The sequence below is a fragment of the Mixophyes fleayi genome, chromosome 1 (genome assembly GCF_038048845.1).
Source record: "Mixophyes fleayi isolate aMixFle1 chromosome 1, aMixFle1.hap1, whole genome shotgun sequence".
Classification (NCBI taxonomy): Eukaryota; Metazoa; Chordata; class Amphibia; order Anura; family Limnodynastidae; genus Mixophyes; species Mixophyes fleayi.
In genome coordinates, this window is record NC_134402.1 from 461,314,964 (window position 1) to 461,459,142 (window position 144,179).

Genomic DNA, 144,179 nt, shown 5'->3' on the forward strand with positions numbered 1-144,179 from the left:
AAAATTTAAAAGTAGACTTTCATGAAGAGGGTGGTCTAAGAAACAAGTAGGCAGGATTTTCAGGCATAAGTTTTACACTTTCCTCCATGCACATTTATGTCCTTAACTCACAAAAGATTTCACACTTTGACAGGCAGTTCCCAAATGTGGAATGTGGGATTGTCCAGTGTTTCCAGGAATTCTCTGGATGGGTTTTCCAGATATAAATGTACTGTAAATGGATTCCTCATGGCCTTTCAGGAGCTGGATGTCTTGTACCTTCTAGATAGTAAAAACCTCGCTCATCTTTTCTTTGGAAGTCATTTAGGACATTTCCTTAATAGAAATTTTGGCTCCTTTCATTTACTTGATGGACAAATTACATGGTGTTATGATGTCATGGGGAACAGGAAACTGATGGCTGTCAATCTTCTTATTAAACATGTAAATGCTTCAGACCCCTAATATTCATGGAACGGAGGATTTCCTGAGAAGATATATTATTATTATTAATTTTTATTTATAGGGCGCCACAAAGTATCCGTAGCGCCGTACAGGGACAAACAATGGCACAGTACAAGGTGAAACAGCACAGTACAAGTAACAGTAAGCACTATAACTCTGGGGGCTCAGGCACAGCATGAAAGAGAGGGAGGGAGGGGAAAAGTGAGTACAGGCAGGTAACTATGGCCCAAGAGGGTGGGCACGGATGACAAAATATATATATTTACTATTATACATATTGTTATACAATGGGGCATGGTTGATTAAAGAGTTGTTGTACCTGTGTGGTTCTTCCAGAGATGTGACGGATGGAGACTCTTTGGCAGTGTACAGATTAAGAAGGTTCCAGAATAGTCCAATACAAAGACATCATGTATGACCAAGAGGACAATTCTAATGTTATTAAAAACATTCAAAAGAACAATTTAATGAGCATCTTAACAGTTAAAATCACTACAGCAGCTGTGGGTTATGTATTACACACTTATCTCACAGTGGTGTACGGTGACTTTACCTGTTACTACAGCTGTAAAGTACTAAATGTAGGAGGGTACTTGTGACAGGATGGGCTGCCTCTGCCACCCTCTCTATTATTGCTGGGACCCGGCTGGGCTTATTTTGCCACCGTCCCCTGTCTTTATCCCAAATTGTCCCCTCTAACCGCAGTAGGATCCCCTTACGATGCTGCCACTACTAGCTTGTAAATGAAGGAGGGTTCATCTAACAATTACAGTGTAACAGCTGAGAGCCTCATTTTGTTGGCTGTGCAAACATTTATGGGAATACAGCCAATCAATTCATTTGGAAACAGTGACATCACTGAAGTACTTTATAAATTGATTGGCTGCATTTTAAAGAATGCCCCCAAAATGTCTGCATGCACTATGTAAATTATTTATATCTGTGCTCCTAATATAAAGAAAGCCAGTGCTGCTGCCGGTCATCAAACAAGCAATAACATCCAGTAAATACAAGGTCTACGCAGTTGTTTATAGTTATAAACTGTATGTGTTAATAATAAATGAGTGATTAATGGTTAATAGATGAAGACTGGTGTGAGGACAGTAGTAAATATAAAGCAAATATAAAAGAGCAACTGGGTTTTATATGTAATGTAAATGACTATTTGGGGCTAGGGTCCTGTTGAGCTCTGACCGAATTTCATACAAAAAATTGGGGGATTAGGGTATAAGTAAGGAATAGATGACCCTTATGGAAGTAAAGGGAACTTAAATGATTGTTGGACAGATGTTTTAGAATGTATCTTTCTTTGATTTCTCTTTAGACTTTTTTGTATTTTTCTAAATATTAAAATTATTTTGTATCCTGGTTTCCTGGTGCTGGTCTGTTCACTTTAGTTGAACAATTGAGGATTTATATATATATATATATATATATATATATTAGTTATTTTTTTAAACACAGTAGGTTCCGTGCTAATGGTCATCAGCATGGATCTTACATCAGGGTGTAACCATATCTGCAGCTACTCACCCCTCACTAGGGTACATAGGGGCCCATTGCCCCATGAATATACCCCCCCCCCCCCTACATGACGCAGTCATTTCCCTGTTGGAGCTGTGTCCTTATTTAGTAATTTCCAATATTGGAATCATGATAATATGTTTATCACATGTTGAAGTGGGGTTGTATACGTTGGTATGCCATACCGCCACCTCTCCTACTGCTTTAATTGTAAAACTATCACATTCCACTCACTTACAGGATACAAGGTGAACCTGCACCGGGTGTATTACATATTCAGAATAGAAGGTATTGTATAGTAAATAAATGAACACTGGGGTGAGAGCGGTGTGCCCACATTAATCTCAGAGAAGAATATAAAGATACATAGTGTAATATATAAGATATAGCTGTACTGATAGGGTGATACTAACTGCACGTACGTAAGATAATGCTGGAGAATCCTGGGGTCCTTAATGCTGTATACACAGCCACTATTACCAATAGTCTCTCCCAATGATGGAACTTTCTACAGGCTCCAGGGCTGGAAGAATTGTTGTCCCAGAAGCCCCCAGGCTTATTATATGTTGTTTTATATAGACATCAGTATATAATAGGTACAATGTAATACATATGAAGAGGAATATCCAGTGTACAGCCCTGAGCTAGGATCTGACTGCTCAGTTATCTAGTGATAACACTAGAGGAAGACACTTATAACATACATGGATAACATCTGTCCTCAGTGCGGCGGCCATTTTCCTGTAGTACAGATGGTTTTCATGTCACTGACTCTCATTATTATATTCTATATACAGCACAATCTGAGAGGGGGATTAGGGGAACACTAGATGGAAATAAGAATTAATAAATGTAAGAAAACATCTGTCCTGTTTATAAGACTGACGACCATTTTCCTGTAGTACAAGTAGTGAATATTGGAGGAGACATACTGAGCTTTATCTCTACAGGAAGATACAAAGGATGTCTTGTAAATAGCAGAATGTATATATGACTGGTAACAATGTCATCACTAGAGTAAAGTAATTCACATTCCTGTATTGTTCTCAATGCAGGGCTTCGGCGGCCATTTTCCCTTAGTCTCCCAGACAATATTACTGTTACAGGTATAGAACCAGTGACGCTACGGAGGGGGCGTGGCCACATGCGCTCAGACGCCATGTTGGAACCTGGAGCGCTGCCCTCAGTCACCCATATACAACATCCGGGTCCTGTACAAGGCGGAGGTAATATCTGACTATAATAATATATCAGTCACTGGAGGTAAAGAAAGATCCTCCTCAGATCAGCACATTATATATATTAGGTGTCACTATTTATGTTGCTGTAGTTGTGGTTACTTCTCTCTGTGATGTATGTTACATATTACACACACCAGCAGCACATAACACAGGAGGCCGCCATATTGGATTTATTGTGGGTGCTGGTGACACAAAGCGCCATAAGCCCATTTATTTATTCAGTACCAATGTATATTGTGTATTACTGTGATGTCAGTCCCTGCTGCACGTATGACGCCACAATCATCATCATCACCATTTATTTATATAGCGCCACTAATTCCACAGCGCTGTACAGAGAACTCACATCAGTCCCTGCCCCATTGGGGCTTACAGTCTAAATTCACTAACACACACGCACAGACTGAGAGAGAGACTAGGGTCAATTTTTGATAGCAGCCAATTAACCTACCAGTATGTTTTTGGAAGTGTGGGAGGAAACCGGAGCACCCAGAGGAAACCCACTTAAACAAAGGGAGAACATACAAACTCCATACAGATAATGCCATGGTCACTATAACCATCATTTACTGCTGGAACTCTCACACTAAGTTCTAGTGTTTTATATGTAGAAGGGACCAGATATCCCCCGGTCCTCACACAAATGTAATATAACAATATAAAGGTCACTGCGCTATAGTCTCATGGTTGTATTGGGCCGTATTCATCAATCACATTTACTGTCTAATAAGGCTGAAAAAACATAGACATGAATATATAAATAATCTATATGACATTCTTAGCTGGCAGGAACCATTACTTTCTACACCAGCCTGATCTTTCCTCCATCCACTCCCCTGACACTACACTGCTCTACCTTAAGCTGGGTACACAGTACAGAAATTTCAACCAACTTTTTATGCCGAGTGATTTTACATGTGATCGATGTTCCGATCGCTCTGTCCATGGACTGCATACACACTAGCCTTGTTTAGGACAATAAAGGGAGGAGCGGACGTCCCTTTAGCGACTTTTTACAGCCATGTTGTCGTGAGCAATGACTGTAATTTCGTACTCACTGTTGTGAATCGGTCGGAAGTTTATACACACTACACAGCGGAAATTAGATTGGAACGAAAATATTAAACGGTACGACCAACCAAATGAGGCGACAATCGTCCATTTAGGCAGACTTTCGACCATCGTGTCACTGCACACACTGACCCGACTTTTGACTGAGCGGTCGTATGTAGGCTGATTGAGCCGATTATTAGACGAAAACCGTGTAGTGTGTACCCAGCTTAATACCCACAGAATAGCCTCAGGCTGTAGAGGTGTGTTGACTGTCTGCTGTGTCTTAGGATATTAAGGTATTATTATTATTATTATTATAAGGTATAGGAATACAATACACGTTTCCTTATTAAGGTGATTAAATCAGACAGAAAGCCACCGTATCTGGCTTGTGAATATACTACTAAACATTATCTTGTTTGCCTACAGTTGAAGTTAAAAGCACAATATTACAGTTTCTCATTTTTAGCCTGTAACGTAGCAGCAGGGCAGAATATATACAGTCTGTAATGTAATGTTGGCTATTCACTCCATTTGTGCATTAAACATAACACTGGCCTGACTAGATTTTGGAACAGAAGAGGGGACACTGCCCCTAGCTAGATCGCCTGTTGTTTATGCAAACAGAGATAGCTTCTGTTAAACAATAGTCTGGTCTACCTGATAATATAATTATTGATCATCATCATCATTTATTTATATAGCGCCACAAATTCCGCAGCGCTGTACAGAGAACTCACTCACAACAGTCCCTGCCCCATTGGATCTTACAATCTAAATTCCCTAACACACACACAGACAGCGAGAGAGAGAGACTAGGGTCAATTTGATAGCAGCCAATTAACCTACTAGCATGTTTTTGGAGTGTGGGAGGAAACCAGAGCACCCAGAGGAAACCCACGCAAACACAGGGAGAACATACAAACTCTTCACAGATAATGACCGGGGGGGGGCGATCGGGGCAATCGCCCCCCCCTAACACACTCTAAGACACTGCTGCTGCATTTAGTTTGAGTTGTAAACTCACTGCCAACAGAACACACTGTCCAGTCTATTCTGAACACCTCACAATATTGTTTTTAGTCCAAAAGGTTGCACCGACGTAGCTGGATGTATAAGCTAAGCGACACAAGTGGGCGGCACAAACACGTGGCCCATCCAGGAGTGGCACTGCAGTGGCAGACAGGATGGCAGTTTGCAAGAGTTTGCTAGAGGTGCAAGATGGAATTGTCCTTGGGCCCTCCCACTCACCCTGATGTTGTTGAAATAGAACATTCGCACTTTAACAAACCAATCAGGAACAGTGAACGTAGTTTAATCTCTGGTACTAATATTTCTGGACTGCAGGAACAGTGAACGTAGTTTAATCTCTGGTACTAATATTTCTGGACTGCAGAAACAGTGAACGTAGGTTAATTTAGCAGTACTAATATTTCTGGACTGCAAGAACAGTGAACGTAGGTATTGCAGTACTTATATTTCTGGACTGCAAGAATATTTTGCTCTAGATTTTTTTTTATACTTTTTAAATTATTTTTTAATATTTTTTTAAAATTATTTTTGTATAATTTTTTTTTAATTTTTTTTAACATTCTTTTAAGATTTGTTAATAATTATAAAGTTACTATGGACTTAGCAGAACAAAGCACAGGACAAAAGCACCACTGGACTCAGCAGGACAGACACTGGCCAAAGCACCACTGGACTCAGCAGGACAAAAGCACCACTGGACTCAGCAGGACAAAGCACTGGCCAAAGCACCACTGGAATCAGCAGGACAGAGCACAGGACAAGAATAAAGTACCACTGGACTGATCACACAGGAGCAGCACTACCCTACAACCTCCCTCTACCCTGATCACAGCCCAAATGAAAATGGGGGCCACTAGCGGGGAATTTATGCAATCCGAGTCTCGCGAGACTTGGACGTCAGAGCCTCACTATCATTTTTTTGGGCGCCAGAAATACCCGAACAGTGCTCAGATCCCATCGGATCCGCACTGTTCGGGTGGGCTCGGATTAGCGGAATCCGAGCCCGCTCATCCTTAATTTAAAATGGCTGACTCATATATAGGTCCCACTACCACATATATATATATATATATATATATATATATATATATATATATATGTGTATATATGTATGTGTGTATATGGGTTCAGGCCCGGGAGGAGTTAGGACTGGCGAGGGGGAGGAGTCGGGACTCATCTGTAAAGCGCCCCCCCCTAAAAGAAAAGTCTAGATCCGCCATTGATAGGGACATGGTCGGGAATTGAACTCATGACCCCTGTGAGGCAGAAATAACCACTGCGGAATTAGTGGTGCTATATAAATAAATGATGATGATGATGATGTATGGGGGTGAGCACAGACATACTATGGGAATGAAAACACACATACTGAATACACAGTTATAATGTGTTCTACGGCAGACACTCTAGGGGGACATGGGGATAAAAAGTACAAGTTCAACGGTATTGTTACAATTAGCAGGACAGCGGCTTCCAGGAAAAAGTCTGCCTTGCTTCTTGGCCAACATCAAACCCATCATGACCCTTCCTTACTCAGATTGACTCACTGAAGGGCCAACTTAACACGCTCCTTTCCGTAGAGCTGCTATCACTATGCAGCAACCAAGAACGTTATTACGTCAAAGCTGATAAAGCTGACTGAGTGCTCGCTAGAAAGCTTCGCAAAAAACTGGAACCGGGTAATTTCTACAAAATTTGACAATCCTCTACACATGATGTCACTTGCGATCCGACGGCGATAGTCCGCGAGTTTCGGGACTTCTAGTCCTCCCTCTATAACCTCTCCGCATCCCCTCTTGAGAAGACCCCCCGGTACCTACCTTGGAACATTACCTCATAGCCTAAAATTACTCCACTGTAGCTGATCTCCTTGAACTCAGACTTCACCCTCACTGAGCATCAAATCTTTGAAAGCTTTATCTGCGCCGGGTCCTGATGGGTTCACTCCAGCGGCGGATCCAGAAGTTAATTGTACCGGGGGCGATTTAGGGGGGGGATTTAGCCCCGCCCCCTTTTTGACACCTAAGGCTGCTGACGGCTGCACACTATGTGCAGATCCATTCAGCAGAGAGAGTTAGGGAGAGAGTCCTGCCCGGCTGCTCTGATTGTGTCAATCAGAGCATTTTGGCAGGACTCTCTCCCTAACTCTCTCTGCAGATAGTGTGCAGCCGCCGGCAGCAAGCCCCTCCTAGGGGGGGGGGGGGGCGATCACCCCGGGATCCGCCACTGGTTCACTCCACAATACTACAAAAAATTTGCCAGGGTTCTTGGACTACACCTGACAAAATTCTTTAACGAGGTGCTGGAGGTGGCTTCCATCGACTCAGCCTTCACTGTGGCTAACATTGTCATCCCGAAGCCGGGGAAAGACCATTGCCTATGCGCAAGCTACAGGCCTATATCATTACTCAACTTTAAACTTTATGCTACATTTCTGGCCTCCAGACTGAACCCACTACTCCCTTTCCTCATCCATCCTGACAAGGTGGGCTTTATCTCGGGTCGTCAAGTCCCTGATAATACTAAGAAGATTATTGACCTGATACACACAATTCATAGTGACAAACTTCCCTATCTACCTATTGTGTTTAACCCTGAAAAGTCGTTTGACCGTATTTCCTGGTCTTTCATGAACGGGGTGTTCAGTGCCATGGGGTTCTCTTGCAAGTTTCTGAATGTCACCTCTGCCCTATACCACTCCTCATTAGCTATAATCTCAATAAATGGCCTGACCTTCGCTTCGTTTACTGTCTCCAATGGTGCGTGTCAGGGATGCTCCCTCCCACAGCTCATATTCGCCCTTGTTCTAGAACCTTTGAATGCCAGGATGCGGGCCAACCGGAAGATAGCTGGTGTCCCAGTGGGCCCTTCTGCTCACAAAATGCGCTCTATGCAGATGATGTCCTGATGACTATTGCAAATCCAATTGTTTCTCCCCCCCCCCTCCTCTTGGCTGACTTGGACCTTTATGGCCACTTTTCAGTTCACCCCAGCCAAGACATAGGTCCTGGACTTTTTTGTTTCTGCACCAGACATGTCGGTGTTTGTGAAATCATTCCCATTCAACTGCGCCTCCAAAACATCAAATACTTTGGGGTATATATTACTAAACACTACCACCACTTTTTCCAAGCTGCTAATTTCTCTCGCATCCTTGCCCAAATAAAACTAAATCTCACCTCATGGTCGCACCTTTATATCTCTTGGATCGGCCGTATTAATGCTGTCAAGATCAATACTCTCCCCAGAATGCTTTATCTCTTCCTGACCCTGCCCTTCCGTGTGTCCCCTCCTATGTATTTAATTCCTTCAGTTCCACGTGTCTAGATTCATATGGTCTAGTAAATGCCCCCGGGTTCACCTGAAAGTCCTTCAGAGGTCCTTGCGATGGATATTGGTGTTCTTGTTCTGTGGATAACTACGTAGTTTGCCCTGTTGAAGAAGCAGATGGAAGATGAGTCACAGAGTGTGGGTGGTGTTTTGGGTCCCCAAAACAAAGATGGAAGTAGTGATGTTAAAGTTCTGCAGCCCTATCACATGGTGGTCTCCATCTCACAGACACCCTCAGTCCAGGAGGCAGACAAGGAGGGGGGGTTGGACTACTTCTCTCCCCACATTGCACATTCACAGTTCTACTAAATGTCCCATCACTCACATTCACATCTTTTGAAGTACATACTGTTAGGATTTTTAACCCATTCTCTATGCATGTTGCTGTGATCTATCGCCCCCCTGGAATACACCGACAATTTCTTGAACATTTCTCTGCAGGGCTCCCTCACTTCTTATCTTCTGACATCACAACCATCATTATGGGTGATTTCAAGACCCCTATTGCTAATCCATGTTCAAATGCTGCTTCAAAACTACTCTCTCTAACCTTCTCACTAGGCCTCTCCCAGTGCATTGAATCTACTACTCATTGGGGTGGCCACTGTCTCGATCCTTTTTCCTCTAGACTGTGCTCAGTTTTTGATTTCCTTAAGACTCATTTTCCCCTCTCGGATCATCGCCTTATCAGCAGGATCTTGCTTCCTATTTCAAGGAGAAGATTTATAAGATCCGACTTGAAATGGTATCATCTCCCTCAACATGCAATCAGCTCAATTCCTTTGTAGCACCCTCTGACAGCCTTTCTTCAATTGATCCCAAAGATGAAGAGGAGGTTTTTACTCTCTTCTTATTTTCCTAATCCTTTACCCTCACAAAATTGCTAAATCCATGTCTTATGTACTTATTTCACCTCTAACTAAAATCTGTTATCTCTCTCTCGACTAGAATATTTCCATCACTATTCAAGCATGCAGTGATTACTCCTACTCTGAAAAACAAAATTCTGACCCAAACTCTCGCCCAACTTACCGCCCGATCTCTCAGCTCATGAGTATTACGTGAGAGAGCCCCTCCAAGCTTCTCGAATTGCCTATACTCGTCTCACACACTTTCTTCCAGCAAACAACCTATTGGATCCTCTTCAGTCAGGCTTTTGCTCTAAACACTTCATAGAGACTGTGCTGACCAAGGTTGTCCATGATTTAATCACAGATAAAACCATTACTCTCTTCTACTTCTCCTGGATCTCTCTGTTGCATTTGACACTGTTGACCCCTCTCTCTTCATGCAAACACTACAATCCCTCAGCCTTCAAGACTCTGTCCTATCCTGGTTCCCGTCCTACCAATCAACTCACTCTCGCTCTTTCAGTGTTAATGTCTCTGGATCCACCTCTGCCGCACTTCCTTTATCAGTTGGAGACCACCAGGCTTAGTCCCAGGTATCTCTATGCAGATGATACACAAATGTATCTATCCTCTCCTGATCTCTCGACATCTGTGTTGTCTCACGTTACTGACTGTCTGTGACAAAATGGACCACCTATGCCACCCTGTCTGTTGCTGCTGGGAACCGGCTGGGCTTACTTTGCCGCCATTCCCTTTCTTTATCCCAAATACGCCCTCTAACCGCAGTAGGAGGGGCTTACAAATGCTGCCACCACTGGACTTCTTATCGGCATCCGGAACCAGGTTCCTTCTGGGTAACTGTCGCTCCTAGTGTAGCCCATTGCTGGTGTACCTGAGCTGGTTCCCCTGACTTCTTACTATGGTTCAGGGTTGCTGGATCCCCCCTGGCCTATCACACTGGCCAGAGCTGCTGGGTAGCGGGCAGAGTGGTAGTATCGATGTCACAGCGACTATAAAGTTCTTTGTGCCGCAACTGCTAATGCCGCTGCATTTGTGCATCCTCGTATAGGTAGCCCGGCTACCTATACGAATTCCTTCTGGGTAACTGTCAATGCTGGAATACCCCCTTGCTGGTACACCTGGGCTGCTACCCCTGACCTCATTCTATGGATCAGGGTTGCTGTGGATGACTTCCCCCTGGCCTATCACACTAACCAGAGCTGCTGGGTAGTGGGCAGAGTGGTGGTACCGGAAAGCTGGGTCCAAAGACAAGTTTCCAAGCAGGTCTTTGAAGCAAGTGATGGTTATTTGCTCACCCTGGTTGAATTTACCAGTGAGCAGGTCAGATGAAACAAGAAGAAGAACTTTCAATACAAAGCAGTGCTTTTTATACAGTTTTGGACACAGCCTCACAGGGTAAGTCAGCCCCCTGAGGTCTGAACTATTTTTAGTATCAGGATGCAATACGTTTACCCAAACATGGATTTGCATGCAATGCAAAGCTAGCATATTTACACGTATCTGTGATATCCTAAAACTTGCTGTGATTTCCTGCATCTTGTTTTAGACGCAGGAAATCTAGTGGCAAGTCTAATTAAATCTTCCTGTGCCTTCAGGTGCTAGACCCTCACACATCAAAATGTCTAATTACCATGAGATTAACATGAGTCCTTTCTTCAGACAGTTGCAGAATACACATTCCCAAAGAAAAGTTACAAAACCCCAAACAAGTCATTTACCTACTCCAAAATACACAAAAGACTTCCTCAAAAAAGGCTTATTGCATCAGGTATATACCTCAGAAATAATACTTTTCCTCTAGCAAAGTTCCTCCTTTAAATTTCCTTTACCAAAATACATACATATCAAAAATAAGTACATTTGCAATTATGTAAATAAGCGCCCTGCACTATTACCTTTAAATAAGTTTATGCCATAAGTTATTTATAAGTGATCCAGTCACAGTCGCGCCCTTGGGATGCAGACGCCAAGTCTAAAAAGATTCTGGATCCTCTGCCATATTCGGGCTCTGTCATCTTTGGTAAAGAGCTGGATTCTATGATTTGTCAGGCCACAGGAAGGAAGAGTAAATTCCTCCCAGTCGCCTGACGGAGAGTCATACACATAATGGGCAGGTCGCCCTCTTTCAGAGGTCAGTCCCAGAGGGGTAGGTCATTCTACATTAAGAGATGACCAGGTACCAAGCTTCCCGACCAACCGGCAGGCTAAGTGGTCCCCCCCTCTCCGCAAGGGTAGGGGGGCGCTTGCTGCTGTCCAGAGAACAATGGGCAGCGTCCTCCAGGGATCAGTGGATTTTGAAAATCATGGAAAGGGAGGTACAAAATTGACGTCCTGGGATGCCCTCCCCATCGTTTTTATGTCACCGGCCCTCCTCGAGACCCACTAAAAAGAAACAACAATGCAACATGCGGTTGTTTTGCTTCTTTCTGAAGGGGTCATATGTCAGGTTCCACAGGGGCAGAGAGGCAAGGGGTTCTAGTCCAACTTCTTCCTAGTGCCCAATTCTGAATCTCAAGGTCCTAAATCTACATCTTCAGGTGGACAAGTTCCATATGGAATCCATCAGTGAGCAATGGATTGGAACCACTGGAGTTTCTGGCATCCATCTCCATGCACCCATTTGGGAAGGCTGCCAATTCCTGCTCAGGTTCACAGTGGAGGACTCCCATTATCTCTTTCCTTTGGCCTCTCCACAGCTCTCAGGGTATTCACAGAGATCATGGCAGTAACACATTACTGTACTCCAGATGGGTCGGCATAGTTTCTTACCTGGACGAACTGCTGATCAAGGCAGATTCAGACCTGCTACTAAGACAACATCTTTTTCTTGCCATTCGAGTACTAGCACAACATGGGTGGATAATAAATCTTCCAAAATGCCAACCAACTGGTTCTAATCTTGGATGCCAGGTTGAAAAAATTATTGTTTCAGACAACAAAGTGCACTCCTTTCAGACCTCTTTGCGACAAGTTCTGGCCCTTCCTCGGCCTTCCATGCTAGCTTGTATGAGACTTCTGGGCCCAATGGTCTCCACGTTCGAGACTCTTCACTTCGGGAGGTTCTATTCGCACACCTTTCAATGGGACCTCTGGAATAAATGGACAGGCTCCACCACTCGCTTTTATTCCCAGTTGATACAGCTGTCTCAGGAATCCCGTCTGTATCTTTGCTGGATGCTGATGAAGGACCATCTGTCCATGGGCAGGTCCTGTGCCGCGTGGTTTTAGACTGTTGTCACGACAGACGCCAGTTGGGGGACTATAGTGTTTCAGATGCGCCTTCAGGGGACTAGAGCACCTCAGGAAGTTTTGCTTCCAATAAATATTTTGGAGTTGAAAGCCATGGTCCTAGTGCAGCGGGGCACACATGTTCTGCAGGGTACTCTGGTGCGGCTCCAGTCTGACAGCGCCACAGTTGTGGCGTATGTAAATCATCAGGGAGGTACCAGGAGTGTGGCAGCCATGCAGATGGCAGCTCAGATTCTGGTGTGGGCAGAAAAGTTTATTTTGCCCATATCAGCAGTGTTCATGCCAGGGTTGAAAACTAGAAGGTTATCTACCTGAGAAGACACTACTTGCTACGGACAAATGGTCCCTCCATCCGGAGGTATTTCTTTTGCTGATCCAGAGGTGGTGTCTCCCCGAGATCGACCTGATGGCTTGTTGCCACAACAGGCAAGTGGACAGGCTCTGCTCAAGAACCGGGGATCCTCTGGCGGTAACAGTGGATGTCATGACCATGCGGTGGGAGGTTCAGCTGGAGTAGCTATTTCCTCCCATTCCAATGTTGACCTGGGTTCTCAGACGAATGAAATAAGGAGGGATATCCTGGTAGCCCCTCATTGGCCACATCAGGTCTGGATCGCAGACTTTCTGTGACTGGCGTGTGAGCCAGGGTGAAGTTTACCGCTTCGCAACGACGTGCGCCTGCAGGCCATTTCGGTTCCAGGACTTTCCTCGGCTGGCTTTAATGGCGTGGCTGTTGAAGCCAGTCTTTGGCGAGCAAAAGGTTTATCCACCAGAGTAGTGGATACAATGTTGCATGCTAGGAAGCTGGCTTCTGCATGCATTTATCACCAAGTGTGGTTTGTCTACATGAGGTGCTGCGAGCATCGCTCTTGCCACACGGTGGATTTTTGGTTTTGACTTCCTAGACACTTGACTTTTCTCCAAGATGGTCTGTCCGTTGGTCTTAGACTCAGCTCTCTGAGAGTCCATGTCTAGGCCCTCTCTGTTTATTTACAGATTGTGGATCTTCCAGAAGTGAGGACCTTTCTTCAAGAGGTGTTGCATATTCAGCCTCCTTACGTTCTGCCCACAGCTCCCTTGTTGCTAACTATTCTTCAGTGGGCACCCCTTGAGCCATTGAGCACAACTGAATTCAGGTTTCTCACTTGGAAAGTGTATTTTCTCCTGGCCATAGCACGTAGAGTGTCAAAACTTGGAACTCTTTCTTGCCCTTCGCCCTATCTCATCTTCCATGATCATAGGGATGGATTATTCTTTTGAACCTGAATCAAGAGACCATGGTCCCGGCTTTCAGGGTGCGGGATGGATCTTCGGGCCTCCAGTCCAAAGAATGCTTGGATGATGTCTGTGCTCTTTGCATTCATAGAAAGAAAGAGTGATTACATCTCGCTCTAGGGTCAAGGCTTCCTCATTCCTTTAACCTCAAGAAATAATTGGGAGGTTAAATATGAGGGGGTGCTCTCCCAACTAAGCTATAGCTAAATAATACAAATGGTGAAAAAGAGTCACCTGAAAAGAGTTGGATAATGAGGCACTCCAGTCTCTTGGGAGGTATAAAAACAAACTTTATTATGGGTTATCTCTAAAATAAAATGACCAGGTATCAGTAGAGTCGGCAAATTGTTTATTAAAATAAAGACAAGTGATAAAGAATAAGAAATAAGTGACAAGAATAAAAATGAAAAACCGGTTAGTAAGTTGTTATAGCGACTAATATTATTACTGTATGGGAGAAATATCCATAAATATGGACACTGTATCACTTTATTTAGGGAAACAAGAAAGATTTCTTTATTTTCACATATTCATCGATACATTGTGTCAACTTTCATACATTGTTATACTGCATCCACTTCCAGAAATAGAATTATTGCGGTTCCTATGATTATATATGCTATTAGTCATGAGATCATTAGAGTATCAAGTAGTTTAATAATGGGAAAGAGAAGTATCCTTTGGCCATAGGGCCTATTTACATAATACTTATTGGCTATCTATAATATTTTGCACACTCAGATTCTATATAACAGTGATATAGTGCATAATGGGAGACCAGTCAGTGCCGCAAGTAGGTCTCTTAAAGAATGAATCTATTAGTATCAGAAGCTCGGTTACACTGCCCTGAGTGATCTCACTTGTAATAGTATTCTTAGGCAGTAGAACTCCCATCTGGGTATTGCGCTTATATCGTCATGCACTAATACTGAGCGTTAAATATTCCCATAAAGAGCTACTCTTTTTCACTATTTAGCTCTTTGCATTCATGTCAAACAAACTTCAGCCATTTGCAAGACGTATATCTCTCTTTGTGCTGTTGTAGGCGCATAAAGGGCATTGGTCGGAACATTGCTAGGTGGATTACATCCAGATGGACCTGTGCCTAGCCGCATTGCTGCTTATTCCACCCGCTCAGTGGGGGGTTCTTAGGCTGCACAAAATGGGGTTTCAGTGGATCATCTTAACCAGTTTAATGTTTTTGCGTCCTTGGACGCCAGTTTTGGCTGCAGTGTTTTGCGAGCTGGGCTACCAGAGCTTGGTGAGGGCGGCTGGCCTGGATTTTAGGGAGAATAGCAATTTGGAGATAATGAATTGACCTTGATCTACTAATTAGGCATAAAGAGGCTTGGTATCTGTTAACCCTTGAAGAGTTGGAAAAGGGAAGCTTAGATTGATATTTTTAATATGAGCTCTTAGGACTTTGGTTATCCCTTGCAGTTAATGGGCCTCATTCATCAAGGAGTGTGTCTGCCGATTTTGTGCGTCTCTATGGTGTGGTGTATATGTTTTTATTTTACAAACGCTGTATACTTGTGGGAATGTTTTTGTTTTTTTCAGATATTTTTACAATTTTCACACGAGTCTGGACATTACCAATGTTTGTCTGTTCTTAAATGTTATGTTGTATAGTTGATACGTGGTTACATACATGTGCACTGTCGTAATGTGCTTTAAAAGATTTGTAACATTTTGCCTATGTAGTGTGTATATATAAAAAAAAAAATTCTTGTTACTCTTCATAGGATTCCCAAGACTATTTCGGCTAGAAAATATGTCAGTTCATCATACTTTACATGTAAGTACCTTTTGGCCTCTGTTTCATATGTAATGGTTAAAGTACATTGACAAAAACACAAGGAGACTTTTTGTTTTTGTAAAACAAATGTATATTAAGGCAAACACAACCACACGTGTCCAAAATAAAATAATAACAATTTCTCATTTATTTTGGGCCCTCTTGTCCCTGAGCCAACATTGGAAGAAGATTTAGCCCTGACCCCCTGGCTCCTGGTTACCCGTGATGTAGATGGCAACATTGGTGAAGAAGCAGAGGGTGGAGGTGGTGCAGCAGAGGGCAAAGGTGCTGCTACAATGGGTGGAGGTGAAGCCGAGGGGAAGCAGAGGTCGGAGGTGGTGTAGCAGAGGTTTAGCAGTGGGTGGTGGTGCAGCAGAGGGACGGAGGTGGTGCTGCAGAGGGCGGAGTTGCAGCAGAGGGCGGAGGTGGTGCTGCAGAGGGCGGAGGTGGTGCAGCAGAGGGCGGAGGTGGTGCAGGGGGTGAAGGTGCAGCAGAGGCCGGAGGTGGTGCTGCAGAGGGTGGAGGGGAAGCAGAGGGTGGAGCTGGCGCAGTAGAGGGACAGAGGTGGTGCTGCAGAGGGTGGAGGTGCAGCAGAGGTGGTGCAGCAGAGTGTGGAGGTTGCACAGAGAAGGTACAGCAGAGGGACAGAGGTGGTGCTGTAGAGGGTGGAGGTGCAGCAGAGTGTGGAGGTGGCACAGAGAAGGTGCAGCAGAGGGACCGAGGTGGTGCTGCAGAGGGTGGAGGTGCAGCAGAGGGACAGAGGTGGTGGTGCTGCAGAGGGTGGAGGTGCAGCAGAGGGACAGAGGTGGTGCTACAGAGGGTGGACGGGAAGCTGAGGGACAGAAGTGGTGCTACAGAGGGTGGAGGGGAAGCCGAGGGACAGAGGTGGTGCTACAGAGGGTGGAGGGGAAGCCGAGGGACAGAGGTGGTGCTACAGAGGGTGGAGGGGAAGCAGAGGGACAGAGGTGGTGCAGCGGAGGTGGTGCTGCAGAGGGTGGAGGTGCAGCAGAGGGACAGAGGTAGTGCTGCAAAGGGACAGAGGTGGTGCTACAGAAGGTGGAGGGGAAGTCGAGGGACAGAGGTGGTGCTACAGAGGGTGGAGGGGAAGCAGAGGGACAGAGGTGGTGCAGCGAAGGTGGTGCTGCAGAGGGTGGAGGTGCAGCAGAGGTAGTGCTGCAGAGGGTGGAGGTGCAGCAGAGGGACAGAGGTGGTGCTACAGAGGGTGAAGGGGAAGTCGAGGGACAGAGGTGGTGCTACAGAGGGTGGAGGGGAAGCCGAGGGACAGAGGGTGGTGCCGCAGAGGGTGGAGGTGCAGCAGAGGGACAGAGGTGGTGCTACAGAGGGTAGAGGGGAAGCCGAGGGACAGAGGTGGTGCTACAGAGGGTGGACGGGAAGCTGAGGGACAGAGGTGGTGCTACAGAGGGTGGAGGGGAAGCCGAGGGACAGAGGTAGTGCTGCAGAGGGTGGAGGTGGAGCAGAGGGACAGAGGTGGTGCTACAGAGGGTGGAGGGGAAGCCGAGGAACAGAGGTGGTGCTACAGAGGGTGGAGGGGAAGCAGAGGGACAGAGGTGGTGCAGCGGAGGTGGTGCTGCAGAGGGTGGAGGTGCAGCAGAGGGACAGAGGTAGTGCTGCAAAGGGACAGAGGTGGTGCTACAGAAGGTGGAGGGGAAGCCGAGGGACAGAGGTGGTGCTACAGAGGGTGGAGGGGAAGCAGAGGGACAGAGGTGGTGCAGCGAAGGTGGTGCTGCAGAGGGTGGAGGTGCAGCAGAGGTGCTGCAGAGGGTGGAGGTGCAGCAGAGGGACAGAGGTGGTGCTACAGAGGGTGAAGGGGAAGTCGAGGGACAGAGGTGGTGCTACAGAGGGTGGAGGGGAAGCCGAGGGACAGAGGGTGGTGCCGCAGAGTGTGGAGGTGCAGCAGAGGGACAGAGGTGGTGCAGCGGAGGTGGTGCTACAGAGGGTGAAGGTGAAGCAGAGGGACAGAGGTGGTGCTACAGAGGGTGAAGGTGAAGCAGAGGGACAGAGGTGGTGCTACAGAGGGTGAAGGGGAAGTCGAGGGACAGAGGTGGTGCTACAGACGGTGGAGGGGAAGCCGAGGGACAGAGGTGGTGCTGCAGAGGGTGGAGGTGCAGCAGAGGGACAGAGGTAGTGCTGCAGAGGGTGGAGGTGCAGCAGAGGGACAGAGGTGGTGCTACAGAGGGTGGAGGGGAAGCCGAGGGACAGAGGTGGTGCTGCAGAGGGTAGAGGTGCAGCAGAGGGACAGAGGTAGTGCTGCAGAGGGTGGAGGTGCAGCAGAGGGACAGAGGTGGTGCTACAGAGGGTGGAGGGGAAGCCGAGGGACAGAGGTAGTGCTGTGGAGGTGGAGCAGAGGGACAGAGGTGGTGCTACAGAGGGTGGAGGGGAAACCGAGGGACAGAGGTGGTGCTACAGAGGGTGAAGGGGAAGCCGAGGGACAGAGGTGGTGCTACAGAGGGTGGAGGGGAAGCCGAGGGACAGAGGTGGTGCTACAGAGGGTGGAGGGGAAGCCGAGGGACAGAGGTGGTGCTGCAGAGGGTAGAGGTGCAGCAGAGGGACAGAGGTAGTGCTGCAGAGGGTGGAGGTGCAGCAGAGGGACAGAGGTGGTGCTACAGAGGGTGGAGGGGAAGCCGAGGGACAGAGGTAGTGCTGCAGAGGGTGGAGGTGCAGCAGAGGGACAGAGGTGGTGCTACAGAGGGTGGAGGGGAAGCCGAGGGACAGAGGGTGGTGCTGCAGAGGGTGGAGGTGCAGCAGAGGGATAGAGGTAGTGCTGCAGAGGGTGGAGGTGCAGCAGAGGGACAGAGGTGGTGCTACAGAGGGTGGAGGGGAAGCCGAGGGACAGAGGTGGTGCTGCAGAGGGTGGAGGTGCAGCAGAGGGACAGAGGTGCTACAGAGGGTGGAGGGGAAGTCGAGGGACAGAGGTGGTGCTAAAGAGGGTGGAAGGGGAGCCGAGGGACAGAGGTGGTGCTACAGAGGGTGGAGGGGAAGCAGAGGGACAGAGGTGGTGCTACAGAGGGTGAAGGGGAAGCCGAGAGACACAGGTGGTGCTACAGAGGGTGGAGGGGAAGCCGAGGGACAGAGGTGGTGCTACAGAGGGTGGAGGGGAAGCCGAGGGACAGAGGTGGTGCTACAGAGGGTGGAGGGGAAGCTGAGGGAGAGAGGTGGTGCTACAGAGGGTGGAGGGGAAGCCGAGGGAAAGAGGTGGTGCTACAGAGGGTGAAGGGGAAGCCGAGGGACAGAGGTGGTGCTACAGAGGGTGGAGGGGAAGCCGAGGGACAGAGGTGGTGCTACAGAGGGTGGAGGGGAAGCCGAGGGACAGAGGTGGTGCTACAGAGGGTGGAGGGGAACCCGAGGGACTGAGGTGCAGCAGCGGGAGGTTGGGCAAATGATGACTAAACAATATATGCAAAAAGTGACAGTGCACAAGAGCTACTATTGATTTGAAAAATAAATAATATGAATAATAATGATGATAATACCAACAATAATAGATCCGTGGGTAAAGACTAAATTAATAATTAATGTTTATTTATCAATAAAATATTTTAAATTAAAAGCTTACAAATCATCAATATAATAATCTCCAAAATTAAAACTATTAATAGCAGCAGTAAACAATAAGGTACATTGCTGAATCTGTAAAGATTTGTTGTAGTTCTTAATCAGACTCTTTTGATAAACTGTTTCCAATAACACCTAAAAATGTTACAATGTGAAACACATTTGTTTATTATTATATAGATGATTTGTAAGGATATTTTTATTCAAACTAATTTATTAATAAGCTATTATTATTAATTCTTTATTCACTGTTCTATTATTGTTGGCATTATTATCAATATTATTACTTTTTCAAATCAATAGTAGCTCTTGTACGCTGTTGCTTTTTTGTATATATAGCTTATTCAATATTTGATTGGGGTTTGCAGGTCAGACGCCTGTGACTGGCGGCCTTCATCTACTAAACATACCCAGCTCTCAAAGGTTTTATGTGTTAGTTAAAGTCTATTTATTACAACATCAATTGACAAAAATGCTGACTATAAATATCAGATATCAAAAGAAAAAATCCCTCTCAGATGATTATAATCACGACATTGTTTATGTCATGATTATCCCAATGTTGCAGGTCTCCCAAAAGTGCAGGTAGATCTTGTATTAAATAGTATAATAACTCTTCATACACAGTATCAGATCTCATATAGAACTGTCATGAAATCTGGGTATCAACTCCAAAGTGTTTGGCCAGTTCTTTAGAGAAAGTCATATATTTTTATTGACGAAATATGTCAGAAAACGTTATATCCTGTACCCGTAGGCGGGGCCAACGAGCAGGAATTCGTTAATCTTTATTTGTGCACATTAAACTACTGCATCTATGAAGAAACGGACTGTGTTATAATACAGAAGAGCTGGATTACTGTGGAGGGACCCTGATCGTGGGGGCCCTTCCCTGACAGCTACTGCATCTGATCGGGTGAGATTACTCCAAGTTTAATGATGACTTGTAATTTCTGCTTCTGATGGAGTCCCACACGACGTCGGCATCACAATAGGAAACACATAAAGATTATCTATTCAGGTTTCATACAGCAGGTGAACTGACCATTCAGTATATACCCTGATATTATGACAGATCTGTAGAAGAGATCTGATCCTGCGCAGTTATTTGTTACCATGTGACTGAAGTACTGAGTTATATATTTAATATAAGATCCGCCGCTCTTTTGGAAGACCTGAACCTTGAGATAATCATGACATGAACAAGGCTGTGATTATAATTGTCTGAGAGGGAAAAAAATCTTTTTGATATCTGTTATTTATTGTCTGCATTTTTGTCAATTGATGTTTTAATCAATAGAATTTACTTACAGTGATCCGGATTCTGCAGTATTTATGCTGCTAGTATTCTTCAATGTCAGCTACTAGTCCTATGGTGCTCCTTTCACTATGGTCTTGATATTGGCTATTTTTTTAGGGATTGGCACCACTAAGATAGAAAGTGAGACGGGACTGCTTTCATGAGAAATCAGATGTGTAATTTACCCTTAGAGTATAAACGCATGAGAGTTAATTCTTTCTTTTGTATTTTATTTGTTTGGACAAATGAGGTGGGTTGGGTCAAAAGAGCGGTTTTGGCATGGAGAGGGCAAGCTGGCGATAATAAGAAGGGTAAATTTGTGGACGATTTGGATATTGAGTTATAGGATCTTGTGTGGAGAGATTTTGCAGACAGACAGGAGCGAGGAATTGTGCTATTGGGGAAGGAGGGTGTTGGTGAGGTACTGTGCAAAAAGGTGGGTGAGACGGGTCAGGGTAGTGTCAGTGTTCCTGAATTTGTCATAGCTATGGGTCAGGGTTGTCCTCTCAAGTGCTTGGTTGGATTGGTGCATTTTATTGTAGAATCCCAGGAGTAGTGCATCCTGGTCACTGCCCCCTGCTTATTCTTCCATATGAGGCTCTTCCACATCACGGGTCACCTCCGCCAGGTCCTCCACTTCTTCCTCTGTAGCTGCATTTAGTTTAAGAAATAAATAAACATCAATATTTGACTCAATACCTTCTTTGTTTTTGCCTCATATTATTGGATTTCCTAACAATGTATGTGTATTTATTAACTTGCAAGTTGTTGTGCATCTGTGGGGTCATCTTTTATCAAAAATTATCACAAATTTAATAACATATCAACGTTTCAAACAGCATATATATGTGTCGAGTGGAATGATACCTGGGTATCATTTTAAATCTCAAAGTGATCTTGTCTGAATATACTTGGTAACCTTGAAGAACATTGTCTGAATGTACAGTAGGCTGGCTAGGTAGCAGTCTAAGTGCCTAGGATCTAGGTGTTTGATTTGCATTATAACTGACAAGTGCTAATTGTGACTAAACGAGTTTGATAAACACCTTAACCAGCCTGTCCCTCGTTTCTCACAATATGCAGATTATGACATGTACTTTTTATAGCTCTGGTTTTGTTCCCCAGCTCACCAGAGTACAACTGCAGTGTTTAATTACATGTGGATAAGGAGACATTGTAGCGCATTGTAAATATGTATATTGTTTATTGTATATTGTTGATATTGCACTGAAGCTGTTATTCATTGTTCTTAAAGTGAAGCTAGGTGTGTTATGTGTAAGGACCAGGTTGGAAGATACAGGTGAGGGGGACACCAATTAGTATCCATTGTTCCTCCACAGGACTAGTCCAGACATTTTTTCTGCAACCCAGTAGGGGAGTTTCTGTGGCAGCACAGCTCATCTCCACTCCCTCCTCCAACCCCCCGATCCAGCACCCACCAATGTTTAAAGAGGGAGAGAGACAGGGGTTTGGTCAGGGAGGGGAAAGCACTGTGGAAATTTGACCCTGGATATAAGGAGCCACTCCAGGGGGGGAGGGATGTTCATTCTGTGATTTGATTCCTGGAAGATACAAGATCTGGTGTTGAGTTGCCGTTCTCTACCAGTGAACTACATGTGCAGATTCTTGAGTCTTCAAGTAAGGACAGGCAGGTGACTGTAACTCCTTAAGCTAGTGGGGTAAGGGACAGATGATGTGGTAAACCTGCCTGGTATTTATTTACTGTTTGTATATAATATTCTAGTGTTGTTTTATTACAATAAACGTACTGTTGTACTTTTCTAACTGCATTTGCCTGAGTGACTATACGAATCTTAGAAGGTACTGGGTAGGCTTCCCTGGCATAGTAAGGCACCCCTGGGTGGCCAGCCATAGTGAAGTGGGTAGAATTAGGCCATAAACCTGGTATCTTCACACTAATTATGAATGTATTTTATTTTATTAAAAAAGCCAGCTATTGTAGTGTGTATTTCTACTTCAGTAAAGAAAACATTTGTCATTTTTTATCCATGTATTGTGTTTTTAAATGTACTTGTGGAGGATAGTGATGTCATTAGGGGTGGGGTAGCTCTGGTGTCAGTCCTTCCCACCCACCCCCTGTATCAACTGCTCCTCAATGCCGGCCAATGCTGTGGTCTCCAGGGGACTGAGGTCCAATTGACCTGGGGGGCCACTACCTGTCTCCCTAGTTTGCCTTAGATGGTCGCAAATTGTATCCTTCAGGTGACGCTTAAAGTCTTGCCACCTGTGTGAAATGTTCCAAGATAAGAATGTTGCAATGTATACAATCCAAAATAATTCTAGAAGACTTGTGCAGATATATATATTTACACTGATAAGCCTTAGCATTAAACCCACTGAGAAATTAAGTGAATAACATTGATTATCTTGTTACAATGGCACCTCAAGTGGTGGGATATATTGGGCAGCAAGTGAATAGTGTTATTGAAGCTGATGTGTTGGATGCAGGAAAAATGGACAAGCGGAAGGATCTAATCAACTTTGGACAAGGGCCAAATTGTGATGGCTAGATGACTGTGAGAACATCTCCAGAACAGCAGGTCTTGTTGGGTGTTCCCGATATGCAGTGATTAGTACCTACTAAAAGTGGTCCAAGGAAGGATAACCGGTGACCCAGCCACAGGTTCATGAGCACCCAAGGCTCATTGATGTGCATGGGGAGTGAAGGCGCCCGTCTGGTCCAATCCCACAGAAAAGCTACTTTAGCACAAATTGCTAAAAACTTTATTCTGGCTATGGTACGAAAGTGTCTGAACACACAATGCATCGCAGCTGCTGCATAGCCACAGATCGATAAGAGTGCCCATGCTGATCCCAGTACATTGCCGAAAGTGCCTACAATGGTCAAGTGAGCGCCAGAACAGGATCATGGAGAAATGGAAGAAGGTGTCTTTACATCATGTGAATGGCCGGGTGCATGTGCGTCATGTACTTGTGGAAGATATGGCACCAGGATGCACTATGTGAGAAGGAATACAAGTGGAGGCAGTATGATGCTCTAGGTCAGGGGTCGGCAACCTTAGGCACGCATGCCAAGGATGGCATGTGGCTCCGTTAGTCTGGCACCCTGGTGCCGCTTTCATTTTCAGGAGAAGATCGCAGAAATTGAACTGCAGCGCATGCGCAGCAGTTCTCCCGAGTTCCGTTGCAGACTGCTGTTCCTGATTGTCTGCGGCTTGGGCTCCGGGTGTTGCTGGGAACTGTCCACCTTTCACTGCAGCTCTACAACTCTTGCGATTGCGGCTTCCAAATAGACCCAAAAGGTGAGTGCAGCGCCTGGGACGCATCATCCTCTAGTCCCTATGCAAGGAGCGCTTATTTATACGGGTGGGGGGGGGTTTACACAAACTTTCTTAATGCACACTTTTCATTTGTAAACAATGACTGCAGATAAAACAGACTATGGGTATGTAAATCCATACAGTGCAGTCCCTTTACTCTAGTAATACTGAGAGAGCAACGTCTCTAAACCTAGGATTTGTTCTGTACTTCCTTTATAAAGTGTCTTCCTGTGTTCTCATAATAACGTCCCCTCTTTATGTATTTCCAGACACTATTGAGGGCAGAATTCTGTAAGCTGTCATAGTGGCATTTATCAGGTTTAGAGAACTTGTAGCCCCTGTTGTTGTACAAGTTTCAGTCTGTGGCAACTACTTATGGTCCAGAAGAACTGGAGAGCTGAAGGTTGCCCAAACCTGGAACATCAGCTTCAGCTCATTGATTAGCAAATTGGCATAATAATAAAGTACCAGGAAGCCATTAGCCTAATGTGGTGCATTATTAATTGGGGGCACTTATGTGTGGCATAAAATTAATTGGGGGCATTACTGTGGCATAATATGAACTGGGGATGCAACTATGTGGCATGATATGAATTGAGGGCACAACTATATGGCTAAAACAAATTGGGGACAATACCGTGGCATAATAAGAATTGAGTGTACTACTAAGTGGCATAATTTGAAATGGGGCACCACTGTGTGACATAACATGAACATTTACTTGTCGGTCCCATTACCATTAATATTATATTAGCTGTTTTTATTCTATTTTTATGTACGGGCATTTATTGCACTGATCGCCTAGATTTTATTAAAAAAAATTATACTACTGAAATCAGAAGTATCTTAATGGTGTTACACTATTGTGATTATCCTTTGAGTTATAGCTATCTGAAGGTTCTTGGTCCCAGAATTGGAGTTCATTTGGAGTTCCCTGTTGGAATCTCATCTTCATATGCACAAGATAAGCTTTATTGAATTATACATTTGGTACGAGCACCACTTGGATTTTTATTATCATTTTCTGAAAACACTATTACACTATGTGTGGTGCCCCTGTCTTCTTCTATTTCGAGATATATATATATATATATATATATATATATATATATATATACATAAAAAAATCACACACACCTGGGTTTCATTAGATTTTAGCCGACACACTGATAGAAAAAGGTTCCCAACCCCTGCTCTAGGCAATGTTCTGCTGGAAAAACTTGGTTCCTGGAATTCATGTGGATGTTACTTTGACATGTACCACCTACCTAAACAGTGTTGCAAACCATGTACACCCCTTCATGACAACGGTATTCCCTGATGGCAGTGCCCTCTTGCAGTAGGATAACACTGCTAAATTTGTTCAGGAATGGTTTGAGGAACATAACAATAAGTTCAGGGTGTTAACTTGGCCTCCAAATTCCCCAGATCTAAACCCGATCAAGCATCTGTGAGATGTGCTGGAAACACAAGTCCGAGACATGAGGGCCCCACCTTGCACCTTATAGGACAAAAAGAATCTGCTTCTCAACTTGGTGCCAAATACCACAGGATACCTCCAGAGGTCTTGTGAAGTATATGACATGAGGGGTTAGAGCTGTTTTGGCAGCACAAGGGTGACCTACAATATTTGGCAGGTGACTTTTATGTTGTGGCTGATCGTTGTATATTCTTCTCTTTTATCTCAAATTATAAAATCAGACTTTATCAAATATGATATTTTTATTGTTTTATGGAATTTTTAGGATGAAATGGTGACTGATATTAAAGTAGAAATTATAGACGGAGAGGAAGAAAGAATTGTGAGTGGTGATCAGAAGTGTAGGGAGGAAGAAATCCCTACAGATATCAGCACAGGTGAGTAATATACACTACTGAAAAGAGTCACATATTCTGCTTATTCACTCACTACAACAATCTCTTATTCTGCACCCTCCTCTGTCAGTACAAACTAATGAGGAAATATGATCTGTCCAGTGGGGGGGGGGGGCAGGAGCCATCAGTCCCTATTAAACTCCTGCTCTCCTCCGCACATCAGGATATTGTGATCTGACTGGTCTCCTCCTCACACTGTCGGGTGTAGCTCGAGGGATGTCAATCTGAAAAAACTCCATTGAATTACCCATGCAACTCATGTAAACTACCCCCTGTGACATTATCCATAATCCTCTGTGTACAACTACATTTGAGATTACTAATTATCTTCCCTGTGTAATAATCAATTAATATTTGATCAATTTGCTGTATATTAACACTGTAACACTACAGTAAAATACCACATGATTCCCGGATGGTAACACACACCGCATCACACATTACACTTCCGAACTCCACCTTCTCGCACTCACAGAACTATAACCGCAGTCATTGCACAATAGCTCCCGTTCAGAATGTGCTCGGACACCCTGTACTGTTGCTCTTCATCTGCTAATCTGTTTCTGTACCGTGCTTTGCCCTTATGCTTTCTTCCACTTTGTGCTAGTGCCCTGCTCCATTCTCCTACTGCTACGTGTGAGACCTAAGAGAGGTGTAAACCCATGGTCGGGATTTGCTGCTAATTTAGCCCATGTCTACTGTTTGTGAGGGCAGAGTCTAGCTGGACAATGTCAGTGGCCAATGAGGCTTCCAGTCCTATGATACTGACAGTGCTTGGACACCCTGTAATTTTGCTCTTCATCTGCTTTGCCCTAATGCTTTCTTCCACTTAGTGCTGTTGTCCATCTGTGCCCTGCGCCATTTTCCTACTCTGATCTGATGGTGTCCTCTGCTCTGTGCAAGGGTGTGAGAACTTAGAGTAGTGTAAACCCATGGTCAGGACTCACTGCTAATTTAGTCCATGTCTACACTGGTTTGGAGTCTCCAGTGTTTGTGTGTGCGGGCAGTGTCTAGTTGGACAATGTAAATGGCTAATGAGGCTTCCTGACCTATGATGCTGATAGTGCAACATGATTGCCTGGGAAATGTTATTTACCAAAATCTACAAATCGACTGAAAGTGTCCAATATGGCTGAATCTGTGCAATGTGCCTTTTAATGAAGTATTTGTAGTTTGCAAATTGAAATTAAACAACGAACATCTTCAACTTGTTGATAGTATGAAAATTTAGGGCACTATAATATGCATCTCAATGTATTTCCATACATTTATTTTATTTCCAGCAGATGGATGCAAACACTGGAATATCTCTGAGGGACATCTCATTTTATCTACAGATAAAATAGAAGATGAAATAGAAGATAACGGCACACAAGATTCTACAGGAGAAATCCCTGTTACCCTAAATATACTTCCAATACTTCATAGTGCAGATAAATCTTCTGATCCCTCTAACCATGAGGAATATTCTTCTGCAAACATAGATCTTGTTACACCTAGTATATCTCAATCAAATGATACTATCTTTCCATGTCCTAAGGGTAGGAAATACTGTACAGCTAAATCATCTCTTCATAAGACTCAGTTAACCCACACAGGTACAAAACCACTTCCATGTTCTGAGTGTGGAAAATATTTTACACACAAATCAAAACTTATTATACATCAGAGAACTCACACAGGTGAGAAACCATTTCCATGTTCTAACTGTGGGAAATGTTTTACAAAGAAAACAAATCTTCTTGAACATCAGAGAACTCACACAGGCGAGAAACCATTTCCATGTTTTGAGTGTGGGAAATGTTTTACACAGAAAAAAACTCTTGTTGAACATCAGAGAACTCACACAGGTGAGAAACCCTTTCCATGTTCTGAGTGTGGGAAATGTTTTAGACACAAATCAGACCTTATTAGACATCAGAGAACTCACACGGGTGAGAAGCTGTTTCCATGTTCTGAGTGTGGGAAATGTTTTACAAACAAATCGGACGTTATTAGACATCAGAGAACTCATACAGGTGAGAAACTATTTCCATGTTCTGAGTGTGGGAAATGGTTTCCACATAAATCAAGTCTTTACAAACATCAGAGAACTCACACAGGTGATAAACTATTTCCATGTTCTGAGTGTGGGAAATGTTTTGCATACAAATCGGAACTTATTAGACATGAGAGAATTCACACAGGTGATAAACTATTTCCATGTTCTGAGTGTGGGAGATGTTTTGCATACAAATCGGAACTTATTAGACATGAGAGAATTCACACAGGTGAAAAACCATTTCCATGTTCTGACTGTGGGATATGTTTTGCACACAAATCAGATCTTATTAGTCATCAGAGAACTCACACAGGCGAGAAACCATTTCCATGTTCTGACTGTGGGAAATGTTTTACAAAGAAAACAAATCTTGTGGAACATCAGAGAACTCACACAGGTGAGAAACTATTTTCATGTTCTGAGTGTGGGAAATGGTTAACAAATAAAACAAATCTTGGTAAACATCAGAGAACTCACACAGGTGTGAAACCATTTTCATGCTCTGACTGTGGGAAATGTTTTACACAGAAAACAAATCTTGTTAAACATCAGAAATCTCACACAGGTGAGAAACCATTTCCATGTTCTGAGTGCGGAATATGTTTTACACACAAATCAGACCTTATTAGACATCAGAGAACTCACACAAGTGAGAAACCATTCCCATGTTCTGAATGTGAGAAAATATTTACACAAAAATCAAGCCTTGTTGAGCACCAGAGATCTCACACAGGTGAGAAACCATTTTTATGTTCTGAGTGTGGGAAATGGTTTACACAGAAAACAAATCTTGTTAAACATCAGAGATCTCATTCAGGTGAGAAACCATTTCCATGTTCTGACTGTGGAAAATGTTTTACAAAGAAAATAAATCTTGTTGCACATCAGAGAATTCACACAGGTGAGAAACCATTTCCATGTTCTGAGTGTGGAAAATGTTTTACACATAAAAGTAGTCTCATTGAACATCAGAGAACTCACACAGGTGAGAAACCATTTCCATGTTCTGATTGTGGGAAATGTTTTGCACAGAAATCCACACTTGCCAAACATCAAAAAACTCACAGGTGAGAAATTATTTCCATGGTCTATGTGAGGCAAATGGTTTATAAACATATCTGTTCTTGAATATCAGAAAATTCACATAGGACAAAAGCAGTGAAACGAGGAGCCTCAATACTCTTAATATTTGTTTTAATGTGAATTAAAATAGATATATATTTACATAGTTTATACACAAAAAGTCTGACTGGAACAGATCATTCATGTGTGGAACTACTTTTTCTATAAGATTGTCCACACGATCCACAGTAATAACAAAAGCACCTTGTTGTTATATAGGGTACTGAGTAATTTATAATCCTGACTATGGGTTGGTGATGTAATGATGAATCTGGGACACTGTACAGTATGTTTGTTCCTACTTTCTAATTCAAGGTGTGAGTGTTTATATAATTAGTTCTGTAATCTATTTTTTTCTCACTGTAGATTGATTATGAAGTTTCAAAAATGTGGTCCCATGTTGTAAATGCAGCTTTGTGATGTCATGCAGCTATTTTTGTACAAATGGTCCATTTTATATGTAATGAAGATGACTGAGTGGGTCAAGATGTGTCTGCAGAGGTGCAAACCTTTGCTTCATCTTATGGTAAGGCCAAAGGGGATATGGACTTTCCTTGCTGAATGGGACTTTGTAACAATTTTGCACCAACATGTGAAAATGTGATTTTGTTTTGCAGTGCAAGATGTTTTAATAAGGCTCAAAGGCTGAAGACTGTGTAGGGCCTCCCTACATAAGGACTTTTAGGCATGCATAGTGGTGGCGGAGGCCGCGGCCTATATTATTTAATGTGACATTTTTTGTACATTCCAGACACACCTAGTACCAGGATGCACATTTGTAGGGTCATAAATACATCCGTTATACAACTATTCAAACACAAAACGTGATATGTAATATATTTCTAATATTGCATCACTCATGGTTTATGACATAAAAGAAGCTTCAATAATCTTCATTTTTGGAAAAAAAATGTAAAAGTAGACTTTCAAGAAGAGGGTGGTCTAAGAAAACAAGTAGGCAGGATTTTCAGGAATAGGTTTTACACTTTCCTCCATGCACATTTATGTCCTTAACTCACAAAAAATTGCACAGTTTGACAGGCAGTTCCCAAATGTGGAATGTGGGTATGTCCAGTGTTTCCAGGAATTCTCTAGTTGGGTTTTCCAGATAAAAAAGTTACTGTATATGGATTCCTCATGGCCTTTTAGGAGCTGGATGTCTTGTACCTTCTAGATAGTAAAAACATCAATCATCTTTTCTTTGGAATTCATTTAAGAAGTTAAGGACATTTCCTTAATAGAAATTTTGGCTCCTTTCATTTACCTGTTGGACAAATTACATGGTGTTATGATGTCATGGGGAACAGGAAACTGATGGCTGTCAATCTTCTTATTAAACATGTAAATGCTTCAGACCCCTAATATTCATGTATTGGAGGATTTCCTGGGAAGATATATATTTACTATTATACATATTGTTATACAATGGGGCATGGTTGATTAAAGAGTTGTTGTATCTATGTGGTCCTTCCAGAGATGTGACGGATAGAGACTCTTTGGCAGTGTACAGATTAAGAAGGTTCCAGAATAGTCCAATACAAAGACATCATGTATGACCAAGAGGACAATTCCAATGTTATTAAAAACATTCAAAAGAACAAATTCAATGAGCATCTTAAAAGATAAAATCACTACAGCAGCTGCGGGTTATGTATCACACACTTATCTCACAGTGGTGTACGGTGACTTTACCTGTTACTACAGCTGTGAAGTACTAAATGTAGGAGGGTACTTGTGACAGGATGGGCGGCCTTTGCCACCCTGTCTCTTATTGCTAGGACCCGGCTGGGCTTATTTTGCCACGTCTCCTTTCTTTATCCCAAATTGTGCCCTCTAACCGCAGTAGGATCCCCTTACGATGCTGCCACTACTAGCCTCCTACATCGACACCTAGAACCGCTTCCTTCTGGGTAACTATCACTGTTAGGGTACCCTTTTGCTGGTACACCTGGGCTCTTGCCTTTTGAACAGGGTTGCTGTAGATGGTTCCCCCCTTGCCTATCACACTGGCCAGAGCTGCAGGTAGCGGGCAGAGCGTTGGTACTGGAATGCTGGGTCCAAACCTCAGATCAGCCGGTCAACCGAATAGATTGGGGTCTAATCTGCAGGTCACAGAAATTATAGCAGTAAAGCAGTCGCAGGATCTTGAAGCCAAATGATGTTTATTAGCTCAAGTAGTCATAAGAAGGACAGTCACACGCTAGTTTGTGGTACTAGCAATCTTTCCAGAAGTACAGATGGTATGATACATTACATGTCAACAGCTCTCCTTTTTATACAGATTCTGACACAAATCCCAGCAGGGGGTAACCCCCTGCTTCGGGAGGGTTCGGCCAAGTCTAAGTTATTTTTAGTATTGGGATGCAAAATGTTTCATAAAACATGGATTTAAATGCAATGCAAAGTTAATAAAATTTACACTAATCTGTTATCCTAAATCTTGCTGGTTGCATTATTCGGACAGGATCTGAGATGTCGGATGAAAAGCCACAGAAGACATAAAGGCAGAGGCCCCCTGCAGTATATACAGGCTTATCAAACGTGTTGGTCACTGAGATGAAAAGGTCTAATTAACATGAGATTACCTGCCTTAAGACAGTCACAGAAGCAAAACCACATTTCCTCTCCTGTCCCTGTCTCAGCACTGAATATATTTCCTATACCAAAATACACACATTTCTAATGCACAGTATCAAGATTCAGTACATTTTTAACAGTATAAATTGGCACACTGCTAACAATTAAAATATATTATTACAATAAGTTATTTACGTGATACAGCCACAGTTCTAACAATTACAGTGTAACACAGCTGAGAGGGCCATTGTGTTGGCTGTACATATATTTTATGAGAATACCAACTATCAATTCATTAGGAACCAGTGACGTCACTGAAGTACATAAATTGATTGGCTGCATGCACTATGTAAATTATTTAAATCTGTGCTCCCAATATAAAGAAAGCCAGTGCTGCTGCTGCTGTATATCAAACAAGCAATAACATCCAGTAAATACAAGGCCTACGCTGTTTACAGTTATAAACTCTGTTAATAATACATGAGTGAGTGATTAATGGTTAATAGATGAAGACTGGTGTGAGGACAGTAGTAAATATAATGCAAATATGTAAGAGCAACTGGGTTTTATATGTAATGTAAAGAACTGCTTGGGGCTAGTGAATGTAAGGGAATAGGGTATAAGTAAAGAATAGAGGCCATAAGTAATCAAGAGAAATAAATAGAATAATAAAAATATTGAAAAGTGGTAAGTAATAAATCCATGTATACATAAGGGACCACAGCAGACAATGTTTATGACTCTTTCTGACTCTGTATTGGAAAGATGGGTCCCCCCCTCTGATCCGAATAAGGAACAAAAAAGTTCCTTATCCTATAACTGCTGTCCCTAATTACCGTATTTCCCCATGTATAAGGCGCATCTTAATTTTGGCCCCGAAACTAGAGAAAAAAAATATTATGGTAGCTGTCAAAAAAGGCAGGGAGAGTGTAATGGCCGGCTGCTCTGATTGTGATCAGAGCAGCCGGGCAGCACACTCCCTGCAGTCGCCCCCCCTTCCCCGCTGCCACTGTACCTCTGTCCCCCTCCTCCTGGATCCCCGCTGCCACTCTGCCTGTCCCTGCCTGCTGGATCCCCACTGCCACTGTGCCTCTGTTCCCCTCCTTCTGGATCCCCGCTGCCACTCTCTGCCTGTCCCCCGCCTGTTGGATCCCTGCTGCCACTCTGCCTGTCCCCTGCCTGCTGGATCTCCGCTGCCACTCTCTGCCTGTCCCCCGCCTGCTGGACCCCCGCTGCCACTGTGCCTCTGTTCCCCTCCTTCTGGATCCCCGCTGCCACTCTCTGCCTGTGCCCCGCCTGCTGCCACTCTCTGCCTGTCCCCCGCCTGCTGGATCTCCGCTGCCACTCTGCCTGTCCCCATCTGCTGAATCCTCCTCTGCTGCCACTGTAACGCTGCCCCCCGCTGCATCCCCGCTACCCCTGTATAAGACGCACCCAGGTTTTAGATCTAAAATTTTTGGGAAAAAGGTGCGTCTTATACATGGGGAGATTCTGTAGTTCTGAGATCCTCTTTAGACTGCAAGCTGCTGATGTTCCTATCCCATGTACAGGCATCTGCTGATAATGGTGGAACTTGGAATTATAGAGGTCAGTGTAGGTCTCTGTTGTGAATGTGTAGAGTCTTCAACCCGTTTTATCCATGGGTGTTTGTCAAGGATGACTCGGCTAGCTGGGAGCCGGCTTCTTCAAAGGTGTTAACATGTTAAGAAATGTAAAAAAATATAATGGTTAAAAAACATTGTCTGTTGAATTATGTGGTCAAGATTTATATGCAAAGAAAATATTTAGAAATCGTTATGATGAAGTATTAATGGGAAATATTGACAAAATATTATTAGGATGATGAAAAAAGTTAAATAATTAAATATAAAATAGTTTGAAAATTAGATATATAAAGATTTGGATATTTAAAGATATATAAAGATCAACAATATAAACATTGTATAATAAAATGTAGTCTATAGGTGCTGGGTCTGGTAAATAGGGCTTAGATGGATTTACTAGAGGAAGGACATCTAGATTCACAATGGAGATCATCAGGTATGTATGTCTAGTGAATGCGTAAGTGGGAGATGGAGCCAAAAACACTGTAAGAAGAGGTGTAAAGGATCTCATGACTATTTTCCATTCATGCCGTTTTTATGGTGCCCTTTTCTCTCTGAGATTTGTTAAAGGGATTAGATTGTAGAAAGGAACTTAAATGATAGTCTAGGTTTACATTATGTGTTGTCGAAGTCGTATAATTGGATGAACGAAAGTATATTGGTTTAAAATTGTTTTTCCGTGTAATTGTGATCCGTACGCCACGTAACACGTGGCGTGGTGCGATTGCACGGTAAAATACGCACGCACACACTCGCATTACAACATTTAGTTATTTATATAATTCATATTCATATTTGTTCCGTTACACCGTAATTTATGAGCAGATAGTATTTGGTTTATTATTAGTCTATATATATAATGATTATATGTACACTTCAGTGATATTCAATGTTCAGGTTATAGGAAAGGTATCATGCCTAGTATCATATTAAAACCCTAATTATCAGCAGCTGTCCGGTTCCATCGCCGAAGAGATCGCATATTGCATACTCTAGTTATTGATGTTAGGGAATAAACCTTTGTATGATGCTGGCTATGAAATGCTAATTTACTGAGATGTAACTGGAGCATTGGCGGGAAGAAAGGAGCTCATCCCCTGGAGAGACGACCCCCACCTTTGGATTCCTTAGATTGAATCAGCCTATGACCTGTTTAGCCTGGACCCATCTGATGTCTGGACCTATAGAAGCAAGCCACGTCATTTGCATTGTTCTCTGTAACACTGAACGTGTATATATGATCATGGTTGCGCACCCAGTCCTCAGTCTTCACCGACCGCAGTATTCTAACAGATATACTGTCCACTGGGTCCCGGTGGGTGCGTAGCGAGCGCATGCGATAGCAGCGGTATGTATTTATCTTTTGGTATTGGCTGTACTGTACTGTATCATAATATAATAATGTATTAAATTGTTGACTATTTACATCTGCTAAAATAAATCACTTTGTGCGTTAGAAACAATACAATCGCCTATGAAATGCTTATTTGAAAACAATAGAATTACTTTAATAGTGTAATATTGTCCTCACGCCAGCCTTCATCTATTAACGATTAATCGCTCATTCATTAATTATTAACACATACAGTTTATAACTAAAAACAAGTGTGTGCATCTTGTATTCTGTAAACAAGTACGTCCTCTATTTACTGGATGCGCTACGTATTGGTGACAATTGTGCTTTAATTGATGTGATATTAAATATATATAACACATTAAACATTAGAATATTTTACGAGTCTTACAGTTGCTGATCTTTCTATGCAGGTTAAACTACATCACTGGCCTCTGTTCTCCAATACATCATATATTGTTTGCTGTAGTTTGTACAGTGACTAATGGGATATGTTTTATTTTCAGTTTGATTTTATTTTGTATCTACATTTTATTCTTTATACAGTGAGTAAGTAGATGAAATAACAGTACAGTGCATATATGGACATGACTTGCAGTTATGTGGTCAGTACATAAATCAGGTAATAAAGTCTATAATTATCAACCAAGTTGACGTCTTGTTTTTCTTAAGATTATTTATACAAGATTAAAGAAGTAAAAAGAAAATGAAGGAATGGAGCATGTGATAAAGGGATATCCTGTATAAAGTATGGAGGGGAGAGGGAGTATGTGTGTGTGGGGGGGGGGGGGGTCCCATGTGCATGTGCATAATGTTGGTTGGCAATGTATGATCTATTACTTTACTAATCTCTATAGTGGTCCGCTAACAGGTTTCTTTATTGTATCATTTCCTGGAATCCATATAGTCATGTATACTGCCTACATACCCTCTGCCATTAACGCTTAGTCTTCCATGTTTATTATCTCATTAACTTTAATCATCTCGCCCCTAACCTTAGGTGCTTGTTGATTATTTACTGAAATGATGAAATAATGAAATTTGCTATAAGCATTTTTAAGAGTGATCTCATTCAATCGGTTGTCACGATACTCTGGGGGAGGATGATACTGGTCTGATTATAATCTACACAGAAAGTCATAATGATAAAACAATAATTCAATTTCTACAGCAATGAAAGTTTAGGAAAAAGTATAAAGGTTTATTAACAAAACAGAATAAAATCGTGTGCTGTGATCATATCAAATTTCAAGTCTGAATCTCTGCCTTCTGAAGACAAAGCAGTTCCTTTTATAAATACTGAACAGTAGGCTGTGTTACCATTCAAATGCCATATTACAATTGGTTGAAGTAGTATATAGCGTTCCATGGTCCTTTAGGTCTGGAGACAACGATGGGAGTGAAGAATGTCTCTGTTCACCAGGGGGTAAATGTATCATACCCCGGTTTGTTCAACTCGCGGGAGTTCGGCGCCACGCTTTAAATTTAAGCTGCGAAGACACCGAACTCCCGCGAGTTGAACAAACCGGTGTATGATACATTTACCCCCAGGAGTTAATTGCCAACATCTGTTCTTAAAATTAACTTTTCCACTGCTGGTCACATCTCTCTCAGCTCACACACAATATACAATTGCAGTAAAAAATACCACATCAAATAAGATTAAACAATGTAAATATTTTTCATGCTAATGTATTGGCTTTTACCAAAATACATTTGACAGTACCCTGATTTGATAATTACATCAACTATCATACTATATTTGTATTCATCTTCATATATACCTTATTTCTGCATATGATATATATATATTATTTGGCATTGCTACATGCAATATATCTGCAGAGAATATAAACTTTCCACACTTATTCTCTAATTGCTCCTTACAAATCACCATCTTGTAACATTATATAATAATATTTTGATGCCACTGTTGCCAAAGATCTCATTGGTCCAACATATCTAAATGTCCAGGCCTTTCCCAATTTTACCTAAATGTTCATTTCTCTACTCTATTGTCTAGTTATAGTCATTACCACCAACTCAAACCACCTTCAGTTACCAGTTTTTTTAGCCTGTTATGTATTTGTAAAATGTATACATTTAACACTTTCAGTCAGTATAGTAGAATATATGGACAAAAGTATTCGGATGCTTGACCATTACACCAACAGGGACTTTAATGACATTGTGTTCAAATACATATACTTTAATATGGAGTTGATCCCCCTTTTGCAGTGATAACAGCTTCCACTCTTCTTGGAAGGCATCCACAAGATGTTGGAGTGTTTCTGTGGGAATTTGTGCCCATTCATTCTGTAGAGCATTTATGAGGTCAGGTACTGATGTTGGATGAGAAGGCCTGGCTCGAAATCTCCGTTCCAGTTCATCCCAAAGGTGTTCTATGGGGTCGAGGTCAGGGCTCTATGTGGGCCAGTCAAGTTCTTCTACACCAAACTCATCAAACCATGTCTTGTAGTCCTTACTATGTGCACTGGGGCACAGTCATGTTGGAATAGAATAGGGCCTTCTCCAAACTGTTGCCTCAAAGTTGGAAGCATAGCATTGTCCAAAGTGACTTGGTATGCTGAAGCATTAAGTTTGCCCTTCACTGGAGATAAGGGGCCTAGCCAAACCCTGAAAAACAGCCCCATACCATTATCTCTCCACCACCAAACTTCACAATTGGCATAATGCAGTCAGGCAGGTAACGTTCTCCCGGCATCCACCAAACCCAGACTCCCCCATCTGACTGCCAAACAGAGAATTGTGATTCATCACTCCACAGAACACATTGCCACTGCTCCACACTCCAGTGTCGGTGTGCTTTACACCACTCCATCAAACGCTTAATATTGTTTTTGGTGATGCGAAGCTTGCATACAGCTGCTCGGCCATGGAAATCCATTCCATTAAGCTCCCGCCGCATAGGTTTTGTGCTTACATTAATACCAGTGGAAGTTTGGAACTCTTCAGCTATGGAATCAGCAGAGCGTTGGCGACTTTTACACACCATGCGCCTTAGCAGTCGTTGACCCTGCTTTGTGATCTTACGTGGTCTTCCGCTTCATGACTGAGTTGCTGTTGTTCCTAAACGCTTCCACTTTCTAATATCACTTACAGTTGACTGTGGAATATCCAACAGGGATGAAATTTCACGAACCGTCTTACTGCAAAGGTGGCATCCTATCACAGTACCACACTTGAAGTCACTGAGCTCTTCAGAACGACTCATTGTATCACAAATGTTTGCAAATGGAGACTGCATAGCTAGGGGCTTGATTTTATACAACTCTGGCAACGGGTCTAATTGAAACACCTCAATTCAATAACAGGTGTGGCCAAATACTTTTGTCCATATAATGTATATATTGTTGGGAAGCCTTGGGTCCTGGCATTCATGTGGATGTTTCTTTAACATGTAACACCTACCTAAACATTATTGCAGACACCCCAAATATACCGCTTCCTGCCCACAGGATTCTTTGATGGCAATGGCCTCTTTCAGCAGGATAATGCGTCCTGCCACATTGCTAAAAATTGTTTTGGAATGGTTTAAGGAACATGATATTGAATGCGAGGTGTTGACTTGGCCTCCAAATTCCCCAGATCCCAATCCAATCGATCGTCTGTAGGATGTGCTGGAAAAACAAGTCAGAGACATGGAGACCCCACCTCGCAACTTACAGGATCTGCTGCTAAGGTCTTGGTGCCAGATACCACAGGACACCATCAGTGGTCTTGTGGAGTCCATGCCTCGACGGGTCAGAGCTGTTTTGAAGGCACGAGGGGAACAAACACAATATTAGGTAGGTTGTTTTAATGTTGTGGCTGATCAATGTATGTAACATATATGAGTATTGTGGGCATGTACTGGGAGGTGTAACCCATTCATACAGAGTAGCGGTGACCGGGTGCCGCTCACACCGGCTCCTGGTGTGCACAGCAATTAATGGGAGTTTTGAGGGAAGGACAGGTGGGTAAAGGGCGCCCTAATACTTCTGAATCTCTAGGCACACCTCCAGCATGTGGTTCCATCTTCACAGTCTGTCTGATGGTTTATGTGTTATTTCCTGTACACAATTCCTCACACGATTTTGTGCCCATTTCCCTCACACTAGTACATTAGTGGGTCCCTACTCTCAGACCCACAGTTTGATAAATGTGTTCACTATACATTCAGTTTATCCCTACATAAAAACCCACCTGACGACATTTAAGAACAGTGCTATACTGAACATTAAAATACATATAATGCTGTACATTTAATATAACGGGTACCGGTGAGAGGGGATGCTTGACACCCTGGTCTTGCCACAAGTGTGGGCTCCCTGCTTCTGTTTCAAGGCCTTCTTTGGCTGACTTAATCTGTGGTGGTCGAGTACTGATGGGAATCCGTCCCTTACCTTGTCCTCCAGACACAAGTCAGGTTCTTTTCTGTTCGGATATCCGGTGGTCAGGAGATAAATACTTCAATGAAAGGGACAAGGATTGGTCAAACAACTTGGGTTTATTGAGAATGCGGTAAGGATAGTTTTGGTAAGCCACCGCGCCACTGACCCTTTCAGCTCAATAGTAATGACAAAATAATGCATCTGATCAGCATAGAGCACAATAACATTTAACATATAACATACACCTGGTGAGTATAAGGCAGAATAACGATAACATCTTCAATGCACATTGTCTAATAAGGCACACTGGTAATCACAGGTACTACTTTCACGTTAACAATATCTGACTGGTGATGATGCAATAACCATCAATAATAACCCATCAAGACTCTTACGGTCACTACTGCGCCCACTAGAGGGCTACTTCTTATTCAGGTGTTTGGGGTACCGTGCTATTCCCTATGGGTCAGGCGCCCCACTTTTAGCATCTACTGCTGAGTTAACTTGAATTGCAGCGGTACCACTAACACTGAATGTCACACCTTCAATATTAATAAATCAATTCTTAGGTAAATCACATAACATTAACATCATCTAAAACATTTGGTGCACCAATATTATCCCCGGTAACGTTACCATATTTTCCACTCAGTCCTGGGCTGACCTGTGCACAGGAATTTGGTAGTGTTCCAATGTCCTGCAGAGGTTTCCATCAAGGGTTAAGTATTATAGTAGAAAGCAGGGCTGTTGCTCATTTCAGCCACAAGATGGCGCTGTTCTCTCAACAGTCAATGAATCTCTATCAGCACACACACAGGATATAGCTGAAACGACCGTCTTAATTGTTCCCTGCAGCATGTGTAGAGGTATGATCTGGGGGTAAAGCTCTCACAATCCTTCCTTGTACAAGAATGCAATGTCAGTTTTGGATAGATTGTCTCATCACTCTTCCCTCTGACACTGGGGTGTGTGCAGTACACTGCAGGCTAGGGTTTTACCTTGAGACGGTTCTGCAGTTAGTGGAGACTGTCTTTGGCACCCCGCTGCATGTCCCCAGCTGTTCTCCGTCTGCTTTGCTGGCAATGTCACAGTTCTGGCAGCAGCTTATCTTCTCTCTGCTCGGCTGCACATCCTCCCCCTTGTTCCTTCTACCATGCTGCTCTCTCTCTCCTCCTTCCTGCACCTCTTCCTGTTACTCCCCCAGCCAATCAGGGCCTTCATCCTCCTCCTGTCAATCACTCCTGGGCACAAGTTTTCAGGAGCACAATTAACCCCTTGTAGCCCTGCGTTTTAAAAGTGTTTATGCACTCCTCTGTGCTGTTCAACAGGGCTTTGGGGTACCACATTCACCCCCGCTTTTTCAGGTGCATGTCCTCACGCATTAAGACATAAAGGTGTTTGTTCTTTATCAACTCAAATCACACATCTACAACAGTTATAATGGCTAACATTTTCAATGACAGCAGTTTTAATATACATTATATACAACAGTTTCAGTAGATCTCTAATCCTGATACCGCCAATAGTAGCTCGAAATGGTCAGTGGGCAGCTGAGGCAAAGTCCCTTCGCCATCGTCTTGCTCTTCGTCCCAGTCATCCCTTGATGTTTCGTCTGGCCCTTGGTCTGGCCTTGGGCGGAGCTTGATATGGGTTCGGCCATAATCACATACGGGTTCAACTTCCACTTGGGATCCAACTTACTTCGGGGTCGATTATTCTTCTTGAGGACGATGCTCCTTTCTGGCAGCCGACAGGCCTGCGCATCCCGGTCATAGTCTTTCTTCTGCCATTTGTAGAAGAACGGAGGAGGGCGTCTGCGCTGAACAGGTCTCTGCTGAAGGGGACACTTCCTCTGCTCTCACTCCCTCGCTCACTTGCTCTGCACTTACTTCTCCACCAGATTCTGCAGCATTCTCTCCTCTTGGCCGGTAAAAACGTCTGCGGAACCTTCGTTGGTAGGGTGCAAATCTGCTTCCTTTTACTGGTACACCACCAGGGCCAGTCACGTTTGCTGCCTCGGCACCCTTCTCTCCCTCCACAACATCAAATTCCACAGTCTCCCCGTCTCCAACACTGCGCAGATACTTCCGTGGGTTATTTCGCTTTATTGCTGTCTGGTGGACAAAGACATCTTCTTTGGTGTCATTTCTGTTGATGAAGCCATATTCATTCCGCACATTAAAACACTTGACAGTGCCCAAAACCTTTACATGGGGACCAGCGGACTTTTGATGACCTTGTAGGAGCCGAACAGTATGTCGAAAGGCCTGATGACCGGGGGACGCCCCTTGGGTTAATTTACTCTTCAAAGTCGCCACTAGCTTATCCGGGCATCTTTGCAGCACATTCATCCCCAGGATGATGGGGGCTATGTTCCCTTCACAGGGGGCGGTGACGAGACAGCCTTGTCTTGGCAACAAGGTCGCTCCGATCTGGATGTCCGCTTCCCAATACCCTTCACATGCAATCTCGAGGCCGTTACTGGCGGTGAACCGCAGCCAGGTTGCTGGTGGTGATAACAGCTGCTCTTTGCCCCAATACTTGTGGAATGTAGGTAGCCGGATGGTCGTAATATGCGACCCAGTGTCAAGCATAGCCAGGGTCTCCACTCCATTAATTGTAACGGGTAACGTGGGACATTGTCCGATGAACTGGGGCCTCCAGTTTTCTGGCTTCGGATCTATTCCCGGGGCTCGCCCCGAGATTCAGCCCTCGAATCTCGGGGTGTCGGAGTTTAAATGTTCGTCTTGGTCGCAGTTTCGTTCTATGTGTCCTACCTCATGGCACCGGCGGCATGTCGGGCGCCCCTGACCATCGAATTGATTGGGCGATCGCCGTACATACTCGCAAGGTGGTTCCCACCTGCCTCGGACTGGTCTTTGTCGTTCAGGCCTCCACTCTGGTTCCCCGTAGGTGGGTGCTGGTGGCCTCGCCATTTGGCGCATCTCTCGCTGGATTTCTACCATTCCGACGGCCAGGTCCTCCATTTGCTTTTTGAGCGTTTGTATTGGGTCTTCGGTGGGATACTGACCGCTCTGTATTACCGATTCTTGGGCCCGTGTTGATTTTTCTATGCTGCTTGCCATGGCTCCCCTCGAGCTTGCGCTTTCTCTGAAGCCCACCAATTCTGGGTATTCTTCCTCCCTTCCCCGTTGGTTACCGACAATGGCGATGGCGGTCTCTTTAAACTCTCGGAAGGTTTTGCCTGGCATCTGTGCCTTCATCAGTTGTAGCTAAATCTTAACGCTTTCTTGGGCGACTCCTTCTACGAACTGTACGGTCAGGGCTTCATCCGTGTTTCGTACTTCCTCTTTGTCCACTGCCTGAATGGCTCTTAGCATCTCTTGTAGGCTCAGGGCATAGTCCCGCAGTCTCTCGTTCAGTTGTTGCTTGCGAGCATATAGTTTCATCTTCAGCTCCGGAAGAGTTCTTGTCTCAAACGTTGTGGATTTTTTTTTTAAAACTTGTGCCGCTTCTTTCTTGTCGTCCCTCAGCCATGAGATTACTTCTCTGAGCGCCGACCCTGTGAGTTACCCTATTACGATCTCCACTTTCTGCTGTTCATTTAACGGGTATAGCCGGAACATGGATTCCAGTTTGTTCTCGAATTCTGTGAAAGAAGTCTTCTGTAGCTTGTCGTCGTCTCCGCTGTACTTCGGGAGCCATGGGGCCCCGAAATAGTACGGTAGGGTTATGGGCATATTTGGTGTTGCTGCTGGGGTGGCCTGTTCTGGGTTTTGTGGCCCTGCCTGTTGCGCTGCTCCCCCACCTTGTTGCTAATCCATTTTTCACTGAGGGTATTACTCTCCTGATGCACTCGGATCCTGTTCGGTTTGACGCCAAAGTTTATGTGGTGGTCGAGTACTGATGGGAATCCATCCCTTACCTTGTCCTCCAGACACGAGTCAGGTTCTTTTCTGTTCGGATATCCGGTGGTCAGGAGATAAATACTTCAATGAAAGGGACAAGGATTGGTCAAACAACTTGGGTTTATTGAGAATGCGGTAAGGATAGTTTCGGTAAGACACCGCGCCACTGACCCCTTCAGCTCAATAGTAATGACAAAATAATGCGTCTGATCAGCATAGAGCACAATAACATTTAACATATGACATACACCTGGTGAGTATAAGGCAGAATAACGATAACATCTTCAATGCACATTGTCTAATAAGGCACACTGGTAATCACAGTTACTACTTTCACGTTAACAATATCTGACTGGTGATGATGCAATAACCATCAATAATAACCCATCAAGACTCTTACGGTCACTACCGCGCCCACTAGAGGGCTACTTCTTATTCAGGTGTTTGGGGTACCGTGCTATTCCCTATGCGTCAAGCGCCCCACTTTTAGCATCTACTGCTGAGTTAACTTGAATTGCAGCGGTACCACTAACACTGAATGTCACACCTTCAATATTAATAAATCAATTCTTAGGTAAATCACATAACATTAACATCATCTAAAACATTTGGTGCACCAATATTATCCCCGGTAACGTTACCATATTTTCCACTCAGTCCTGGGCTGACCTGTACACAGGAATTTGGTAGTGTTCCAATGTCCTGCAGAGGTTTCCATCAAGGGTTAAGTATTATAGTAGAAAGCAGGGCTGTTGCTCATTTCAGCCACAAGATGGCGCTGTTCTCTCAACAGTCAATGAATCTCTATCAGCACACACACAGGATATAGCTGAAACGACCGTCTTAATTGTTCCCTGCAGCATGTGTAGAGGTATGATCTGGGGGAAAAGCTCTCACAATCCTTCCTTGTACAAGAATGCAATGTCAGTTTTGGATAGATTCTCTCATCACTCTTCCCTCTGACACTGGGGTGTGTGCAATACACTGCAGGCTAGGGTTTTACCTTGAGACGGTTCTGCAGTTAGTGGAGACTGTCTTTGGCACCCCGCTGCGTGTCCCCAGCTGTTCTCCGTCTGCTTTGCTGGCAATGTCACAGTTCTGGCAGCAGCTTATCTTCTCTCTGCTCGGCTGCACATCCTCCCCCTTGTTCCTTCTACCATGCTGCTCCCTCTCTCCTCCTTCCTGCACAACCTCTTCCTGTTACTGCCTCAGCCAATCAGGGCTTTCATCCGCCTCCTGTCAATCATTCCTGGGCATAAGTTTTCAGGAGCACAATTAACCCCTTGTAGCCCTGCGTTTTAAAAGCGTTTATGCACTCCTCTGTGCTGTTCAACAGGGCTTTGGGGTACCACAAATTCATCTAATGGAGTCCGACTCACCGCTTCCTGGTACTCACATTTGAGTATCCAGTGGAGTGCAGCCTATGTCACGTGCTTTACCTTTCTCCATTCTTGTTGCTAGTTGTACTTGCTGCTTTATGATGTGATTTGAGTTGGAAAGCATCTCCTTGCAGTCAGCTAATCTTGAAACCGCACCCTGATCATGACTCGTTTGCTACTTTGAGATCCACGCCCTAAGTTTTTTGTCCAGAACAATCAGCCTTGTTCCAACTAGAACCCTGCACCTTCAAGTACCAATATCTGTTTGCCAGGTAGGGGCCCCTGCTTCAGTCAAGCTAGATGACTCCAACATCACCTGGTGCCTCCATCAAGGCCTGGTTCCTCCTAAAGCATCTGTGCTTGTATCAGCCTCACCTCACTGCATCTAAGCCTAGTTACCTCCACATAGGTACCGTACAATGTATATGACACAGAACTTCTTAGTAATAGGGGCACATTTACCATATATATAACATCATCAATATAATGAAATAATTTTCTCCTTTACATAGGTTTTCAATAAATATTACAGGGCATGTGTCACAAATATCCCAATACACCATGGGCCTGATTCCAGGAGTAAATTTGCACCTGGACAAACCATGTTACAATGCAAGTTAGTTTATTATTTTGCACATAAGAAACATACTGGCTGCTTTTTCATATAGCACACAAATATTATACTAAATCTACAGCAGGCCCTGCCCCAGCTTTAAGTTTGTCCTCACACTTTAAATTTACCTCCCCCTCCAATGGTTAGGTCATAGTACAAATTGAATCCTTTTTTTTGTTCTGCTTTCCTTAATGAATCAGGCCCCATCAGTCTACTTACAAATGTGTAGTGAGCTATTCACTGGAATTTCTGTTACTTTCTGTTGGTCACTCATCATCACCACTATTTCCACAGCGCTGTACAGAGAACTCACTCACATCAGTCCCTGCCCCATTGGAGCTTACAGGCTAAATTCCCTAACACACACACGCACACACACAGACAGAGACTAGGGTCAATTTGTTAGCAGCCAATTAACCTACCAGTATGTTTTTGGATTGTGGGAGGAAACCGGAGCACCCGGAGGAAACCCACGTAAACACGGGGAGAACATGCAAACTCCACACAGATAAGGCCATGGTCGGGAATCGAACTCATGACACCAGTGCTGTGAGGCAGAAGTGCTAACCACTGAGCCATCGTGCTGCCACTCATCATCATCATCATAAATTATTTATATAGCGCCAGCAAATTCCGTAGCGCTTTACAATTGGGAACAAACAGTAATAAAACAATACTGGGTAATACATACATATGTAGAGGTAAGAAGGACCTGCCTGCAAGCTTACAATCTATGGGGTAAGGGTAAGTGCTACATTAGATTACATATTTGTCCAGCTAGAATGCAAAGGTAAAAGTATTGAGGGGTGTGTGTGTACCAATGTTGGTCAGAGGGTTGTTGTCCTGTGTTAGCTGTGTAGAGGGTGGTAATAGGGTAACCTAGGGAGATTAAGATGGTGGTTGAGGAATATTATAAGCTTGGAGAACTAGAATATATTAAGCAATTGCACAGAGCGCTACTGTATCTTTTATTTATTTAGAACACCTGCTTCCTTATTATCCCTTGTATCTTATCCTATCATTGGGCAGGAGGTGATTCCAGAATGAGAATATTAATGTTTAACTACACAAAAGAGAAAATAAGAATCTCTCTTGCGTGAAGGATGCACTCTAAGTTCATATTTTAATATAAAAAAATCATTTTATTCAATTCATTAAAACAGCGAAATATTAATAGATAGAAAAAAAGTGAAAATGAGGTATGAAAATGTATGTGATAATATATGATGAATAGAAGGATAATAGCTGTATAAATAGAATGATCCGATATTATTCAATGGCTAATATGTTTTCTTTCTCCTCTTTGTATTTTCTACATAATATAATTTGAATCTGGATCAACTCTTTTGTATATTCTAATATAGATTATATTCCTATTATTTAAATGACCTGAGATAGGGAGTCCTCCGTGGAAGGCAAGATGATAAATAACTATCTTTGAGATCTGATAGTTTCTAACAGATGTCAATCATTTAGGAGGAATGTTGATTGGTCTTTCTCTGTTTAATTACTTCCTGGCATCTACAAACTGGTTAATTCCTTGACAAAGCACAAGCGAAACGCGCGTTGGAACTAAGGCGGATAGACACCCCGATATCATACTGAAATCTTTACCTACAGTCTATTCCCCCTTCAATATCTAATATATAAATGCTTAGTGGCGTCTGTGTGTGGAAAAAAAAAAAAACAAGTTGCAGCACCACCTGCTGGGCCACTGACCTACTAAATTCTTTGTGTGGGGAAAAAAAATCAAAAAGGGCTGAAATTTGGTAGGGCTCAAACTCATTTTCGTGAGGTAATTTTACCTCATGAACACACATGTGTAGAGGCGTGCGTTAGTGTGTGTGTGTGTGTGTGTGTGTGTGGAAAAAACTATTTTCTCAGAAAGGGCTCATCCAATTGACCTGAAATTTGGTATACTGACATTATTTGACAAAAAAATTAGAATAGTCAAGTCAGTTAACTTCCATCATCCCCCCTCCCCCCCGTGGGAGGGGTAGTAAAGGCTAAATTTATGAGTTGAGGGGTCAAACTCATTTTCATGAGGTAATTTTACCTCATGAACACACAGTAAAAAGGGCGCTTGCGTGGGGAAGTAACGCTCTTCCCCTCAGGAGGCCTGGGCTAGGTCCAAATGCATGACAAGAACCTTTTTAAGACCTTAAGTAGCTTGATTTGACTAGAATGCATGAGTATCATGCACGGGTTAACTTGTATCTTATAATTGTGTCTCTAATAGAGTTGATTAGAAACGGGTATATAATGCTGGTAATAGGGATTCTAGATACGCTCATGATGAATAACTAAATCATCTAAATGGCTACATTGACAGGAGCTAATTCTTATAGAGAGTAACTCAAATAACTTCAGCATGAGATCTAATTTGTTAGTGGCCTCAAAATATAAATGAGACCAGTACCAGCCACTACAGAGGGCAGTATCACAAGGTTTTGTCTGCTTGCTGACATATAAATGTGAAGCCAGTGAAGAGCAAGTAAAAAATAAAGAAAGAAATAAACCTAATAGCTACAAGTCACGTAGACATTATGAACCCATGGGTCTCGGAGTGAAATATCTGTTTGTGAAATAGATGATTAACAAGCAGCCTGACACACTGCTGTGTTACATGTCATGATTTATGTAGCTTTTGTCTAGAGTACAGAGCACCTCAAATGAATGATGCTTAATTCTGTAACTAGGTGTTTAACTATATCCCTATAGTGTGTATCAAAGAAACGTGCCTTTAACAGTGATTTTAGACACGATCATATAATGCTGATAATAGTGCAATTAAGACATGCTCAAGATGCCTGCTAGCATCATTTGGACGGCTGTGTAGATAGGATTTAATTCCTAAGAAGAGCGATATAAACAGCTTTAGTATGTGCAGGCGTGGGCTGGCACAGTTCAGCCCGGGGGGCGCACAGGCGCTCATTGATGACGTGGCCGCATCGCCTGTCACCTGTGCGCTGAGGTGGCCGCATCACTTGCTTTGTGATGCGGCCGCAAGTAATAAGAAAGAAAAACATGCCTCTACGGGGGGTGGCCGGCCCGAACAGGGTACAGACTGAGCGGCCCGGGGTACCGATGCCCCCCTGCCCCCGGGCCAGCCCGCCCCTGAGTGCGTGGATATAATTTACGAGTAGCCATAAAACAATGAGAACAGTGTCTACTATTACAGAGGGCATTATATAAGGGCTTGTCTGTTTTGTCGGCATAGGGATGATTCCGTTAGACACATAGGGGCATATTCAATTAGCTTTTGGATTCGCGGCAACGCGCCGGAACAGCCGCGAAACGTAATACACGGTACCGCAATAACGTGGATTTTCGTTCGCAGCCCATAGGGTTGCGAACGAAAATCCACGTTAATGCGGTACCGTAATACCCGCAAGAACGCGCACTTTTCGCGGTAACGCGCGTTACCGCGAATCCAAAAGCTAATTGAATATGCCCCATATAACAGTTACAAGTCACCCACACAGTGTTAAGTCACGGTCAGTAGTGGAATAAGGCTTGATGAGAAAGATGATTGCTAGCAGTCTGTCACGCTGCCGTACTATAGTTTATGTGGCTGATTTAGCTTAGAGCACAGAGCACTCCATGAGAAAGACTTTGTATTGTGTAATAACAAATCCATTGTTGATTCATGAAGAGAACAGTTTGTTATAAGGAATAATAGATAATAATTGTTCCTATATATTATAACACGATACTGCAATTGGCTACATTTTGTATCAAGTATAACAAGTTAGTATCCATTCCTAAGGGTCAGACATACCTGACATGTAGCGATAGTTTTCAGCTCATATTAGCATCAAGTATTATATTAGAAAGGAGACATATTTATTAATCCCATTGCCATTTAAGATATATGGATCTTAAATTTATATAATTGTCAAAATAGGAAATTATAGGTACAACCAGGGGGTTTCAGGTATTTATTGTGTAGTTTGCACCTATAAAACATACCAATAAATAATTGTGCAGCTACCAGAAAGTCAATTTGTTGTGATTTACTTTAATGGAATATGGAACATGAACATTTTGACATGTCTGTATGGTGAAAATTACTTTTGTTTTTAATCACATTTTCATACCTCTTTTTTTTCTATTAATATTTTGCTTATTGTTGTATTTAATGAATTGAATAAATTATATTTTATATAAAAATATGAACTTAGAGTGCATCCTTTATGGAAGAGAGATTCTTCTTTTTTTTTTGTGTAGTTGAATATCATAACCTTGCCTGAAGAGGTGGGTTTTCAGAGAACGCTTGAAGGTTTGAAGACTAGAGGAAAGTCTTATTGTGCGTGGGAGGGAATTCCACAAAGTGGGTGCAGCACGAAAAAAGTCCTGTAACCGAGAATGGGAGGAAGTGATGAGAGCGGAGGAGAGACGTAGATCTTGTGCAGAACGGAGGTGTTGATTTGGGAGATAGTTTGAGACAAATGAGGAAATGTATGTTGGTGCAATTTGGTTAATGGCCTTGTATGTTAGTAGAAAAATTTTATATTGGATTCGTTGAAAAACAGGCAACCAATGTAGAGACTGACAGAGTGGCTCAGCAGAGGAATAACGTTTTGCAAGGAAAATCAATCTATCCGCTGCATGCAAAATATACTTTAGGGGTTTGAGTCTGATTTTGGGAAAACCAGTAAGGAGGGAATTGCAATTGTCAATGCAGGAGCTAATGAGTGCATAAACCAATACCTGCAGCCACACCACCCTGAACAAGCCCAATCTCGTCTGATCATGGAAGCTAAGCAGGGTCAGGCCTGTTTAGTACATGGATGGGAGACCACCTGGGAATACCAGGTGCTGTAGGCCTTTTTCTTTTGTTTATGCTTCCTACAATGCTGGTGTTGAGATGTATAAGAGACGTAGGTCAGTATGAAACCAATACCTACAGCCACACCACCCTGAACAAGCCCAATCTCGTCTGATAATGGAAGCTAAGCAGGGGTGGACCTGGTTATATCTGGTAGACCACCTGGTAATCCCAGGTGCCTACAGCAAGGGCAGGCCTGCTTAGCACTTGGATAGGAGACCACCTGGTCATATGTAGTGTAGTGTAGTGTAGACAAAAGGTGGTCAAAAAAGACTGAGTGACCTGTCTTAGGTGCATAGATATTTGCAAGCGTAATTTCCAGGTGTCCTATTTTGCCAGTGAGAATGAGAAAATGGGCTTCGGGATCAACTTTAGCTTCTGAGAGGACAAAGGGGACAGTGTTACGAATCAAGATCACTACCCCAGTTTTTTTTGGTTGAGTGAGAGGTGTAATGTACCTAGGAGAATCAACGTGAGGACAAGGAGGGATTGCTAACTGACTTATATAACCGTTAACTTTATGAATAGTATTGAATAACATGGAGGATTTTTGCGGTGCATTCAAACCTTTAATGTTAAGGGAGACAAACTTAATTAACATGGTGACCCTTAGTCAGAAAAGACAGTAACCCATAAGAGTGGGTGGAACATTCCCCAGGGAGAGTAAGAGAAGGGAGATAAAAGAGGAAGCGGGGTGAGGAGACAATTGCACAGAGGGGGAGAGGAGGGAAGGGACGTAGACTCAGACATGAAAAGCAGAGGGGTGGTCTACAAAGGCAGTACCTACAACCCAAATAAACCCAGAAATAGATAAGAGATACCAGTAAAATGGTCACAGCTAAGGCAAAGGGTTTGGGAGTGCAGCTGGGTTAAAGCCAGAAAAGGAAAAGAAAAGAAAACATTGGACCGAAGTAAGGTCCTGGTTCCGTAACTCCCAGAGGGTGAGGGTGTGGGGCCTAGGGCTAGGAGCCACCCCATCCGTCCAGAGAAACAAAAACATACAAACAACCATGTACCCTAAATATGTGAAATAATACACATATGATATCAAATAGAAAATTACCATAAATGAAACAATGCAGAAAACAACATTTCACCATTGCAAAAATGAGTGTGGAGAATGAGAAATGCTTACATTGCTGGTCCCAACCCAGTGGTATATGAGACCAAGAATCATTGAGGTTGAGACAATGGGGAACGATTGGGTGCATGTTGGGAGTTCCAATCAGATTGAGAAAGACTTGAGCTGGTGGATTAAGTCCCTTCCTTTGTTCAGGGTTCAGATGGTGACCTGTATTTCCTCCATCTCCACCGTATCTGTTGTCGGGTAGGGTGTGGATCACATCTCTGAGGTCACATCGTTTTGTGATTGTCGAGGGAGTAAGATCTTGAAAAACCTGGATATGACAGCCCTCAAATAACACATAGGAGAGTTCCTGACTGCTGATGAAATCGCATCCCTGGTTTTAAAGGAAAGTAGATGAAATATAACATCTTCAGGGGGGTCAGAGTCTTTTGGACAGGGCCTTCAAGCCCTATGCACCATTTCAATCTGTGTGGGATGGTTATAGAGGATGGTTTACAGTCATGAAAAAAATCTGCAGATGTATTGTTCCAACTCCTTAGGATCCACCGATTTGGGGACATTGCAGAGCTGCAAATTGTTATGGCGTTCCAAAATCTCTAAGTCCTCCAGTTTATATTTCAGAAAGTCATTTTTTCTCAAGAGATAGTCCAGATCATGAGAAGCCTCAATTTGGAACTTGAGAGTGGAGTCAACCTTTCTCTTAAGATCAGTGGTTCTTTTTAAGAGGGCAATTTTTATCGCTTTAAGGTCCCCAATAGTTTTCTGCAGATAAGATGAAAAAGAGATAGTACAGTCCATAATCAAAGTACGTAATTCAGCAGAATCAGCTTTAGTGGAAGGAATACTTGAGCATATGTGATCAGAATCAGATTGTATCCGAGGAAGGGAGAGAAGGGACAGTGAGGCGCAGGAGCAAACACAATATATGGAGAGATTGTTTGGTAATATCTAGCTGGCAGTTGGGACAATGGCCACAAGATGGCAGTGGTGGTTTCCAGATTGGCCTACCAGAATGAAAGGAGGCTGTAAAGAGTGCTGTCACTGTGGAGGCTCAGGAGCTGGCTGAGAGGGAAATGTTTCCCATGAGTGTAGCAAGCCAAACACAAGGGCAGCAATTCCAATTCTTCAGAAACTGCTTTGTACATAGGTTAACTGAAAGATTGTTAGCCTATGTATATAGCAGTTCAGCATGTGTCAGCACTAAAGTTATAAGGACCCAATCAATAGGTAGAATGATGACCCAGGGGTGCACTTAAAGGTCAGGGAGCTGTGTGGCCCAATGAATAAAAGAGGGTATACTGTAACCTTAACCGGTTGGGTCAGTTCAGCAGGGGACAGCAATGATGCACTGCAAGGACAGTGGACAGTGCAGGGAGAAGGGCTGGAATCTGAAAGTACCAGGGCTGCCCTGTAGGCAATGTATCCTGCCTTGTGTGCGATGCAGGTGAACAATCGCACCACCGGCACGATCTTACAGCAGCCTCCAGTAGACCAGTGTCCTGCAGGCTCCATACCGTACGGCCAGAGAGTGGGTCCCTAGGAGGAGAAGGTTCGGATTATCTGGGCAGTCCAGTCAACTCACTGCAGGTTAGCCTGTGGGTAGCCGCCCAACGCTCCAGCATGTTACTCTGTGATCCAGCGACCCGGCAAGTTTGGCACTGTGTACCCTGCTCTGGGATGGCAGTGGCGACCCAGTCCGTCTGTTGTTTGCCATTGATGATAACCCGGTGGGCAGGATACTGGACCAGGAGGTAGCTGAGGTTGCAGAATGGGCCTGCTGAGCGTGAGAATGCGCGTTTCATGCCAAGAAACACTTGTCTGTGGTAGGGAGCCTCTTTTGCCAAAGCAGTGGGTGATATTAACTTCAAACGGAAGCCCGCCTGGCCAGTAGTCTGAGAGGGCTACTCTCCAATGAGTCAAACAGGATAGAAATTAGATGAAGTTGACAGTACATCCACAGTGCTCAAACCACACATAAGTTTGGCTGCCAGGCACACTCCCCAATACAGAGTATTTTATTAGTTAACATTTATTTAAGAACATCATTGGCGTAAATCTCATACTTCAAATTATTTCCTCATATACACTTCTATCTACCTCTCCTATAGAAATGTTCTGGACACTGCTAAACAAACATACTTCCAATCTCTCATCTCTGCTCAGACTTCTAACCTCAAACGCCTTTTTAGCAAATTTAAATCTCCTCTCAAGCCTCCCACCCCAAACCCTCTGATTACTTTCAGTACCCATGATCATGCATCCTACTTTAAAGACAAGATTGATAAGATCCAAGATAAAATGGTATCTTCTTCCTCGACATTCAACCACCTCAATTTCTTCCCACCACCCTCTGGTATCCTCTCTTCATTTGATCCCACAAATGAAGATGAAGTATCTACTCTCTTCTCCTCTTCCTACTCTACCTCCTGTCCTCTTGATCCTATACTCTCACAGATCAGTTCATCCAAGCTGAAATCTGTGATCTCCACTTGTATCTTTCCATCATTATTTGAGCAGTACTCCTATTCTGAAAAAAATCTAACCTAAAGTCTCTCTCAGATTACCATCCCATCCCTCAACTGCACTGATTAAGGTGGTCAATGATTTAATGCCTGCTAAATTTAAAGGCCATTACTCACTTCCAATTCTCCTGGATCTCTCTGCTGTGCTTGATATTGTTGACCACTTGCTTCTCATACAGACGCTACAATCGCTAGGTCTTTAGGACACTGTTCTATCCTGGTTCTCATCCTACCCATCTAATTGCTCTTTCAGTGTTAATTTCTCTGGATCCACCTCTTCTCTGCTTCCTTTATCAGGTGGAGACCATAAGGCTCAGTCCTAGGTCCTCTGCTTTTCTCTAAACATAAATCAGCATCCAGCGCTTGAGACCTAACTGACTAAATGTGTATAACTATTTAAAAATAAAATCTGGGTCATGGATCCTCAGATATACAAATTTAATATCATAAAAATAAAACATGAAACTAACCAATAATAGTGCTAAAAATAACAGTATCATAAGAGAAACTACCCCCATAAATGGATCTCAGTGCACTTATGTTTACTGTGTGTTCGCAGGTGGGAGCAGCCACCTTTGTTAATGCAGCAGCTTGCCCTTCTGTCTCAGTTATCATTTTTACTTTTGATCCTTATTTTTTGGTAGATTTTATAATTGTCCTTTGCTCTTTACACTAGCTGTTATTACTTCAGTAGTGCCACATCGGGGGTTGTTTTGTTTTTCTCTGCTGTTCTCTATCTACACCAATTCTCTTGGAAAACTAATAAGCTCATTTGGATTTCAGTATCATCTCTATGCAGATGATGCCCAATATGATGAAATGAGTTTAATATCCACTCAACCAGCCTGGCCCTCATTTCTCACAAAATATTTAGCTTTACGGCATGTACTTTTTATAGCCCTGATATTGTTCCCCAGCTTACCAGAGTACAACTGCAGTGTCTAATTACATGTGGATAAGGGGATATTGTAGCTCATTGTAAATATGTATATTGTTTATTGTATGTTGTTGATATTGCAGTGAGGCTGTTATTCATTGTTCTTAAAGTGAAGCCAGGTGGGTTATGTGTAAAGCTGGGTACACACTACATGGTTTTCGTCCAATAATCGTCTCAATCAGCCGACATACGACCGCTCGTTCAAAAGTCGGGTCAGTGTGTGTAGTGACACGATGGTCGAAAGTCTGCCCAAATGGACGATTGTCACCTCATTTGGTTGGTCGTACCGTTTAATATTTTCGTTCCAATCTCGTTTCCGTTGTGTAGTGTGTATAAACTTCCGACCGATCCACAACAGTGAGTACGAAATTACATTGCTCACGACAACATGGCTGTAAAAAGTTGCTAAAGGGACGTCCGCTCTTCCCTTTATCGTCCTAAACAAGGCTAGTGTGTATGCAGTCCATGGACCGAGCGATCGGACCATCGATCGCATGTAAAATCGCTCGGCATAAAAAGTTGGTTGAAATTTCTGTAGTGTGTACCCAGCTTAAAGATGAGGTTCCAGGATGCAGGTTAGGGGGCTGCGGCTGCATTCGTTCTCCCTTTTCTAAAGGAAGCATGGAACAGCTGAGGACATCACAAAGTATTGTAAGGGGCTAATTTCAGGAGTGGCTGACTGATATCTTAGATCTGGAGGTGGGGAAGGCCAATTATTATCCATTGTCCTCCACAGGACTAGTCCAGACATTATGTTTGCAACCCAGTAGGGGAGCTTCTGTGGAATCACAGCTCATCTTCACTCCTCCCTCCAACCTCCTGATCCAGTACCCACCAATGTTTAAGAGGGTGAGAGGCAGGGTTTTGCCCAGGGATAGGAAAACACTGTGGCAATTTGACCCTGGATATAAAGGAGCCACTCCAGGGGGGGAGGTGGTGTTCATTCTGAGGATTGATGGCTGGAAGCTGCAGAGTGGCTGGTTTTGAGATGCCGTTCTAAATCAGTGGGCTACATCTGCAGATCTGCTTCAAGATCGGACAGCCAGGTGACTGTAACTCCTTAAGCTAGTGGGGAAAGGGACAGATGATGTGGTAAACCTGCCTGGCATTTAGTTACTAGTTGTATATAATATTCTAGTGATTGTCTGTATTACAATTAATATACTGTTGTACTTTCTAACTGCATTGGTCTGAGTGACTATTTGAACCTTAGAAGGTCCTGGGTATGCTTCCCTGGCATAGTAAGGCACCTATGGGTAGCCAGCCAGCGTGAAGTGGGTAGACTTGGGCCAGAAAACCTAATATCTTCACACCCAAATTTCTCATCATCTGTGTTGTCTTGCATTACTGACTGTCTTTCTGAGATTTCATTGTGGATGTCCTTTCGCCAACTCAAACTCAATCTTTCAAAAACATTGCTGCTAATATTATTACCAGTCAATAGAAGTTACCTACCTGACATTTCTATTTCGGTTTACAACATGACCATAAATCCCACCCCACAAGCTCACTGCTTAAGTGTAATCATTGACTCAAACTGTCCTTTGATCCCACAGAGTCTATGGGCCTGATTCATCAAGGCATGCATTCTGAGAGCAACCCGCCTTCATTATTATATGCACATGTTTAGGCTTTGCGTACTCTCAAATTCATCAAGACATGGACCTCTAGATACGTGTGCTTTTGAAATTGGAGCAGGTCTGCTATGCTCTCCTACAAAAGATGCTGTTCGGTACGTGCAATACCTATGTGGATAATAAATTTGCAAAAGAGCGCACAGGAAAAAAAATTGAATTAATGTAATGTTAATAATAAAGGCATTAATTAAAAAACTGTTATTAAATGCTTTTTTTTAGCTTTCTTCTCCTTGAAATACATTTATTAGAATATTGTTAATGTACTTACGAAGATAAAATATATTTTTACAGTTGCACATGATTGCAAGCACATGTTGTAGCATGCATACGAGACTGTGTTAGGAGCCGTGGCGGCCACAGGCACCGCTGTGACTCTTCTCTGGCCCCGCCTGGTGTCCCGGTCGTCTCCACCTCCTGTAGTTGGTACGACCATTGTCAGGGCAATGACCTGACGTCTAAATAACAGCGCTTGCGCCCCAGCTATCAGAGCAGCCGGGCGCGCCTCTGCAAGCCTGCGGGCTAATTAAGTTAGGCACTATTAGTTAGTCTCCTCCTGATTGTTATTAACATTGCAAGCCCCGATTGGCCAGTATTAGTATTTAAGGCAGGGAGGACTTAGCCTCCCTGCCGGTTATAGCGCTTACTGACCCAGTTTGCTGACCTGCTCCTGTCTGTTTGCTGGATCCAATCCTGTGGATAATCTGCCTGTTGGATTTCCTGTTGTGACCTTCTGCCTGGATTTTGGACTCTGCCTGTTTACCCATGACCCTGACCCTTTGGCCTGTACCTTGGACTCCGCTACCTTGCCTGTGACCCTGACCCTTGGCATGTTTACTGACTACTCTGCTTGCTTGTGACACTTGACCTCGGCTGCCGTCTGACTATCCGCTGCCTTCTATCTCAGCATCCTGGCCTGCCGCTACGGGCCTGTATTACCAACTCACACTACGCCTGGAGTCAAGTCCTGGGGGCATCTGAGTACTAATGAGCATATAAAGCTCTAAGGGAAAGGTGGCTGCTATAGGTGAAGACCTCCGCCATCTTGTTCTGTGAGTTGATGATGAGATCGTCAGCCTAACAGACTGTCATCATTACTGATCAGCACTTAGGCTAGTCTTTTAGCTGGAGCAAGAGATAGGGCAGAAAACAAGGTAACTTTGAGATGCTCACACCTTGATTAGGATGTGGCTGCATGCGCATGAGTTTGACATGCCCCTACTGTACATTGACTATGGCAAAACGTACCTTCTCTGCCCTGTTCTCCCCCAAAATCGTAGGTTGTAGTATGGATCCTTTGTGTTCACAGACGCAGCAGACAGGGCGGTGTTCATGGCCATATCTCCCTGTTTTGGGCATGCGTAGGGTGATTTAGCGCATGATACGCTCAAAATCGGCAGACATGTGCCTTAATGAATCAGGCCCTATATCTAAATCCTGTTTCACATATCTAAAGAACATTTCCAGAATACGCACATATCTACACAAGACAGTGCAAAGTCTTTCATTCCGCATTGAGCAGGGGTGGGCAATTAATTTCTTTCGGGGGCCACATGGAAAATCAGATCTGTGTTTGAGGGCCGAACCAAATTTATAAAAGGCCATTATAAAGGGCCCATCATAAAATGCAGCAAATTATATATAAGAATCATTTACCTGTTCAGTGGGAGAAATCTAGTCTGTCTTGGGCTTGAACAAGTGCACTGAAATTTTTGGGGGGCAGGAGCAGCTGGCGATGTAAACAAACAAAGAGAAGCACAATAGTAACTGCAGTGCCGGCAAAATGGGCAGCAAATTAGTATCCCCTATGATAGGTGGTATCACTCACGTTTAGGCAGATTTAAGCAGAGTGTCTGAAGGTCAGGAGCAGAGGACGAGACAGCTGGCAGTATGGCAGTGGCAGGAGAACTTACTGGGAAGAGATAAAAAACAGAAGAGAACAAGTTACTAGCACCTCCATCAATAAAAACAGTGACCCACAGCACAGCCATCAATAAAAACAGTGACCCACAGTACCAATATCAATAAAAACAGTGACCCACAGTACCACCATCAATAAACACAGTGACTGGAACCCCCACCTAGATATTACCCCACTATACCAGAGCTCTATCCGTCCATCTGTCCATCTTTAATCAACATCATGCCGGGCACAGCAGGGCTGAGGGGCAGCGCGGCATGATGCCCTCTGTCCTGTGGTGATCCGCATCATGCCGTGCTGCCCCACAGCCCTGCTGCACCCGGCATGATGTTGTCTGTAACGGTAATACTTACCTTTTTACTGTCTTCTTCCATACTCTTCTGTGCTCTCCTCCGCGGCGCTGCTGTGAATGCGGCGGGAGAGGTGTATGGACAGTGCGCACTTCCTCCCTACGCAGCAGCGCAGGGGATTACGCTGTATCCGGCCCCGGCATGATCTGATGCTCTGCAAGGGACGCGCATCGCCGACCAGCTCCGTATCCCTTCCAGAACCTGTGGCTGGCAGCAAAATTAATTAAATCTCCTGGGCAGACCCGGCGGGCCGGATTCGGAAGGCTGGCGGGCCGTATATGGCCTGTGGGCCGGAGTTTGCCCAGGTCTGGCATTGAGGTCTACCCTGAATCAGACTCTCGCCCCTACAACCTAGTTAGCAGCTACATTGATTTGCAAACCCTTCTTCCACTGCTGCTCTGTTTCTCAGTCAGTCACTACATTGGTTGTCTGTTTTTTTTACCAAATCCAATATAAAATACATCTACTAACATACAAAACAATAAACCTGAACTGCCTGACTCTACTACAAGGACAGGAAAGAAGACACAAGAAGGAGGGAGGCGTGACCGTATATACCCACCAGGTGTCTTCTTTCCTGTCCTGACTCACGTGCAAGGGGGGATTAACCCCATAGTGTATGCTGACATAGAGGAGGAAGAGGAAAGAAGTAATAATGCCAATTTATAGGTCATTGGTACTTCCTCATCTAGAAAACTGTATTCAATTCTAGAGGCCATATCTCCAGATGGATATAAATACATTAGAGTATGTACAAAGAAGGGCAACTAAAATGGTGCATGGTCTATAACACAAAACTTACCCGGAAAGACTAAAAGATCTTAGTATATATAGTTTGAAGCAGAAAATAGAAAGGGGGACATGACAGAAACTTTCAAATATATCAAGGGTTTTAACAAGGTACAGGAGGGAAACATTCTTCAAAAGAAAAGCTGTATGAGAACACGAGGACATGGACTGACAATGGGGGGGAAGGAGTTTCAGAGGAAACTACTTCACAGAAAAGGTAGTGGATTAGTGGAATAGCCTCCCATCAGATGTAGTAGAGGCTAATACAGTAGAGCAATTTAAACATGTTTGGGATAGAAATAAGAATATCCTTACACAGAAATAAAAATTAAATAGGGTTTGAGTTTACGATAGGTTAAAAAGTGGGCAGAATAGATGGGCCAAGCGGTTCTTGTCTGCTGCTGACCACATAAATGCATGTCCATATATGCACTGTACTGTTATTTCATCTACTTACTCACTGTATAAAGCATAAACTGTACAGATACAAAATAAAATCAAACTGAAAATAAAACATATCCCATTAGTCACTGTACAAACTACAGCAAACAATATATGATGTATTGGAGAACAGAGGCCAGTGATGTAGTTTAACCTGCATAGAAAGATCAGCAACTGTAAGACTCGTAAAATATTCTAATGTTTAATGTGTTATATAGATTTAATATCACATCAATTAAAGCACAATTGTCACCAATACGTAGCGCATCCAGTAAATAGAGGACGTACTTGTTTACAGAATACAAGATGCACACACTTGTTTTTAGTTATAAACTGTATGTGTTAATAATAAATGAGTGATTAATCGTTAATAGATGAAGGCTGGCGTGAGGACAGTATTAGACATAATGTAAACCTAGACTATCATCTAAGTTCCTTTCTACAATCTAATCCCTTTAATAAATCTGAGAGAAAAGGGCACAAAAAAAAATGACATGTGAAAGGTTGGACGGCCTATGCCACCCTGTTTGCTGTTGCTGGGAACCAGCTGGGCTTAATTTGCCACCGTTCCCTTTCATTATCCCAAATGCGCCCTCCTGTCACAGTAGGAGGATCTCACAAATGCTGCCACCACTGGACTCCTTACCAGCATCCAGAACCAGGTTTCTTCTGGGTAACTGATGCTGCTAATGTACCCCTTGCTGGTGTACCTGTACTGGTACTCCTGACCACTTCCCACTGATCAGGGTTGCTGTGGATGGATCCCCCCTGGCCTATGACACTGACCAGAGCTGCTGGGTAGCGGGCAGAGCGGTGGTACCGGAAAAGCTGGGTCCAAACCTCAGTAATAGCCGGGAACGGATTAGATTTTGGGTCTAATCTGTAGGTCACAGGAATAGAGAAATTTCCAAGCAGGTCTCTGAAGCAAGTGTTGTTTATTTGCTAACACTGGTTGAAGGTACCAGGTCAGATGAAGCAAGAAAGAACAATTTTAATACAAGTCAGGGCTTTTTATACAGATTTGAACACAGCCTCACAGGCTATTTTTAGAGTTTGGATGCAATTTGTTTAACCAAACATGGATTTACATGCAATGCAAAGCTAACGATATTTACACTTCTCTGTTATGTGCTAAACTTGATGCTTCCATTATCTGAGATCCAGTCACACCAGACAGCAGCTGGCAGAGCCTGTTTAGCCTGTATACCCCTGCTGGGTATACAGGCTAAACAGGTTTTTGTCACTTCACATAAAGAAATGTAACATTTCCTGCTATGAGCAAACAGACTTCCTCTAGCAAAGATACAAACTCAATGACACTTGCACACAAAACACATCCCAATGTAACACGATAAGTGCATTTCAAATTATACATTGGTCCCTGCAGCTCTGATTGAAATACATTTCTACAATAAATTATTTCTACATGATAAAGCCACAAATAAGTTATTTATAAGTGATCCAGTCACACTCCTCCCCCCCTTGTCCATGCGGGCAACCAGTGTGCCATGTCCAAACGACTTGGCTCCTGGTCCGCAGTTCTTAGGGTTACCGGGGGTGACCCAGAGGATCCGGCTCTTCCTGCTGAGACAGTCCATCCGCATTGCTGTGAGCCTTTCCTTGCTTGTGAATTTTGCCAAAGTCATAAATTTTAAGTGCAAGGCTCCAGCGCAACATCCTGTCATTTTCCCTAAGTGTGTTGTAGCCACTTTAAAGGATTATGATCAGTCACCACAGTAAAATGTCATCCATACAAATAAGTTTATTCACTGCCTACACAATGGCCAAACATTTCTTCTCAATTGTGGCGTACCCCACCTCCCAGTTTAGCAGTTTTCTGCTAAAATAGGTCACAGGGTGCTCCTGCCCATCAGGCCCCACCTGGCTAAGTACTGCTCCCAGTCCATACTGTGATGCTTCAGTTTGCACAATAAAGTCCTTGTCCTAATTGGGCGCCAACAGTACTGGAGCACGAACCAGGGCTTCCTTTAACGACTGAAATGCCAGCTCACAAGCGGGTGTCCAGTCAACTACTTTGGGGAGTTTATTCTTAGTGAGATCTGCCAGGGGCTTCGCTACAGTACTAAAGTCTGGGCCAGAACGTCTGTAGTCCCCTGCAGTCGTTAAGAATGGTAGTACATGTAACTGTGTCGCGGGCTGGGGCCAGTCTCGGATTGTCTCTACCTTAGCTGGTTCAGACCTAACCCTTCCTCCCCCCACACGATGACCCAGATACTGTACCTCTGACATCCCCATCTGGCACTTCTCTGCCCTAACAGTCAGACATGCCCACCCCATCTTCCCTAACACCAGCCCTATTTGCTCCAGATTATCTTCCCAAATCTTACTGGAAATGGAAATGTCTTCTAGGTAACCCTTAACTCTGTCCAACTCAGCTACAAATGCATTAATACAGGGCAAGAGATAGGTGTCAGACATGGGCACATTATTCAACTGGCGGTAGTATACGCAAAACCGCGTTGCCTTATCATTCGTGGGAACCAATACACTGGAGGAAGCAGATGGACTGCGCAATGGCTGGATCACATCTAGCTCAAGCAGCCCCCGCATCACCTTGTATAGACTCTCCTTGGCTGCTGGTGAGACCCGATACACGGGTCGCCTAACTGGCCTATGCTCACCAGTGTCCACGTGGTGCATCACCAAGGAAGTCCGACCAGGCTTTCTACTGAACTGAGTCGCAAAGGGCCACAGCACTGCCTCAAGCTGCTTCCTTTTGTGGGCACTCAACTGCTCATCCCAGCCCCCTTCCGCTACACCACCTTCACCTCTGGCATCCGCGAGAAGGTCAGGTAGTGGGTCACTTCCTGGATCCTCAGTTGGTAAGCAGCAAACCGCTGCTACCGACTCCACACACTCGTGGTGTGCCTTCAACATATTTACATGGTAGGTCCTCTGCCGCCTACCCTCGCTATCAAATGAAGCTTGTTCTGGCGCGTGGGCATCAGAACAAAGACCTTCTGCCCTATGTCAAACACTCTGGCACGCGCGCCCTGATCATACCAACTCTTCCGTTTTGTTTGCGCTTCCGCTACCTTTTCTGCAGTTATGGAGGACAGAGCTACAGCCTCTGGATACCTGGTAGCGTAGTCCACCCCGGTGAGGGTATACCTCTTCCTCGATCTATTGGGCACAGGCATCGGACCTACTATGTCCACAGTAACTCGCTGAAAAATTTAACCAATTCTTGACAAGGACCTGAGGGGAGCACGAGCACTGGGGCGCCTGAGATGCTGACACACATCACAGGATTTACAGAAGGCACGGATGTCATCAGACATTCCAGGCTAGAAAAAGTTCTGTGTAAGATGCTTTAGTGTTCGGTCTCATCCCTGGGGTCCCACCATAAGGATTTCATGGGCAACTGACATTAGTTGCGCGAGAAAGCCCCATGGTACCACCAGTTGAACTTGACAGTCACACAGCATGATTGGAAAATAGTCACGTGAGATCCCTTTATATCTCTTCTGCGTTTTTGGCTCCATTTCCCACTTACGCATTCACTAGACATACATACCTGATGATCTCCATTGTGAATCTAGATGTCCTCCTCCTAATAAATCCATCTAAGCCCTATTTAGTCACTGTTTCCAAATGAGTTGATTGGCTGTATTCCCATAAATGTTTGTACAGCCAACAAAATGACGCTCTCAGCTGTTACACTGTAATTGTTAGACGCCTCCTACATTTACAAGCTAGTAGTGGCAGCATTGTAAGGGAATCCTACTGCGGTTAGAGGGGACAATTTGGGATAAAGACAGGGGACGGTGGCAAAATAAGCCCAGCCGGGTCCCAGCAATAATAGACAGGGTGCCAGAGGCCGCCCATCCTGTCACAAGTACCCTCCTACATTTAGTACTTTACAGCTGTAGTAACAGGTAAAGTCACCGTACACCACTGTGAGATAAGTCTGTAATACATAACCCACAGCTGCTGTAGTGATTTTAACTGTTAAGATGCTCATTAAATTGTTGTTTTGAATGTTTTTAATAACATTGGAATTGTCCTCTTGGTCATACATGAAGTCTTTGTATTGGACCATTCTTGAACCTTCTTAATCTGTACACTGACAAAGAGTCTCCATCCGTCACATCTCTGGAAGGACCACATAGGTACAACAACTCTTTAATCAACCATGCCCCATTGTATAACAATATGTATAATAGTAAATATATATCTTCCCAGCAAATCCTCCGTTCCATGAATATTAGGGGTACGAAGCATTTACATGTTTAATAAGAAGATTGACAGCCATCAGTTTCCTGTTCCCCATGACATCATAACACCATGTAATTTGTCCAACAGGTAAATGAAAAGAGCTAAAATTTCTATTAAGGAAATATCCTAAATGACTTCCAAAGAGAAGATGAGCGAGGTTCTTACTATCCAGAAGGTACAAGACATCCAGCTCCTGAAAGGCCATGAGGAATCCATTTACAGTACATTTATATCTGGAAAACCCATCCAGAGAATTCCTGGAAACACTGGACAATCCCACATTCCACATTTGGGAACTGCCTGTCAAAGTGTGAAATCTTTTGTGAGTTAAGGACATAACCGTGCATGGAGGAAAGTGTAAAACCTATTCCTGAAAATCCAGCATAGTTGTTTCTTAGACCACCCTCTTCATGAAAGTCTTTTACATTTTTTTCTCCAAAAATGAAGTTCATTGAAGCTTCTTTTATGTCATAAACCGTGAGTGACGCATCAGGAATATATTTACTACATATCATATGTGTGTGTTTCAATGATTGTATTATATGTATATATTTATGACCCTACAAATGTGTGTTCAGGTACTAAATGCATCTGGAATGTACAAAAAGTGTCACAATTAAATATATAAGCCGTGACCTGACCTCCGCCACCACTTTGCATGCCTAAAATTCAAGTCCTTATGTACAAAAGATAAAGGCCCTGCAGCCACATACTAAAGCAGGAAGACCTCAGTGAATACGCACTCTCCAGCCTCTGAGCTTTATTAAAACATCTCAAACATCTCGCTCTGCAAAACAAAATCGCATTTTCAAATGCTGGTGAAATACAAAGTGCAAGAGTGCACCTCAGTCACATAGAGCTATAAAAGTCCATATCCCCTTAGCCCTTACCATAAAATGAAGCAAAGTTTTGCACCCCTGCAGACACATCTTGACCCACTCAGCCATGTTCTTTACACATAAATGGGAGCATGTGTCCAAAAATAGCTGCATGACATCACAAAGCTGCATTTACAACATGGGACCATAATTTTGAAACTTTATAATCAATCCCCAGTGAGAAGGTAACAGATTACAGAACGAATTATATGAACCATCTCACACTTTCTATTAGAGAATAGGAACAAACATACTGTAGTGTCCCAGATCCCACATTATATCACCATAGTCAGGATTATATATTACTCAGTACCCTATATAACAACAAGGTGGTCTTGTTATTACTGTGGACAGTGTGGACAATATCTTATAGAAAAAGTAGTTCTACACATGAGTGATCTGTTCAGTCAGTCATATAAATTATGTATATATATTTATGCCTATTTTATTTTACATAAATATAATCAACTGCTTTTAAAATATTAAGAGTATTGTGGCTCCTCATTTGATGTCCAATTGCTTTTGTCCTATGTGAATCTTCTGATATTCAAGAAGATCCAATTTGTTTGTAAACCATTTTCCCTCATTACATGGAAATGGTTTCTCACCAGTGTGAGTTTTCTGATGTGTCATAAGATGTGATTTTTGTGTAAAACATTTCCCACATTCAGAACATGGAAATGGTTTCTCACCTTTGTGACTTCTCTGATGTTTCATAAGATTTGATTTTTGTGTAAAACATTTCCCACATTCAGAACATCGAAATGGTTTCACACCTGTGTGAGATCTCTGTTCAACAAGACCTGGTTTTTGTGCAAAACATTTCCCACATTCAGAACATGGAAATGGTTTCTCACCTGTGTGAGATCTCTGGTGTCTAATAAGTACTGATTTTTGTTTAAAACATCTGTCACATTCAGCACATGGAAATGGTTTCTCACCTGTGTGATTTCTCCGATGTATAATAAGATTTGATTTTTGTGTAAAACATTTCCCACATTCAAAACATGGAAATTGTTTCTCACCTGTGTGAGATTTCTGATGTTCAACAAGGCTTGATTTTTGTGTAAAACATTTCCCACATTCAGAACATGGAAATGGTTTCTCACCTGTGTGAGTTCTCTGATGTATGACAAGCTTTGATTTCCTTGTGTAACATTTTTCACACTCAGAACATGGAAATATTCTATCATTTTTATGAAATGTACTACATGAAACAATATTGTTGCTTGCAGAGCATTTCTCAGGATTAGGGGAATCAGATGATTTATCTGCACTGTGAAGTATTGGAAGTATATTTAGGGTAATGGGGATTTCTCTTGGAGAATCTTGTGTGATGTTATCATCTTTCATTTCAAAATCTGTAGATAAAATTAGATGTCCCTCTGAGATATTTCCTGGTTTGCATCCATCTGCTGGAAATAAAATAAATATATGGAAATACATTGAGTAGCAGATTATAATGTCTAAAATATTCATACTATGGGGAAATTCAATTAGCTGCAATGTTCCTCGGAACATCACGGCTACACATTTTTACCATTAGTAAGGTAAAAATCTCTGCTCATTTTTCCTTGCGCAAGGAAAATTCAGCTGAGATTAATCTGAATAAATACGCGCAAAGTTTCTCTGGAATAGTCACGGAAACACTTCGCGCACAACTGAATCCCCCCTGAGCGAGTTCAAGATGTTCAGTTGTTTCATTTTAATTTGGAAACGAACATTCATTACAATTATAAAACTGCATTATTACGCACCATTCAAAGATCCAGCCACATTGCAGACTTTGGCATGTAACACTTCCCAGGCATGCACATTGCACTGCCAGTATCATAGGACAGGAATCCTCATTAGCCACTGACATTGTCCAGCTAGACTCTGCCCTCACAAACAGTAGACATGGGCTAAATTAGCAGTGAATCCCAACCATGGGTTTACACCACTCTTAGGTCTCACACGTAGCAGTAGGAGAATGGAGCAGGGCACCTCCACAAAGTGGAAGGAAGCATAAGGGCAAAGCACGGTACAGAAACAGATCAGCAGATGAAGAGCAACAGTACAGGGTGTCCGAGCACATTCTGAACGGGAGCTATTGTGCAATGACTGCGGTTATAGTTCTGTGAGTGCGAGAAGGTGGAGTTCGGAAGTGTAATGTGTGATGCGGTGTGTGTTACCATCCGGGAATCATCTGGTATTTTACTGTAGTGTTACAGTGTTAATATACAGCAAATTGATCAAATATTCATGGATTATAACAAGAGAAATATAATGGGTAATGTCATATGTAATAGTAAACAGAATGCATTATGGATAGTATCACAGGAGGTTTATGAATGGTAATATGGAGTATTTTCTGTTTGAAATCCCATGAGATACACCAGAGTGTGGGGAGGAGACCGGTCAGATCTCTGGGCTGGTAGCACACAGTGATATGATGTGAGGAGGAGACCGGTCAGATCTCTGGGCTGGTAGCACACACTGATATGATGTGAGGAGGAGACCGGTCAGATCTCTGGGCTGGTAGCACACACTGATATGATGTGAGGAGGAGACTGGTCAGATCTCTGGGCTGGTAGCACACAGTGATATGATGTGAGGAGGAGACCGGTCAGATCTCTGGGCTGGTAGCACACACTGATATGATGTGAGGAGGAGACTGGTCAGATCTCTGGGCTGGTAGCACACAGTGATATGATGTGAGGAGGAGACCGGTCAGATCTCTGGGCTGGTAGCACACAATGATATGATGTGAGGAGGAGACCGGTCAGATCTCTGGGCTGGTAGCACACAGTGATATGATGTGAGGAGGAGACCGGTCAGATCTCTGGGCTGGTAGCACACAATGATATGATGTGAGGAGGAGACTGGTCAGATCTCTGGGCTGGTAGCACACAATGATATGATGTAAGGAGGAGACTGGTCAGATCTCTGTGCTGGTAGCACACAGTGATATGATGTGAGGAGGAGACTGGTCAGATCTCTGTGCTGGTAGCACACAATGATATGATGTGAGGAGGAGACTGGTCAGATCTCTGGGCTGGTAGCACACAATGATATGATGTGAGGAGGAGACTGGTCAGATCTCTGGGCTGGTAGCACACAATGATATGATGTGAGGAAGAGACCGGTCAGATCTCTGGGCTGGTAGCACACACTGATATGATGTGAGGGAAACTGGTCAGATCTCTGGACTGGTAACACACAATGATATGATGTGAGGAGGAGACTGGTCAGATCTCTGGGCTGGTAGCACACAATGATATGATGTGAGGAGGAGACTGGTCAGATCTCTGGTCTGGTAGCACACAATGATATGATGTGAGGAGGAGACTGGTCAGATCTCTGAGCTGGTAGCACACAATGATATGATGTGAGGAGGAGACTGGTCAGATCTCTGGTCTGGTAGCACACAGTGATATGATGTGAGGAGGAGACCGGTCAGATCTCTGGGCTGGTAGCACACAGTGATATGATGTGAGGAGGAGACCGGTCAGATCTCTGGACTGGTAGCACACAGTGATATGATGTGAGGGAGACTGGTCAGATCTCTGGGCTGGTAGCACACAATGATATGATGTGAGGAGGAGACTGGTCAGATCTCTGAGCTGGTAGCACACAATGATATGATGTGAGGAGGAGACTGGTCAGATCTCTGGTCTGGTAGCACACAGTGATATGATGTGAGGAGGAGACTGGTCAGATCTCTGGTCTGGTAGCACACAATGATATGATGTGAGGAGACCGGTCAGATCTCTGGTCTGGTAGCACACAATGATATGATGTGAGGAGGAGACTGGTCAGATCTCTGGGCTGGTAGCACACAATGATATGATGTGAGGAGGAGACTGGTCAGATCTCTGGGCTGGTAGCACACAATGATATGATGTGAGGAGGAGACCGGTCAGATCTCTGGGCTGGTAGCACACAATGATATGATGTGAGGAGGAGACTGGTCAGATCTCCGGGCTGGTAGCACACAATGATATGATGTGAGGAGGAGACTGGTCAGATCTCTGGACTGGTAGCACACAGTGATATGATGTGAGGAGGAGACTGGTCAGATTTCTGGGCTGGTAGCACACAATGATATGATGTAAGGAGGAGACTGGTCAGATCTCTGGGCTGGTAGCACACAATGATATGATGTGAGGAGGAGACTGGTCAGATCTCTGGGCTGGTAGCACACAATGATATGATGTAAGGAGGAGACTGGTCAGATCTCTGGGTTGGTAGCACACAATGATATGATGTAAGGAGGAGACTGGTCAGATATCTGGGCTGGTAGCACACAATGATATGATGTGAGGAGGATACTGGTCAGATCTCTGGGCTGGTAGCACACAATGATATGATGTGAGGAGGAGACCGGTCAGATCTCTGGGCTGGTAGCACACAATGATATGATGTGAGGAGGATACTGGTCAGATCTCTGGGCTGGTAGCACACAACGATATGATGTGAGGAGAAGGGAAACTATAGTACTCTTCGCTGTAATAAGTGTTTATTACTCACCTGTGCTGATATCTGTAGAGATTTCCTCCTCCTCGCACTGCTGATCACCCCTCACATACGTCTCCTCCACTCCTTCAATAATTTCTACTTTAATATCAGTTTGGACATCATCCTAAGTAGCCCACAAAATAATACAAATATCAATAATAATATCTGATTTAATCATTTGAGATGAAACAGAAGAATAACGGTGTATAAGGATGGGTACACACTAGAATTTCTCCCGATGTGATATCTATAATGATTTTAGCGAAAACTGAAAGAAAAAGTCCCGATCAGCAGCTGATTCATGTGTACATACTATACATGTTGTAAACGATTTACCATCAGATCTGGGGGTAAATGTATCAAGGTCCGATTTGTTTAGCGTGTTAAAATCGCGGCAAATCGCGGATGATAACTCGCGATTTTAGTCAAAATTTTCTCAAATGTATCAAGCTGCGATTTTGACCCTGATCTTCAAAATCGCTGGTCATCTCTGGCGATTTGCTGCGATGTAAAACACTCCCATTTTAGGCATCTCTCCTGTTTTGTAGCAGCGAGTTCTATAAACACATCACTGTTACCGGAGCTCCGGCAGCTGTCAAAATATGTCAAATAATCGCTGTTATTACCCTACACCCACCGCCCAGGGGTGTAGGAAGAGCCCTAGTGCTATCAGCACTGGGATGGGTGTCCCAAGGGGGGGGCGCTCGTTTTTTTGGCGGACCCCACTCCCTAGGGAATCCAGCCCCTGAACAGCCTGGAGTTGGTTAGTCATTATGGCAGGGGGACCCCTGCCACGTGTCTCCCTGCTATAGTGCCTCCAACCCCGGCTGGTTTGCCTAGTGCTGGTTCCATGAAAATAGGGGGGACCCCACGCAAAATTTTTCCCCGATTTTCACGGAACCAGCAGTAGTCAGGCAGCACTAGGGTTAATACTGAATAGAGGGGGGACCTGACGCTTTTTTTTTTTTTAAACTTTGATCTATTTTTAACACTTTTGACAGCTGCCAGAGCTCTGGCAGTATGACAGGCAGTGTAACAGTGATGTGTTTATACAACAGGCTGCTAGAATGCAGCGCGTTCTATCTGGTGTGTTTGAAAGCAAACTCTCCTGAGTTTGCTTACTCGCAGCGTCATACATTGGAGACTTGTATAGCTGCAGTGGCAAACAGTCGGGAGTTTGATCTCTGGCGATTTTGCAAATAGTGATTTTGACAGAAGCAGAACTCTGGCGATTTTACATGAAATTTCAGCTTCATACATCTGCGAGTTTCAACTCTCCTGAGAAAATCGCTGGATTTGCAAAATCGCACATTGATACATTTACCCCCTGAGCTCTTCATCTGTCATAACCATTGGCTGAAAAGATTGTGACTCTGAACACACCATAGAGATCTATGGACACTGCTGGTCGTGAGTGCAGACACACTGCAGAATTGAATCAACAATGTTCCATTGCTGAACGAGATTTTTACTTCGGTTTAAAAATCAAATGAAACGATACAACGTGCTTTGGAGTGATAAGCGCTCATTGCAGGGTACACACTAATGCTATACTGGAATGAACGGTCGTGATCGTGTTATTGGCTCGATAATCGGCTGAAAAACCTGTAGTGTGTACCCAGCCTAAGAGCCACACAGCATTATTACAGATCATGTATGAAGTCACGTTACCCGATACTCCTGATACTCCTGTGGTTTCCAGTAATTCTCCTCTGTACAATCCTGTGAATAATGAGGACGGAGATATCTCTCTGGGATAAGTCTGTTACTGGATCCCTCTGTAGGAGACACACAGTGACTGAGTACATTGTTTATGTCTTTATCAGATGATGTGTATCTAGGTGGCCCTCATCACTGCTCTCCCCTGTACAATAAATCAGTTTCCTCTTACCCATCGATGTGAGAGGCTGGAGATTCTCCATCATGATGTCCTTGTACAAACTCTTGGGGTCTTCTAAATTCTCCCACTCCTCCTCCTGACACTGTACAGGAACCTGACACACACAATGACACAGTCATCATCCAGACACATCCCCTGGTGTTACTGTATAATGTCCCATTCCCAGCAGTCACCTCTCCAGTCACCAGCTGAATGATCTTGTTGGTCGGTTCCAGGTTCTTCTGGTCATTGTTTCTCCCATGTGACAGTGAGTGAGGTGGAGGCACCGTGATGGGGCTCTGGGTCCTGCTCAATCCTCCCGACACACAGGGGCGGCTCCTGGGTGTCTCACACTCACCAGATCTCTTTATCACTGCTGTGTAATCCTGTGTCATGAGAGAGACATCAATAAAAAGATAAATGAGGCTTCATGTATTTGGAATTTTTTTAGGAGTTAACTGTGCAAAATATAAAAACTGGTCTATTTTACAAATACAATCCCTACCCTGTATGTAACTGTTTTCTATATTCAGCAAAGTGTTGTCTATAGAGCTCTTACACCTCCTGCAGATCGTGACACCTTCAGTGGTCCCACCGTTCTCAGTCCTCTATCTACAGCCAGCCAACAAATTAGTGCAAACAGTAAGATGGGGGTTATAGCAGACAGAGGAGTCAGAACAGCCGACCTATGGAAGATAGTAGGAGAGACGAGTGCTATATACACTCTAATAGACAGTGCACATAGGAAACCATACAGGGAGGGCAGGGGTTGTATATGTAAAGAAGTCATTCTGGTCTGCTTTGCACATTTAAAAAAAAACATGTAAAACTTAGTAACATCTAAAAACACTGCATAAGCTGGAACTCCCGAAGCCCCATGACTGTAAGTGATAGAAAATACAACATACTGTGACCAATGCAACATATCACAAGTCTGTGAAGATTTAATTAACCTCTGGACAGATGAGACAAGTCATATCCCTGTTTAATTTATAGCAGTAAGAATGATGTCACTGTGACATTCCCAGATCACCTCTGTGACATCACTGTGACATTCCCAGATCACCTCTATGACATCACTGTGACATTCCCAGATCACCTCTATGATGTCACTGTGACATTCCCAGATCACCTCTATGACTTCACTGTGACATTCCCAGATCACCTCTATGACGTCACTGTGACATTCCCAGATCACCTCTATGATGTCACTGTGACATTCCCAGATCACCTCTATGACGTCACTGTGACATTCCCAGATCACCTCTATGATGTCACTGTGACATTCCCAGATCACCTCTATGACATCACTGTGACATTCCCAGATCACCTCTATGATGTCACTGTGACATTCCCAGATCATCTCTATGACGTCACTGTGACATTCCCAAATCACCTCTATGAAGTCACTGTGACATTCCCAGAATCCCTCAACTCTATGATGTCACTGTGACATTCCCAGATCACCTCTATGATGTCACTGTGACATTCCCAGATCATCTCTATGACGTCACTGTGACATTCCCAGATCACCTCTGTGACGTCACTGTGACATTCCCAGATCATCTCTATGACGTCACTGTGACATTCCCAAATCACCTCTATGAAGTCACTGTGACATTCCCAGAATCCCTCAACTCTATGATGTCACTGTGACATTCCCAGAATCCCTCACCTCTCCAGTCAGCAGATAGATGATTTCCAGGGTGAGACTTAATATCCTCTCACTCTTGTCTTGGTCCATCCTCAGGAAATCCATTATTTACACAGAACAGGTTTCACCTTCACTTGACTTCTATCTGGCTTCTCACAGTTCAATGGTCTAGGAATAAATATAATTATAATAAACATCACATACTACATATACAACCTATTAAAATATGAAAAATAAAGGGTATTGTGTAGAGTTGGCTGTAAGTGTGGACTAAAATACGCATTTCCGCACTGCGTACAACTAATGTATATGCTCAAGTCATACTTGCCTACTCTCCTGGAATTCCCGGGAGGCTCCCAAATTTCGGGGAGTCCTCCCTGACTCCCAGAAGAGTAGGCAAACCTCCCGCATTTGACGAAATTCATGGCATTGAATGGCGGGGGCAGGGCTTAGTCACGTCATTAAGCCCTGCCCCCGCTATTCAATGCCTTGAATTTGGGCATTTTATAGTGGGGGGGGGGCTATGGTGACGCAACAACCACGCCCCCTCCTACATCCGTCACATGAAAGCGCAACGATCCGTTCAGGATAGGCAGAGTCGTAACTAGGGCTGTGCGACAGGGGCGACCGCCCAGGGCGCAACGCTGAAGGGGGGCGCAATTTAGAAATATTTTAGGTTCATTTGGTTAAAATTGAGGGCTAGGGGGGCGGCATTTGTCTTTCTCGCCCCAGGCGCTAGAATTCTAAGTTACAGCTCTGAGGATAGGGATGGCTTCTAAATCAGGTCCAGGAGAAATAATCTCACCATTAGAGGTTACCCTGAATCAACATACACATAAGTCTTTTATGACATTTTTACTAGGCCTCTTCAAACATGTGCTCCCTGAGCTTTATGAGACAGTGAGTGTACTAGACACAGCACGTCAAACTGAGAACAAAGTCACCCACCTACCAAAATCCCAGACACATTATAGTCCATAAAACAAAACAAAAAATGATGATGGCCGCCCATTACTGCCTTTTCATTGACTTTGAAGGACTCCCAGATACAAGTATTCCAACATCTGGCACCATTAAAAATTCAAAAGAGACATGAACTACAGGGGGTCACCAGTATCCTAAGAGCTCATAACTGCAAATATAAATGGTGCTAATAGACACCAAGGGGTATATTTACTAAACTGCAGGTTTGAAAAGGTGGAGATGTTGTCTATAGCAACCAATCAGATTCTAGCTGTCATTTTGTAGAATGTACTATATAAAGGATAACTAGAATCTGATTGGTTGCTACAGGCAACATCTCCACTTTTTCAAACCTGCAGTTTAGTAACTATACCCCCAGCCTCTTTATGCAAAATTAGTAGATCAAGGTCAAATCATTATGTTCAAACTAGGTATCCTCCAAGAACCCCAGACCAGCAGCCCTCACCAAGGATCTTTATCAACTAGACCCCAAAATCTGCCACAGCCTGAATGGCAAAAAGTTGTTCGGAGAACTTGAATAACCCTAATTATTGTGCACAACTTGTGGTACACCTATTGCATGAAGCCTCCACCACATCCTGACAACAGGCGGTACTCCGTAGATTGTGGTACATCTATTGCATGAAGCCTCCACCACATCCTGACAACAGGCGGTACTCCGTAGATTGTGGTACACCTATTGCATGAAGCCTCCACCACATCCTGACAACAGGCGGTACTCCGTAGATTGTGGTATACCTATAGCATGAAGCCTCCACCACATCCTGACAACAGGCGGTACTCCGTAGGTTGTGGTACACCTATAGCATGAAGCCTCCACCACATCCTGACAACAGGCGGTACTCCGTAGATTGTGGTACATCTATTGCATGAAGCCTCCACCACATCCTCACAACAGGCGGTACTCTGTAGGTTGTGGTACACCTATAGCATGAAGCCTCCACCACATCCTGACAACAGGCGGTACTCCGTAGATTGTGGTACATCTATTGCATGAAGCCTCCACCACATCCTCACAACAGGCGGTACTCCGTAGGTTGTGGTACACCTATAGCATGAAGCCTCCACCACATCCTCACAACAGGCAGTACTCCGTAGATTGTGGTACACCTATTGCATGAAGCCTCCACCACATCCTCACAACAGGCGGTACTCTGTAGGTTGTGGTACACCTATTGCATGAAGCCTCCACCACATCCTCACAACAGGCGGTACTCCGTAGATTGTGGTACACCTATAGCATGAAGCCTCCACCACATCCTCACAACAGGCGGTACTCCGTAGGTTGTGGTACACCTATTGCATGAAGCCTCCACCACATCCTCACAACAGGCGGTACTCCGTAGATTGTGGTACACCTATAGCATGAAGCCTCCACCACATCCTCACAACAGGCGGTACTCCGTAGGTTGTGGTACACCTATAGCATGAAGCCTCCACCACAATCTCACAATAGGCGGTACTCTGTAGGTTGTGGTACACCTATTGCATGAAGCCTCCACCACAATCTCACAATAGGCGGTACTCCGTAGATTGTGGTACACCTATTGCATGAAGTATAAGACATGTCAGTAAAATCTGCCAACTGTAGGCGGCACGACATAACTTGAGATTAATATACTCAAAATAATGTGATATGTAACCTCATTTTGTTTCTATACTCGGGTGTGGTGACCTCTCCTGGGTCACTCAATCTCAGTGGCTTTTAAGTTCTCTCCCATTTCTTTTGGTCCCATCCCTCTCCTAGTCTTCTCCAGCTTCAACGCCGACATTGGATTGATGGTTTACACCCAATATACATATGAACTAATTACATTATTTGTTAATTTTATTGTATGCAATATATAGTACCACTCACTGTATATATTTATTTTCCATTTTTACATGGAACGATATGTAACTCCAACGCTCCCTCAAAAAACACATATGTGGCTGAATCACTTATAAATAACTTATTGTATAAAGTTATTTAAAGGTAACAGCACAGGGTCCCAGTTTGTATCATTGCAATGTGTTATAGGAAATATACTTATTAGTGAGACAGAACCAGGGAAGAGATTTATTTTTGTTTTGTAATTTTGCTGGAGAACATCTCCAATTAGGCATATGTGCAGAGGGAGTTTGTTTTGCTGGTAGCAGGAAATGCTAAGTAAGTCTATTCAATGTGAGTGACCAACACTTGAGTACATAACAGGGGATTGTTACCTATGTGCAGGTGTTGTCAGACAGACAGGAAACCTAGCAATGTAAACAGCACATGATGTAGGATATCACTGATAAGTGTAAATTTTGTAATAAATTATAAATTGCATTTAAATCCATGTTTGGGGAAAGATATTGCATCCTAATACTAAAAATAACTCAGACTTCTTGGGGCCAGCAAAGAGTTCAGCGGGCTGTCTTACGCCCTGCGAGGCTGTGTCCAAAACTGTATAAAACAGCACTGATGAATACGGCCCAATACAACCATGAGACTATAGCGCAGTGACCTTTATATTGTTAAATTACATTTGTGTGAGGACCGGGGGATATCTGGTCCCTTCTACATATAAAACACTAGAACTTAGCGCCTCTTCCAGCAGTAAATGATGGTTATAGTGATTGTGGCGTCACTTTAATCCACACTGTTCCTCCACTTAGCTTGAACTTTGAACTGGCTCCCTCTTGTCCTGTGGATTTGTATCACCAGCCCTTGTATTATGCCTTATGTTATACTATTGCCTTCCAATCATGCCTGATGTCACTGTCTCATCTAAACTGCCCCATCTGCTATCTCTGCTTCCTATTCCGTCTCATACTTTACATCTCTTCTTCCTCTTTTCTCTCCTTCTACCTTTTGCATTCTTTTTTACTCACCTCTTGTGCTCTCACCATTTCCTCACTACACTTGTAAGCCCTTACCATTCTTCATTTCTGTATTACTTTCACCTGTCTATTCCACACCTTCTCTAGCTTTATCATGATTTACTCCTCTTTCACTTCTGTCCTCTCCCTCTATCCCCCTTCTTCCCATGTCCAACCTTTCCATATTCTTCCTCCTCCTCACTCCCCCATCTCACTTCCCATCCCCCTCCCTATTTCACTCCTCATCTCTTCTGTGCCTCTGGGCCCCTGATCTAACACGCTGCCCCCTCTTACATCTTTTCCTCTCTCCTCCCTTTCCCCACTCACACCCTTTCCCTGCTCTTCTCTCAGCGTCAATCTGCTTCTACCTATCACCACCCTCTCTTTCTCCCCAGGTAATCTTCTCCCTCACGTCACTCCTACCTTCTGCCTCTCTCATTCATAAACACCCTTATCTGCCCCATCTCCACTCCTCCCCTACCTCCTGCTCCCCTGCCCCTCATCTCCTGTCTGCTGACAAATCACCTCTTATTTCTGCGTCTCGTCCCATTCCAACCCTCTCTTCCTGTCATTCCCCTTACTCCTTATCATACTCACCCTTGCAGACGAGCAACCCCAACAATCTTATCCACATCTCTCCTCTTCCCTCTCTTCCACTATTCTGTGGTCTCTGGAATGCCAGATCAGTCTGTAACAATTTGACCTCTATCCATGATATCTTTATCTCTAGATCCTTCAACCTGCATGCCATCACTGAAACCTGGCTATCCCTTGAGGACACTACCTCTCCAGCTGCTCTCTCTTTCGGGGGCTTGTCCTTCTCCCACACACCCAGACCTGGGGAACGGCAAGGTGGTGGCGTCGGCATACTTCTCTCCTCCTGCTGTTCTTTTCGGGTTCTTCCCCCTGAACCCTACCTCTCTTTTTTCTCCTTTGAAGTATTCTATCCGCCTATTCCACCCAGTCCACCTCCGTGTTGCTGTTATCTACCGTCCTCCTGGTCCTGTCTCCCAATTTCTTGATCACTTTGCCACCTGGCTCCCTCACTTTCTCTCCTCTGACCTTCCCTCCCTCATCTTGGGGGACTTTAATATCCCTATAGACAATCCCTCAGACCCTGCTGCCTCCAAACTTCTCTCCCTCTCCTCCTCCCTTGGTTTCTCGCAATGGACCTCCTCTCCCTCCCATCGCAGTGGCCACTCCCTAGATCTGGCTTTTTGACACCTCGTTACTGTCTCTGACCTCATTAATTCACCTTTTCCTCTCTCGGACCACCATCTCCTCTCTTTTAGCATCTCTCCACCACTCCTGCTAGCTCACCCTCCTTCTTTTACTTCACTCCGGTATCTGCAGATGAAGTCCATACCCTTCTCTCTTCCTCTCCCCCCTCCACTTGCACACAGGACCCAATCCCCTCCCACCTCCTCCGCTCCCTCTCTCTTGAAGCCTGCTCCCACCTTGCACACCTCCTCAACCTCTCCCTCTCCTCTGGAATCTTCCCCTCCTCTTTTAAACATGCTCTTGTCTCCCCCATACTCAAGAAACCGTCCCTTGATCCCGCCTCTCTCTCTAGTTACCGCCCTATTTCGCTTCTTCGTTTTGCCTCCAAACTCCTTGAACGGGTTGTCTACAACCGTCTCACCTCCTTTCTTTCCTCACACTCACTCCTTGACCCACTCCAATCTGGTTTCGCCCCCCCCCACTTCGCTGAAACTGCCCTCACTAAGGTCACTAATGACCTTCTCCTCGCTAAATCCAATAGACACTACTCCCTTCTTATCCTTCTTGACCTCTCGGCTGCCTTCGATACCGTTGACCACGCACTCCTTTTGCACACTCTCAAATCTATAGGCCTGTGTAACACTGTCCTCTCCTGGTTTTCCTCTTACCTCACCAACCGCTCCTTCTCAGTCTCTACTCATGATTCTACATCACCCCCTCTTCCCCTACCTGTTGGCGTTCCTCAGGCTCCATTCTTGGCCCTCTGCTTTTCTCCCTCTACACCTCCTCCCTTGGTGTCCTCATCCGCTCCTTTGGCCTCCAGTTCCACCTCTATGCTGATGATACCCAAATCTATCTTTCATCCCCTGACCTCTCCCCTTCCCTTCTGTCTAGTGTCTCCTCCTGTCTCTCAGCCATCTCATCTTGGATGTCCCAACGCTTCCTTAAACTCATTATTTCCAAGACCGAGCTTATAGTCTTCCCCCCTGCCAGGACTCTCCCACCTCCCCCCCCTCTCTATTTCTGTTAATAACACTACTCTCATTTCTGTCCCCCAAGTCCGATGCCTTGGGGTCATCCTTGATTCCTCCCTCTCATTCAAGCCTCACATTCTGTCCCTCTCAAAATCCTGCTACTTCCACCTTCGGAATATATTTAAGATACGTCCCTTTCTCACCATGGAAGCCACGAAAACCCTTGTTCACTTGCTTGTTATCTCTCGCCTTGACTACTGTAACCTTCTTCTCTCTGGCCTACCTGATTCTCATCTTTTCCCTCTTAAGTCTATCCTCAATGCTGCTGCCCGCCTCATTTTTCTCTCCCGCCGCTCTATCTCTGCGGTCTCCCTCCAACAGTCACTACATTAGCTCCCCATACCCTACAGAATTAAATTTAAACTCCTCATCCTCACCTTTAAAGCTCTTAGTCAATCTTCCCCTCCCTACATCTCCAATCTCATCTCTACCTACACTCCTACCCGCCACCACCGCTCTGCCTCTGACCGCCGCCTCACTACTTCAATGATCACCTCCTCTCACTCTCGTCTTCAGGACTTTGCCCGGGCTGCTCCCCAGCTGTGGAACGATCTTCCACGTTCCATCAGGTTAGCATCTACTCTCAAAGGCTTCAAGCGTAAAACTCATTTCTTTATTCAAGTCTATCAGCCCTCCTAACTTTCTTGTCCTTGCTCTCTCCCCCAGTTAGTACCACCCTATTTGTGTCTCCCCCTTCCCTTTAAGTTGTGAGCGCTCATGAGCAGGGCCCTCTTTCCTTGTGTGCTCCTTCTACTGTTCCTTCACCCTCTGTACCTCTTGGCTGCTTCGCTAGCCCTGTTTTCCTAAGCTTCGGCCTTCTTCACACTGATTTCTACCATCGCTTTCACTATCTGTCAGATATAATCTGATTTGCTTTACCCCGTCACCTGTGTTTGGATATATTTTGTATCATGTTGTGTCTTGGTTCTGTTTTCTGTATATGTAATGTACGGCGCTGCGGACCCTTTGTGGCGCCTTATAAGTCAAAGATAATAATAATTTTTAGGAGTTCTCCCGGACTCCCGAGAGAGCAGGCAAAAATCCTGGATCCAGTTGTCGCCGTTTTAGAAGATGGCGGGGGGTGTGGCTAAATGTGCATTATGGCCCCACCCCCTGCTGCGATTGGCTAAAATTGTCTGAGACTGACAGAGGGCGGACCCCCTCCTGGACAGCTGCCTGCATAAGTAGGCAAGTATGCAATATACATTGGTACTGAATAAATAAATGGGCTTATGGCGCTTTGTGTCACCAGCACCCACAATAAATCCAATATGGCGGCCTCCTGTATTATGTGCTGCTGGTGTGTGTAATATGTAACATACATCACAGAGAGAAGTAACCACAACTACAGCAACATAAATAGTGACACCTAATATATATAATGTGCTGATCTGAGGAGGATCTTTCTTTACCTCCAGTGACTGATATATTATTATAGTCAGATATTACCTCCGCCTTGTACAGGACCCGGATGTTGTATATGGGTGACTGAGGGCAGCGCTCCAGGTTCCAACATGGCGTCTGAGCGCATGTGGCCACGCCCTCTCAGCAGCGTCACTGGTTCTATAGCTGTAATAGTAATAGTGTGTCTGGGAGACTAAGAGAAAATGGCCGCCGCAGCCCTGCATTGAGGACTATACGCAAATATAATTTACTTTACTCTAGTGATGACATTGTTACCAGTCATATATACATTCTGCTATTTACAAGACATCCTTTGTATCTTCCTGTAGTGATAAAGCTCAGTATGTCTCCTCCAATATTCACTACTTGTACTACAGGAAAATGGTCGTCAGTCTTATAAACAGAACAGATGTTTAATGCATTTCTTAATTTCTATTTCCATCTAGTGTTCCCCTAATCCCCCTCTCAGATTGTCCTGTATATAGAATATAATAATGAGAGTCAGTGACATGAAAACCATCTGTACTACAGGAAAATGGCCGCTGCACTGAGGACAGATGTTATCTATGTATGTTATAAGTGTCTTCCTCTAGTGTTATCACTAGATAACTGAGCAGTCAGATCCTAGCTCAGGGCTGTACACTGGATATTCCTCTTCATATGTATTACATTGTACCTATTATATACTGATGTCTATATAAAACAACATATAATAAGCCTGGGGGCTTCTGGGACAACAATTCTTCCAGCCCTGGAGCCTGTGGAAAGTTCCATCATTGGGAGAGACTATTGGTAATAGTGGCTGTGTATACAGCATTAAGGACCCCAGGATTCTCCAGCATTATCTTAAGTACGTTCAGTTAGTATCACCCTATCAGTACAGCTATATCTTATATATTACACTATGTATCTTTATATTCTCTGAGATTAATGTGGGCACACCGCTCTCACCCCAGTGTTCATTTATTTACTATACAATACCTTGTGAGTACGTGTGATGATGGAGGAGGGGGCACGGTGTGATGATGGAGGAGGGGGCACGGTGTGATGATGGAGGAGGGAGCACAGTGTGATGATGGAGGAGGGGGCACAGTGTGATGATGGAGGAGGGGGCACAGTGTGATGATGGAGGAGGGAGCACAGTGTGATGATGGAGGAGGGGCCACGGTGTGATGATGGAGGAGGAGGCACCGTGTGATGATGGAGGAGGGAGCACGGTGTGATGATGGAGGAGGGGGCACAGTTTGATGATGGAGGAGGGAGCACAGTGTGATGGAGGAGGGGGCACGGTGTGATGATGGAGGAGGGAGCACGGTGTGATGATGGAGGAGGAGCACAGTGTGATGATGGAGGAGGGGGCATGGTGTGATGATGGAGGAGGAGGCACAGTTGATAATGGAGGAGGGAGCACAGTGTGATGGAGGAGGGGGCACCGTGTGATGATGGAGGAGGGAGCACGGTGTGATGATGGAGGAGGAGGCACAGTTGATAATGGAGGAGGGAGCACAGTGTGATGGAGGAGGGGGCACGGTGTGATGATGGAGGAGGGAGCACGGTGTGATGATGGAGGAGGGAGCACGGTGTGATGGAGCAGGGGGCACAGTGTGATGATGGAGGAGGGAGCACAGTGTGATGGAGGAGGGGGCACAGTGTGATGATGGAGGAGGGAGCACAGTGTGATGATGGAGGAGGGAGCACAGTGTGATGATGGAGGAGGGAGCACAGTGTGATGGAAGGAGGGGGCATGGTGTGATGATGGAGGAGGAGCACAGTGTGATGATGGAGGAGGGGGCATGGTGTGATGATGGAGGAGGGGGCACAGTGTGATGATGGAGGAGGGAGCACAGTGTGATGGAGGAGGGGGCACGGTGTGATGATGGAGGAGGGAGCACGGTGTGATGATGGAGGAGGGAGCACGGTGTGATGGAGCAGGGGGCACGGTGTGATGATGGAGGAGGAGGCACGGTGTGATGATGGAGGAGGGGGCACGGTGTGATGATGGAGGAGGGGGCACGGTGTGATGATGGAGGAGAGGGCACGGTGTGATGATGGAGGAGGGGGCACGGTGTGATGGAGCAGGGGGCACGGTGTGATGATGGAGGAGGAGGCACGGTGTGATGATGGAGGAGAGGGCACGGTGTGATGATGGAAGGAGGGGGCACGGTGTGATGATGGAGGAGAGGGCACGGTGTGATGATGGAGGAGGGGGCACGTTGTGATGGAAGGAGGGAGCACGGTGTGATGGAAGGAGGGAGCACAGTGTGATGATGGAGGAGGGGGCACAGTGTGATGATGGAGGAGGGGGCGCAGTGTGATGATGGAGGAGGGAGCACAGTGTGATGATGGAGGAGGGGGCACAGTGTGATGATTGAGGAGGGGGCACGGTGTGATGATGGAGGAGGGGGCACGGTGTGATGATGGAGGAGAGGGCACGGTGTGATGATGGAGGAGGGGGCACGGTGTGATGATGGAGGAGGGGGCACGGTGTGATGGAAGGAGGGGGCACGGTGTGATGATGGAGGAGGAGGCACAGTTGATAATGGAGGAGGGAGCACAGTGTGATGGAGGAGGGGGCACGGTGTGATGATGGAGGAGGGGGCACGGTGTGATGATGGAGGAGGGGGCACGGTGTGATGATGGAGGAGGGGGCACGGTGTGATGATTGAGGAGGGAGCACGGTGTGATGATGGAGGAGGAGGCACGGTGTGATGATGGAGGAGGGAGCACGGTGTGATGATGGAGGAGGGAGCACAGTGTGATGATGGAGGAGGGTGCACAGTGTGATGATGGAGGAGGGGGCACAGTGTGATGATGGAGGAGGGGGCACAGTGTGATGATGGAGGAGGGAGCACAGTGTGATGGAGGAGGGGGCACAGTGTGATGGAGGAGGGGGCACGGTGTGATGGAAGGAGGGGGCACGGTGTGATGATGGAGGAGGGGGCACGGTGTGATGGAAGGAGGGAGCACGGTGTGATGGAAGGAGGGAGCACAGTGTGATGAAGGAGGAGAGGGCACAGTGTGATGATGGAGGAGGGGGCACAGTGTGATGATGGAGGAGGGGGCACAGTGTGATGATGGAGGAGGGGGCACAGTGTGATGATGGAGGAGGGAGCACAGTGTGATGATGGAGGAGGGGGCACAGTGTGATGATGGAGGAGGGGGCACAGTGTGATGATGGAGGAGGGAGCACAGTGTGATGATGGAGGAGGGGGCACAGTGTGATGATGGAGGAGGGAGCACGGTGTGATGATGGAGGAGGGGGCACAGTGTGATGATGGATGAGGGGGCACAGTGTGATGATGGAGGAGGGAGCACGGTGTGATGATGGAGGAGGAGGCACGGTGTGATGATGGAGGAGGGAGCACGGTGTGATGATGGAGGAGGGGGCACAGTGTGATGATGGATGAGGGTGCACAGTGTGATGATGGAGGAGGAGGCACAGTTGATAATGGAGGAGGGAGCACAGTGTGATGGAGGAGGGGGCACGGTGTGATGATGGAGGAGGGGGCACAGTGTGATGATTGAGGAGGGAGCACGGTGTGATGATGGAGGAGGAGGCACGGTGTGATGATGGAGGAGGGAGCACGGTGTGATGATGGAGGAGGGAGCACGGTGTGATGATGGAGGAGGGAGCACGGTGTGATGATGGAGGAGGGTGCACAGTGTGATGATGGAGGAGGGGGCACAGTGTGATGATGGAGGAGGGGGCACAGTGTGATGATGGAGGAGGGAGCACAGTGTGATGATGGAGGAGGGAGCACGGTGTGATGATGGAGGAGGGGGCACGGTGTGATGATGGAGGAGGGAGCACGGTGTGATGATGGAGGAGGAGGCACCGTGTGATGATGGAGGAGGGAGCGCGGTGTGATGATGGAGGAGGGGGCACAGTTTGATGATGGAGGAGGGAGCACAGTGTGATGATGGAGGAGGGTGCACAGTGTGATGATGGAGGAGGGGGCACAGTGTGATGATGGAGGAGGGGGCACAGTGTGATGATGGAGGAGGGAGCACAGTGTGATGATGGAGGAGGGGGCACAGTGTGATGATGGAGGAGGGAGCACAGTGTGATGATGGAGGAGGGGGCACGGTGTGATGAAGGAGGAGAGGGCACAGTGTGATGATGGAGGAGGGGGCACAGTGTGATGATGGAGGAGGGGGCACAGTGTGATGATGGAGGAGGGAGCACAGTGTGATGATTGAGGAGGGGGCACGGTGTGATGGAAGGAGGGGGCACGGTGTGATGATGGAGGAGGGGGCACAGGGTGATGATGGAGGAGGGGGCACGGTGTGATGATGGAGGAGGGGGCACGGTGTGATGATGGAGGAGGGGGCACGGTGTGATGATGGAGGAGGGAGCACGGTGTGATGATGGAGGAGGGGGCACGGTGTGATGATGGAGGAGGGGGCACGGTGTGATGATGGAGGAGGGAGCACGGTGTGATGATGGAGGAGGGGGCACGGTATGATGATGGAGGAGGGGGCACAGTGTGATGATGGAGGAGGAGCACAGTGTGATGATGGAGGAGGGAGCACAGTGTGATGATGGAGGAGGGGGCACAGTGTGATGATGGAGGAGGGGGCACAGTGTGATGATGGAGGAGGGAGCACAGTGTGATGATGGAGGAGGGGGCACAGTGTGATGATGGAGGAGGGGGCACAGTGTGATGATGGAGGAGGGAGCACAGTGTGATGATGGAGGAGGGGGCACAGTGTGATGATGGAGGAGGGAGCACGGTGTGATGATGGAGGAGGGGGCACAGTGTGATGATGGATGAGGGGGCACAGTGTGATGATGGAGGAGGGAGCACGGTGTGATGATGGAGGAGGAGGCACGGTGTGATGATGGAGGAGGGAGCACGGTGTGATGATGGAGGAGGGGGCACAGTGTGATGATGGATGAGGGTGCACAGTGTGATGATGGAGGAGGAGGCACAGTTGATAATGGAGGAGGGAGCACAGTGTGATGGAGGAGGGGGCACGGTGTGATGATGGAGGAGGGGGCACAGTGTGATGATTGAGGAGGGAGCACGGTGTGATGATGGAGGAGGAGGCACGGTGTGATGATGGAGGAGGGAGCACGGTGTGATGATGGAGGAGGGAGCACGGTGTGATGATGGAGGAGGGAGCACGGTGTGATGATGGAGGAGGGTGCACAGTGTGATGATGGAGGAGGGGGCACAGTGTGATGATGGAGGAGGGGGCACAGTGTGATGATGGAGGAGGGAGCACAGTGTGATGATGGAGGAGGGAGCACGGTGTGATGATGGAGGAGGGGGCACGGTGTGATGATGGAGGAGGGAGCACGGTGTGATGATGGAGGAGGAGGCACCGTGTGATGATGGAGGAGGGAGCGCGGTGTGATGATGGAGGAGGGGGCACAGTTTGATGATGGAGGAGGGAGCACAGTGTGATGATGGAGGAGGGTGCACAGTGTGATGATGGAGGAGGGGGCACAGTGTGATGATGGAGGAGGGGGCACAGTGTGATGATGGAGGAGGGAGCACAGTGTGATGATGGAGGAGGGGGCACAGTGTGATGATGGAGGAGGGAGCACAGTGTGATGATGGAGGAGGGGGCACGGTGTGATGAAGGAGGAGAGGGCACAGTGTGATGATGGAGGAGGGGGCACAGTGTGATGATGGAGGAGGGGGCACAGTGTGATGATGGAGGAGGGAGCACAGTGTGATGATTGAGGAGGGGGCACGGTGTGATGGAAGGAGGGGGCACGGTGTGATGATGGAGGAGGGGGCACAGGGTGATGATGGAGGAGGGGGCACAGTGTGATGATGGAGGAGGGGGCACGGTGTGATGATGGAGGAGGGGGCACGGTGTGATGATGGAGGAGGGAGCACGGTGTGATGATGGAGGAGGGGGCACGGTATGATGATGGAGGAGGGGGCACAGTGTGATGATGGAGGAGGAGCACAGTGTGATGATGGAGGAGGGAGCACAGTGTGATGATGGAGGAGGGAGCACAGTGTGATGATGGAGGAGGGGGCACAGTGTGATGATGGAGGAGGGAGCACAGTGTGATGATGGAGGAGGGGGCACAGTGTGATGATTGAGGAGGGAGCACAGTGTGATGGAAGGAGGGGGCAAGGTGTGATGATGGAGGAGGGGGCACGGTGTGATGATGGAGGAGGGGGCACAGTGTGATGATGGAGGAGGGGGCACAGTGTAATGAAGGAGGGCAAAGTGTGATGATGGAGGAGAGGGCACGGTGTGATGATGAAGGAGGGGGCACAGTGTGATGATGGAGGAGAGGGCACGGTGTGATGGAAGGAGGGGGCACGGTGTGATGATGGAGGAGGGGGCACCGTGTGATGATGGAGGAGGGAGCACAGTGTGATGATGGAGGAGGGGGCACGGTGTGATGAAGGAGGAGGGGGCATGGTGTGATGATGGAGGAGGGGGCACCGTGTGATGATGGAGGAGGGAGCACAGTGTGATGATGGAGGAGAGGGCACGGTGTGATGATGAAGGAGGGGGCACAGTGTGATGAAGGAGGAGAGGGCACAGTGTGATGATGGAGGAGAGGGCACGGTGTGATGGAAGGAGGGGGCACGGTGTGATGATGGAGGAGGGGGCACAGTGTGATGATGGCGGAGGGGGCACAGTGTGATGATGGAGGAGGGGGCACGGTGTGATGATGGAGGAGGGGGCACAGTGTGATGAAGGAGGAGAGGGCACAGTGTGATGATGGAGGAGAGGGCACGGTGTGATGGAAGGAGGGGGCACGGTGTGATGAAGGAGGAGAGGGCACGGTGTGATGATGGAGGAGGGGGCACAGTGTGATGAAGGAGGAGAGGGCACAGTGTGATGATGGAGGAGAGGGCACAGTGTGATGATGGAAGGAGGGGGCATGGTGTGATGGAAGGAGGGGGCACGGTGTGATGATGGAGGAGGGGGCACAGTGTGATGATGGCGGAGGGGGCACAGTGTGATGGAGGAGAGGGCACAGTGTGATGATGGAAGGAGGGGGCACGGTGTGATGGAAGGAGGGGGCACGGTGTCATGATGGAGGAGGGGGCACAGTGTGATGATGGCGGAGGGGGCACAGTGTGATGATGGAGGAGGGGGCACAGTGTGATGATGGCGGAGGGGCAAACGTGTGAATTTACTAGTGAGTGGGAATAAAAGAAGCAGGGAGAGCTGGAGAGGATGAAGGAGTAAGGGAGCAGTGTGAGAAGCAGGATGAGAGGCACAGAAGAGGTAGCTAAGGAGAAAAGGGGGTACATGCAATAAAGATAGGGGCACATAGGAACAGAGTAAGGAAACAAATAAGGTAAAGGGTGACATGGAAGATGTATGGGAGCTATTTTGAAAAGTTTTATTGTAATACTATGGAGATATGAGGGAAAATGTGAGCACACAAAGGATACATACATGAGTGAGAGGTGGAGGGACAGAGATGAAAGGTAATTGGACACAGGAGAGGTGCGGCACACAAGGTAGATAGCCTTGCATCTTTTAATATGTTTTATATTATACTATATACTGTTAAAATGCATCTAAAGTTAATTTCATCAAAACCAAACCACTGAACCTCCAAAGTTGTATACCAGGAATTCAAAATTCCAGGGGCAGATGGTCCGCACACCCTAATTTCCAAATATATTACAGGTGTTACACTGCTGTGACTGAAAGTATACATACATATACACCGATCAGCCACAACATTAAAACCACCTGCCTAATATTGTGTAGGTTCTCCTCGTGCCGCCAAAAAAGCTCTGACCCGTTGAGGCATGGACTCCACAAAACCTGGAAGGTGTCCTGTGATAGCCGGCACCAAGATGTTAGCAACAGATCCTTTCAGTCCTGTAAGTTGCAGGGTGGGGCCTCCATGGCTCAATCGGATTGAGGTCTGTGGAATTTGGAGACCAAGTCAACACCTTCAACTCTTTGTCATGTTCCTTTCATGTTGCTACATGAAAAAACAGTCAGTATTTCATTTATGTGCAAAACAGAATACTAGTTTGCACCCCTTGTATTGTAACATGGTTTTGTCCAGGAGACTGAAATAAGAAGTTTCTCTAGTTAAGATCCTTAATGAATCAGGCCCCTAGTCCCTAATTTCAAGGAAAGCTGCAAACTTTATTTTCACCTTAGGCTTTGCTCCTTGGGTTCTAAACAACTGAGAGGGGGGATTTTGATCTCCCTTCTTCAAGGAAACCTACAGATTTAGATCTTTGTGATAAGCTTGAATAGCCCAGCACTTCAAACTGGATGTTTTCTTTAATGTTTTAAGGTTGTTATATGATGAACCTGATCAGTGGCCTCTGCCTACTCTCTTCTGAGATCCCTAAAAACGGGCGTAAAACCGAAGGGGAATATTGTGTGGACTTCAGACGCTGGTCCACTGATAGCAAATGGAGCGACCCTGCTTTCTGGAGCTAGTTCCGTCACTGTTTGCCCAAGCAGATCGAACTCCTTGGTGCAGATTCACTTCACCAGACATTTTGGAAAAACGTATGCAACTCGCCATCAAAATTGACCGGCACTGGGGCTGAATCACTGATAAATAACTTATGATCTAAATGTATTTAAAGGAAATAGCGCAGGGCGCTTATTTATAAGATTGCAAATGTACTTATTTTTCATATTGTGTATATTTTGGTATACGAAATGTCTTTCTTTCTGAGACCAGGGGAGGAAATTCATTTTTTGTTTTAAACTTTTTATAGGAAACACCAATTAGACATATGTGGGGAGGGAGTCCCTTTTGCTGATAACAGGGAATGCTAACTAAGTCTTTTGATGTGAAGTGTCAAATGCCTTCTCTGTCCTGAAGGCCCAGCAGGGAGCCGTTACCTGTATCCTGGTTAAAGTGAAAGGAAATCTCTGATTAATGTGATTCAGAATATCACAGATTACTGCAAATTTTGTTAAGTATAACATGCATTAAATCCATGTTTAAAAAACATCTCACATCCTGATGTTAATCTTTGAATTAAATATTGCAGTCTGAGCGGAGCCATCTGATTAGGGGGATGGCTTACCCCCTGCCAAGACTAGACTCTAAAACTGTATAAAAAGATAGCCTTTGTACACTGAAATGTATCATTCTTTTTATTCTTTTTCGTCTGACCTCTTGATCGCTGGTACCTTCAACCATTGTGAACTGTTCTTGTTAAAACTACTGGAGCTAAATAAACATCACTTGCTTCAAAGACCTGCTTAACAACATCTTCCATGCTGTAAGTTCCTGTGACCTACAGGTTAGATCCAACTCTAATCCATTCCAGGCTGCACTGAGGTTTGGACCCAGCATCCAGTACCACTACTCTGCCCGCTACCCAGCAGCTCTGGCCAGTGTGATAGACCAGGGGGGATCCATCCACAGCGCCATGATCTATAGGAAGAGTGATAAATGCACTCAAAAGCAGCAAGTGTTGAAATGCAAAGTTCTTTTATTCTTCCATAATGCAATGCATTAAGTCTTAGTTCAATGATAGAGCAAGACTGCAGACTCAAAACATATACATTATATACATAAAAGTCCACCCCTCTTAACAGACATCACTAATCACTTCACATACTTTGAAATAATATACCATACAAGTAAAGTAATCAATTATAAATGCTTTCGACAGATATTTCTTCAAACAAGTAAAACCTATATCCTTAAGGTCAAGGGGCATGTGTGATCTTCCACATTCCTAAGCTTATGCCTACATAGTACAGCTGGCATCAATTGGAACATCCTATGTTCATTGTAAGACATTCAGAAAGAATTTTAACCCTCGCACAGAATACAGAGAAATACAAACAGTTGACCTACTTCATTTAAACACATATAATACATTAAAAATACTTTATCCAACTTATATTTGTACCATAATTTATTCTATTACAAGAAGTCATGGGTACCAGCCCAGGTACACGAGCAAGGGAGTACACTAGTGGCGACAGTTACCCAGAAGGAACCCGGTTCTGGATGTCGTTAAGGAGTCCAGTGGTGCTAATATTGTAAGCCCCTCCTACTGCGGTTAGAGGGCGCATTTGGGATAAAGAAGGGATACGGTGGCAAAGTAAGCCCAGCTGGTTCCCAGCAACGACAGACAGGGTGGCATAGGCGGTCCATCCTGTCACAGACGCATTAAAAAAAGGAAAGCTGAGCTTTATCCTCTTTCTATTCTCTGGTGGCCTATTTTCTTGTTCCAGTGAACATAGCTGAACCCATTCAACTTGGGGATTACCGTCTCTCTCCAGAGAAGGAGTCCGGAGACGTTCCCTAGTCCTTTGCTTTATAATACAGCATTAAAAGTCACCTCCTCTGCTCCTGCCCAATCAAGACCGGAAAAGATCAGGCCTAGTGGATGAGGAAGAGGTCCATGTACTTGGCCACACCTTTTAATTATTGAATTGAGATGTTTGCACCATACTCGTTACCAGAGGTTTATAAAATCAAGCATTTGCAAATATTTGTGAGAGCTCAGTGACTGATAGGATTCCACCTTTGCAATAAGACGGTTCGTAAAATTTCATCCCTGCTGGATATTCCACGGTCAACTGTAAGTGAAATTATTAGAAAGTGGAAGCGTTTAGGAACATCATTAACTCAACCACAAAGCGGAAGACCACGTAAAATCTGCTAAGGTGCATGGTGCGTAAAAGTCGCCAACGCTCTGCTGATTCCGTAGCTGAAGAGTTTCCTGAACTTCCACTGGCATTAAGCACAAAAGCTGTGTAGCAGGAGCTTAATGGAATGGATTATCATGGCCAAGCAGCTGCATGCAGCCTCACATCACCAAGATCAATGACAAGAATCAAAAGGAGTGGTATAAAGCACACTGACACTGGACTGTGAAGCAGTGTTCTGTGGAGTGATGAATCACACTTCTCTGTTTGGCAATCAGATGGGTGAGTCTGGGTTTGGCTGATGTCGGGAGAACGTTACCTGCCTGACTGCATTATACCAACTGTGAAGTTTGGTGGAGGAGGGATAATGGTATGAGGCTGTTTTTCAGAGTTTGGACTAGGCCCCTTATTTCCAGTGAAGGGCAATCTTAATGCTTCAGCATACCAAGTCATTTTGGACAATGCTATGCTTCCTTCTTTGTGGCAAAAGTTTGGGGAAGGCCCATTTCTATTCCAACATGACTGTGACCTAGTGCACAAAGCAAGGACTACAAAGACATGGTTTGATAAGTTTGGTGTGGAAGAACTTGACTGACCCGCACAGAGCCCTGACCTCAGCCCCATAGAACACCTTTGGGATGAACTGGAACAGAGATTACGAGCCAGGTCTCCTCGTCCAACATCAGGGCCTGACCTCATAAATGCTCTACAGAATGAATGGGCACAAATTCCCACAGTAACACTCCCACATCTTGGGGAAAGTCTTCCAAGAAGAGTGGAAGCTGTTATCACCGCAAAAGGGGGCCCAACTCCATATTAAAGTATATGTATTTGAATACAATGGACCTGATTTATTAAAGAAAAGTTAAAGAAAAAAATTGAGTAGTCTACTAGACAAAACCATGTTACAATGCAAGGGGTGCACATTAGTTTTCTATTTTGCACATAAGTTAAATACTGACTGTTTTTTCATGTAGCACACAAATATGAACTTTACATTTCAGTGTACAAATAAGCTATCAAGTATTTGTGTGCTGCATGAAAGAACAGCCAGTATTTAACTTATGTACAAAATAGAAACTAATTTGCACCCCTTGCATTGTACCATGGTTTTGTCCAGGAGACTACTATATAAATTTTTTACTTAACTGTCCTTAATGAATCAGGCACAATGTCATTACAGTCCCTGTTGATGTAATGGTTAAGTGTCCAAATACTTTTGTCCCTATAGCGTAGGTCTGCAGATGATCTCTTCCAAGAATTCTCTTTTTGGACCCGGCTTGATTTCCTTTAACGCCCATAATATCCCACTCGCAATTTCCTGAATATTGAATTTGCTAAGACCTTAGGCATTCCTTTGATTACTGACTCTATCTTCATAACAGTCTGTGGTCTGGATAATAATCCTCTGGTCGGTGCAGAATATATTCCAGGACACCACCACTCCAGTTCATGGTGGGAAAACTTCATTCTGAGACACCGTCCTTGCATTTGATCAGCTGCCCTTCTGTTCCAATAATCTTGGCTTATCCTTGGCTCCATCTCCAAAATCCTCTCATCGACTGGAGTAGAGGGGAGATCATCTGCTAGAGTCCACCTTGCTCATCCACTTGCCTGAAACTTGTCCCTTCGGGTCCTGCAACCCGTGTCTGAACTGCTTCCCTTTCCTTATCACCAATTTCTGGATGACCTTATACCTGGTTCTAAGTTGCCCGAGGGAAGTCTCTGCTCCAGAAAGCAAGGTTATGGAGAACTATGTTCAAGAGAATTTGAAGAAAGAGGGCGTAATGAAGCCTAAGTCTCCAGCTGGAGCTGGATTCTTCTTTGTATCTAAGAAGAATGGGAGCTTGCAGCCATGCATTGATTTCAGAGGACTTAACAAATTTACTCTTAAGGAAGCCCTAGATCCTGTTTTCCTTGGAAACTGCTTGAAGAATTGCAGGCATCATCTATTCACCAGGCTTGAGAAATGTGAGTTTGAGGTTGATAAGTTTACCTTTCTTGGGTATGTCATTTCATCCAAAGGTTTCTGTCTGGATCCTAACAAGGTCCAAGCTATCCTAGACTGTGTGCTTCCCACTATTTTGAAGGCAATCCAAAAGGTTCTTGGGCTTTGCTAATTACTGCAGAACATTTATCCACTCCATCTCAGTCCTGGTGGCCCCTATTACCGCTCTAACCTGTAAAGGGGCTGACATCTCCAACTGGACACCTCAAGCAATGGCATCTGTTGAAGCCCTAAAACAAGCATTCATCTCAGCTCGTTTTTCGACATCCTAACCATGGTCGAAGTTGATGCCTCTCATGTTGCAGGAGCCATCCTTTCCCAGAAGGACCCCAGCGACCATAGGCTGCACCTGTGACAGGATGGGCCACCTATGCTACCCTGTCTGCTGTTGCTGAGAACCGTCTGGGCTTACTTTGCCACCGTTCCCTTTAGTTATCCCAAATGCGCCCTCTTGCGGCAGTAGGAGCAGCTTACAAATGCTGCCACCACTGGACTCATTATCGGCATCCAGAATTGGGTTTCTTCTGGGTAACTGATGCTGCTAATGTACCCCTTGCTGGTGTACCTTGGCTGGTACTCCCGACCTCTTCCTATAGATCAGGGTGCTGTGGATAGATCCCCCCTGGTCTATCACACTGGCCAGAGCTGCTGGGTAGCGGGCAGAGTGGTGGTACCAAAAAAGCTGGGTCCAAACCTCAGTAACAGCCAGGAACAGATTAGATTTTGGTTCTAATCAGTAGGTCACAGGAATAGACAAGTTTCCAAGCAGGTCTTTGAAGCAAGTGTTGTTTATTTGCTTATGCTGGTTGAAGGTAACAGCAGCAGGTCAGATGAAACAAGAAAGAACAATTTTCAATACAAGACAGGGCTTTTTATACCGATTTGGATACAGCCTCACAGGCTATTTTCAGAATCATGATGCAATTTGTTTACCCAAACATGGATTTACATGCAATGCAAACCTAACAATATTTACACTTCTCCGTTATGTTCTAAAACTTGATGCTTCCATTATCTGAGATGCAGTCACGCCAGACAGCAGCTGGGTATACAGGCTAAAGAGGTGTTTGTCACTTTGCATAAAGACTTACTTTACATTTCCTGCTATCAGCAAACAGACTTCCTCTAGCGAAGTTACAAACCCAAACAATGACACTTCCATACAAAACACATCCCAATGTAACACGATAAATGCATTTCAAATTATACATTGGTGCCTGCACCTCTGATTGTTGAAATACATTTCTACAATAAATTATTTCTACATGATCCAGCCACAATAAGTTATTTATCAGTGATCCAGTCACAGCACCCTTGTGCCTTTCCAGGACATTCTTTCCAGCTTAATCAAACTATGTCGTTGGCAACCAGGAACTTCTGGCAATAAAATGGTCTATAATTCATGCTTCATTCATCTTTACCGGGCTGGCCCAAGATTTGGGACTGCAACTTCAGAACCTGGCACCTTCTGAAACCCATGCGAACAGATTGTCTATAACAATGCCACCAACACATCTCTATTTTTCTGCGACTTTGGATTTCACCCCATGGCCAATTCCTTGTTTTTCATTATTGTTTCCGGTCTTCTAGAGATACGTCATACTGCTTCTCATCCCAAAATCATTTGGAAGAAGGTCCATTCTGCCCTACATCATGTCTTCTTTTGATCCAAAGTCTTTACCAATTGACATTGCAGAACCTGCACTGTTCGCGATAAAGTCTGGCTATTTACCAGAATATCCAACAGCCCTGTAGGAAATTCGAGCCTAGGTTTATTGGGCATTTGTTATTATTTAACAGGTGAATGGCATTGCCTTCAGTTTAAGGTTTCCTCGTTCATTAAGAATCCCCAACACCTTCCTTTGCTCCCTTCTTTAGCCCGTCATCTCCAATTCAGATCTCATTGTCCGAAAAAACCTCATCCTATCAAAGACGTAGGAGTTGATAAGATTCTGGATTCCAAGAGAATTCAAGATCAGATTCACTTCTTGCTTTATTGGATGTGACACGGCCAAGAGGAATGGTCTTGGATTCCTAAGAAGCATTTGCATGCTGACAGGCTTATTAAAAATTCTTCAAGCAATTTCCAGGGAAATCATGATGTACGGGTTCCTTAACCCCTCCTCAAGGGGGGGTGCTGTCACGAGCCGCCGTGCTAGTTGTCAATTAGCAGGCAGCTGGGCGCACGTAGCCATAATTAGTCACTGCCTCCTGTGTGGACCTGGGAAGGCGCGTGTAATCCCCACATCTGATTGTCCCTCATCTGTTTAAAAGGCAGGAAGGGCTTAGACTCCCTGTTGATTATAGTATTTGTATACATCTCACTGCACTAAACCTACAGTCAGCCAGAAAAGATCTGGAAGAATCAGGTGACATATCAGGAATGGTGAAACGTCCTGCGCTCGGTCTACACCGATTTATTATCTATCACAGGGATCAATGATCTCTAGGCTTTAAGCCATGGAATATGAACTTTTTTCCTCCTGTATAAAGCAACCAGCACACAATGGTCCATTTCAATCCCAAACAGGGAGCTATTAGAGGGGGCTCTCCAACAGCCTAAACTTACACACATCCGAAGGGGAATATAATAGACTTTGTCAACACTGTCTCAAAATAGGAGAATCTATTTATATACAAGGCTGCTATGGTACCTGTTAAGATATTGGCTTTACCTCGCCCACTTATACCCACTTCTCATTGGCTGGACACACAGGGGTGCTTTACTATACCAGGTAAACATACCCAGGACATTCTAGGGATCCTATAGTCACTCGGGAAAATGCAGTTAAAAAAGGAACAATACATTTATTGTAATAAAAACATTCACTAGAAGTCTATGTAAAAACAAATAAATGCCAGGCAGGTTCATCACATTATCTATCCCTTACCCCACTAGCTTCAGTCACTTGGATATCATGACGCTGAATTCCGGCCACGGGGCCTGATAATCTCTCCTCTACTTAGTTCAGCAGAAGCCTAAAATTCAACATTGGAGTTCTTCTAGGATGAAAATGAAAACAGCAAAAAAGTTTCCTGTCTCTCCCTCTTTCATCTACACCCTATAGTTTCCCACACTCCAGGGGCTGGGTCAGGGTGTCATTAGAGAGTGGGATCCTCTGAGAGAGGCTCCTTTCTTATCCCAAAACATCCCTTGGTCCCCTGCTGGACTGACACCAAGGAGTCTGGCTGAATACAACTTAAGACAATAGGGACATACTCAGGTTAATTTAGGGGCAAGACCAAGATGATTAAATAACACTCCCAGTATTAACCCCTTACAAGCCTTTTCAGCCAAAACTAACTCAGCTGTTCAGGACTTCCTGTAGAGAAAGGAGGGGGGAATGAATGCAGCTACAGCCCCCTCACCTGTATCCTAGAACTGGACCCCACCTGATTCTTACCCATAACCCACCTGGATTCACTTTAAGAATAATGAATAACTATCACTTCAATATCAACAATATACATTATTACAACGAGTAACGTCTAGTGAAGAAGTCTCCTATATAGATATGGTTAAATGTACCATTATCCCCATGTAATGAGATGCTCCCCTTGCATTCTGGTGAGCTAGGCTAATAAAGGTACATGTTGTTATACTCCACATTTTGTGAGACACGAGGGACAGGCTGGGTAAGGTGATATCAGACTTGTGTCATCATAGTACCCTCTGTACAGCTGCTGCAGATAAGTCATACAAGATGGCTAAGCCTTGTGCAAATTGTTTTGCGCTATCAGTAAGACACATAGGGGGATATTTACTATGGTGGGGGTTCTGTAGAACCGCCGACTCCCGACACTTTGAAGTCATTTTTTAAAACTACACTTTTATTAAAAGATAAAGCCCATCGCCTTTTGTCTTTAATAAAATTTCCATTTGAAGATAATGACTTCAAATTGCCGGGAATTGGCACATAGTAACTGTACCCCATTGAGGTGTCTACATAGTGTCTTATTTGGAAATTGCACCAAGTATGGAAAATAAACTCTGACCCTGTTTCTTCTGAGACTCTACAACATCATAGTTTATTTAAGTAACCGGTTACCACCTAAATCAAACATGCACCAGCAAGGTCTGTAACACGTGAGCAGCAGTAGTCTGTAATAACTTCTAGGTAATGATGTGACTGGGGTGTATCACCATCACTACACTTATCTAGTAGTTGTGTTTATGTTATGACTACACTTGCACATTGATGTATGTTACTATGACACCTTACACATTGTAGCTGTCTTGTATTGTATTGTCAATTTATATATTTATTTATATATTTATAGTCTATTGCATTTAATGTGAAATAATTGTTGCTATCATCTTGTTGCTAATATATTATCAGCTTTAAATCGCTGCTCAGTTCAGATTCTCCTGACAATAAAACTAAGTGTTGATATTTGCAGCAGATCTGTGTGTAGGATTCTGTGTAAGGTCTGTGTAGGTACAAGGGGGCCCCCTGGTGGTCACAACTAGAGAGGAAGACTCGGGTGGAGGCTCCAGTATTAAAGAACAGTGAGAAACACCCCAGCATAATTATCTCATAGCCCCCCCTCCTGGAGGGATGAGGTGTTACACGTATTAAACTTATACTACGCTATATTCAATGACACCAAAAATCTTATCAATCCCTTCAAGACACATTCTGAACCGTCTTACCGATATAACAAGGGTTTGTTTTATAATGGGAGAAAGACAAAATCACATGTAAATAAAATGCACGTTAATGTGCTCTTTATGTGGTAATAATTCTGTATATTACAGGAAGATAGCGTGGCAGACACTCGTCTATGACATCACACAGAAACCAATGCTGAACAAAACGGGATCCAATATAGAAGTTACACGGACCTGTCAGCCTACTGAAAGCAGAGGTGGCACCCGATGGGTATGTTGCCATCTGCACATCATTATTCATAACAGTCAATGTCAGTATGATACATAACACAGAAGCTCTTTTATTCAAAGTGACACATTTGCTGATCACAAAAGCGGTTATCTGTGAAACACTGATGTCATCAAATTAGTTCACATAAATAATACAAAGAAAAGGTCAACAAAAGCTCATGTGAAGTTACACAGCTGCGTGGACATTTGAATGCTTTGTACATAGTGTGAAGATCCGACCTGTTCTCCATAGACAGCAACAGCAGCACTGTCCATATGCAGCCATATTAACTATTCATCTCCCCACAAATAGAGCAACTGTGTAAATCTCCAGGAATACTCCTGTAACCTACAAGCTGTTCCAATACAATATATATTTATACATACAAAGTTTATTGAGGAAATGTATTATTTATTACTGTTATTTAGAAACCGTCAACATAATACACAGCGCTGTACAAAGAATATTTAATCATTCACATCAGGTAATACGGAGAATATAGGAACACCTGGTCCAACATAAAGGTAACGAGTATAACTACAATACAAGGAATAACCTCAAATCTTAACCCCCAGCACAGTCGTATCGCTCTGCCAGTCACTGGCCATCAGTCCCTACCAGCCGGGCACCAGTCACCCACTCTCCTCTCAGAGCTGCTCCTCTGTAAGGTTCGGCTCTTCCCATCACTCTAAGGATGATCTGGAGAGAAGTCAGGGTACCTATAAGATCCTCACACATATCTATCTCCTTAGTGACTGCATCACATGAACGTCTAGGAAGTAATAAGTGGGACAGGCTGTAAAACTGAGGAACATAAAGTCATTTAATATGCTTAGAACAAAGCAGAAATAAACAGATTACAGTAGATGTATAACTAGATAAAGGAGCAGATGCTCGGGTTATATAAAAGTGTCTTGTAGTATTGGGAGGTATTCACAAACATGGAGCTAGGAGATAATAATCCATGACTGACAAGTCCATGAAACAACTTAGAAATATAATTTAAATAGGACTAATATCACCTGGAAAAAAGGGTTTATAATGTGACATTTGCTACAGGGGTCATTGAGACGAATGTTCTCAGCAGACTTGAGAAGACTCATCCAAGAAAGGGAAAAAGAGAATATATTTACTATAGAAATACCCCGAAATGAGACATTTGATGAAATTAATTACAAGTCTGGTTATAGAAATAAAAATGACATTTTTCATCTTCAGACTGTGGATGTGACCACGGTAAAGATCTCTGGTATAAGGGCCTGTAGGACGCTGTTGGTTTAGGTGAGGAAGGTCTTGGGGATTATCTGTAGACGTCAGTGTGTGACACCCAAGGGCACGGAGATCGGAGCTCAGTCTTCGGGCTCGTACTTAGAAAGCCTGGTCCGCAGCTCCTTCATCTGCTGGTTCTTGCGGGTCAATATGTCCTTCATGTTGCGATAGGCGCTGGTCTCCTGAAACTTCCTCTCCAGCTCCTTCTCGGCCATGGCCAGTTGTTCCTGGACGCGCAGCAGCTGGTGCTTGGTGCTGGTCAGGTTCTCCTCCAGGTGTTTCTGGCTGGCTGTGTGGCCCCCGAGCGTCTTCTGGAACTCCAGCTGGAGCTGGGCCACGGTGTCCTCCAGGTGGGCGGCCTCCTGAGGGGCCGGTGGGCTCTTCTGCTCCTGGAGGAGTTGGCGCAGGTCGCTCAGGGCCAGCTCTGCGCTGCGCTTGTCATCCAGGGCGGCCGTGGCCTGACCCTCCAGCGTCCGGAGCCTGGACCTAAGCCTGTCATTCTCCTCCTGGAGCCGGCCGATCTCCGCCTGCAGCAGCTCAGACGGGCCCCCCTCACACAGCGGGGCCAGCCTGGTCTGTGGCCCCCGGGGCTCCGGGCTCTTCTCCAGCTCGGCCACCTGCTCCAGCAGCTCCCGGTTCTCCAGCTCGGAGATGTCGGTGTGCAGGCGCAGGTGCCAGTGCTGGGCCTGGGAGAAGAGCTGCTGCAGCAGCAGGACGGTGCTGTGGGCGGAGTTCATCAGCTCCACCTCCAGCTCCCCCAGCACCACCTCCTGCAGCCCGGCCAGCAGCTCCCCCACCTCCTCCGCCGTGTACGTGGCCTCCAGCAGCCGGCTGCCCCGCACGTCCTGGAAGCAGGAGGCCACGCCCTTCAGCCGCAGCAGCCGCCTGCTCTGAGCGAAGCGCACGTACAGGAGGACCTGGGCCCGGTGCTGCTCACTCAGCTCCGCCATCTTCTCCTCCGCGCCCGTTACCATGGACACAGGGTCATGTGACCAGGGCGGGCGCAGCGTTCTGGTAGTTGTCAGGGGAGGACGCTACGTTACCATTGGCTGTCAGCTGACGGGAGACGTCACAGCTGCACGGACGACCCTATTGGCTATCAATGGAGGACTCTGCGTCACTATTGGCTGTCAGTAAGAAGTGCAGGGGAGATACTATTGGCTGTCACATCGCGGCGGCTGCGTCACTATTCGTTGTCAACTGGATATGACATCATGAGGGAGGTTACGATTCTATTGGCTGTTAGTCATTGGAGCTCTATTCCTATTGGTTGCAGACGTGCGGTGGCTGCGTTCCTATTGGCTGCCAGCTGGCGGCGATCATATAGGCTGTCATTGATAGTGCGTTCCAGCGTGAGACGCATACTGAGTTGCTAAGCAACTATCCCGGCATTCTTAGCGCTGTGCTAGAGTTGCTGGGATTTGTGGTTAATCATCCCCAGGACAAATACTGTCATCCTCCCCCTCGTCCCGTGACCCTGATCTTATCACTGTCTATCCTCACCCTCTGCTCTCACCCTCTGCTCTCACCCTCTGTCCTCACCCTCTGCCCTCACCCCTCATCCTCTGTCCTCACCCTCTGCCCTCACCCCTCACCCTCTGCCCTCACCCCTCACCCTCTGCCCTCATCCTCTGTCCTCACCCCTCACCCTCTGCCCTCACCCCTCACCCTCTGTCCTCACCCCTCACCCTCTGCTCTCACCCCTCACCCTCTGCCCTCACCCCTCACCCTCTGCCCTCACCCCTCACCCTCTGCTCTCACCCCTCACCCTCTGCCCTCACCCCTCACCCTCTGCCCTCACCCCTCACCCTCTGCTCTCACCCCTCACCCTCTGCCCTCACCCCTCACCCTCTGCCCTCACCCCTCACCCTCTGCCCTCACCCCTCACCCTCTGCTCTCACCCCTCACCCTCTGCTCTCACCCCTCACCCCTCACCCTTTGCCCTCTGCCCTCATCCTCTGTCCTCACCCTCTGTCCTCACACCTCACCCTCTGCTCTCACCCCTCACCCTCTGCCCTCACCCCTCACCCTCTGTCCTCACCCTCTGCTCTCACCCCTCACCCTCTGCCCTCACCCCTCACCCTCTGTCCTCACCCCTCACCCTCTGCTCTCACCCCTCACCCTCTGCCCTCACCCCTCACCCTCTGTCCTCACCCTCTGCTCTCACCCCTCACCCTCTGCCCTCACCCCTCACCCTCTGCCCTCACCCCTCACCCTCTGCTCTCACCCCTCACCCTCTGCTCTCACCCCTCACCCTCTGCTCTCACCCCTCACCCCTCACCCTCTGCCCTCTGCCCTCATCCTCTGTCCTCACCCTCTGTCCTCACACCTCACCCTCTGCTCTCACCCCTCACCCTCTGCTCTCACCCCTCACCCTCTGTCCTCACCCTCTGCTCTCACCCCTCACCCTCTGCCCTCACCCCTCACCCTCTGCCCTCACCCCTCACCCTCTGCTCTCACCCCTCACCCTCTGCTCTCACCCCTCACCCCTCACCCTCTGCCCTCTGCCCTCATCCTCTGTCCTCACCCTCTGTCCTCACCCCTCACCCTCTGCCCTCACCCCTCACCCTCTGCTCTCACCCCTCAACCTCTGATCTCACCCCTCACCCTCTGCTCTCACCCCTCAACCTCTGCCCTCACCCCTCACCCTCTGTCCTCACCCTCTGCTTTCACCCCTCACCCTCTGCCCTTACCCTCTGTCCTCACCCTCTGCTCTCACGCCTCACCCTCTGCCCTCGCCCTCTGTCCTCACCCTCTGCTCTCACCCCTCACCCTCTGCTCTCACCCCTCACCCTCTGTCCTCACCCTCTGCTTTCACCCCTCACCCTCTGCTCTCACCCCTCACCCTCTGCCCTCACCCTCTGTCCTCACCCTCTGCTCTCACCCCTCACCCTCTGCTCTCACCCCTCACCCTCTGCCCTCACCCTCTGCTCTCACCCCTCAACCTCTGTTCTCACCCCTCACCCTCTGCTCTCACTCCTCACCCTCTGTCCTCACCCCTCACCCTCTGCTCTCACCCCTCACCCTCTGTCCTCACCCTCTGTCCTCACCCCTCACCCTCTGTCCTCACCCCGCACCCTCTGTCCTCACCCTCTGCTTTCACCCCTCACCCTCTGCCCTCACCCTCTGCTCTCACCCCTCAACCTCTGTTCTCACCCCTCACCCTCTGCTCTCACCCCTCAACCTCTGCTCTCACCCCTCACCCTCTGCTTTCACCCCTCACCCTCTGCCCTCACCCTCTGCTCTCACCCCTCACCCTCTGCCCTCACCCTCTGTCCTCACCCTCTGCTCTCACCCCTCACCCTCTGCTCTCACCCCTCAACCTCTGCCCTCACCCCTCACCCTCTGTCCTCACCTTCTGCTCTCACCCCTCACCCTCTGCTCTCACTCCTCACCCTCTGCTCTCACCCTCTGCCCTCACCCTCTGCTCTCACCCCTCACCCTCTGCCCTCATCCCTCACCCTCTGCTCTCACCCCTCAACCTCTGTTCCACCTCTCTGCTCTCACCCCTCACCCTCTGCTCTCACCCCTCACCCTCTGCCCTCACCCCTCACCCTCTGATCTCACCTCTCAACCTCTGTCCTCACCCCTCACTCTCTGCTCTCACCCCTCAACCTCTGTTCTCACCCCTCACCCTCTGCTCTCACCCCTCACCCTCTGTCCTCACCCCTCACCCTCTGCTCTCACCCCTCACCCTCTGTCCTCACCCTCTGCTCTCACCCCTCACCCTCTGCTCTCACCCTCTGCTCTCACCCCTCAACCTTTGCCCTCACCCTCTGCTCTCACCCCTCACCCTCTGCCCTCACCCCTCACCCTCTGTCCTCACCTTCTGCTCTCACCCCTCACCCTCTGCTCTCACCCTCTGCCCTCACCCTCTGCTCTCACCCCTCACCCTCTGCCCTCACCCCTCACCCTCTGCTCTCACCCCTCACCCTCTGCTCTCACCCCTCACCCTCTGTCCTCACCCTCTGTCCTCACCCCTCACCCTCTGCTCTCACCCTCTGCCCTCACCCTCTGCTCTCACCCCTCACCCTCTGCCCTCACCCCTCACCCTCTGCTCTCACCCCTCACCCTCTGCTCTCACCCCTCACCCTCTGTCCTCACCCTCTGTCCTCACCCCTCACCCTCTGCTTTCACCCCTCACCCTCTGCCCTCACCCTCTGCTCTCACCCTCTGCCCTCACCCTCTGCTCTCACCCCTCAACCTCTGTTCTCACCCCTCACCCTCTGCTCTCACCCCTCACCCTCTGCTCTCACCCCTCACCTACTGTCCTCACCCTTACCCTCTGCTCTCACCCCTCACCCTCTGCTTTCACCCCTCACCCTCTGCACTCACCCTCTGCTCTCACCCCTCACCCTCTGCCCTCACCCTCTGTCCTCACCCTCTGCTCTCACCCCTCACCCTCTGCTCTCACCCTCTGCTCTCACCCCTCACCCTCTGTCCTCACCTTCTGCTCTCACCCCTCACCCTCTGCTCTCACCCCTCACCCTCTGCTCTCACCCTCTGCCCTCACCCTCTGCTCTCACCCCTCACCCTCTGCCCTCACCCCTCACCCTCTGCTCTCACCCCTCAACCTCTGTTCCACCTCTCTGCTCTCACCCCTCACCCTCTGCTCTCACCCGTCACCCTCTGCCCTCACCCCTCACCCTCTGCTCTCACCCCTCAACCTCTGTCCTCACCCCTCACCCTCTGCTCTCACCCCTCAACCTCTTCTCTCACCCCTCACCCTCTTCTCTCACCCCTCACCCTCTGTCCTCACCCCTCACCCTCTGCTCTCACCCTCTGTCCTCACCCTCTGCTCTCACCCCTCACCCTCTGCTCTCACCCTCTGCTCTCACCCCTCAACCTTTGCCCTCACCCTCTGCTCTCACCCCTCACCCTCTGCCCTCACCCCTCATCCTCTGTCCTCACCTTCTGCTCTCACCCCTCACCCTCTGCTCTCACCCCTCACCCTCTGCCCTCACCCCTCACCCTCTGCCCTCACCCCTCACCCTCTGTCCTCACCCTCTGCTCTCACCCCTCACCCTCTGTCCCCCCCTTACCCCTCACCCTCTGCTCTCACCCCTCACCCTCTGCCCTCACCCCTCACCCTCTGCTCTCACCCCTCACCCTCTACTCTCACCCCTCACCCTCTACTCTCACCCCTCACCCTCTGCTCTCATCCCTCATCCTCTGCTCTCACCCCTCACCCTCTGCTCTCACCCTCTGCCTTCACCCTCTGCTCTCACCCTCTGCCCTCACCCCTCACCCTCTGCTCTCACCCCTCAACCTCTGTTCCACCTCTCTGCTCTCACCCCTCACCCTCTGCTCTCACCCCTCACCCTCTGCCCTCACCCCTCACCCTCTGCTCTCACCCCTCACCCTCTACTCTCACCCCTCACCCTCTACTCTCACCCCTCACCCTCTGCTCTCATCCCTCATCCTCTGCTCTCACCCCTCACCCTCTGCTCTCACCCTCTGCCTTCACCCTCTGCTCTCACCCTCTGCCCTCACCCCTCACCCTCTGCTCTCACCCCTCAACCTCTGTTCCACCTCTCTGCTCTCACCCCTCACCCTCTGCTCTCACCCCTCACCCTCTGCCCTCACCCCGCACCCTCTACTCTCACCCCTCACCCTCTGCTCTCACCCCTCATCCTCTGCTCTCACCCCTCACCCTCTGTCCTCACCCTCTGCTCTCACCCCTCACCCTCTACTCTCACCCCTCACCCTCTGTCCTCACCCCTCACCCTCTGTCCTCACCCCTCACCCTCTGCTCTCACCCCTCACCCTCTGTCCTCACCCTCTGCTCTCACCCCTCACTCTCTGCTCTCACCCTCTGTCCTCACCCCTCACCCTCTGCTCTCACCCCTCAACCTCTGTTCTCACCCCTCACCCTCTGCTCTCACCCCTCATCCTCTGTCCTCACCCCTCACCCTCTGCTCTCACCCCTCACCCTCTGCCCTCACCCTCTGTCCTCACCCTCTGCTCTCACCCCTCACCCTCTGCTCTCACCCTCTGCTCTCACCCCTCAACCTTTGCCCTCACCCTCTGCTCTCACCCCTCACCCTCTGCCCTCACCCCTCACCCTCTGCTCTCACCCCTCACCCTCTGCTCTCACCCTCTGCCCTCACCCTCTGCTCTCACCCCTCACCCTCTGCCCTCACCCCTCACCCTCTGCTCTCACCCCTCACGCTCTGCTCTCACCCCTCACCCTCTGCTCTCACCCTCTGCCCTCACCCCTCACCCTCTGTCCTCACCCTCTGCTCTCACCCCTCACCCTCTGTCCTCACCCTCACCCCTCACCCTCTGCTCTCACCCCTCATCCTCTGCTCTCACCCCTCACCCTCTGTCCTCACCCTCTGCTCTCACCCCTCACCCTCTACTCTCACCCCTCACCCTCTGTCCTCACCTCTCACCCTCTGCTCTCACCCCTCACCCTCTGTCCTCACCCTCTGCTCTCACCCCTCACTCTCTGCTCTCACCCTCTGTCCTCACCCTCTGCTCTCACCCCTCACCCTCTACTCTCACCCCTCACCCTCTACTCTCACCCCTCACCCTCTGCTCTCACCCTCTGCTCTCACCCCTCACCCCTCACCCTCTGTCCTCACCCTCTGCCCCCACCACCAACCCTTTGCCCTCACCCTTAGTCCTAACCCTCTGCTCTCACCCCTCACCCTCTGCCCCCACCACCTAGTCCGTCTCGATGAACATGTGTATAATATTAGATATATTAGATATATTAGAATATAATATTAGAAGGGGTCTTTGAACCCATAGTGTATCTGAAAACAATTTTTCAAAGCTTATAATAAACATCCGCGGTACTTTAAATTTATGGGTACAGATCAGATTACAGAATTTTGGAGAGGTGGAACCATATTGAACAAATGAAGAAGAGGGAGACACAGTGGATTTATAACATGAAAACCCTTTTCCCACGTGGGACTAATATCGATTTTGAATTAGGTCCTTTCTTATCCATATGACTGGTTTATTACCCGATATCTTTTATTATTAATTTCATATATCATTTTTCTATTATAATCTGGATTTTATATTTCTACATATTTTTAAACTTTCACATTTTTAGATTTCTAATTCTGATGTAAGAATTAATTATTCATTTATTTCCACACTATTTTAGCCAAGAATGGGCAACTAATATTGTTTTTAACTGAATTCTAATAAAAGTTTTTTTAACCAATGAAACAAGCGGGAATAAGGATATAAAAGTCCACCCCCCTGATGATCAAGTGTCCTCGATAACGTCCTTATTGGACGAAACGCGTAGGAAATAGTAAACAGACATTCTATGCCTAAACCTGGAAGTGCCATAGTGATGTCTGCGTTCCATCTGCGGGTCACGAAATACAGCCGGTGCTCTGGAAGAAGACGCCGGAGGACCTCACAGCACCTGGAGGAGACGCATAGAAGGGAGAAGACTGTCGAAGGAAGAACAGGGCCGGGTACGATAGGTTTAGTAACAGGTCCAGGGTCCGGATCACTCTTCTCTCCTCTAACTGGCTCCGCTCGCTGTGCATCCACTCTGCAAAATACTATAAACATTCTGCACCTTTATATCCATCTACTTTCCACTATTTTAGCAGAACTTTTTTCCTGCCTATGACAGTTTGTATTGTTTGCGCTTTTTTAACCCGTTGTCATTTATTATCACATAAAAAAATGTAAAAAAGACTTCATACAAAAGAAGACTCTGCTTGGTCAGGTTCACTTGGCCTTTAGTAATGTCCCAGCTCCATATTAAACAGGGACCATTTATTTAAAGAATAACAAAGATGATTTCTTTGTGACCAACCAGTCTTCATGTTTTCAGGTAATAGTTCCAAGTGGTTACATTTACATAGGAGGGAATATTTCACAAACGTTCCCATGCAACAGAGGCCCATGTTCCTGGCAGTAATGACACCGTAGGTGTCTACATAGCCTCACTTATGCCTAAAATATTGTAAAATAAATATCTCTGCTCCAAATAAGATACAAATTAATTCCTTTTTGGCAGCATCCAGTGCGGCCACAGACTCCTCAGTCCGTCAGTTAGATTGCGCTGTATTACAGACGGTGTTTCCTCAGAGGTTACCATAGAAATGTTCCTCTCGGTGAAATAGGAGCAGGAAATATATCAACAGATGACGTCCTCGTATCAGCATCTGAATAAACAGCTGACGCGTTTCATGCTGACCTCAGGACTTTCTCAAAGCTAATGATCAGTCCACATATGCCTGTTATATATACACCTTGTGGACGCAGGTGTTAGAGTCACTCAGCCATCATCATCATCATTTATTTATATAGCGCCAACATATTCTGTAGCGCTTTACAATTGGGGACAAACACAGTAAACTAATAAACAAACTGGGTAAAACAGACAGAGAGGTAAGAAGGCCCTGCTCGCAAGCTTACAATCTATGGGACAATGGGAGTTTGATACATGAGGTTAAGTCTACATTTCGCATTTCGGCCCAGCCAGACTGCAAAGGTAAAAGTGACTCATAAGCTAAATGATCCTGTCACACAACAATGTTGGTCAAGTTGTCTTCTGTGAAATTGGGTAACGGGTGGTAATAGGGTAATGTAGTGAGGTTAAGAGGGTGGTTGAGGAATATTATAAGCTTGTCTGAAGAGGTGGGTTTTTAGAGAACGCTTGAAAGTTTGTAGACCAGAGGAGAGTTTTATTGTGCTGTAGCCGGGAATGGGAGGATGTAATGAGGGTGGATGAGAGACGCAGATCTTGTGCAGACTGCGATGTCGAGTTGGGAGATATTTTGAGACAAGAGAGGATATGTATGTTGGTGCAGCTTTGTTGATGGCCTTGTAGGTTAGTAAAAGTATTTTATATTGGAATCAGTAGAAAACAGGCAGCCAATGTAGAGACATACAGAGTGATTAAAAAGAGGAAGAACGGTTTGCAAGGAAAATCAATTTTGCTGCTGCGTGCAAAATAGATTGTAGGAGTTTGAGTCTGTTTTGGGAAGACCAGTAAGGAGGGAATTGCAATAGTCAATGCGGGAGAGGATGAGTGCATGAATTAAGGTTTTTGTAGTGTATTCTGTGAAATATGGGCAAATTCTGGAAATGTTCTTTAGATGTATGTAGCATGATTTAGATATAAAGTCAATGTGGGGAACAAAGGATAGGTGTGAGTCAAGGATTACACCTAGGCAGCGAGCTTGTGTGGTGGGATTTATGGTCATGTTAGAGTGTTAGAGTCACTCAGCCATGTTTAGCTGAGTTCACCTTATGGTCGTTCCACGAACTTGATTCTTCCCACTGATGTAGATCATCACATACATATAAAGTACTCAAATTAATGAAGTCTAATATATAATATAATGCACACCAAGGTTAATAATAGCAATGTAAACCAATAAAAATAAGATATAAATAATACATGATAAAAATACATTTAAAAAATAAAGATAAAAAAAAGTAAAGAAAGAGCAAAAGAACCAATCTGTGCAATAAATAAATAAATAAATAAATGCATTTAAAAAACTACAAATGTATTCAAATTCACAATTTGAATAAAAACATTACCAAAGTGTATGTACACCCATTTATATGGTAAGACATTTAACGTGCATTTAATGCTGATAAGATATTCATCATACCTAGATACATAAACACCCCAACACCCACTTCTGTATGGATTGTATTATTTTGCTATTTGATATAAGTACTGATTGTTATTGAGAAAGGGGGAGCTGGACAATTGGCGCATGTTGTCCACAGCAATGGAAGTACAGTGTTATTTATATCTTCTCATGCACCATAAAAACATGCAAGGGGTTAATCTTGGGAGGATTTATGTGATCAGTACTATGCTTAGTAATCTACCTGTGTCTGGATCACTTATAAATAACTTAATGTATAAATGTATTTAAAGGTAATTGCTCAGGGCACCAATTTATATAATTGCAAATGTACTGATTTTTATAATATCGTGTGGCACTTTGGTATAAGAAATGTATTAATTTCTGAGACATATGCCAAAGAAGGAAATTAGTTTTTTGTAACTGTCTAAAGGCAGGTAATCTCGTGTTAATTAGACCTTTTCAGCCAGTGACCAACTTGTCTGTTTAACCTGAAAGACATGAGGGGGTAATTAGACTTGTTATCTCTCTAAGACAGGATGCAAGAAAAATAGGAAACTAAACGCCAAGTTTCAGTAAATCAGGATAATGATGTAAATTTTGTTAAAGCTTAAATTGCGTTAACTCCACAGTTAAAGATATTACATCCTTATGGTAATTATTGAACGGGGGGGGGGGCAATCTGACCCCCTGCTGACGTGTGTCAGAAAGTGTATAAAAAGAGACCTGTTTGACCATGTTATGTATTATGCTGCTTTGAGGGACAGGATCAGTGCAGAACTCTACCCTCCTCAGATAACTTTTCTTTGGTTCATTGGTCTGGGTACCACCCGCTGCTCCCTGTGGGTGAGCGACAGTGTGGAAGAATGAGGGGACTCAATGGAGAGCACAGGGGGTGACATTGGTGTGTTTGACTGACTGGTCGTAATTACAATTCTGGCTGGAGCAGCTCAAGGAATTGTATGACCCTCACCGAGGACTTGAAGAACTAAGTCAAACGGGAAGTGTACTCCAGACCTAAGGACCGTACGTCTTTGTGTGCCCACCAGAACCGGGTGACATCAGGTGCGGCTGCTGTCTATGTGGCAGTGGATCTACAGCATAATACATTTGTTGAGAACTTCAGGAAGTAAATGGCTCTGATGAACTTGTGGGCAAGTTGCACTATTGTATATACTTGTTCATTGATTGTGTTACATTGTACAGTATTGTAAGTGAAATGCCGGATAGACTAGAGTCTTTCATATGACTTTGTAACATTAATAAATTCTGGAGTTATTCTGGTTTAAATATAGTTGCCTAGGTGAAGATAAATAAACCCAAATTGAATATTATCTGGTAAATAAGGTCCATGGCCAGATCCCCATAGTATAACCACAATGGTAAAGTCTATGAGGCCGTAGTCCTTCAGTCCTGGTGACCTGGTTCTTGATGTACACCTAGCTCATATACTAGTGATTGCTGTAGTATATACCCCCAGCCTCCTCTCTTACACATATATATAATGGAGGCTGTAGTATGTGCCCCCAGCCTCCTCTCTTACACATATATAATGGAGGTTGTAGTATATACCCCCACCCTCCTCTCTTACACATATATAATGGAGGCTGTAGTATGTGCCCCCAGCCTCCTCTCTTACACATATATAATATAGGCTGTAGTATGTGCCTCAGCCTTTTTTATTAGACTGGATATTAAAGATCTCTGTGGTTATCGTCAGAATAGTCTCTTTGTGGCACTATTCTCACCACTAAGATCCTCTTCTATCTTGGACAGTTCCTCCTGCATGTTGAGAAGCTTCATCTCAGCCACGTTCCTGGAATATGTCATTATCCGCACTTGTTCCTCTGTAACCTGGAGCTTTTCCCTCACCTGGCGCAGGTCAACATTACACCTGTGGATGGACAATATATATGATCCAACAGATAATAATATCTAGAGAATCATCAATGTGTGCAGATATCACTTGTGTGTAACAGTCTGATCATCGGCCGCGGGAACCTGCAGTATGCAGTCAGTGACAGGTCTGTATTGTATACTAGCTACCAGCAATGGGCAGCTGCTTTGTATATAAATCTCCAAGAATGGAAGGTCTACTCTGTTCATGGATCACCAGGATTGGGGGGCTCTCTTGTGTACACTAGTCACTAGGATTGGGGGGCTCTCTTGTGTACACTAGTCACCAGGATTGGGGGGCTCTCTTGTGTACACTAGTCACCAGGATTGGGGGCTCTCTTGTGTACACTAGTCACCAGGATTGGGGGCTCTCTTGTGTACACTAGTCACCAGGATTGGGGGCTCTCTTGTGTACACTAGTCACCAGGATTGGGGGGCTCTCTTGTGTATACTAGTCTCCAGGATTGGGGGCTCTCTTGTGTACACTAGTCACCAGGATTGGGGGGCTCTCTTGTGTACACTAGTCACCAGGAATGGGGGCTCTCTTGTGTACACTAGTCACCAGGATTGGGAGCTCTCTTGTGTACACTAGTCACCAGGATTGGGGGGCTCTCTTGTGTACACTAGTCACCAGGAATGGGGGCTCTCTTGTGTACACTAGTCACCAGGATTGGGGGGCTCTCTTGTGTACACTAGTCACCAGGATTGGGGGCTCTCTTGTGTACACTAGCCACCAGGATTGGGGGGCTCTCTTGTGTACACTAGTCACCAGGAATGGGGGCTCTCTTGTGTACACTAGTCTCCAGGATTGGGGGGCTCTCTTGTGTACACTAGTCTCCAGGATTGGGGGGCTCTCTTGTGTACACTAGTCTCCAGGATTGGGGGGCTCTCTTGTGTATACTAGTCACCAGGAATGGGGGTTCTCTTGTGTACACTAGTTACCAGGATTGGGGGGCTCTCTTGTGTACACTAGTCACCAGGATTGGGGGGCTTGGGGGACTGAGAGGGACTTTGCTACGTATGAATGAGGAGTGAGTATGGGGCGCAGTAGTCACAGGAGTGGGGGACAGCAGTCTACACTGGTCACCATGAACAGGAGATGGATGTGTACACTAGTCACCAGGATTGGGGGCTCTCTTGTGTACACTAGTCACCAGGATTGGGGGCTCTCTTGTGTACACTAGTCACCAGGATTGGGGGGCTCTCTTGTGTATACTAGTCTCCAGGATTGGGGGCTCTCTTGTGTACACTAGTCACCAGGATTGGGGGGCTCTCTTGTGTACACTAGTCACCAGGAATGGGGGCTCTCTTGTGTACACTAGTCACCAGGATTGGGAGCTCTCTTGTGTACACTAGTCACCAGGATTGGGGGGCTCTCTTGTGTACACTAGTCACCAGGATTGGGGGGGCGCTCTTGTGTACACTAGTCACTAGGATTGGGGGTCTCTCTTGTGTACACTAGTCACCAGGATTGGGGGCGCTCTGGTGTACACTAGTCACCAGGATTGGGGGGCTCTCTTGTGTACACTAGTCACCAGGATTGGGGGGCTCTCTTGTGTACACTAGTCACCAGGATTGGGGGGCTCTCTTGTGTACACTAGTCACCAGGATTGGGGGCTCTCTTGTGTACACTAGTCACCAGGATTGGGGGGCTCTCTTGTGTACACTAGTCACCAGGATTGGGGGGCGCTCTTGTGTACACTAGTCACCAGAATTGGGGGCGCTCTGGTGTACACTAGTCACCAGGATTGGGGGGCTCTCTTGTGTACACTAGTCACCAGGAATGGGGGCTCTCTTGTGTACACTAGTCACCAGGATTGGGGGGCTCTCTTGTGTACACTAGTCACCAGGATTGGGGGCTCTCTTGTGTACACTAGTCACCAGGATTGGGGGGGCTCTCTTGTGTACACTAGTCACCAGGAATGGGGGCTCTCTTGTGCACACTAGTCTCCAGGATTGGGGGGCTCTCTTGTGTACACTAGTCTCCAGGATTGGGGGGCTCTCTTGTGTATACTAGTCACCAGGATTGGGGGGCTCTCTTGTGTACACTAGTCTCCAGGATTGGGGGGCTCTCTTGTGTATACTAGTCACCAGGAATGGGGGTTCTCTTGTGTACACTAGTCACTAGGATTGGGGGGCTCTCTTGTGTACATTAGTCACCAGGATTGGGGGCTCTCTTGTGTACACTAGTTACCAGGATTGGGGGGCTCTCTTGTGTACACTAGTCACCAGGAATGGGGGCTCTCTTGTGTACACTAGTCTCCAGGATTGGGGGGCTCTCTTGTGCACACTAGTCTCCAGGATTGGGGGGCTCTCTTGTGTACACTAGTCTCCAGGATTGGGGGGCTCTCTTGTGTATACTAGTCTCCAGGATTGGGGGGCTTGGGGGACTGAGAGGGACTTTGTTAAGTATGAATGAGGAGTGAGTATGGGGCGCAGTAGTCACAGGAGTGGGGGACAGCAGTCTACACTGGTCACCATGAACAGGAGATGGATGTGTACAATAGTTACCAGCAGTTTGGGGCACTTTACTCACCAGGAGTGTGGGACATTTGTGTAAACTGACCTCCATGTACAGGGGAAGTTTAAAGTGTTTTTAATTGTGTTATATGCAGCAAAGTTAATGTGAAAATATTGTCTGTTATTACTTTCTGATAATGACATTTGTGTGGGAGACATTTATTTACGTAGAACCAACAACCATGGGTGATCCTTGGTGGCTTTCCCTTCCCTGTAACCATTTATCCCACACTGAGGACACATCAGTCCCCTCTGAGTGTAGAGAGCAGTGGAGAAGAGTTGGCGACATTGGTGGCCAGAGGGAATCTTCAGCCCTTTAGAATGTGGCCCTCCAGAAAGCTGGTCACAAGACATTTTGGGGTGCACCAAGGGCATGTCCCACCGGCAGTCACATTCACAGGACATTACAGTCTTTGAGCGCTGTTACATAGCACTCGCTCACATTTACAGCTGTGGTTGCAGGTGATGGCTGTGTCGTAGCAGCTGTGGTCTGTTCCTCTGGGCTGTGCAGGTGCAGATCCTGAAGACTGTAGTTTAGCAGCTTGGCTCCGGGTAATAGAGTTGAGAAATGCGGTCACAATTCCACCCCCAACATCGTTGTATAAGATCACATCGGTTGGCAGACCATCCATAACAGCAACATCTCGCAGCTCCTGCCCATCTCCCCAGTCCAGATACACCCTGGCTACAGGCACTTCCTTATCCAGTCCATCTGCCACAGTAACTTTGGCAGTGCCCTGAAATACTGCAGCTGGATCAATAAGATGAGGACTGACTACAGTGATTGAGGCTCCTTAGTCTCTCAGTCCTTCACCCTGCAGGGGTCCCACTTGGACCGGCTGCAGGCAGTGTAGGACCAGCATACAATGAGGTGCCCTTGACGCTGGGATGCAGGCTTAAATGTTTTGATCAAAATATGAACTAATACCCATGTTTTCATGTTGCTAGATACACACAGATCGGCAGTGTGAAGGATAAGTGCTGACAACTGTCTTTTTATTTGTTTACTGTATTGTACTGTTATACCATGTATGTGTTGCGGACCACATGTGGTGCCCTATAAATAAAGATTAATAATAATAATAATAATAACTGAGAATAGTTTGACTGATCTACTTTGCATCCCCCCCTCCCTCCGGTACCTTGTCAGGGTATTTTGGAGGCCGTTAATGCTCTTCTTGTACCCATCCTGCTGCTCATGGCCCCTCTTCAGGGCAGTCTGGCTCCTGCGCAGCGCCCAGGTGCTGTTACGGAGAATGGTTTCCATCACACTCAGTAACTTGCTGTTTAGCTCTGAATTATTGGAGAACTGGAGCGGGACATCAATCACACGCCTGGGGTCCAGAGGCGGCATATTGGCATTGTTACAATCTTTGTAGACCAGGAGCACTGTAAGAAGAACACATCATCATCATCATTTATTTATATAGCGCCACTAATTCCGCAGCGCTGTACAGAGAACTTATTCACGTCAGTCCCTGCCCTATTGGAGCTTACAGTCTAAATTCCCAAACATACACACACAGACATATACATACAGACAGAGAGGTAGAGACTAGGGTCAATTTTTTTTTATAGCAACCAATTAACCTACCAGTATGTTTTTTGAGTGTGGGAGGAAACCGGAACACCCGGAGGAAACCCACGCAAACACAGGGAGAACATACAAACTCCACACAGATAAGGCCATGGTCGGGAATTGAACTCATGACCCCAGTGCTGCGAAGCACAAGTGCTAACCACTAGGCCACTGTGCTGCCCCATGGAACACTGGTTATATTACTGAGAGAGAGAGAGAGCCTGTGGCCAACCTCAGGGGAGAGAGCCTGTGCCCACCCTCAGGAGAGAGCCTGTGCCCAACCTCAGGGGAGAGAGCCTGTGCCCAACCTCAGGGGAGAGAGCCTGTGCCCACCCTCAGGAGAGAGAGCCTGTGCCCAACCTCAGGGGAGAGAGCCTGTGCCCACCCTCAGGAGAGAGCCTGTGCCCAACCTCAGGGGAGAGAGCCTGTGCCCAACCTCAGGGGAGAGAGCCTGTGCCCACCCTCAGGAGAGAGCCTGTGCCCAACCTCAGGGGAGAGAGCCTGTGCCCAACCTCAGGGGAGAGAGCCTGTGCCCACCCTCAGGAGAGAGCCTGTGCCCAACCTCAGGGGAGAGAGCCTGTGCCCAACCTCAGGAGAGAGAGCCTGTGCCCACACTCAGGAGAGAGAGCCTGTGCCCACCACACAGGAGAGAGAGCCTGTGCCCACCACACAGGAGAGAGAGCCTGTGCCCACCACACAGGAGAGAGAGCCTGTGCCCACACTCAGGAGAGAGAGCCTGTGCCCACCACACAGGAGAGAGAGCCTGTGCCCACCACACAGGAGAGAGAGCCTGTGCCCACACTCAGGAGAGAGAGCCTGTGCCCACCACACAGGAGAGAGAGCCTGTGCCCACCACACAGGAGAGAGAGCCTGTGCCCACACTCAGGAGAGAGAGCCTGTGCCCACCACACAGGAGAGAGAGCCTGTGCCCACACTCAGGAGAGAGAGCCTGTGCCCACCACACAGGAGAGAGAGCCTGTGCCCACCACACAGGAGAGAGAGCCTGTGCCCACCCTCAGGGGAGAGAGCCTGTGCCCACCCTCAGGGGAGAGAGCCTGTGCCCACCCTCAGGGGAGGTAGGCTGTGCCCACCTATGGGCTATTTATATAATCTTTTCAGTAGATAAGCAGGTAGAAGCCCAGGAGAGACCCCTACATACATGATATTAGTAGAGAGGGTTTTATTTTAGGATGTGTAGATGTCTTGGAGCTCCAGGGAATGTAATGGACTGGGCAACTTAACATTGGTGAGTATAGATAAATATACACTGCGCTAATCCTTTTATCCACGTTAACTATTACTTACATTCAGCAGTTTAGAGCACTTGGGGGGCTGACCCCCAGCTGTTAGTAGTAAGTGATATTGTATATATAAAGCCACCAGCACTGTGGGGTGAAGTTCAGGATCTCCCATACCGGTCATTATTACATATAACGTGCCCCAGAAGGTCTGCTCAGGGCTCTGGTTACACTGTGTGTCTGACGTGTCGGCGCCCCCTATGGGTGATGGACCATGGAGATATCAGGGGTCTCTGTGAGTCCTCTTGTAAAGGGTGCGATTACCTGGTGTCTCACTGAGGAGTCTTATTACACCCAGATTATGTTTTAGATATTTAAATTCATTTGGTACAATTTATTCAATAAAAATAATTATTGTAAATACAATGTGATGTCTAATATTAAATGGGGGACGGGGCATTTAATGGACTTCACTATGCACAATGCTCTGGTTTATCCCCAAGTCACCCACGTCTGGAATGTGAAATGCTGGGAGATATGACAAAGTACTTTATAATACACTGGTCCCTGGTCCACAAAGCTAACACTTACATTTAATGCTCAGCCCAATGCTGGAAATCAGGAGACAGCCACAGAGGATAATGAGCAGGATCAGCGGTACGTGACGTTGGACACCTAGACAGTCAGTTAGTAGCACAGATTAGACAATGTAACAATATTAATATTACAGGGAAGGTTCTGTATCTGTCATGATGGAGCCTAATTCTGGACCATAACGGCTGAGGAATCAGTGGCTCTAACACCCCAGAGTAACAGGGTAACCTCTCACATCTACCCCATCTAATGAGTAATGGGAGAGAAAAGAGCAGTTCCATGTCTATACAGGAGGGGGCGCTGATGGTCCAACATGTAGAGACTGACACAAACATGTGTCAACCCCCAAACACCCCCATCAATTAGTGATCTGTTCACAAGCACAAGAGGATAACGTGTGTGTGTGTGTGTGTGTGTGACCCTACATCTGATAACACAGCAATGTACAGACAATGGGTCTGATTCATTAAGGAATGTAAATGTAGATATGTGCCGTATGTTGTGTAATATTGCTCAGCGCCCAGACCCGGACTATGCACCAGAGATTCGTCTTCGAGCGCAGATGATCCTTACTACAGCCTACGAGGGTGGAGCAGGGAGGGTACTGGGCATATGGACGTAGTCAGTGTACAGTCAGGGTGCGCTGAGCTGGAGCGCACGCAGCAGCGTCTGATTCACGCTTTGGCCATCTCTCAGGTACGTGTTTGTCTGTCGTATGACTGGCACCAGCTACAGGTCGGGTGTAAGTGCTGAGTGATAGTGATGACGGCCGTGTATACAGCTAGACCATGTCTGATCAAGAGCAACTGTAACAATGTATTTTATGTACAGTAGACATTAATAACATCCTGATAAATGTATTTTATGGGTGGAGGAAAAATGACATCATTCAATACTTTTTTGTGTGCATTCTGCTGGGACTTTAATCCCACAAATGTATTGTTCATATCCTGCAGTGTGTGTCTGTTAGAGCAGAGCGCACCTAGACCACGCTCCTAGACCACGCACCTAGACCACACTCCTAGACCACGCACCTAGACCCCGCACCTAGACCACGCACCTAGACCACGCACCTAGACCCCGCACCTAGACCACGCACCTAGACCACGCACCTAGACCCCACACCTAGACCCCGCACCTAGACCCCGCACCTAGACCACGCACCTAGACCCCGCACCTAGACCACTCACCTAGACCCAGCACCTAGACCACGCACCTAGACCCCGCACCTAGACCACGCACCTAGACCACGTACCTAGACCCCGCACCTAGACCACGCACCTAGACCACGCACCTAGACCCCGCACCTAGACCCCGCACCTAGACCCCGCACCTAGACCACGCACCTAGACCCCGCACCTAGACCACACACCTAGACCCAGCACCTAGACCACGCACCTAGACCCCGCACCTAGACCCCGCACCTAGACCCCGCACCTAGACCACGCACCTAGACCCCGCACCTAGACCACACACCTAGACCCAGCACCTAGACCATGCACCTAGACCATGCACCTAGACCACGCACCTAGACCCCGCACCTAGACCACGCACCTAGACCCAGCACCTAGACCACGCACCTAGACCCCGCACCTAGACCACGCACCTAGACCACGCACCTAGACCCCGCACCTAGACCACGCACCTAGACCCCGCACCTAGACCCCGCACCTAGACCCCGCACCTAGACCACGCACCTAGACCCCGCACCTAGACCACACACCTAGACCCAGCACCTAGACCACGCACCTAGACCCCGCACCTAGACCCCGCACCTAGACCACGCACCTAGACCCCGCACCTAGACCACACACCTAGACCCAGCACCTAGACCACGCACCTAGACCCCGCACCTAGACCACGCACCTAGACCATAGACCATTCCTACACCTAGACCATTCCTAGACCACGCACCTAGACCCCGCACCTAGACCACGCACCTAGACCACGCACCTAGACCACACACCTAGACCCCGCACCTAGACCACGCACCTAGACCCCGCACCTAGACCACGCACCTAGACCACGCACCTAGACCACGCACCTAGACCACGCACCTAGACCACACACCTAGACCCCGCACCTAGACCACGCACCTAGACCATAGACCATTCCTACACCTAGACCATTCCTAGACCACGCACCTAGACCCCGCACCTAGACCACGCACCTAGACCACACACCTAGACCACGCACCTAGACCACGCACCTAGACCACGCACCTAGACCACGCACCTAGACCCCGCACCTAGACCACGCACCTAGACCCTGCACCTAGACCACGCACCTAGACCACGCACCTAGACCCCGCACCTAGACCACGCACCTAGACCACGCACCTAGACCACGCACCTAGACCACGCACCTAGACACGCACCTAGACCACGCTCCTAGACCACGTACCTAGACCACGCACCTAGACCACGCACCTAGACCACACGTATCTTCACATCCCCTCCTAGTAGAATGTGATTTACCTACGTTTTGCCTTAATGAATCAGGCCCAATGACATAAAGTATTCCTCAATGCACATGTGAGGTAAATGTATCAAGCTGAGAGTTTTCCGGCGGGTTTGAAGAGTGGAGATGTTGCCTATAGCAACCAATCAGATCCTAGCTATCATTTTGTAGAATGTACTAAATAAATGAAAGCTAGAATTTGGTTGCTATAGACAACATCTCCACTTTTCAAGCCCGCAGTTTAGTAAATATACCCACTGGAGTAAATTCCTAATTTGTAAGTAAGACCAGTGTTCAGAAGGCATTAGGGCCGGCCTTTCTTGTAGGGCGATCAAACGCCATTGACATCCATCAGCTGGCCTCTACAAAGCAACCCCTCTTTAGATTATAGATTAAGTGCACGTGGATGCATCCCTGGGGGTGAATGTATCAAGCTGTGAGCTTCCGGTGGGTTTGAAAAGTGGAGACGTTGGCTATAGCAACCAATCAGATTCTAGCTGTCATTTTGTAGAATGTACTAAATAAATGATAACTAGAATTTGATTGGTTTTTCAAACCCGCCGGAAAACTCTCAGCTTGATACATTTACCCCCTGGAAATGATAGGAAAACACTTCATTCTGCATCAGTGATGCCCTCTCATAATTCAGACGTCACTGTTCACAAGGAGCTTGTCTGCAAATAGCTACCAGCATCCCACAACATCAGTGGATGATGCCTCATTGTCAGCCGGTAACATCCGCCAACGTCTTCAGTCTCTGCTGCCAGCGTCTTACCCGCTGCAGGCAGCTGGTTATATCTCAGGTGGGCTCTCCCTCTCATTGGTCCCCCTTCCTGTCCATCAATTGTGCTGATGATTGTAGTAGATCGCTGTATTACTGATCTGAATTGTCTTATTATTGTGACCTGTATTTGGCTGTTATCTCCTGCTCCTGACCCCTGTTTCCTGGATCTGTTATTGACCTCTCCCTGCCCTGACTTTAGACCTGTATCTTGGACTATATCCTGCCGCGCTCTCTACATCATCCAATGTCTTATCCGCCCACCAGCAGTAACGTGTTTAATAAACCTCTTCTACCACCAGTTAAGACCTGGGGACAACAGATTATTTTGGAACATTTCACGTTCCTGCTATATAAAGACGGTTCTAGAAGATTATTATCCCATCCGATATCCCTACTCCGTCCCTCTCCCTTATTACATCTGACAATTCTGTGTTTGATGATTCTGTTTTGACATTTTCCACTGACTATAATATGAAGGATACAATGTGTTACAGTATAGGGTGAGACCCAATCTGTCCTGTTACCACGTGGACATGTGAGTGGCCATCTGCACAGCCAGACGCTGGACACTGAGGCTGGGGTCCTGCATATAATACACTTATTACAGTCTGGCTCTCACACCCCTACACCAGATGCCCACTCACCCTTACCACTGCTGTGCCCGGCCTCCTTGTTCTCAGCTGTATCCGTCATCATCTCCCATTACTTCCAGGTACAGAGTATAAAGTCACGGAACCCTCAGACAATCCCATCATAACCGAGGAACCACAGAACTACAACCACCATTGTTACATAGGATGTTCCATTGTTTCTTTAATTACCTCATCAGACCAGATAGGAAGTGAGCTGAGAGTCGGCTCCTTAGATGTAGTCTGGGCATTAGAGGAGGTTTCTTCTCTGTTATTATACGAGTCACAAGGAGCTTTCTTGGGTCTTCCCACTAGTGTTAGCAGTGTTTTCTCCACGTTTTCTATCTCCTTTCCCACACTGGGCCTGTGCAGGAATGTGATTATTAACAAATTTGTCCATCTTGCTAGATACACAAACAGGTCACAGTTAGAATTAGGCCACTATGGGCTCATTGGGTTTTGTGAAAGAACTGAAATATCACATATTACTTTCCTTTGTTTTTTTATAATTATGAAGCGCAATTTATATATTTACCGCAAGATGGCGGTGTGGTATTACAAATAAGAGACTAAAAATGGTTTAAAGTAGAGATGTTCACTGACCCCCGTGTTTTGGTTTTGTTTTCTTTTGCTATTTTGTTCAAAAATCAATGTTTTTGGGCATAAAAGAACCAAATTTAATGCTCTACCTGTTTCTTGGATAAGTAATGTAGTTGAAAAGCTAATAAATTATAAAAAAAAAAAAACAGTTTAATTCCTAGTAGGCCGTCATTAATTCTACACACAAACCAGATTGTCTTCCTCTCCATCTATGAATAATGGCAATGCAGCCATAGTCTTTGGGTGTATATTACACCCTACAGTTATAGTTAAATATGTAAAGAAATGGACAAAGGCAGTTTGGTTTCTGTCTCTATAGGCCCCCCTCCAGTTGTATAAAATACCCAAAAATGCAGCCATAATAGACTGTACAATATTAATTGACATGGAGAAAGCCAGTTTGGTTTCTGGATCTCTAGGCCCCCCTCCACTTGTATAAAATACCAAAAAAATCAGCCGTTATAGACTGTACAATATTAAGAGAAATGGACAAAGCCAGTTTGGGGTCAGTCTGTGTATGACACCCTTAAGGAGAAATTGCCCAAACAGCAGCCTTTCAAGACGGTACGTGATATGGAAATGCCACAAGTCCCTTTCCTCTTTGGGGGTAGATTGCACCCTACACTTACATAGAAAGTTTTAAAAAGATGTTATCATCATCATCTTCAGCTTCATCCTCACCCTCATCAGTGTGTACGTCATCATCACAGACTATCAATTCATCGCTGCTTGAATCCGCCATTAGAGAACAGTCAGTGCTTGGATGTCTTGGATGGTGAAGGCCTTCCTCGTGGAAGATGTAGTTCATTTTTATAAACATATAATTTTCTCAACATTTTTGGGAAGTAACCTTCTACGGCGATCACTGACTAAGTTCCCGGCTGTGCCGAACACTCTTTCAGAGTACACACTGGAGGGTGGGCAGCTTAGGTTTTGCAAAGTAAGTTTGTACATGGGTTTCCAAATGGCCTGCTTTTCTTCCCAGTAAGGAAAGGGACTGTCTGACATTTCCATATTAATTACATCTTGAAAATAATCCTCCACCATCCTGTGCATGTTTATAGTCGTATTGGATGGAGTTATGGGCAAGGTCACACATTTTTTTTGAAAATCCTTCAAACCAGCCCAGATGTTAAATTGTTCTGGTCTGCCCCCTGCGTCTTCCCTGCTCCTTTTTTGAGGCCCAGTTCAGCGGCCAACTTGCTGAGCAATAGCTCCTTGCAAAAGTTTACATCTCGTTCATTTTGAAGCAAAGACTCAATGTAGGTCTTAAACCTTGGATCAAGCACAGTGGCCAAAACGTACTGATCCGAGTTCAAGATCTTAATAATTCGAGGATCATTGTGAAGTGAATTAAGTACTTGATCGACAAGGCCAACATACTTTGCTGAATTGCTTGCTTTCAGCTCCTCCTTCATTTTCTCAAGCTGCTTTTCCAATAGTCTAATTAAAGGAATGACTTGGCTCAAACTAGCAGAGTCTGCTCTCACCTCACACGTCACAACTTCAAATCGTTTCAGCACCTTGCACAGCACTGAAAGTATTCCCCACTGTGCAAGAGTGAAATACATCCCCCCTCCTTTCCCAATTTCATGGCTTGTGCAATATGCTTGGATGGCTTTGCGCTGTTCCTCCATCCTCTGCAGCATGTACAGGGTGGAATTCCACCTAGTTACCACCTCCTGATTAAGTTGGTGGCAGGGCAAGTTAAACTGCTCTTGGAGCTGCTGTAATCTCCTACATGCTGTGGCTGAATGCCTGAAATGGCCCGAAATTTTACAGGCCACTGAAAAGCATCTCCTGCACCTCACGGTTATTTCGTAGGAAGCTCTGCACCACCAAGTTGTTGGTGTGAGCAAAACAGGGAATGTGATGGAATTCACCCAGCTGTAATGCTCGCACTATATTGTTGGCGTTATCAGAAATGACATATCCTGGGGAGAGTCCAAGTGGTATAAGCCATGTATCAATGACATCCCTTAGTTTGCGTAACAAATTGTCAGCCGTATGCCTGTTAGTGAAGCCGGTGATACAAAGAGTGGCCTGCCTGTGACAAATGTTACATAGTGTTGTACATGCTGCTGCTGTTCCTGCTGGTGAAGGTGAATGACCAACCCAGTGGGCTGTCACAATCATATAGTCTTTCGTTTGCCCACTTCCACTTGTCCACATATCTATGGTTAAGTGTACAGTGGGCAGAATGGCATTTTTCAGCGCAATCTCTACATTTGTACACACGTTTTGGTATAGTTGTGGAATAGCTTTACGGGAAAAATGGTGTCGCGATGGAATTCTGTAACGTGGACACAAAACCTCAATTAACTGTGAAAAATCAACTGCGTTTATTGTGGATATTGGACGCAGATCTAACACTAACATGGCAGCCATGGCGTCTGTGATTCGCTTGGCGACTGGGTGACTGCTGTCATATTTGCTTCCCCTAGCAAATGATTGTTTCACAGTTAATTGTTGAAATGTAGGACTGCTCATTTTCTTGGCCTTCCTCTGGGCTGACGATTCACCCCCAGCAGCAGCAACAGCAGCAGCAGTGGGACTAACGCTTTCTTCAGAGGAATCAATAATAGTGCAGGAGTCATCCAGCCTTAATAAGTGGGATGCAGGGCTAACTCCGAGCACTACTGAGGATATTGATGAGGATGCTGTGGTGGGTGTATTTTGTAGCCGTCGAGATGTCGGTGTCCGGAGGGTCCTAGCTGATGATGGAGTGCTTGTAATTATTTTGGAAGAACTTTCAGCTTTTCCCAACACTTTGCCATGAACTCTCGCCAAATGGCGTAACATAGACGAGGTTCCAAGATGGTTAAGGTCCCTCCCTCGACTGACTGTGGCTTGACATACACTACAAATGGCTATACAATTGTTGTCTGAATTGGGGTAGAAATAATTCCACACATAAGAAGTGGATTTTTTTGTTTTATGCCCGGCATGACAATGGCCTTTTTCTTGTCACGTGCCAGAACTGCTGCCACTGGTGCAGGACTTACACAAACTACCTCATCCTCATCAACATCCTCATTAGCGCCCTTTGTTGCCTACACAAATCTCCCCCTCATCCTCTTCTAAAGACAAAGTGGCATCCTCAATTTATGTATCACCGGCTACACTCGGGCTGTTCAGGCACACATCAGCAGAACTGCTGAAAGGGCCCTTCTTTATGGGTACACTAACAGAATGCTCACAATTACACATACCACTGGTGGATGGACTCTCCTCAGGGATTGTTGTCATTTCTGATTCAGAGCATACATTATCCTCTAATGCCTTACTGTTTTCTTGCAGCTCGGCTTTCACGCGTAAGAGTAGTTGTGCACCACTTTTAGACTCCAAATTACTTGGTCTTGCTTGGTCACGAGTGACCGTACAAGAAGAAGGCTCAGTAACATTTTTGGATCTGCCACTAATAGAGGAAGGCAAAGGCCTCATTCTTTCTTTGCCACTGCGTGTATAGAATGGCATGTTGGCAATTTTTTTTTTATCGGCAATTAACTTTTCCTCAGTTACACTTCTTTTTCTCTTCAACACGTAAAATTATTTTGGGTGTGTGTTTTTTCCCCTGATTTAAAAAGACTATGTACTTTGACATCGCCTTTCCCAGATGACGTACTGGGAACACTACCATCAGGACTGGTGACAGAACCTGGTTGCTGATTCTGCTCATATGTGGACTGCTTTGAATCCATTTTAATGAGGCCAAAGCACTTGTAGTGCCAAAAATTGTCTTATATAGATACTGCTGACAAATATGACTTTTGACAGCCAGAAAAATTACTGTAAAATACTGGGGAATATGGGACACCCCAAAAGCACTTATAGTGCAAAATATTGTTTTAGATACTGCTGACAAATATGACTTTTGACAGCCAGAAAAATTAGTGTTTCACACTGGGGAATATGGGACACCCCAAAAGCACTTGTAGTGTAAAATATTGTTTTAGATACTGCTGACAAATATGACTTTTGACAGCCCAAAAAATTAGTTTTTCACACTGGGAGACCCCAAACGCACTTGTAGTGCAAAATATTGTTTTAGATCAGTGGTGTCCAACCTTTTAGCTTCCCTGGGCCACATTGGAAGATGACGAGTTGGTTTGGGCCGCACACAGCGCCGGTGCTAGGGTCCTTGGCGCCCTAGGCACAGTGTGAAAATCGCCGCCCCCCCTTTAAAAAACGCAGCCCCCCCTTTAAAAATCGCCGCTGCGCTTCCCTCCCCTCAGCTTCCCTCCCCACCCCTCCCCATGTCTTTCTTTAACTTACCTGCATGAAGCTGCTCCTCTCTGCTCTGTCTTCTCCCCTCCACTCACAGACACTGTGATGACATCATCACGGCCTGTCACTGTCAGTGAGCGGAGGGGAGAAGACAGAGCAGAGAGGAGCAGCTTCATGCAGGTAAAATTCAATAGGCCCTTCCCTCCTCTCCTCCCCGTGGATTTCTTTTTTTTTTTAATTTCGAGGCGCCCTGCAGAGCCCGGCGCCCTAGGCAATTGCCTAACCTTGCCTAATGGGAGCGCCGGGCCTGGCCGCACATAAGATACACTAACAATAACGATAGCTGATCATCCAAAAAACCATAGAAGACATAGTTAACATATATATGAGAAAAAAAGTGAGATATATATATATATATATATATATATATATATATATATATATATGTATCACTTTTTATTCAAATCCCCCTATACTTACCTTTCAATCGCCCTGTTCAAAAAATCCTCTCTAGTTATTATACTATAATCACTTTTTGTATTGTTTCGATGCAATATCAATAAAGTGCATTTAAGCCAGGCATTGTATATCAGGGTGCCCTGACCAGGCCTGCGGTACCTGACATATACATCACTGTGACCCCAAATTGTGACCTGTTTTGCTAATTACACCACTATGTTAGTTAAGGGATAACAACTTATAATGGGCCAAAGAGAATAATATATAATGCCCCATTAGTAATACAAGTAGAAGTATGTAGCAGGGAGATAAGGTCCCAGATGCTCCAGGACCAGGTGACTTGTATTCACTGGTCAGCGTCCCTTGAAATAATAAAAAAAATCTCCCTTAACTTACCTTTTATTCGCCTTGTTCTCCTGTCCTCTTCTCTTCTTTTGTCCCATTCTGTGCTGCTGATTGTTCTTCTCGCGCGGGTGACTCCTCTGTGCTGTGCTCCGCAATGGATGTTGGGCGTGATGACATCAAAGATTGATAAGATCAGACTAGAAATGGTATCCTCTTCCTCGACAAGCAATCAGCTTAATTCCTTCCCACTACCCTCTGACACCCTCTCTTCATTTGACCCCACAAATGAAGAGGAGATTTCTACTCTCTTCTTATCTTCCTACTCTACCTCCTGTCCTCTTGATCCTATTCCCTCACAAATTGGTAGATCCCTGTCTTCTGTGCTCATTTCACCTCTAACTCAAATCTGTAATCTCTCACTCTCTACTGGCATCTTTCCGTCACTATACAAGCACTCAGTGATTACTCCTATTCTAAAAAAACAAGACTCCGACCCAAACTCTCTCTCAAATTACCATCCCATCTCTCAGCTTCCATGCCCCTCCAAGCTTCTAGAGAGACTTGCCTACACTCACCTCACACGCTTTCTTTCCGCTTACAACCTGTTGGATCCTCTTCAGTCTGGCTTTTGTTCTCAACACTCCACAGAGACTGCGTTGACCAAGGTTGTCAATGATCTGATCGCTGCTAAAACTGAACGCCATTACTCTCTACTAATTCTCCTGGATCTCTCAGCTGCATTTGACACCATTGACCACTCTCTTCTCATACAAACGCTGCAATCCCTAGGTCTTCAAGACACTGTTCTATCCTGGTTCTCATCCTACCTTTCTAATCGCTCTTTCACTGTTAATTTCTCTGGAGCCACCTCTGCTCCGCTTCCCCTATCAGTTTGAGACCACAAGGCTCAGTGCTAGGTCCTCTGCTGTTCTCTATCTATACCGTTTTTCTTGGAAATCTTGGAAAGTTCCTTTGGCTTTCAGTATCATCTCTATGCGGATGATACCCAAATCTATGTATCCTCTCCTGATCTCTCGACATCTGTGTTGTCCCGTGTAACTGACTGTCTTTCTGCCATTTCATCTTGGATGTCCTCTCGCCAACTCAAACTTAATCTTTTTAAAATAGAGTTAATAATATTCCCACCCACCAACAAGAGCATACCTGACATTTCTATCTCTGTTGATAACATGACCATAAATCCCACCACACAAGCTCGCTGCCTAGGTGTAATCCTTGACTCACACCTATCCTTTGTTCCCCACATTGACTCTATATCTAAATCATGTTACATACATCTAAAGAACATTTCCAGAATTCGCACATATCTCACGCAAGACACTGCAAAAACCTTAATCCATGCACTTATCATCTCTCGCATTGACTATTGTAATTCCCTCCTTACTGGTCTTCCCAAAAACAGACTCAAACCCCTACAATCTATTTAGCACGCTGCGGCAAGACTGATTTTAATTGCAAATCGTTACTCCTCTGTTGAATCACTCTGTCAGTCTCTACACTGGCTACCTGTTCTGTACCGAATCCTATATAAAATACTTTTACTAACCTACAAGGCCATCAACAAAGCTGCACCAACATACATCTCCTCTCTTGTCTCAAAATATCTCCCAACTCGGCAACTCCGTTCTGCACAAGATCTGCGTCTCTCATCCACCCTCATTACATCCTCCCATTCCCGGTTACAGGACTTTTTTCGGGCTGCACCCACTCTATGGAATTCTCTCCCTCGCACAGTAAGACTCTCCTCTGGTCTACAAAGTTTCAAGCGTTCTCTGAAAACCTACCTCTTCAGACAACCTTATAATATTCCTCAGCCACCCTCTTAACCTCACTACCTTTAGCCTGTTACACAATTTCGCACAAGACAACTACCCCCTGACCAACATTGTTGTGTGACGGGATCATTTAGCTTATGAGTCACCTTACCTTTGCAGTCTGGCTGGACCAAAATGCAAAACGTAGACTTAACCTCATGTGTCAATCTCTTATTGTCCCATAGATTGTAAGCCTGCGAGCAGGGCCTTCTCACCTTTTTGTCTGTTTTACCCAGTTTGTTTATTAGTTTATTATGTTTGTCCCCAATTGTAAAGCGCTATGGAATATGTTGGTGCTATATAAATAAATAATGATGATAATGATGATGATCTTATGTGCTAAATAATAAACTAATTTGCACCCCTTGCATGTAACACGGTTTTTCCCAGAGAACATTTACCCTTTTTTTTTGCCTTACTTTCCTTAATGACTCAGACCCTTAGAGGACAACTTGTTGGGCCTCTTATTCCACCTCCTCCAGACAATCTATGGTCATCGATCTATATCTCCTTGCTGGGACCCCTGGTGAAGACCTTGTTAGACTCCGCTCCTTCACAACAGGTAACGTCAATTTAGGCTGATTGTTTTAGATTTTGTAGAGTTGCGACAACTTCTTTAGTCACCAACTGTCTCCTTCCATCTCTAGACTACACTACTTAGTAATATCTTCATTTAATAAGCCTCTTCTACCACGAGATAAGACCTGGAACATATTGCAGAAAGGGGGATCTATAGGCAAAGATCTTTCTTGCTGTAACCAGCTGGACACGCTCTCATCCACTGGGGATAAGGGGACATTGCAGCCAAGGCCTCCATAGGAGACTGTTCCACTCTGATACCATGTAACAATGTGTATTGTTCACATTGCAGTGATACTGTTATACATTGTTCTTAAATTAAAGCCAGGTGGGTTATGGGTAAGGATCAGGTGGGACTCAGTTCCAGGCAGGGCCCGACTGGGACTAAAAATCAACCCTGGCATTTAAAGTACACAGGTCCACCTCAGTTCCAGTAGGAAAGAAACTATGTGCCGCCACGCAGCGGTGGCACCAAAAAGGGGCGTGACCACATTGTGTTGTGGGTGTGGCCAACATAGGGTATTGATACATACATTATAATAAAACATTACCTTTATCACGCCACCCCCCATGCACATTATGACACCCCCCAGCCCACTGTGCTTATCTATTCTTCTGGTGCTGCTGACATCCATCAGGGTGGGAACTTCCTGTAGAGTGAGCAGGAAGCTCTTAGTCTCACGAGACCAAATCTTGTGATACTTAGATCTCCTCGGCTTCCTCTGCAGTCTGTGTCCTGTACGGGAACTGGGAGCAGCTATCAGTTCCCTTCCCCTAACCAGAGGTGGATTAAGGCTCAGGGGGCCCACGGTATGTAAGACAGCAGGGCCCCTATTATGTAACATGGTTATCATTTTAGACAAATACACAGGCAATACTGTGTGCAATACTGTTAAAAGCACACACCTCTGCCTTCACAAGCAGTACAGTGTGAAGCAGGATACACCTCCCAACTGTCCTTGTAGTCAGACCAAATCTCATTAAATGAGACAGTCACCAAAATTCAGGAATTCCCCACCAGATTCAGTACAGTTGGCAGACTATCCTGCTCTCTCCTACCTGTTCTTGTCACTTTCACCACCTGTGGCTGCTAATGTCTTTAGTTGCTGCTTGTCTGGATACTGGAATGTTGGAGGCCCTATTTTGAAAAAAAAATGGGTACATGAAATTTAGAAAACGCCAACCAGCCCTAGTGTTTAATCAATGCAACCCATGTTTTATAATTAGTCCTCCCTCCAGCCCCAACATTAAAATACTAGTATTCACATTTAATAGATTTATTCCCTGCCTCCAAGCAACCCCAGCAATAAATTAAATAGCATTTACGTTTAATAAATATACCTATTTCCCGCAACTATCACTGCCATTAAATAATTCATATTCACATTTAATAAATAGACATTTTTTTCCCAAACAGCTCCACTTTCAATTAATAGCCCCCAAACCACCTCAGCATTAAATTAAAAGGTCCAATCACCCCTTCTTAAATTGCTAGGCCCCAATATTAAATTAAATTGACCCACATCAACCTACAAATAAAATAGCACCAATTAAATAATTAGCCCCCACCTAAACTCCACCATTAAATTAATTGCCTACCTCCCACATTATATTGACATTCTCCTCCTTCCCTCATGCCTGAGTACGTGCCCCCAACTGATATTATGCCACACAGTAGTGGCCCAAATCATATTATCCCCCCATTTTCTGTGTGGCACCCTTTCGCCCCCCTCCCCCCCCCCCCCATTTTCTGTGTGGCACCCTTCCTCTCCCCCCAATCCCGGTTTCTGTGTGGCACCCTTTCTCTTCTCCCCCCCCCCTTTTGTGTACTTACCTTCTCAGCTTTTTTTCTGTCTGTTTCTGTCTTCTGCCCGCTCTCTGACAGCTGCCTTGCAGGGCCCATGCAGATTGGAATGCACGGCACATGTAGTCATGTGGCTGGTTCCTGGGGAGGAGCCAGCCACCAGGAAGTGTCAGTGCACTGATGGCTCGGGACCCGGCCCATCTGACCATCGGCCCTTTCTCTGGAAATTGCTTCTAGGAAAAAACTTATCATTTCCAAGACACCCAGTGGTGATGCAGATAAGTCTGCACAACATTTTGACATTTGGTCTGGTCTAAAAGAATTGCTCAAAAATCATGACAGCTCTTCCATAAAATGAACTACAAATTCCATGTGGAAGGCTATTATCGACAATTACATCAAAGTACACAGACTTCTGTGATGGTGGATTCCAGCAGGGATGAATTAGTATTGTTTGAGGATGATGTACACACTGATGAGGGTGAATATGATGACAGTGTAGATTGTAGGTGCTGAAATCTAGCTGAGAGAAGGGAGCTACCTGATGCTGGTATGCTTGGTAATAATTTGGGTAGAATGGCATGTTGGCAATGTTATGTTTTTCTACAGTAAACTTTCACCTTTATTAGAGGGGTATTTTTTTCTTTAAAATGGTACAAGCTTTTTATTTACATTTTTGTTTCCCTGACTTAAAACCACTATGCACTTGAACATAGACTTTAGCACATGAGGTAGACTTGATAGTGATAACAACACCCCTCCTGTTGCTGTATGAGCTATGGCACAGTAGAATGTCACTGGAGACTTTTAAGAACATTGTGAAGATATCAGTTTAACGTAACCTTCTGCGCCGCACAGCTGGCCTACCCGGTACCCACCCAAGATTCAAAATCACTCAGGCAAATATCCAAAATAATGCAAATAAGTTTATTTAACAAAATGGTAGCACCATAAACATATTTAAATAATAATTTGCAACAAATAACACTACAGTCTGGCATAAACAATGTACTGGGTATAAAACACCTCACCAGTATCCTTGTCACTTTCAGGGACTGCTGTCTATTACACACAGCTCCCCAAGACCTGGAGAGGTAGATCAGGGCAACGGCAGTAATCCGGGGAACGATTGTTCCTCTCCTGTCAGGGGCAGAGATCTATAGCTCAACACCAGCCTGACTTCAGCTATCACTGGGTAGTGAATGCCAATATGCTGTCCTCTGGAGCTGGTTTTTAAAGGCAAACATTACCTCCTTAGGAGTTTAAGGACCTGCCTGATTGGTCCATTTCTGTGTTTACCTTTTCACAGGTAAACATACAGACACAGGGATAGCAGATGAGTCACTCTTGATATAATTAAGGACAGGTATTGTTCTGTGGCTATACAGCAGAGTTTGTTTAAACAGGAGAGATCAATATCCAGACACATTTACATTTAAATAGACAATGCAGTCCTCTGTAATTAAACATAGAGCTCTGTCTGTGGACCTTTTAACTATGGTAGCACACACAGACCCACACCTAAACAAAGACAAGAGACCCCCTGGTGTGATGTACATTCATACAGAACTGGTGGACAATAATAATTTTTCGTAGGCTGAAACAATGGACTAATCTGCAAGATAACAATCCATGTCGGCAGACATTTTGACTACTTTCAAAATAGAATATATACAAGCTTAAAGAAATATGACTTAAAATATATTCATTGTAGAATAGCTGCAAGCCAGTGATGGCTGCATAGTTAGTGTGTATAGCTCTAAGTGTATAGTTACAAGTGTAAAAAAAAATTTAAATAGCATAATTTGGAGCTATACCGGAGTTAAACAGGATTAAACTGGAGAAAAACATTCTGCCTATTACCAAACCTGCACAAGGACAACAGACAGTATTCACCTGAAACTCCATATTCTACTCCTGATGTTTCCATCTCTCCCTGGCTACAAGTTTCACACAACAAGAAGACTGTTTTGGAGCTTATTTTCTACTCAGCTCATGAACAGTTGTATTATCTGTCAATTTATTTTCCCTGAAAAATCCCCTCTGTTTAATCATCCTGCTGTACTACTTGCTCTGCCACTCCCCATCCATTCTACAGTTATTTCAGTCCCCTATCTCATCATTGTACTATCAGTTCTACTCAAGGCTTGTCTGCCATCACAAGTAGGAAGAAATGATACTGACTTTGAACCAATCTCCTCTCTCATGACTCTGCAAGAGCTCAGCTACTCAATCACCTGCTCTTTATTACTCTCCATTCAACACTTCCACCCACTCCCCCACATGGCTCCCGCATCGTTACTCCTCTATACTATCCAGACATCCATTAATAAACTACATGCTACAGCCTCACTCTGCACCACTTCTCTGATTACACTGAACATTGCAATTAGGTAATTCTTTTAATTCCCTCATTTTTTGCTATTTTACTCATAAATCCCAATGCTTGCCAAAATATTATTCTTTCTCTCTTTTCATGACATTATCTTTAGGACTATATCATCCCTCACCCATCCTGCAACACACACCTCTGTCCACATTGCCCCTTCATTACTTCACTCACCTCTAGTGAACACTCAGGAACTCTTTTCCTATTTAAATTCAAAAACTTTAACAGCCTCACCCTGTCGCCAGAAACTAAAAGGACACACATCTTACAATCATCTTACCTACCTTTCTTCCTCCCTGCTTCTATTAGCTGGTGATATATCACCTAATCCAGGTCCCCCTCAATTCTCCCACACTTATATATCTGAGCACTACAGAAATCCAGCAAACCCCAAAAGCATCACCTGTCTCCCCTCTCTTCCAAAGTCCTTTAAATGTGCCCTTTGGAATGCACGTTCTGTGTGTAACAAACTTACCTCCATTCATGATCTCTTCCTCTCAAACAACCTCAACCTTCTGGCAATAACAGAAACATGGCTCACGCAATCAGACACTGCCTCACCTGCAGCCCTTTCACATGGTGGTCTCCATCTCACCCACACCCCCAGACCAGGAGGCAGACTAGGATGGGAGGGTTGGACTACTTCTCTCCCGACATTGTGACATTGCACATTCACAGTTTCCGAAAATGTCCCATGTTCACATCTTCTGAAGTACATGCTGTTAGGATTTTTAACCCATCTATTGCCCCCTCCCTGACCACACCAACAATTTCTTGAACACTTCTCTGCATGGCTCCCTCACTTCTTATCTACTGACACCCCCACCATCATCATGGGGGATTTCAACATCCCTATTTCTAATCCACGTTCCAATGCTGCTTCCAAACTACTCTCTCTAACATCCTCACTTTACCTCTCCCAGTGGATTGAATCTGCTACTCATCAGGATGGCCACTGTCTTGATCTTATTTTCTCTAGACTATGCTCAGTTTCTGATTCCCTTAACACTACTTTCCCCCCTCTCAGATCATCACCTTATTAGCTACGCACTCACCCCCAGTTCTTTACTCTCCCCAGTGTCAAACTCTTCCAAGCCTCCTCGTACCCGAAGGAATATCAACGCTATTGATCTATAACAGTTTTCCACCTCCCTCCAACACTTTCTTTCCCCAACTTCTACATTCTCCTCCCCTGATCGGGCAGTACCCCATTTTCACCAAATCCTAGCAACTGCCCTTGATCAAGTGGCTCCAGCGACACTACATACTCCGCGTAGACTTCGTTGCCAACCGTGGCACACTACAGTAACACGAACTCTACAAAAACTTTCCCGTAAAGCAGAGCATCACTGGCGTAAATCTCGCACCTCTAATGACTTCTTCATATATACTTCTATCTACCGCTCCTATCGAAATGCTCTGGACACCAAAAAACAAACATACTTCCAATCTCTTCTCTATGCTCAGGCTTCTAACCCCAAACGCCTCTTTAACACATTTAAATCTCTTCTCAATCCTCCCACCCCGAACCCTCCATCTACTATCAGTGCCCAGAATCTTGCTTCCTACTTCAAGGACAAGATTGATAAGATCAGACTAGAAATGGTATCCTCTTCCTCGACAAGCAATCAGCTCAATTCCTTCCCACTACCCTCTGACACCCTCTCTTCATTTGACCCCACAAATGAAGAGGAAATTTATACGCTCTTCTTATCTTCCTACTCTACCTCCTGTCCTCTTGATCCTATTGCCTCGCAAATTGGTAGATCCCTGTCTCCTGTGCTCATTTCACCTCTAACTAAATCTGTAATCTCTCACTCTCTACTGGCAACTTTCCATCACTATACAAGCACGCAGTGATTACTCCTATTCTAAAGAAACAAGATTCCGACTCAAACTCTCTCTCACCAATTACCGTCCCATCTCTCAGCTCCCGTGCCCCTCCAAGCTTCTAGAGAGACTTGCCTACACTCGCCTCACATGCTTCCTTTCCACAAACAACCTGTTGCATCCTCTTCAGTCTGGCTTTCGCTCTCAACACTCCACAGAGACTGCGTTGACCAAGGTTGTCAATGATCTGATCACTGCAAAAACTAAACGCCATTACTCTCTCCCAATTCTCCTGGATCTCTCGGCTGCATTTGACACCATTGACTACTCTCTTCTCATACAAACGCTACAATCCCTAGGTCTTAAAGACATTGTTCTATCCCGGTTCTCATCCTACCTTTCTAATCGCTCGTCCACTGTTAATTTCTCTGAGGCCACCTCTGCTCCGCTTCCTTTATCAGTTGGAGACCACAAGGCTCAGTCCTAGGTCCTCTGCTGTTCTTTATCTAAACCGCTTCTCTTGGAAATCTAATAAGTTCCTTTGGATTTCAGTATCATCTCTATGCGGATGATACCCAAATCTATCTATCCTCTCCTGATCTCTCGACATCTGTGTTGTCCCGTGTAACTGACTGTCTTTCTGCCATATCATCTTGGATGTCCTCGCGCCAACTCAAACTTAATCTTTCTAAAACAGAGTTAATAATATTCCCACCCACCAACAAGAGCATACCTGACATTTCTATTTCTGTTGATAACATGACCATAAATCCCACCACACAAGCTCACTGCCTAGGTGTAATCCTTGACTCACACCTATCCTTTGTTCCCCACATTGACTCTATATCTAAATCATGTTATATACATCTTAAAAACATTTCCAGAATTCGCACATATCTCACACAAGACACTGCAAAAACCTTAATTCATGCACTTATCATCTCCCGCATTGACTATTGCAATTCCCTCCTTACTGGTCTCCCCCAAAACAGACTCAAACTCCTACAATCAATTTTGCACACTGCGGCAAGACTGATTTTCCTTGCAAATCGTTATTCCTCTGCTGAATCACTCTGTATGTCTCTACACTGGCTGCCTGTTTTCTACCGAATCCAATATAAAATACTCTTACTAACCTACAAGGCCATCAACAAAGCTGCACCAACATACATCTCCTCTCTTGTCTCAAAATATCTCCCAACTCGGCAACTCCGTTCTACACAAGATCTGCGTCTCTCATCCACCCTCATTACATCCTCCCATTCCCGATTACAGGACTTTTTTCGGGATGCACCCACTCTATGGAATTCTCTCCCTCGCACAATAAGACTCTTCTCTGGTCTACAAACTTCCAAGCGTTCTCTGAAAACCTACCTATTCAGACAGGCTTATAATATTCCTCAACCACCCTCTTAACCTCACTACATTACTCTATTACCACCCGTTACACAATTTCACACAAGACAACTACCCCCTGACCAACATTGTTGTGTGACAGGATCATTTAGCTTATGAGCCACTTTTACCTTTGCAGTCTGACTGGGCCGAAATGCAAAATGTAGATTTAGCCTCATGTGTCAAACTCCCATTGTCCCATAGATTGTAAGCTTGCGAGTAGGGCCTTCTCACCTCTTTGTGTGTTTTACCCAGTTTGTTTTTTAGTTTATTGTGTTTGTCCCCAATTGTAAAGCGCTACAGAATATGTTGGCGCTATATAAATAGATAATGATGATGATGATGATGAATGACAAATATGTGGAACCAGAATTATATTGTTTTTATAGTCCGCAGTTTGTGAGAAACGAGTGGCAGACAGGTTGAGGTGATATTAATACCTGGTTTCCCCACCAACACTGACAGCCCTATTATTACAATTGCTGTTTCAGCACTGAACCCTGTCACCTCTCCTGAGTGAGCTCTGGTACAGTAAAATGTAACTGCAGACTTAGACCAAGACTGCCAACCCTATTATTTCTATTTCAGCAATGACAATTAGCAACGGAGCAATGGAGCTCTCCTCTTTGTGTGTAACCTATATAACACAGTACAACTTGACTGCAAATTCAAAAGGCCAAGTCTGCCAGCCCTAGTATTTAGATTTCAGCAATGACAATTAGCAATGGAGCTCTCCTGAATGTCACTGGAGACTGAAGAACACTGCTACCCCTCCTCTTTCTATTTAACCTATGATGCTGCCCAGCTGTTCTACAGACTGCCAAGAACTGTGCTGCCCCTTCTGTGCCCCTCTGTGAAATGGCGCTGGATCGTTTTGCCTCATTTTCAATTCCAAGGGTGCGCGAAAGTACTGAGCCAACTTGACTCGGTACTTGGATCTGCTGAGCTCGGGTGTGTTCGGTTCTCGGGGAACCGAGCCTGAGCATCTCTAATAATAAGATACTGAGAATTACAGAACAGAAGAAGTTGTACTGTGCAGTCATCTATAGACACATAATAATAGAAGATACTGAGACTTGCATCCAGAATACAGAACAGAAGAAGTGGTACTGTGCAGTTAGATCTAGATACATAATAATAGAAGATACTGAGACTTGCATCCAGAATACAGAACAGAAGAAGTGGTACTGTGCAGTTAGATATAGATACATAATAATAGAAGATACTGAGAATTGCATCCACCATACAGAACATAAGAAGTGGTACTGTGCAATCATATAGATACATAATAATAGAAGATACTGAGAAATACATCCAGCATACAGAACAGAAGAAGTGGTACTGTGCTGTCATCTATAGACACATAATAATAGAAGATACTGAGACTTGCATCCAGAATACAGAGCAGAAGAAGTGGTACTGTGCAGTTAGATATAGATACATAATAATAGAAGATACTGAGAATTGCATCCACCATACACAACAGAAGAAGTGGTACTGTGCAATTATATATAGACACATAATAATAGAACAAACAGAGAATTGCCTCCACCATACAGAACATAAGATGGGGGACTGTGCAATCATATAGATACATAATAATAGAAGATACTGAGAATCCAGCATACAGAACTGAAGAAGTGGTACTGTGCAGTTATATATAGAAACATAATAGTAGATACAGAGACTTGCATCCAGCATACAGAACAGGAGAAGTGGTACTGTGCAGTCATATATAGACACATAATAATAGAAGATACAGAGAATTGCATCCAGCATACAGAACAGAAGAAGTGGTACTGTGCAGTCATATATAGACACATAATAATAGAAGATACAGAGAATTGCATCCAGCATACAGAACAGAAGAAGTGGTACTGTGCAGTCATATATAGACACATAATAATAGAAGATACAGAGAATTGCATCCAGCATACAGAACAGAAGAAGTGGTACTGTGCAGTTATATATAGAAACATATTAGAAGATACAGAGAATTGCATCCAACATACAGAACAGAAGAAGTGGTACTGTGCAGTTATATATAGAAACATAATAGAAGATACAGAGAATTGCATCCAGCATACAGAACAGAAGAAGTGGTATTGTGCAGTCATATATAGACACATAATAATAGAAGATACAGAGAATTGCATCCAGCATACAGAACATAAAAAGTGGTACTGTGCAGTTATATATAGAAACATAATAGTAGATACAGAGACTTGCATCCAGCATACAGAACAGGAGAAGTGGTACTGTGCAGTCATATATAGACACATAATAATAGAAGATACAGAGAATTGCATCCAGCATACAGAACAGAATAAGTGGTACTGTGCAGTCATATATAGACACATAATAATAGAAGATACAGAGAATTGCATCCAGCATACAGAACAGAAGAAGTGGTACTGTGCAGTCATATATAGACACATAATAATAGAAGATACAGAGAATTGCATCCAGTATACAGAACAGAAGAAGTGGTACTGTGCAGTTATATATAGAAACATATTAGAAGATACAGAGAATTGCATCCAACATACAGAACAGAAGAAGTGGTACTGTGCAGTTATATATAGAAACATAATAGAAGATACAGAGAATTGCATCCAGCATACAGAACAGAAGAAGTGGTATTGTGCAGTCATATATAGACACATAATAATAGAAGATACAGAGAATTGCATCCAGCATACAGAACATAAAAAGTGGTACTGTGCAGTTATATATAGAAACATAATAGAAGATACAGAGAATTACATCCAGCATACAGAACAGAAGAAGTGGTACTGTGCAGTTATATAGAAACATAATAGAAGATACAGAGAATTGCATCCAGTATACAGAACAGAAGAAGTGGTACTGTGCAGTTATATATAGAAACATATTAGAAGATACAGAGAATTGCATCCAACATACAGAACAGAAGAAGTGGTACTGTGCAGTTATATATAGAAACATAATAGAAGATACAGAGAATTGCATCCAGCATACAGAACAGAAGAAGTGGTATTGTGCAGTCATATATAGACACATAATAATAGAAGATACAGAGAATTGCATCCAGCATACAGAACATAAAAAGTGGTACTGTGCAGTTATATATAGAAACATAATAGAAGATACAGAGAATTACATCCAGCATACAGAACAGAAGAAGTGGTACTGTGCAGTTATATAGAAACATAATAGAAGATACAGAGAATTGCATCCAGCATACAGAACAGAAGAAGTGGTACTGTGCACACACACAGAATAAGAGGAGATACAGAGAATAATAAAGGTAAAATATAAGAACAATTAGTAAGGAAATGTCGGGGGTCAGTAGAAGTCAGTGGGGTCATCACAGGAAGCCCCCCCGATCCTGTATATTATTATATCTGACATGCGATGGACACTCGGATATAACGTGATTATTCTGCTGTTTTATTCAGCTTCCCCGCAGCACATAGGATTTACAGGTCACTGTAACATTGTTTCTATAGTGTATACAGCAGCAGATAGTACAGCAGGTTATATAACAGACTGACAATGTATCCAGGCCTGTGTAAGGTAACATATAAGCCGGACACGTAATATTAATGGAAGAGACAATCCACAAAAATGTAACAATAATAATGAGCAAATCTCAGTATCCTTTATGGGTTGTGAATTCGGGATAATGCATTAAATTACGAGTCATAAAACATATGGGTGAGTGAGACCGAGGATGGGGGAGAGAGACCGAGGATGGGGGAGTGAGACCGAGGATGGGGGAGTGAGACCGAGGACGGGGGAGTGAGACCGAGGATGGGGGAGTGAGACCGAGGATGGGCGAGTGAGACCGAGGACGGGGGAGTGAGACCGAGGATGGGGGAGTGAGACCGAGGACGGGGGAGTGAGACCGAGGATGGGGGAGTGAGACCGAGGATGGGCGAGTGAGCCCAAGGATGGGCGAGTGAGCCCAAGGATGGGCGAGTGAGACCGAGGACGGGGGAGTGAGACCGAGGATGGGGGAGTGACACTGAGGATGGGGGAGTGAGACCGAGGATGGGCGAGTGAGCCCAAGGATGGGCGAGTGAGCCCAAGGATGGGCGAGTGAGACCGAGGACGGGGGAGTGAGACCGAGGACGGGGGAGTGAGACCGAGGACGGGGGAGTGACACTGAGGATGGGGGAGTGAGACCGAGGATGGGCGAGTGAGCCCAAGGATGGGCGAGTGAGCCCAAGGATGGGCGAGTGAGACCGAGGACGGGGGAGTGAGACCGAGGATGGGCGAGTGAGCCCGAGGACCGGGGAGTGAGACCGAGGACGGGGGAGTGACACTGAGGATGGGGGAGTGAGACCGAGGATGGGCGAGTGAGCCCAAGGATGGGCGAGTGAGCCCAAGGATGGGCGAGTGAGACCGAGGACGGGGGAGTGAGACCGAGGATGGGCGAGTGAGCCCGAGGACCGGGGAGTGAGACCGAGGACGGGGGAGTGACACTGAGGATGGGGGAGTGAGACCGAGGACGGGCGAGTGAGACCGAGGACGGGGGAGTGAGACCGAGGACGGGGGAGTGAGACCGAGGACGGGCGAGTGACACTGAGGATGGGGGAGTGAGACCGAGGACGGGGGAGTGAGACCGAGGACGGGCGAGTGAGACCGAGGACGGGCGAGTGAGACCGAGGACGGGGGAGTGAGACCGAGGACGGGGGAGTGAGACCGAGGACGGGCGAGTGACACTGAGGATGGGGGAGTGAGACCGAGGACGGGGGAGTGAGACCGAGGATGGGGGAGTGAGACCGAGGATGGGCGAGTGAGCCCGAGGATGGGCGAGTGAGCCCGAGGACCGGGGAGTGAGGCCGAGGACGGGGGAGTGAGACCGAGGACGGGGGAGTGAGACCGAGGATGGGGGAGTGAGACCGAGGATGGGCGAGTGAGCCCAAGGATGGGCGAGTGAGCCCGAGGACCGGGGAGTGAGGCCGAGGACGGGGGAGTGAGACCGAGGACGGGGGAGTGACACCGAGGACGGGGGAGTGAGACCGAGAATGGGCGAGTGAGCCCAAGGATGGGCGAGTGAGCCCGAGGACCGGGGAGTGAGGCCGAGGACGGGGGAGTGAGACCGAGGATGGGGGAGTGAGACCGAGGATGGGCGAGTGAGCCCGAGGATGGGCGAGTGAGCCCGAGTATGGGCGAGTGAGCCCGAGTATGGGCGAGTGAGCCCGAGTATGGGCGAGTGAGCCCGAGGACGGGGGAGTGAGACCGAGGACGGGGGAGTGAGACCAAGGATGGGCAAGTGAGACCGCGGATGGGGGAGTGAGACCGAGGATGGGCGAGTGAGCCCGAGTATGGGCGAGTGAGACCGAGGATGGCCGAGTGAGACCGAGGACGGGGGAGTGAGACCGAGGATGGGGGAGTGAGACCGAGGACGGGGGAGTGAGACCGAGGATGGGCGAGTGAGCCCGAGGATGGGGGAGAAGATCTGAATGACCTCATATATATATATATTTATTCTATGTGAGAAGGTGACTGGGAACAGATCTACATTTCTCTAAGGACTTATAGACCACCTGGGGTCTGATCTATTATAAGCCGCCTGTGTCTAGAAGGATTTGTGAAGTGACCTGTGTTCCTGTTTGACCAGAACAGGGCTGTGTGAGGGGGCTGAAGGGGGCACAGTTTATAAATATTTAAGGTTAATTTGGTTAAAATTGAGGGCAGCAGTTTTCTTTCTTGTCCCAGGCGCTAAAATGTTAAGTTACAGCCGTGGACCAGAATCATAGTAACTCTGCCTTCTGATGCCAATAAATGATGCCAAACTGAATTTAAACCCTTACAAGTGGATTATTAACCTGTTAATGCAACTGAAAGCTTTGAGCCTAACTGGAAATGGGCTAAACCCCACAATCTATAGATATATATAGACAGACAGATAGATATGAGATAGATAGATAGACAGACAGACAGACAGACAGACAGACAGACAGACAGACAGACAGACGTGTATATTACACAGCGATGATGGAGACACTGTCAGTATATTACATATTATTGTATCCTGTCAGTATCCTGATACACGTATGTGTTACTGATCTTATGTGTCATATAAGATGAATCATGTGATTCTGTTCTTCTTAGGGTCCATAGAGGTGATCTGGGAGACGCTGCCGGTAACCCTGGGATATGTCCTGAATGGTCTCCAGTTATTTCCAGTTAGTTACCTCTGTGCTGTGATTACAGGACGTCCTAGCTCTCCATACATTCTTCTGTGCCAGGATCTGATCCTCTGGTCTCAGCCCATGAATCACCATCAGGTAACGGTAATTGCAGATACTCCATTTCACATTGTGTTTGGCAAATCGAGCACTCGACAGAGGTCTCACCTTGGATCTCTCAGATAATATCCCGATGTAGGCATCTTCCACGGGGATTGGTGGGACAATCTTTGCAAAACCTACAACTAACATAGCTGTATCTAAGGACAAAATATACCCAATACCACTCGCATAGGGTGGGTACATACTGTGCCCATAATCCCACTGTGAAACGTACCACTTGCTTGATGGGTTGCGGATAACGATTCGCTTTTCCTCTGAGAAAACTGAGCCAACATAGAGTTTTGGGCTTGGATTGTGTGCTCTCAAGAACGATGGAAGGCGATCGGTGTTAACGAAGCAATCATCATCAGTTTTCAGAATGTACTGAGGATGGCATCTGTCTACTGCCCACTTCATACCATGCATCACCTTTAAAGTTAGGTTACGGTATGTGTCCATGTAATTGCCCATGAGAATATCACCATGGACTGCGTGCTCATTGTAAACATGCCAGTCCAGTTCTGTATCTAGTGTACCTCCAACTAAGAAGATCACCTGCCATGAATAAGCAGATCCTTCGTCTTGATGTGCCCATGTTCTGCGTATGGCCTTTCGTGACGCACGATGACCAGGGTGCGACGTCACCAGGATAAGGAGGACCTGTCCTTTCTGGCATTTAGGCTTTGGGAGATCCTCTGAGAATAGAGATGAGAAATCAATGCCTGTCTTACTAGGAGAGAAGACCCCAAACCACGGTCCAGAGGCCCTCTCCGTGGTTTGGGACAACTGGCTGCAGAAGAGCCCAAAGGCCAAGAACAGGCTACCGCAGAGCAGGACTTTCAGACACCGTCTAACGGCCATTGAAGGAGGTCCAGTGACTGCACAACTGGCTGTCTCCGCACACTCCGGCAGAACATCATGCAGCTGTTGACACTGAGACTAGAGGGCAAGGTACACTTTGTACAGCGCACTCGGTGTCAGAGTTACACAACGTTGTGTAATATCAGGAGATCAGGCTTTACTTTCTCTGTAACTACCTGGAATTCTGTGGAAGTGAATGTTCTTTATTCTTACTAATCAGAAGGACAGACCTTCAGCCCTACGTTGTAGTATAATGTTATATCTGTATTATATTATACCTGCATTATATTATACCTGTATTATATTATACCTGTATTATATAATACCTGCATTATATTATACTACATTATATTATACCTGCATTATATTATACTACATTATATTATACCTTCATTATATTATACCTGTGTTATATTATACTACATTATATTATACCTGCATTATATTATACTACATTATATTATACCTGAATTATATTATACTACATTACAACTGCATTATATTATACCTGCATTATATTATACCTGCATTATATTATACTACATTATATTATACCTGTATTATATTATACTACATTATATTATACTACATTATATTATACCTGCATTATATTAGACCTGCATTATATTATACTACATTATATTATACCTGTATTATATTATACCTGCATTATATTATACCTGTATTATATTATACTACATTATATTATACCTGTATTATATTATACCTGCATTATATTATACCTGTATTATATTATACTACATTATATTATACCTGCATTATATTATATCTGTATTATATTATACTACATTATATTATACCTGCATTATATTATACTACATTATACCTGCATTATATTTTACTTGCATTATATTATACTACATTATATTATACCTGTATTATATTATACTACATTACAACTGCATTATATTATACCTGCATTATATTATACCTGCATTATATTATACCTGCATTATATTATACTACATTATATTATATCTGTATTACCTTATACCTGCATTATATTAGACCTGCATTATATTATACTACATTATATTATACCTGCATTATATTATATCTGTATTATATTATACTACATTATATTATACCTGCATTATATCTGTATTACATTAGACCTGCATTATATTATACTACATTATATTATAACTGCATTATATTATACCTGTGTTATATTATACCTGCATTATATTATACCTACATTATATTATACTACATTATACCTGCATTATATTCTACCTGCATTATATTATACCTGTATTATATTATACTACATTATATTCTACCTGCATTATATTATACTACATTATATTATACTTGTATTATATTATACTACATTATATTATACCTGTATTATATTATACCTGCATTATATTATACCTGTATTGTATTATATTATACCTGTATTATATTATATCTGCATTATATTATACCTGTGTTATATTATACCTGCATTATATTATACTACATTATATTATACTACATTATACCTGCATTATATTATACCTGCATTATATTATACCTGTATTATATTATACTACATTATATT

The 144,179-nt window shown here is 45.4% G+C and overlaps 5 protein-coding genes and 1 pseudogene across 6 annotated transcripts; 2 read left to right on the plus strand and 4 right to left on the minus strand.

Annotated features, from left to right (window-relative positions):
• Window positions 1-3,071: 3,071 nt before the first annotated feature.
• LOC142102842 (uncharacterized) lies at window positions 3,072-31,698 on the plus strand. Its single transcript, XM_075187366.1, has 4 exons — window positions 3,072-3,194; window positions 15,766-15,818; window positions 25,739-25,850; window positions 27,152-31,698. Exons 1-4 carry the CDS (start codon window positions 3,113-3,115, stop codon window positions 28,978-28,980), a joined length of 2,076 nt encoding a protein of 691 aa, XP_075043467.1. The 5' UTR covers window positions 3,072-3,112; the 3' UTR covers window positions 28,981-31,698.
• Window positions 31,699-49,532: 17,834 nt separating this feature from the next.
• Window positions 49,533-49,651, plus strand: LOC142130166 (5S ribosomal RNA; annotated as a pseudogene).
• Window positions 49,652-64,308: 14,657 nt separating this feature from the next.
• LOC142102920 (uncharacterized) lies at window positions 64,309-69,255 on the minus strand. 2 transcript variants are annotated; one of them, XM_075187373.1, is made up of 2 exons: window positions 68,963-69,255; window positions 64,309-65,862 (listed from the first exon to the last, which is right to left on the minus strand). In XM_075187373.1, the coding sequence occupies exon 2, from the start codon at window positions 65,801-65,803 to the stop codon at window positions 64,952-64,954; it is 852 nt and encodes a 283-aa protein (XP_075043474.1). In that variant the 5' UTR covers window positions 65,804-65,862; window positions 68,963-69,255; the 3' UTR covers window positions 64,309-64,951. The 2 variants fall into 2 exon arrangements, with proteins under 2 accessions (XP_075043474.1, XP_075043473.1); XM_075187372.1 differs by having other exon boundaries at window positions 64,309-65,865; window positions 68,963-69,253.
• On the minus strand, window positions 68,955-80,080 carry LOC142094991 (oocyte zinc finger protein XlCOF29-like). Its single transcript, XM_075177723.1, has 6 exons — window positions 80,016-80,080; window positions 72,505-72,651; window positions 71,024-71,215; window positions 70,842-70,944; window positions 70,622-70,728; window positions 68,955-69,074 (listed from the first exon to the last, which is right to left on the minus strand). The coding sequence occupies exons 2-6, from the start codon at window positions 72,586-72,588 to the stop codon at window positions 68,955-68,957; spliced, it is 606 nt and encodes a 201-aa protein (XP_075033824.1). The 5' UTR covers window positions 72,589-72,651; window positions 80,016-80,080.
• An 18,170-nt stretch (window positions 80,081-98,250) lies between these two features.
• LZTFL1 (leucine zipper transcription factor like 1) lies at window positions 98,251-99,766 on the minus strand. The gene has a single exon (XM_075187374.1). It carries the CDS (start codon window positions 99,686-99,688, stop codon window positions 98,795-98,797), a length of 894 nt encoding a protein of 297 aa, XP_075043475.1. The 5' UTR covers window positions 99,689-99,766; the 3' UTR covers window positions 98,251-98,794.
• A 40,776-nt stretch (window positions 99,767-140,542) lies between these two features.
• Window positions 140,543-142,679, minus strand: LOC142110353 (beta-1,3-galactosyltransferase 5-like). Its single transcript, XM_075193761.1, has one exon. The coding sequence runs from the start codon at window positions 142,610-142,612 to the stop codon at window positions 141,638-141,640; it is 975 nt and encodes a 324-aa protein (XP_075049862.1). The 5' UTR covers window positions 142,613-142,679; the 3' UTR covers window positions 140,543-141,637.
• Window positions 142,680-144,179: the final 1,500 nt, after the last annotated feature.

What these genes read in the sequence shown, in the direction of transcription:
- LOC142110353 (XM_075193761.1), bottom strand. Translation starts at nt 142,612, where the DNA reads ATGGCCGTTAGACGGTGTCTGAAAGTCCTGCTCTGCGGTAGCCTGTTC.
- LOC142102920 (XM_075187373.1), bottom strand. Translation starts at nt 65,803, where the DNA reads ATGAAAGATGATAACATCACACAAGATTCTCCAAGAGAAATCCCCATT.
- LZTFL1 (XM_075187374.1), bottom strand. Translation starts at nt 99,688, where the DNA reads ATGGTAACGGGCGCGGAGGAGAAGATGGCGGAGCTGAGTGAGCAGCAC.
- LOC142094991 (XM_075177723.1), bottom strand. Translation starts at nt 72,588, where the DNA reads ATGGATTTCCTGAGGATGGACCAAGACAAGAGTGAGAGGATATTAAGT. An exon ending in TCTATCTGCTGACTGGAGAG is followed by an intron (nt 71,216 to 72,504) that starts GTGAGGGATTCT and finishes CTCATGACACAG; the next exon opens with GATTACACAGCAGTGATAAA. An exon ending in CCAGCCTCTCACATCGATGG is followed by an intron (nt 70,729 to 70,841) that starts GTAAGAGGAAAC and finishes TGTCTCCTACAG; the next exon opens with AGGGATCCAGTAACAGACTT.
- LOC142102842 (XM_075187366.1), top strand. Translation starts at nt 3,113, where the DNA reads ATGCGCTCAGACGCCATGTTGGAACCTGGAGCGCTGCCCTCAGTCACC. An exon ending in GGGTCCTGTACAAGGCGGAG is followed by an intron (nt 3,195 to 15,765) that starts GTAATATCTGAC and finishes TACTCTTCATAG; the next exon opens with GATTCCCAAGACTATTTCGG. An exon ending in CAGTTCATCATACTTTACAT is followed by an intron (nt 15,819 to 25,738) that starts GTAAGTACCTTT and finishes TGGAATTTTTAG; the next exon opens with GATGAAATGGTGACTGATAT.